Source organism: Xyrauchen texanus, chromosome 2, assembly GCF_025860055.1.
Source record: "Xyrauchen texanus isolate HMW12.3.18 chromosome 2, RBS_HiC_50CHRs, whole genome shotgun sequence".
Taxonomy (NCBI): domain Eukaryota; kingdom Metazoa; phylum Chordata; class Actinopteri; order Cypriniformes; family Catostomidae; genus Xyrauchen; species Xyrauchen texanus.
Window position 1 is genome coordinate 35,578,216 of NC_068277.1, and position 144,179 is coordinate 35,722,394.

Genomic DNA, 144,179 nt, shown 5'->3' on the forward strand with positions numbered 1-144,179 from the left:
CACTGCAAATGCAAAGGTTGTGATACAAAAGCTGAAGAAATAAACACTTCCAGAAAGTCTTTCAGATTGTCTGAATAGTATGTACAAACAGAAAGGTATACATGAGAGTGCAGAATGGAATCAACATCATATTCTGCAGTGTTGGGCAAGCTACTCAAAAGAATTTAAAGATAAACTTAAACCTACACTTCAGAGAAAGTAGAAAGTTACACTACAAGTTTCACCAGGTGTGCCATCACATGCCACAAAGTTGTATTGCCACATTTTTACACTTTTTTTTTTGCAAGCAACATAACATCATATATTTATATAAATAAGTGAATGGTTCAAGATAATTTTTTTAATAAATGATCAAAAAAGTACAAATGTTTTCACTGTCTGCTGTATATATGTATATATAATATATATATATATATAACAATTAATTAGCAAGCTCTTTGTTTCAATATTTACAGAACAAATTTAAATATTGCTGAATAAAATACTATCAAAATCTACTTTCATTTTTATATTTACATTTTTACATTTATGTATTTGGTATATGCTTTTATCCAAAGCGACTTACAGAGCACTTATTACAGGGACAATCCCCCCGGAGCAACCTGGAGTTAAGTGCCTTGCTCAAGGACACAGTGGTGGTGACTGTGGGGATCAAACCGACAACCTTCTGCTTAACAGTTTAGTGCTTTAGCCCACTACACCACCACCACCACCACTCACATTTTAAATTTCAGTCAGTTTTCACCTTAAGCATCTTTAGGTGTCTTCACTCTCCCCGCACTGTATGCCTAGAAAGTGCACATTTAAATGAAAAATAATGCACAAATGCACATTCCCTACCAAACTTTGCTTCAATGTGAAAATATTGAAAGTTTCTTGTGGTTGACAGATTTCTGTCTGTAAATCGATGTAATCGGTATTTCGCCCACCTCAAGTGACTTAAAATTGTTTCTTGACATTATCTTTTAGCCTTCCACATCCGTTGACAAATATTTTTTAAGAAATAAACTATAATGTGTGACAATAGATCAATTATTATTATTTTATTATTACATGCTCTTTTCAGCTGAATGTGCGCACTTCATGGTAACTTTGGAAATGGCTCACAGACACCTAGCTAGCTGGCATTCTCCACTTCTGTATAGAAAAAAGCTCAAAAGCGAATCAACATTTGCCAAGCTAGAAAGCATATTAAAAATACAAGCAATATACATAACACTAAATATGACAATCCACATTTTGTTTTATTACTCCTGACACATTTTCACTGGTTATCAAGTTAAATGTGAATATGTTGGACACTACACTCAGCCATTCTATACAAATGTACAGTTAAATGTTAGTCTTTTAAAATAATACACGTAAAAAAAAGAAGAAAAAAGAAAACATGTATAAGTATACATGCTACCTATGCAAATCCATGTGTTCAATATGAATATTCATACTATTACCTAAACACACCCATACCCATTTGAACATATTTTCCTTTGCACATTCCTGTATAACAATGCCGCATACCTACTGTACAATTAATATTATCCTGTAATTATGTGTCTATCTGTTTTTAAAAAGTATTTCTGAATGTACTGGAAGCTTCTGTTCAAAGGGCAAATTTCTAGGCATACCCTCTAATATCTGAAGGTATCAGATGGTAATACCATAGTGCATTTATGTACAATTACCATTTTTATGTACAATTCTGTATTTACATGGGGCTTCAAAGTACTTTGATTTATGGTTGCTATATTTAAATACTATTCTGTTAACATGGGGCCTTAAGGAAGGCTAATTCAAAGAATGATCTACCATGGTACTTCGATAAATGATTACCATATTCACATACCATTGTATTTACATGGTAATTTTAAATACTTAAAAGATTACCATATGTGATGAGGAGGAGGGCGGAGCCATGTCGTAACTTTGCACGCTCGGCCCCCAAACGGGCTAATCAGCGGAGGAGAGGGATAAAGGCAGCGAACATGGCAGTTCGGGAGAGAGAGAGCCACATGCAGCTGCCATGTGTGCATTTGTTTTCTATGTGTCTTTTTGTTTAAGTTCTTATTAAATATTATTTTGACTGTTCAGCCAGTTCCTGCCTCCTCCTTCCAAACCTTAACCGTATTACACCATGGTACTACACCATAGATGTTCCAGAATGGCTAAAATCACTTACTGCACCTTTAAGTGTGCAGCCTGTGAACAATTACTGCATGTAAAGACATTTTCCCACCAAAAGAGAGAACAAAACACTTAATTGCCTACACGAAAACACATACAAAATAGTTTACACAGTCTAGTGCTGTCACAGAGACCAGTGAGATATCTCAGGACACTTATTTCAGTGATATCTTTCAGGAAAAAGGAGCATTTTCTGCATTCCATTCCTTAAAAATCTACATGTAAATACATTTTCCCACCTAAGGAGTGTCAAAACATTTAGTAGCCTACACGAAAACACATACAAAATAGTTTACACAGTCTAGTTCTGTCACAGAGACTGGTGAGATATCTCAGGACACTTATTTCAGTGATATATTTCCTTAAAAAAAATTCTTACAGCACCTTTAATAAAGATATATTTAATCAATAGCAAACGACTGGATGCATTTGCAGGTTTGGTTTCCATTGTCGTAGATAAATATCCTCTGCAACCTGCGTTATCTTTGTTTTACGTATTTCATAGTATTTTGGAGAGTGACCAACTGCTCCAAATGGTTCAGCAGTACATTTGCGAGCTTTCTGAGTCATTCAGATTAAATTGCGAACCGATTCAGACCGCTTTGCTATCACGGTTGGCCAATTCATTGTAAAGAACTGACTCAAAAGAGTGATTAATTTGTGAGTAAGACATCTTTAGTTCTGATTCAAAACTGGAGTCAGTAAACACAGCATGATGTAGTGGTGTAGCTTTTGTCAATGTTACTCAATAAAATAGCTTTGCTTCTGAAACGATACTTAAAAAACGAATGACGCTACTGTGCTACTGAGAAATGTAGTTAAGCTAATAGCTTCGCTATTTGTAGTGAAGCTAATGCCCATCACTAATATCATCATGACACAAGAACTAAAACAGAAAAAACTATTTAGCTAAAGCAAAAGTGAGACTCACACATCCAGCACAACATGGAAACTTTACATTTCTGTAAATTTCTTACATTGTTTTACGCTAAGCAGATGAATGATTATTTTAGTATGACTGAAATCAAACTTTTTAAGCACATGTAAACATACTGACTAAATATGATCCAAATCTTCTTCATTATAACCAGTGTTGGGTGCAATCTGATTACAAAATAAATAGTTACTGTAATCTTATCACTTTTTTTGTCAAAAGTAGTGCAATTCATTACAATTTAAATTATTGTTATCAGATTACAGTTAATAACTTTCAAAAAAGTAAATTCTTTTTCAGTTTCTTCTTTGGGTTACACATATTTCTAAAATAATATTATTTATGTAGAATACATTTAAAACATGGGTTATGTCCATACTGTATATACTATTGTGTTTCTGTGACAACAGCTGGGAGAACAAAAACGAATGAGGAAATATTTTAAACGTTTTAAATTTGTTGAGCGGAATAAAAAAATCTGTAAAAAAATACATCTGTTAACATTTTTTAAAAAGTTATTTAAAAGTTAAATTATGACTAATGTGATTATTTTTTTAATGAAGTAATCAGTCATTACTAATTTGTAGTTCATTGATATTTTTGAGCAACTTAAAAAACTGATTATACATGCATACATTGAATTTTATGCAAGCGGTTGCTTGCATGCAATTGTTCAAACTTTTTAAACGAACTTTACGAAATGCTAAACCTTTGCCAAATGCTTTCAAGGTGTCTATAGTTGCCAGCCCCTGGTGGGCACATCGGGGAAGGCTTGCCACGTTTGACAACAACTACAGTTGTGTTTCTTTCTTTGCAACTACCCCACATACACGTGCTAATACTAACCTTTTTCCATAACACATAGCTAACCCATGAATATATCATAGGAAGAGCTGAGGAGGAAATGGCCAACTCACATGCAAATACTTTCCCTGGATATTCTGTACAAACAGAAAAGAGTCCCTTTGCAATCTACTGAACTGGGCTATATGTTTTGAAATCTGTAATGCATAACTCTGCATGAATTTTCTATCGGAGTGTGATAGGGGAGTGGCGATGGGTGCTCGGGGAGTGGTCGTAATGAGCCCCTCACCCCCTCTTCTTCCACACTCCTGCCATCACTGCTTCATGTTGGCTGAAGTAAACAGAAGACCATTGGCTGTCCAGAGTCCCTCAAACCTGCGTTGTGATGAATATGTAAACACCACTTCCCAAGTTTCTGTCACGGACTAACGGTGCCACAGGAGAGTATTATCCATGTGTGTGGAGAGGTTAATTTGGATCAATTAGCCAAGCTTCGAAAGGCGAATGTGATCTCCAACTGATCAGCATTGCTTCATTTGAAACGCAAAGTATGGATTGATGGAGGCGTCTATGAAACACTAAGCAACGGGACAATCATTTTGTTTAAATTCAGCGACTTTGTGTTTCTTTAAGTGTGTATTCTTCAGCTGTGTGCAGAGTTGCTGTTTGCCGGTGTCTCGCGTGTCTTTCTTTGTGCTACTCTTCTCCAAGCATGCTTGAACCAAGTGGCGCACGAGCAGTTTGAACATCGCCAAACCTTCCTCAACATCCCCAAACTATGGCCAGCGATCACAGTTTATAGAAGAGGATTACTAAAACTCCCGACATCACATTTTTTACCTGTTCTCTGTTACCACTGAGCTGCATTAAACCCAGCGTTTAAGCGAGCGAAAATTGCGCCCTTTTCATAGAGCAACGCGAGAGGAAACATGGATGTATTTTATCCGTCAGTCGGAGGGAATTCTCTTCCTGGGGATCCACAGAACCTGGATTTTTCCCACTGCCTGGGATACTACAACTACAACAAGGTGAGAGACGCTGTTTGAACCCCTCAGCTTGTGCCTCCAAACTAAAGGCGCAAAGTTGATTTGCTGTTTTGTTTTCGAGAACATCATAAATGTCGATCAGTGTAGTATTTCCTGCGGCCACACACTTGTTTTCATCGTGTTTACGTAACAAATGGAAACTTTGGAGAAGCTTAATTAATTGCTAATGATGTTTCCAGTGCTTTTTCTTTTTAAAGTACCAACATCATCCAGAGCAGGTGGAAGAGCGACTGCCTCCAGACTCTTCAGTTTCAGAGTCCTCTGTTATTTCTCGAAAAGCAGTCAGTGGAAAACATTATTATAGAGAGTTCGAATACAAGATTCAAGCACACTCTTTCTTCTATCACTTGACAACTTTCTCGGTACCCCTTTTCATTCAAGTCGTATTTGTTAACATTAGTTGAGTACATTAGTTAAAGAACCAACAATGAACAATACCAGCTCAGCATTTTAAATCTTGGTTAATGCAACATTTTTATATATACTAATACATTTTTAAATTAAAAGTCGTCTGTGTAAACCATAGCTAATGCATTATGTACTAACAGTGAACACATTCATATATATATATATATATATATATATATATATATATATATATATATATATATATATATATATATACACATTAAACTAACCAAGATTAATAAATACTGTAAAAATGTATATTCATTGCTTGTTTATGATACCTAAAGCATTAACTAATGGTAACAAAAAGAACCTTATTGTAAAGAGTTATCACTTTTTCTATTATATGCCGTTCTGTTAATAGTTAAAGAACTGTAGTTTCTACCAAAGCTCCAAATATAGTAGGTCAGACTTATATGCAGAGGTATACATGCTTTCAAATCAACTGTTAAACAGACTTTTAGACAAAGGGCTTTCAGTGTTACAGGACAATGAGTGAATTGTGCTGCTTTACAGATTCTGCTTGATATGACAGGAATGTTTTTATGTGGTCCTGAGGGAACGTGTGATTTCAGGGTTTTAGCAATTTCTGTAAATGCTGTTGTTCATCAATTCACAAAACTATAAAATTATATACCAGAATGTCTTAAACTGGCAAACCTTTGGTGTATAAATGGAGCACGACATTATGAAAACTTTGTTTACACAGCTCTATACTGAACTATTTTGACTCTGCTAATAGTGCCAGATGAAAGCAATAGTGTAAATTTGCCTTGTTGTAGAAGTATTTTCTTCAGTCTTTATTCAATTTAACAGACACTCGCATTGTATTATATATTATTACACTGTTAGGATGTATTGCATGTACTGTGGGGAAAAAGCATGCTTTCGTATCTTTGGATAGATAACTTTAGTTTTCAAACTAGACTAGAGTCTGGTGACTGTTCTAAATGGTAGGGCTGGGCGATATGGCAAACAATATTATCACAATATTTATTTTCATATCGTTCGATAACTAAATTTATCACAGTATACAGTTCAAACCTTTAATGGGAAAGGATATGCATTCCACATGTTTGTTAGAATAAATGTAAACACAACTTGTAGATTTAAACTGCACAGGGTAACAGGCACATCTTTTAATTTGAAGTTCAAGAAGTATACTTGGGTTAGGATATAATCCTACAGAATTTGTTTGACCTCTTTTAAAATACATTTTGCCAATTTCATTGTCTTTAATTGATCTTTGACTCCACTGAAAGACTTTCTTGTGATGCTCTACACTCCAGCTTAGTAGGTGGCAGTCATGCACCATAAGCCGAATTGCCAACCACCAATAAACATCTCCAGAAGAATAAACACTTTCTTCTGAAGAAGAAACACTGTGTCAAAAATTTGCGGACATGACAGTGCTATGGATCATGAAAAAAGTTTTAAAAAACATAAACAAACAGCAATGGTGTTTTTGTCGGAGTTGCTGTCGTGTTCAGTCGATAGCTGTATTGCATTGTCAGTGCTTTCTTGTTCGGTACAGAATTATATCATATTAGCCAGATAGCCAGCTAGAACTTCTTAACCAGCTGATTTAATGACTGTGATTCAGTTAGTTATTTGTGTGTATAACTCAAGACATACACTTGATCTGATTGTCTATGTAGAACATAGGCTGTTTATAGGAAATTTCACAATAGCTTATCTATACATTATCAAGGAATCTTGATAAATATTGATATTGTTTTATCGTCCAGACCTACTACATGGTATCTATATCAGCTGCATACACAATAGTTTCACCATCGATCAACCTAAATAATCTGTATGAAAAGTTTTTAAACACCAACTCAAGCCTGTACACTACTTCCAGGAATAATACAGTAAAGTACAGAAATAATAATGTCACTCTGCAACCCTGACACAGAACTTATAATGTACTCATACTGCATGGCACTAGAACCATAAGTCATTTATTTACTACAGCATTGGCATAACTGGCAGCATGCTGTTTTTGGAGACTGGCAAATGGGCTCAGGTTGGGTTTGAGACAGAGCAAAATCCACCAAAAATCTTTGATGGTGGAGTGGAAGTTTCAGTTTGGTTGACGTAAAAAAAAAAAGGTGTTTTCCTACGGAAGGGGCATGTTTTCTTTTTGATGAGGCATGAAACAAACAGGGTGTGTGAATACTTACAATAAAAGCTTGTTTGATCCATCTTATTATAAAAAGCATTTCAGAATGTAGGAAATGTAGTGAACAAGAGTATTATTTAAGATGGTCAAAAGATATACTACTTTGTTGTTGACACAAAGTAATGTTTTGGTTTTTATTGTTTTCTTTCAAAAAGCTCATGGTGCCTCAAGACAGTCATCCCACACTAGACTTTTGTTCTTGTGTTGCTTCTGCAAATGTCTTGGTAGTGGAGCCATTCCAGTTTTCAAGTTCACATCAAAATGGCATTGCTTTCAGCCATTTGTATGTCTACAGCAGAAGCAAAATTACTGACAAAAACTTAATTAGGTACTGTAAACAAATGTTACAAAGACAGAAACTGCAAAAACTATAAGATAAGAAGAAATTGGTAAAAGAGAGAAAGGAAAAGGAGCGTGAGATGCAGAACAGTTCCAAAATGTTGAAAATTAACCATTTGCTTTGGTGAGAAAGTGATTTGCAGACAGCCAAAAACTAGGAATTTAAAACCAATCACTTCTAGGGCAATAACAAAATACAGACAAATCCATGCTTGGGGCTTTAAGTTCTTGAACTGAACATTGGGATAGCAAGTTAAAGGGCTGTACCCTTGAGGCAGCTATCTTGATTTGTGTCTGCAGCCTCAGTGTATGCGGTGGATTCTAAGTAACGAAGGTGGTTTGTGCTGGAGCATTGGGTTTATGAAGGAAACACATGTGGTAGTGGTCAGTGAAATCTGCTAGAAAAGTGTTCCTTATGGTTTAAATAACCCAATGTTATTGTCAAATAAAACGTGACTACTTTTCTATGTTTTCTATTTAGTGGCATTTTGAATGGCACATTTAAATGTAAGCTGTTTGTTAAATCTGTTTCTGTTCTAGATTTGGTTGACTTTTGGTCTGCATTGAACAGCACTGAAATATCAAAAGACAGATCAGTCACACCAAACTAAACTCTTGTGCTCACTTTTTAAGTACTTAGTTTGTGGTAGTTTTTACATAATGTCAGGTAGGACTAATTTGCATCCTATGTGAATTGTTGTTTTTACTCCAATCCCTTTGCAGATGTGTATTAAAAGGAGCCTTTTTATTATGCAAAGGTGGTAAATTTGACTGAAAACATTTGAGGCTGTTGCAAAGGAGATAGTAGAATAATGATTACATGGATAATGAGACTGCACATTTTGGCAGGGAATGTTTATCTAGTCCAACTTTCGTTTGGTGGTCGTCAGCATTCCTAAACCTATTTTCTCTCTCTCTCTCTCTCTCTCTGATGAAAAGCATCATTCACTTATGCAATGAGATGATTGAATCTCTTTGTCCTGTTGTCTTGTAACTGTTTGTGTGCTTATGCATTTTTAAGTTTACATAAACGTATCACTTTTGAATGGCTGCAACTTTCACACACACTAGGTCTTTTATTATTTAGCAGTAAAATGTACACTATGTATGTTGACACAAACAAAACAAAACTATACAAGACTAATATAGCCATCACTGAGGATTTTTCATTAAACAAACTCCCTGCAGGAAATGACAAGTTGTGTGGGTTTACTCAAATTGTGCATAGAATAAATCCGAGGTTTTGACATACTAAGTAATTACAATTTCAAATAAAAATTTGACTTGAAATCAGGTTAAAGAACAGCAATGATTGTTATAAAAATCTGGCTCAAATAAAAATTCATTATTTAAAAAAAAAAAAAAAATATTGAGAAAGATGTCAATATTTTATTCCAACATGAGTATTGATCAGAATTCTGTGCATTTTTTCCCTGTCGAAAAAAGGAAGATTAAATATATCATACTGTGTATTTATATCAGAGTGAAAGCAAAGTGTGTATGGTTTGAGAAGGGGGAAGAAGTCTAGTTCCATGCACTTCTTTTGTAGGGTTTGAGGCTGTTATGACAAGAATGAACTGATGGTAGGCCAACTCGAGGGGGGGGGGGGGGTAATTTTCAGTGAAATATTGCTTTAGTCACTTTTACTTAAACAATGTTTCTTGTGTTATGATTTGATTAATACTCTTTTATAAAGACAGAAACTTTTCCCATATGAAAGGAAATCACTTTTACACAAATACTTTTAGGGGGCTGGCACTGATCTGATTTTACAGCATGGACTATACAGTATATTCAATATGTGAATTAAGTAGATGCAGTCTCAGACATTGGATTGTATGGAGTTCATCTAAAGGATGTTCTGCTGAGACAACGGTCTGATTGAAGAGCCTGTAGGATGGTCCTACGCTGGAGACAAAATCATGAGGAAATGAGGTGACAGTAACTGGAAATTTCTAATTACAATGGAGATTCATTCACTTGTAAGCACCTATACAGTAGACTCTCCCTCCTTCTGTATATAGCTTTTCAATTGATACCTAGTGTTGATCCATATAGCTAGGGTTAAATTATGCCCCTAACACATTCTTACATTCAGATCTGTGTACAATGTACACAGCAGATGTCATTACACATATACAGGAAGCAGGATACTCCCTTATTCGTGAGATTGAATTGCTGTAACCAAGTGGAGATGTGTATTTGTAGGAAATCTTGTGTCAGATTCTTTATAAATGGATTCTATTTGGCTGTGAAAAATATTTGTCAAAGCTTGATGAGCATCAGCAATAAGAGAAGAAAGACTGTTAAAAGATAAAATTCCCATCATGTCCCCAATCACAATATTTGATGGAAAGATAGTATTGATAGCTGAAGAAAATAACAATGGTTAGCTGATATGTGAACACTGATGATACAGTTTCATATGCCTATTTTATATTCACACAACACATCATTTTGAGCACAGGAGCACATGTAAGTGTTCAGTGAAATGCTTTTCAGTTCCACTGTCAATCATTGCCAGGAATACTGATGTGTTTATTGAAAGTGGAAGGCTTTCATCAGTATATGATATCACCACTGTTATGTCCTAAAATGGCAAACAGATGCAAAGTTGTTAATTGGACTTGTGGTGTACGTGGCAGGGTACATGTAATCTGCTACTGAACGTTCAGGTCTTGTGCTGACACACTCAACAAAATGATGCACCAATCACATTGTGTTCCCTTCATTTGTGTTGTTGCAGAAGTACTGACCTCTCTCATGTGTGCTTCAAAATGACACAAGTAACTTATTGTGGATAAAGATAATATAATGATAATTTGTACCACAACCTCTGATTGGCACATCCATTCCCTACCATGATGCGGCATATTTGCGTAACCGCGGTTGAGCGAATACTCAACAATTTGTACCTGGTGACACATTTCTACTGGTATATTGATTTAACCAGTATACCTCCCACCCCTACATCCAATTCCAAACAATTCCAGTGTAACAAATACAGTGCAGATGAACACAATCACACCTCCTATGTGAATGGCCCCTAATGCACTTGAGTCCTCCACAGCTAACCATGTCCAATGCCCATCTCAGATACATCAGTGACAGTGATCAATCGAAGAAAGGTAACCATGCCAGTACAAGCTTGATGCTCAAGATCTCTTTTTCAAGAACCTCTATCAGCAGCACTCTTTAATAGTCACTGTGATTGATTTAGAAGCTGGCTGATATGATGCTCTATGGCTGGGAAAATATGCAAATTTGTAGCTGACACCATTAGCCAGGCCAGATAATGCTCTATAAATCACATCTTTAATCCTCTACATGCTGCTTCCTGTAAATGCTCTTCATCTCATTTCCTCCTATATTACCTGCATGCCTTATCTGGGTCCTAAATGTTGATTTCTTATATAAGTGATCTTGATGAAATAAATATCTGTTTTTATGTGTTTGTTTTATCACTAGAGACATATGTGAATATTTTATGAAATACAGTAAAATAATAAATACAATTTGGGGTGATGTAATCCCATGCAGAGAGCCACACCTCTTTGTGTTTGTGTGTATTTTGATTTGGAAAGAGAGAATGTAAGAAAAAGAAAAGAATCATTGATCCCAAGCTGTTGAAAACTGTCATCAAATCTTCCCCTAAGATTGTGCTGAACAAAGGTTTAAGGGCTCCTCTTCAAGACAGGAATGTGCCCCATGCTAAGGGCACAGTGCCTCTGACAACACATTGTGGCAGTCCGCTATGTGGAGAGGGTTTAACATGTCCTCCTTTTGTTTGGAGTTGAGCTGAAATCCTGATTCTCATCCTGTTCCAAAACACTCCTGAAATCGCATTGTTACAAAACAAAGGGTGCCAATCTGGAATGCTGATCAGTAGAAAGATATTCCAGTTATGGCAACAGATTCTGATAAGAGTGGAGGTAAAATTTCCATACATTGTTTTCGTTTGATGAGTTCACAGCTGTCTGTCATTGTGCTGTTATTAAACGTCTTTTTCATGTTGAGCAAAGAAAGTTTTATGAAGTAGTTTTGCTACAATTTGTAGCTTCTTTCTACTTAAGTTAAATTATTACATAGAATATTTTCTTCACATATCCTGTAATATTAATATAGGCTGACTGTAAAGTTTGATGTTGTGAATTGCATGTATATACAATTCTAAACTGTAAAATAAACAATTTGGACAAAATTTTTATTGCAATTATATATATATATATATATAAAAAAAAAAAAAACATTTAAATGGCGATTTAAACTGCCATATGATTAATAAAATTAATTATAAATACCTAGCAAGTGTTTTATTTTAAATGGGCAAACATGCTCTACTGCCAATAAAAATACTGTTCAAAAATGGTATTCACACTTGCGTCTGCTTAAAAAGAACCAGACCAAAAAAACAAAATACTGTGAAATATTTTTCACTTTATTTTTTGGAACACAATAATAAGTTTTATTAGGTTAAGAGATTATTACGGAAATGTATTTTTTGTATTATAACAACAATAATAATAATAATAATTTTTATAAAGCAGTACCATATTTATGTAATAATTTCTTAATAATTTTCTTAATTTCTTATATATATTTTTTTTTTATCCTCTTTTTTTCCCAATTTAGAATGCCCAGTTCCCACTATTTAGTAGGTCTGCATGGTGGCGTTACTCACCTCAATCCGGGTGGCAGAGGACAAGTCTCAGTTGTCCGCAAATTATCACGTGGCTCGTTGTGCATGAGACTACGGAGACTCCGCATGTGGAGGCTCATGCTACTCTCCGTGATCTGCAGACAACTTACCACGTGCCCCATTGAGAGCGAGAACCACTAATCGTGACCATGAGAAGGTTACCCCATGTAACTCTACCCTCCCTAGCAACCAGGCCAAATTGGTTGCTTAGCAGATCTGGCTGGGTTCAATCTCGCGACTCCAGGGGTGGTAATCAGCGTCAACACTCGCTGAGCTACCATGCCCTAATGTAATAATTTCTTAACTGGCATGTGGCATTGCTTTGTGGTCCGGATAAACCCATAAGCCTTTATTTTGGTGGAAGCTTTTATTCTGGCGGAACACTGAATGAAGGCATTTGTTTGTGGTTGAGTTATGGTGGTGTAGTGGTCTAAGCACATAACTGGTAATCTGGTAATCAGAAAGACACTGGTTCGAGCCCCACAGCCACCACCATTGTGTCCTTGAGCAAGGCACTTAACTCCAGGTTGCGCCAGGGGGATTGTCCCTGTAATAATTGCACTGTAAGTCGCTTTGGATAAAAGCGTCTGCCAAATGCATAAATGTAAATGTAGTTATCAATGGCAGAGAAATGCTCTCATACACTCTTCTGTCCCCAAAAATGTTACTTTAGGATTGGATAGGAACTTTTAGCGGCCATGCGTATTTGGACAATGCAAATATGCAATCAGTGAATCTAGAGTGCTATAACTATAATGCGTGCAGTTCTTTAACTCTTTATATAACGCATGCAGCCTCATGCGTACAGAGAACAGAGCTGCACACATATAGGAAGCATAGCGAGCAGCAGGTGCAGAATATTTATTTAACTAAATCACAGCCCTTGCGGTTTGATAATCGCACTACGTCGTATTGTGATTTCGATTTTATTTTGATTCATCGTTCAGCATAAGAAAACATGTCAGAATTTATTTTGTATTGTCTATAGCTCGTCAAGTACAGTTTTTCTGAGATTATAATTGGACCAATGGCTGCTCTTATTTCCTTTGAACTTTTGTACATTATTAAAGCTAAAAAGGAAGTTGAGGAAACATAATATTTAAAGAACAGTCTGGAAAGTGTATCTTCATGGCCCTCCACAGCGTATTTTAGACTCTCAAAGCTCTCAAAAGCTTTGTCCTGTTTCTCTCAAGTTATCGACCTCTCAGGCTTATTGAGGGATATTTTCAGTGACCTAAAAACAGCTTTTGCTCTGAATCATGCTGTTTTCAAAGATGGCACTCCTATATGTGACTCAATAGGTGTGCAGCACAATGAACATTTTCTTTCTTTATGGTAAAAGCAGCCATTTTTGGAAAGTTGCGCTGAGACTACTACTGTATCTATCATACTAAAAATGTCAAAATCTAATTCTTGTGGCTCAGTATAAACTAAAACGTTAAAGAAAAAATGTTTGGCTCTTGTTGCTTCTTATTGAATGATAACATTCGTTTTAGCTGCTGCATTGTGACTTGTTGTTCCAACATCTATTAATTAACATAGGCTCTGTTATGTAGGCTAAAGTAGTCTGTTACATTAAGTACAAGAGAGGGCATAATCATCAATATAATGCATAATATATTGTCATTATGTTATGACTTGCTGGTCAATTCAATGAAACAATGCTCAGAACGTGTGCCTCTGTTCTAACTTCAGCTTACCGTAATAAGCTTAGTAAGTGTGCATCACTGTTTCTGAACCGTGTCTGCAAACCTTTGGTTTCTGTGATGCCATAATCATCACATGTTTAAAACGCTGTGTTAAGTTGAAAATAGTTTTGAAGACCCTGCATTCTGTTACATTCAGATGTGCTCCATCTAGATGTTTGAAAGAAAGATTTAGCCTTGTGTGTGTGTGTGTGTGTGTGTGTGTGTGTGTGTGTGTGTGTGTGTGTGCGCTTCTCCAGAGTGTAGAGCGCAGTAGAAGCCCCGGACAGAAAGTCACACTGCACTCTGTTGGAATTTGTTGCTGTGATGATTCATGCTTCCTCCCATTCAATTTGAAATTTGAAATTTCAATCTGGGAAAACTACAATGGAACGCCACTTTATGTTGGACTTGCAACTCGTGTGGAATCTTCAGCTTTGATTGTGTTGAGATGCAGGTGTGTCATGCAAACATGTCGGCATAGAGGGAGATTTACTGTGAATGATACAAATTTTATTAAATAATAAATTTCTACATGACATGACAATAAAACCTGTTTAGCAAACGAGTGCGGAGACAGATGTTAAAAACACAGTGGATCAAACCTTCTTTTGATTATCGCAAACCTATTGAACTGCAGCATAATTTATCAGTTTGGTTGCTATGAGACGTCTCTTTTGACAATCAAGGTACCACTGTGTGGCAGGGCGGAGGGCGGGGCCGGGTCGTGATCCTACACACCCGGTCCCGTATTAGGCTAATTAAGCATCCGTGAGGGATAAAGGTCGACTGCAGAGGATCGTGCGGGAGAGTTCGTTTACGGACATGTCCGTCATGTGTGTGTTTGTCTTTTAAGTTTGTCATTAAAACTATTATTTATATTGTCAAGCCGGTTCTCACCTCCTCCTTTTCCATTGATCCCTTTACACACTGAAATTAACAATGTTATCAATCTTAAAATTAAAAATCAGGCCCCTCTTTGATGTGTAGTGTATAGTTGTCAGGTAGTTGTCACTGAATCTCAAATTCAGTGGAAAGTCATGTCAAGCATTTTCATTTTCGATCATCGCTTTCTTGATCGATCATTGCTGTCACTTCCGAGTACTCGGGTACTCAGGTACTTGAGTACTTGTGCCCATCCCTTAAAGAAAGAGGGTGGATCTCATTAACTGAAGAATGAGATTTCTGATACTGTGAAATCATACTGCTGTGCATCTGGAAGTCCTTTGTCAGATTGCTGGGTGTTGCGCTACACATACCCACAATGCTTTGTGGCTTCAGGTTGTCCTGCATGAACTGACAAAGACAGCAGGTGTGCAAATACTAGTAAGGCTTACTGAGCAAAGAATTCAGATAGTGGGGGTAAACAAAAGACTCATTTGAATGAGCAAACAGAACACATATTGAAACGACTTGTAGGAATAACAACATACATAAGAGTGAGTGAAGTCAAGGCTATTTACAAAGCAAAATACATTTTTTTTTAACTTTCTTTCTTTTTTGGTTTCTTTTTTGTCTTGCTTTCTGTCCTTCCTTCATTCCTCATCTTTATATTCTGTTGGATTTTCAAACCAGGAATGTGATAGTTTGCAGCTGGAGACAGTGGTATGGAAATTAGGGAACAATGTATGTTTGCCAATAGCTTATAAAGTTCATTGGTTACTGATACAATGGATTACTCCCTCCCCCACACTCACACAGGGTAGCTGGGTAACTTTAATATTTATACTTAAGTTCTTATGAAGAATAAGGAACTCAAATTGAAAAGACACCATCTCTCTCACGTTCTTTCTTTCTCTCTGGATTTTAATTGGATTCTTTTATAGGACTGATAAGAAAAAAGACCCTTTGTTTTGCATGGGAATGTAACTCTCTGTAATTTATGTTAAATAAAACGTTAGATCTCTTCGTACACTTTGGCTCTGCAATACAGGAGTATGCTCACTTAATCTGCATTCCTGCTCTATCTTTCTTTTTCTCTTTTTTATCTTGGCCATCTCTTTACTTCTTTTTGAGTGGATTTCCATCATCTTATGTTTACTTCAGCCACCACAGTGGTTACCCTTTCACTTCAGCACTTTACAAGAATGTGATTTGTAACAGGTTGATTCTGTGATTTTCATGTGGACTTTTTAATTCCCAGTTACTTTGTCTATGTAGGGGCCCTACCGTTGTCTCCCCTGTCTTAGGTGGCACAGGAACATAGTTTTGTTCAGTAGGGGCGGCACTTTTCTTAAACGGTTCTGATTTCCAAAGGCTGGCAGCTTGTGCTGGCATGCCGACTAGTTGAATTAAACAGAACAACCCAAGGCGATTACTCATTTTACTTGCATGTGGAATGATGCTATGTCACAGACAGAGCAGAGAGAAGAAGACCTCTCACACATTTGCTCTTCCTCTCTGATTCACCAACCGTGAAATTGTTATCATGCCCGTGACAGCGTATTTTCTCTTGCAATAAAAATGACACAAATCTGCTCTGTACCGAGTAGCTTTTGTTCTCATTAAGATGGGGCAATGGACATTCATTCATGCCACTTGTATTGTAAAGACATGTTGTCTGTTTGATGCTAGACAAAGACAAACCTCTGCCTGAGAGAAGAATGAAGAAAAAATAAGAAAAGTATAGAGCGAATGAGAAGAAAGTGTGAAGCTGCATTTGTTTTTTCATAGCTACCAACCACATGGTTTTCCTCACTGCTGAGCCAGCTGCTGATATTTATTTCCTATGCATATTAAAACTGGAGAGTGGATGCTTTGTAGACGGTTTCCAAAAATTGTACTGTGATTGCTCCATTGCTGATGGGTCTTTTATAAGCCTCAGAGGAATCCTTGAGAGAAACACCAGTCTGCACTCGCTGCTAAAGTGTGATTGAATGTTGTATTTAGCCTCTAATAAAGTTCTATTGGAGACTTCAGCAGCTGGCTCCCATCTGGAGTTTGTGGAGAGAGTATTAATGTGTGTGTGTGTGTGTGTGTGTGCATTTGTGTTTCAGTGGTGTGAAGGGCTGCTATATTTTGAAAATTGACTACCTCCTGACTTATAAGGTTATAAATATAACCAGAGGAATGTGTTATGGTTAATGAGTTAGGCTATGTGCAAGAGATTGTTGTTAGAAGAGTAGGTCCACAGAATCTGGTTTGCTACAGGAGGACCTTCATAATATCTTAGACATGGTGTTTGGTTTCATCTAATTTACAACTGTCTTTTTCAACATAAATTAAGATGCACAAGAGATAATTTTTATTGTTTCAAAGTTTTATAAAAATGTTGATGGGGAAAACTGATAAACCAGATATTGTTTTTCATGGTTTATGAATGTGTTTTTTTCTAGCATGGGATTCAGTCATGAAAATGATTTCTGTTTTAAACAGAAACTGTTGTGCTTTCTGTTGTATAGTTGTTTTTCTCACATCTTGGAAACACCTTCACTTAAATAACCTTTAAATGCTTCTGGAGTGAAGAGTAGAGTTTTCACCAGTATGTAACTCATTACTGATGAGCACCTTGATTACTTTATTATGGCTTATCTACTGTTATACAAGTTTTACTCCTACCTTTTCATCCCTTCTTCTGTACCTGAGGTATATAGAAACCCTTTTCGCCAAACCCACATCTCCATTAACTGCTAAAAGGGAGCAGTATAATACTGTATTATAATGAGTTGTTATGTGAGTCAAATGGTTAGACAAGAAGAATTTAAAGTGAACCACTAATGAAGTGTAAAAATAGTCAAATGAATAGTACTATGCTGAGTGATTGGAAAAAAAACGTATTTATAAAATCAAAAAGTAGTTTGTCTGTTTGATTTGAAAGTATTTTCAGCTTGATGGTTTGCAGTTTTGTTGTGACTTTAGAAAGCATTTCACTTTAATTTCACATCCCCCCCCCCAAACTGCCACATATAAAAATTACATAGCATGAGGACAAAATGAATTGCAGTCAAAGGTTATATGTGTAATTTTTGGTATAATATTGAAAAGCTTTTCGTTGCTTCCAAGGGTGTTTTTGTGACAAAAGGTGTAGCGCATCAAAAACGTTTACCGATATAGTTGATGGAAATACAAATTATCGCAAAAATTTCACAAGTGTCGACATAATATTTTACGTTTAACTCTAGTGCATAAACTTTATGCAGATACTTCAGATGTTGTGAAAAACTGGTTTGGAAACACTTTTTGTCAAGAAAATTGACATTAACACAAAAACATAGTGTCACATGACAGAATTTACCCCAATTGTTAGCCTGTTAATCATGATGACAAGTTATACATCCTTGAAAGCCAATTTATTTTATGTGAAGCTTTGCTCGCACTATTATGGATTGGTCTTAATAGTGCATAGATCTGATGCTACAAACACATCTGCATCATGACACTTCCAGGTGTGCCAACACAAATAACTTGTGTCATGCACCTGTCATCGACAAGTGCACATAGAACAAATGAATGGCAATGTGGCGTGGGGGGCGTGGTCATGTGTCGGTCTGCGAGAGAGAGAGAGAGAGAGAGAGAGAGAGAGAGAGAGTGGTAAGGCTCGTCACCTGGTTCACAATGATCTTTAACACCTGTCTCTCGTTATAGTGATGGCGGAGGGAGATTTAAGAGCCACACAACAGCATCAGAGTCAGAGAGAGACCCGAGAATACAGCAGCCAGAGTGTGCTACTTTATATATTTGTGTTTACGTTTATTTATAACGACAGTTAAATGATCCTTTCCTTGTTTTGTAGATGAAAATTCGGCTTAATGACTCAGAATGTTCTACACTTTTTTTAAGACCATAAACTATCAGAACTATTTGTCCAATACTGAGCTCACTTTCAGAAAACTAGCTTTTGAAAATGTTAAAACTTCTAAATCTAACCCTCTTTACACATTTGCTGATCTTCTTCAGAAAATATTAATTGCATTATGATGCTGAAATTAATTTTAATTCAGTTTGTTAAAAGTTGCTGGACAGATATGCGGGATATAATGCAGTTTTGATGGCAATGCTTTAGATGAGATGATTGTTCAAAATAGCCTATTAAATATCAGGAATGTATTATATATGTAAAGCCTGAATTTACACCACATCAATTATTCATTAAAGGGTAACTAAACCCTAAACCAACTTTTTTTAGTTAATGATATGTAAGCATGGGGCTTTATTAGTACTGGTCATTGATTCAAGTAATGTTTTTGACATTTGTGTATAAAGTGTTTTAATTCTACAATATATGGTGTAAAAACGTCTGAGTGCTGCCCTCTTCAGGTTGAACGGTGGGTACTGCAGTTGAATTTTCCTATTGGCTGTTGCGGTACTTCGTGACGTAAGCAGGTTCCAGCTCACCACGGCAGATTCATGTACATGTCGTATTGCGACCGTGTGAGGAATAATAATAACATAGAGTCTGACAGCAGCTGTCAATTAATCCGTCACTATGAGTCTCAGGTGCCCCCCCGCTCAGCCCCGCACTCGGTTCGTTCCCTCTATCCCCGCCGGGGTCTGCCCACTTTTCCAGCACTTTTCTAGTTGCTGGACAGGTGCCCCCCCCGCTCAGCCCCGCACTCGGTTCGTTCCCTCTATCCCCGCCGGGGTCTGCCCACTTTTCCAGCACTTTTCTAGTGGGTGGAGTCAGACTCTGAGCAGGTGTTTAGTTACCCTTTAATAGCTGTGCACCCAGCATATACACATCAATGGATGGTCCTTATACTAAGATCAAAAGTTTCCCCCACTACTGCGTGCTGGTTGCCAGCTTGAACAGAGCCATGACGATTCGCTTTCGGGTCAGAACTGGTCATCACATCACCATTTGAATGAAAACAAGCAGAATTCAGCAAAAACATTACAAAACAGCACGAAAGTGGATGGAAACTAGGTTAATGATGTGTTTGGGGCATACCTACAGGTTTAACCGACCAATGTCAGACAAGTGAAGTGTTTGACACATCCTCTTTAGCCAATGCTCATTCCAATGTTCAGTGCATTTTAAACAGTATGTGTGACAGTCTGCCCACTTTTCATATGAATATATAGTCTATCCACTTGTGCACTTCTGCAGGGATCACCAGATGTTGCTGCAGTGTTAGTGTAACAGTAGTCAGCTGGTAGGTAGCTGTGCAGTGTGTAAACCTCACTCCCCTGGCCTCAAGAGGTGCATTAGCGACTGACACTAGAGGCTGTAGCCTTTAGCCTCCTTGTTAGTGCACCCACCTCCCATGCCAGAGACGCCAGTTCGAATTCTGCTCAGAGTGGGTTAAGAAGGAAAGGTTACATTAGCATCTGCTCATTTGGCCTGCTGGACAGTATGCTTTAGAGTATTACACTCTGTTTAGCCCCTTTTCCTCAATAGTATAATGTTTTAGGATCATTACCCCTCTTACTCACTGTGATAAACCTTGCATGAGAGCATTCATCTCCCTTTGCTTTCCTAAGCCAAATGTCAATGCTCTATAGGTCTAAATCTCTACAGCTCTGTTTACAGAGGGGCTTAATCCACTTCTCAGCCTCACTGAGTGCGTAAAAGAAGCTTATGATCGCTACTAGTTATAGGCAGCAGGGTGGAGTCTGCGCTGAAACACTGATACTGTTTGACATCCAGTGTCTGTAAATTAACTTTGCTGAACGGACATTTTGTTCTGTGGCACACATTCTCTTAGCGTTGAGAGAGAGAGAGTGAATTGTAATCAGTGTAATCTTTGTTGGATGAGCATATAAACAATGTCCCTTCAGTATAGTAACATTCTATGAAAATGACAGGCTGTGCTCACATAAGGATCTGATTTAGCTGTATAGGTTTTCACTGGCGGTCTCTGCCTTGGCATGTGAGACCTCTATGTTTAACATCTTTGTTCTCAATCTGGTACTACTGCTGAAGTCCTGTAGAATACTAGAATACTATCTATTTATATACAGTTCCTCAAAAGGATTCCTAAGCTATCTTCTCTTTATACGAGAGAGAGAGAGAGAGAGAGAGAGAGAGAGAGAGAGAGAGAGAGAGAGAGAATATGTCTGGCCCATGTCTAACTGGGGCTAAAGGGCTGCAGAGGAGAGCTGTGATATTTAAAGTAATTCACAAGCTCATGTGTTCAAACATTAGTGGGATGCAGTTGGACAGCCACAAGGTTGAGTGCTAATTACAGCATTTAAAGCCTATCAGTTCCATGTGATTGCTGCTTGTGCTGGCTAAACGGCCTTTATTTGGTATGCTGTGGAAGTTGCCCTTCACAGCGAAGGGTCCATGGTAGCAAATTATTTTCATCTTAATTGCATGTAGGTGGAGACATGAAATAATGGGGCATATTTGTGTTCAATCTGCTGTGTTTTCATTACATTGTGGAGGAAAACATTGTTAGCGGGAGTTAATTAACAAATATGAGTAATTGCTCTAGGCTCATATTTATCACTAGTGTGTTCGCAACTGGCAGGCCTGAAGCCCTAACGACAAAGTGCTACATAAATCAAAGTGCTTTTCTTTGCCAAAGCAGAACCCTTGGGAGGTACCTTAGAGCTTAATTAGAATCTAGAAGGATTTTGTTTTAAGTGCAAGGTGAGCGAGCTCTTGAATAACAATGATAAATTAGGCCCCAGAGCATCGCCTGTACGTTTTGGAACACGTGCAACGTTATATCCTATTTCTATATAATTCAGAAAGTGTGATGACAGAGGAACTTTGCCAGTCCTGTCGATTTGATGAGAAAGATTAATGCAAGGATTGTTTTACTGGCAGAAAAGTTTACTGAAAATATGCCAGAGTGTTCACCAGAATTACCCAGATGGGATTACGTGGACTATTCGGATTTTACGAGGGCGTTTATGATATTTTTCTTGTCACAGAAAAAAATCTGAATCTGAAGGAATGCTTAATGTTGTGCTTTAGTGTCAATCATAATTCAAGGCTTTGGCAGAAAAGTAAACCAAAATATTTGTGGTCAGCCAATAGTGTTAGTTACTGACCATTGATATGAAATTACTGTATAACTTGATCATTAATTTCTTCGACTTCTGCGTGCAACATGAACACATAAAATTAGCAAAGAAATGTGACAAATTGACAAAAGCTTTTGACATCCCTTTTGATCTACGGCTTGTGAGACAAACTACATTTGCTAAAAAAAAATGTTATATCAGTACTGTTAGGATTAAGGTTTGGGTTAGGAGTATATGAATATCATTACTACTCAGTTGTATTTGATTCAAATTATTTGTGCCTTTTCATGTCACATCCATTCAGAGAAGTGAAAGAACTGTTTTGGTCTCATTATAGGTGCACTACTGGGGTAGTTGAAAGCCTAGATCGATTTTAGTAGACAAAAAATTCAACCTCCTGTCACAGATTTGCACATGAGATAAGTCTGCATCGTGGGACTGTAGAGTCATCAGTCCATTGTAGAGCACTCCACAAGTGGAAGACTTTCATCGTTTAGCCACTGAATGCATTTGAGTGCTCTCATGTAGGCATTCAACAGAGTTTGAGAGCATGCTGCTGAATTGAAAGACCAAATTGCCAAATGTTGCACCAACTGAAGGCTTCTGCTTCTGAGATACAACAGAAGACCTTGTGAATATTGTCAGGGGATTCCAAAAAATAGGCTACTACACTGAACGAAAGGACTTGTCTGACAGACACGTGTGCGATTCTTGATTACAGTCTGTGATACTTTGTTGACATGCATATGGACTGCCTGTCTGTCTTGGCACCAGATTCAGCCATCTGGCCTCAATTATGTTTTAAACATGCTTTGTTGTACATGACATGTCCACACTGACATTGGGTCTGCCAGTGTTTAATCGTGATGCCTCTGGCTACGATTATACTCAATCAGCCACTCTGATTTTAATTGGAAAGTCACAGGATGAGTGGAAGATACAACCATCTTCATCTGTGTTGCGGTTAGTTTGGACATTTTGAGAGTGACGAGAGACTTGGTGGAAGAATGGTGCTTCACCTAATATACTGATTTATATTTGTACTTTGCAAAGAAAAAGATAATAAACCATGTGCCATTATCCTTTAATAAATTGTTGAAAATCACTCTTCTTTAGCTCAATATTTCTGGATAAACATTAGTTTTGCATTATTAAGCATAGCATTGATTTAAATAGCTTTATATTTAATTACTAGGTATGATCATTGTCCAGAATGTCAGACTTCAGGTTCTGGGTCCAGTCAGAAAGCGGGGCTTGATATCTGTTGTGAAAATAAATGACTGAATGCCCTCTCTTTGGCCCCATTTACATAGGTTATGTTACGTTAACATGCGTTTTCGGGGATTGCTGTCGGATAGCACTTGACCACATTAGATGTCAGGTGTAAATGCACTAAAGAAGTTATCTTTCGCATTGTGATCGGATCACATTTGGAGTAGGGCTGAAACGATTAGTCGACATTATCGACAAAAATTTTCGTTGTTGAATATTCATTTGATCTAATTTTATGTAAAATGAGATCACATTAAACTGTAATGATGAGCAGCACTGCAGTTCACACCTGACTGAGGAGAGAAAGAATTACACAGCTCACAGTCCAGATTCACTCTAAACCTTCCAAACCGCTTCAGGTGATGTAGATGCCAAAGTATGAGGGAATTATACCAACACAAAAAACAAACAAGTAAATTCAGAAGCACTCTCATTGTGGAATAAGAGGAGCCGGAGATCTTTAAAGGAAACACCCAGGCATTACATCTTAAATGCAGATATATTTAATTTGTTATAGCTTTATTAAAGAAGCAGATCATGTAAATAACTACAAACTCAAAAACTGGCATTTCTCTGTGCAGTCAGCGTCTCTTCTATGAGTTGGGCTCCGGATAGAACTATGTAAGTAATTAATTATGTGATGAGTTTACACTACAGTCATCCATTGTTAAAGTGCTGTATTGTGGGTTCTTGCCTTTATCCGTTAATTCTGCCATTGAAACGTGAAGAACACAACAAACTTGTCACCCGATCAATGAATAATTTCCCATGAATTATTCCATTGGAATAAACTTGTAATATCTTGTCTGTTTCTTGGTGTATCACACGAAATCAGGCTACACTCGTGCGTTTCAGATAACACTTCCATAGTGCCAAATATGAGATAAATAACATTCAATTTGCTTCGGCAACACGAAATTTTGCTTTTGAGGACAACAAAAAATGTTCAATGAAAGAAAAACCCTGACTGTTAAAGTGATGGAAAGCATTTGAATGGTCACACAATGTTATTAAAATTGGCTAAAAGATAGAGAAGATGTAATATGTAAGTAGTGTTTTCCATGTTGCGCCCGTAACTTTGATTAGTTACTTTTATTTCTTTCAGATCACAGTGGATTTGATTACAATTGGCAAATTGTAAATGCAATCCAGCTAAAGAATATTCAAATTCCATCTGGATATGAAATGCATGTTAATGCAAGGTGTTAATTGGGCCTATATGTGGAAGCATCCCACTTCACTCAGTTAAGACAATGAAAGCGGTCTTTCTCTTTTTTTCTCACCATCCTTACCTTCATTCCATGCCAGACCTTTCCTCTATCGCTTTGCTCTTAGGACTCGGATTAGCCACTTGCCATATCTACCCGACCTGCTGTTGCAGTAAATTGGCTAGCTATGCCATTGTGAGTTCATAATTTTAAAAATATCCATTTATTGGAGTTCACAGAAAGTTCCCTGAACACCTCTTCAGATGCAGAGAAATAGGTCACACACTGACCTAATTAAGACAGATGTAGGTGGACGTTATCTAAGGATGTGCTGTGGATGATGGTTGGCCTGTGGAATTTTTTGTGTACTTGGCACACTTTGTTTTTTTTTTATGTACAGCACTTTTCCCATTTGGCCTGTAACAGAGATCAAGACTCAAATTTAGAATGAGTTATTGACCCACTTTTCACTGTAAAACGGGGTAAAATTGCACTCTGTCCTTGCACTGAAAGATTGTATTTAAAAATAAATTCTGGAATGCTCTGATCGCTTAAAGGGATAGTTCACCCCAAAAATGAAAATTATTTTATTGTTTACACACCCTAATGCTGTTCCAAACCCATTTGGCTTAAGTTTTTCTGTGGAGCTCATAAGATGATGTTATACAGAAGGTTAGCCTCACAGTTCCTTACAAGTCGCAATTCATTTTGATTGTATGGGGAAAATACTTTTGTGTTTCACAGAAGAAAGAAAGTCATAATGGTTTTGAATAACATGAGGGTGAATTAATGATTAGACAATTTTCATTTTTGGTTGAACTATCCCTTTAAGGTGCCAGAATAGTATGCATAATATTAATATACAAACTTTTTGTTGGCCACACGAAGGCTAACTATTTTTAAAGCAGTGTGATCGTTTACAAACATTTTTATCATATTATCTTACCATGATGCATGTTGATGTAAAGTAAAACTGTATAGTTCTTTGCAGTCAGATGTGTGCACATGATATATTTGTAGGAAATAAGTGATTGACATACATTGACAGACAGTTACTTTATACTTTTTGGTTTGTTACTGTAGTGTCAGCATCACACAAAAGATGATTTCCACTGTCACTTCTTTTCTCTCAATAACTTCTGTGTAGTTGAAAATAAGTTATCTCCATCCTCACCACAATGAAACCCTTTAAAAGATATGACACAGCTCCAGTAATTCCCTGTTTTATTTCATTTTCTCTTTCATCTCACTGCTGTCACCCTGTCTTCAAGAGTGGAATAATTTTTGGGCATATCTGTGCAAATCCTTAGGACTCTTTTGTTCCTGGGCTCTCAAAGTGTCACCATAATGACCAGAAGTGAATAGGGAAGATTAGGTATTGTAATTTCTGTGGCACTACCATTGTATTCTTAGCCCTCCTTTGAAATGCAGAATGTTCAAGATGACAGTTCAGGTATAAACATAGTGGGATACTTATGGAAATCGAATTGAATTGTCAGTGTCTATTGATTATTTTAAAAGTTAAATGGCTCTAGCTGTTCTTTAGCATGAAGCCTGGAACATGGTTTATTTGTCATATAAGAGCAAGACCTCTAATTCCACACAGCTGTGTGCACAATATGTCTAAGCAGTCTGTGTGGCACAAACTATAAACCTATAAAGCAGTCATCAATATTTTCATTAATTGGGCTAATTTACGCAGACCACACTGTTAATCTTCCCCAACCTGTTGATTGCTCCATTTCTTGACACATTTCTGGAGGGTGGCCATAACTGTGTTTTCAGAAGCACTCCTGTCAGTGGTGCCAAGCTACACAGTCACAAACTAGAATGTGGCACAGGCCTGGGAATACTGCCAAGATTTAAATTAGACAAGAACCTCTGGCCCCTCACACAGGCTCCTCTCTGCAGCTGTAGGCTGATCCATTTGTTTAATATGGTGGCGCATTTGGTACAATAATAACCTGATGTATGAGCCGACTCCTAACAGTTTGTGTTTCTTAGACTATCCAATGTATCTACTGCAGATGTATCCAAACAGCAATAAAGAAAATGTACAGTATTTAAGGACTGAACACAAACAACTAGTCTTTGGTTTTATCTTGGAGAAAGAAATTATGAATACAATAATAAATACTGCAGTTTTGTTGAGAGTGGAACTTGGCAATATAATATAAAATGTTTATTACAGAGGGATTGTGTTCTACATTCCAGACATCTGAAATAATATTAGCTGTAAGTCAGCATCCATACGCTGATTCCTGGACGATAGGAAGATGTAATTGGATATCGACAATATCCGACAAATATTCTGATGCCGATTGCTACAGTCATTAATAGATTACTATATCAGGAAATAACAAAACAATAGAGCTGGGAAGTCACCAAATATATAAAATAGTAGCCCAGTAGTTATCATGCACTTACTTTTTAAATAATAAATACAAATATTAAAACGTTAATGACACTATGGATTAAAGAGCCGGTTGTGTCCATTATCACTGCTGGCATGTTCTCTGAATAGCATGAAACAATTTTCAGTTATAACCTACTCTCTAGACTCCGACATGAACTGTAACTAATACACTATGGCTTTGCAAATAGATTAAAACATATTAGTAATTTAACTGTTAAGGAAATACATCCTGTTGGAAAATGCATTATTATGAAATTAAGTGATGAAACATTGCGGTCTTTATGAAACTTTTATTCAAAAGTTATTCAAAACACATGCTTTGTGACATCAACATATACACATCATCCACTCCATAAATAATTTTTTTTAATTTGCAGGCCATGGAATTAAACTAAAGTTTGATTTTGAAATTAACTTATGGTGTGCAAAAGACCCATTTTAAACAACCTTATTATTTGCTTAGGGAAACGTCTCGGGTTACATGTGTAACCCTTGTTCCCTGAAAAAGGCGGAACGAGATGTTGCGCTGCTAAGCGCTACGGGGAACAGCTTTCGCTGTGAGCCGAGCTGAAATAATGTGTGGAACACGTCAATGAACATTGACCGGAATTTATAGCCTCGGTTGATGTAATCATTAGATGCACCTGAGGCCAGGCTATAAATGGATACGTCACCAGGTGTCGTCAGATACTTCTTTTTGAAGAGCAGTCCTGGGACGTCCCAGTGCGGCAAAGCAGCGCAACATCTCGTTCCGCCTTTTTCAGGGAACAAGGGTTACACATGTTACCCGAGACGTTCCCTTTACAAAAGGCTTCACTTTGATGTTGCGCTGCTAAGCGCTACGGGGAACGCAATACCCATGCGAGAGGTCTCAGACATGAGCTTGAGATGTCGACTCAAGGGCATAAGAGCCCGGAGTAGCATAAACATCTAAACCATTCAATTTTGATGAATGTGTGTGGAGAGGACCAGCCTGCCGCATCACAAACTTGTTCAGGCATGAGCTGAGATGTCGACTCAAGGGCATGAGAGCCCGGAGTGCAGAACATCCAAACTAAAAAAGTCCAATGAATGTGTGCGGCGAGGACAACCTGCCGCATCACAAACTTGTTTAGGCATGGGCTGAGATGTCGACTCAAGGACATAAGAGTCCGGAGTAGCAAAGCATCTAGCCCATAAAGTTCGATGAATGTGTGCGAAGAGAACCCTATCGCAACACAAACTTGTCATAAAACTGATGAATGTGAGCGGAGAGGACCAGCCTGCCGCATCACAAACTTGCTCAGGCATGAGCTGAGATGTCGACTCAAGGGCATAAGAGCCCGGAGTGGCAAAACATCCAAACTATAAAAATCTAATGAATGTGTGCGGAGAGGACAACCTGCCGCATCACAAACTTGCTGCAGAGGGAGACCTCTAGCCAAGGTTTTAGAGGAGGAGTGCCCTCTGGTAGAGTGTGCCCTGAAACCTACTGGCGAAGCTTGACCGCGCGCCTCGTAGGCCCGGGCAATAATGAGGATGCCTCTTTGAGAGCACCCCGCCCACCAAGCCGTGGCAAACCGCAGTGGCCAAATACAGCCTGGCAGTGGCGAGGCAAGTGCCCGCTGACAGTTCTTTCTACAGAAAATCCAGAACTGAAGCAAACTGGCAGTTAGCTGGTTCTGTAATAATAACTTTAGCAGAAGGAAACGCATGCAGGCGCATTTGCGCTTCTACGCTCAGCCCCTCCCGAGGGGAGGGGGGACTGGGCGACTCGGGAGAAGTAGAGGAGACATTGCGCTATCAACAGAGGCTAAGAGGTCCTCTTCTGCCCTGTAAAATCTACCCAGATCAGTTCCAAGTGGAGGGAGCCCTAGCACTTGAAATGCTCTCGATGACCTCAAGGATGAGAAGGTCCTCCCTGTTCGAATCGCCCAAGGCGAGCCGTCGAGGAGAGGAATTAACTCCGAGAAACATATCCTGTTTGGCCAGCTTAGCGCCATTATTAGGAGGCAAGACCCTTGCTGGCTGAACATTGCCAAGACTCCCGGAGCAGAGAAACCGGGAGAGAAACACATACAGACGCATTCTGGGTCATGTATGTGTCTTAACGTCCAGACCCAAGGGGCTGGGTGATTTCAGGGAGAAGTAGAGGAGACATTGCGCTATTCATAGAGGCTGAAGAGGTCCTCTTCTGCCCTAAGATCTCACCCAAACTTGTTCCAAGTGGAAAAAGCCCGGCATTTAAAAAGGTCTCGATAACCTCAGGAGAGAGCCATGTGTCCCTCAGTTGGTACCCTTAGGGGCCAAACATGAAAGATTCCACAATTTGGGGCAGGGATGAAATATTGCCCTGTGCCTGAGATAGAAGATCCTTCCTGTTCAGAATCGCCCAAGGCGAGCCGTCGAGGGAAGAGATTAGCTCCGAGAACCAAGCCCTGTTTGGCCAGCTGGTGCTATCAGTAAGAGGCAAAAACCCTTGCTGGCTGAACTCTGGGCAACTACTACCTTAGGGTGGAGTTCTTAACTCCCCGCTGGTATTTCCTGTCTGGACCGTAAATCTGCTCTCAGTATCACGGGCATCCAGGGATATAACTGACCTGAGTGACAGGAGCTTACCCTGGGCCCTAAGGAGAATCCGACGTGTCAGAAATACAGCTGACAAGAACGTGGGTCTCCTTGAAGATTTATGTAAGAGGCTACCGCTGTATTGTCCACCTGCACCAAGACATGGCAGCCTCAGGAGGAGGTATTTCAGGGCCAGAAATACAGCCATCAACCCGAGACAGACGACCGAGCTGATGACCTACTATCCCGTAAGCTGATGACTACTTAAGGCCGCTACCCGCCCATCAGGGAGGTGTCTGTCGTTAGCAGTCTGCGACAACAAGACGCACCTAGAGTGGGACCCAAGGCAGAAAACCGGGTCTGAACCACATAGGAAGGGAACGAAGCCTGAGGCGCAGTAACCCTATTTAGCCCAGGGGTTTTGGCCCTTGGAAGAACTCCCCTGGCTTTTGGCCACAACAAAAACGGTCTCATGAGCAGATGGTCCAGAGGGATCACCGTGGACGCTGCTCAGCCCTGAGACCTGGAAATCGTTGGTACTGATAACAGTGCAACCTTGACCTAGCCTGACTTTGCTCAGGGTGATCTGAATGGACTCAATCCTAGCGGGAGACAGTTGTGCCCGCATTGAGATTGAACTCCATACGATGCCCCGATAGACAGTGTTCTGAGTGGGAGAGAGGACGCTTTTCTTGGCGCTGAGCCTCAACCCCAGAGAAACAGATGAGCTAAGACGATGTCCCTGTGCTGAACTGCCAGTTCCTGGAACTGCGCTAGGATCAGCCAGTCGTCTACGTAATTCAGAATGCAGACGCCCCGAGTCGCAAGGAGCCAGCGCTACATCATGCATTGTGAATGTGCGGGTAAAAAGGGCTAGGCTGAGTGAAAGAACCTGACCCTGGAAGACTTCGCCCCGAAGTGAACCTCAGGAACTTTCCATGTTGTGGCAGAACTTCTAAATGAAGTATAGAAGTGCGTCATAAGATCGATGGTGACCAGCCAAACGAGTTGTAGGGCTTGAGACACGACCGCCTTGACAGGCATCATCTTGGACTTGAACACCCACGGTAGTTCAAGCTTTAAGATCTAAGCCAGACGCCACCCCTCACCCTCCATGGGAAACGGGAAGTATTTAGTGTAATAACCTAACTCTCTCTCTGGAAGGGGAACACATACCATGGCCCCTTTAACCAGGAGATTGAGTTTTTTTTTGTTTTTACAAAAAGAAATCCGGTTTACGGTAGTGAGAACACGCCGTTGAAACACCGAAAAGCGGCGAGAGAATTAAATCCTGACGCCCTTATAAGACCCACAGAAAAGAATATATCCGGCAGAAGTTTCCACGCTGCCAGGATCTCTGAGATGGGTATTATATTTTAACACTTCCTGTTGAGGGTTGTCGGGTGTTTCGCGTCCTGAATAAAATGCAGGAACAGCTGAAAACACCTGATTTTGACGGAAGCCTCTGCAACCCGAAACACCAAGAGGTGGCGGGAATGGAGGGGCTTCGAGGGGGTACCGGAGGGGTGAAGTGAAGCACGCCTCCGTCCCGAGGAGAGCTACCCCTAATCTAGGCGCAAGACCGGCCAGGGTTTTCTCTTACTAGAATTTATAGTCCTGAGGTCTTGCTTCGGGGCTGGCGAGGGCGGCGAGACTGTCCCCAATCCCTGGGAGGAGGAGCACGACTCGCCACGCTTTGCTTTTGAGCCTCCCTTCAGTCAGGACCGAGGTGGGTCTGAGGCTTGCTTGTCAAGCGCAGAACCCACACTCAGGTCGCCCAGGAGGTCAGCCTGGTACGCCTGAAAAACAGCATAGTGTGCAGAGCAGCACCAGCCTGACCTGCTGCTTGATAAGCCCTTCCCACTAAAGTGGAGGTTGTCCTACAAGGCTTTGAGGGGAGAGAGGGCTTCTAAGTGACGATGCCGAGCCCGGCGAGAGATAGCCCTGAAGCGTCTCTTCGACCGGGCGGCATCACTGAATACCCTCGTGCCTCAGCACCCACGTATAGTCGAATATAATGACGCCGAGGGTATGTGAACACGGGAAGAAAATATATATATATATATATATATATATATATATATATATATATATATATATATATTTATTTTTTTTTAGGGTTCTCCATGAGAGAAAAAGCTCTTCATGGAGGTTATCAAAGAAAGGGAAGGGACCCATGAGGCGCTCCTTTCTTAGACTGGAAGATAAAATCTATCCCCTAATTTGGAGCGTTTGGGGGTCTCTTTTCGCGTGGCCAGTCCAATCTGGCAACTGCACGAGTAACAACATCGAGCAATTCCTCCGTGATATTTTTTTATCGCGGACGGAAAGCTCGGAGGCGGAAGAGAATTGCGATCCACCTCATGATCCGAAGAAGCGCCGAACGCCGCCGAGATCATGTGAAGGACCAGCTGGGTTTGGGGAGAGAGAGAGAAAGGGATCAACCCGCCTCTTGCTCCTCAGCCAAATCCATGCACGCAGCCCCTCGAACCATCTTTTCGTGAGTGCTGACTCCCGAAGCAAGCGTAGGCGAGCACGACGCACTCTGCCTGTTAAAGCAAATCGCAGTGCTCGCGACCGCCCTGCTGCAACGCCAGAGCAGCCTGCTCTTACCCCCAAACAAACAGCAAAAACTGATGTGTGCCGCCTTCAGCTATAGAGCGAGAAGAGAGGAACACGCACCGCTTGCTTTCAGTCATTCTCTCTTTTTTTTAAATATATATATAATATTTTCTAAACAGAAGAGAAAAATAGAACAACATTCACTGCACACTGCCTAACTGATTCTATCTCCTAACAGAGGAAAGAAAGTTTTGACAGGGTGTGTGAAACACACAGAAACAGAATCGCTCTGAAAAAGAGTTTCTGATCGACACCTGGTGACGTATCCATTTATAGCCTGGCCTCAGGTGCATCTAATGATTACATCAACCGAGGCTATAAATTCCGGTCAATGTTCATTGACGTGTTCCACACATTATTTCAGCTCGGCTCACAGCGAAAGCTGTTCCCCGTAGCGCTTAGCAGCGCAACATCAAAGTGAAGCCTTTTGTAAAGGGAACTGCAGTTAAGAAACAAAGATGGAAGTGATTAAATCAATATAAAAACATATTTACCTTGAACCTAAAACTGATTTTGAATTAATTTTCTTTTGGCAGCATTAAATGTATTAACAAAACACAATTCAAACTTGAATTTGATAAGAAGTTAGAACACAGTGGAAATTATTAGGCAGCATTATTTGTGACCCACAAAGGCATATATATATATATATATATATATATATATATATATATATATATATATATATATATATAGATGAGATCTAAGATGAAGCTTTAACTAGTCAGTGTTTTTTGAAAGTTTTTCTGTTAGGACTTAAATAGATGAGCTGGCCTGTGACTCCAGCATATGAAGTTATTGGGGTTGTCAGTATTCAGAGGTATTTAGACTAGACAAAATGGCCCTGCTGGTAGGTCCAACTCTATTACACAGCAGAAACAGATGCTGGGGCAGTGGGAGGTCACGATTCATTCCTAGTGTACTGTTGTGTGACATCATGTAGGGCTGAACGATTATAGCAAAAATCATAATTGTTGATTATTGCTCTTGATATTGTAATCAAGATTATTAATATTGATTAAATTATTAAAATACAATGACGTCACAAAATAAGCAACTGTGTGGTTCTTCAGAGTAGCAGGTTTCAGCGATCGATATGAGCTGCGGTCCAGTTTCATTTAAGCATCTTTTAAGCATTGTATTGTATTGTATTTTATATTGTAATAGTGATTGTTAAGGTAAGGCAAATACAAATTATTTTAAATTGATATCTATGGTATATAATAAATTTAATTATTGCTAAATTACTGCTTAAATTATTAATTCATGTACAGTAAATAATATGGCATATTCAATATTCAAACTTATGAACAGCTGATTTAAATCGACCAAGTTAATGCGTTCAGTAAGCCCTTAGATGGCTAGGGGACCATTCATCCCGTTAGATCTTCAATGGTGATCTTGTTCATGTAAGATCATCGTTAGATAATTTGGCCTCACTTGTTGCACTTTGGAAATTAAAAACAGTCATTTGCGATCAGAGTTTGTGCGATTCGTAAAAATGTTAAATCTACCAATAACAGCTGCGTGGCAAATAGGTCTTATAAGAGCAGACATGGTAACAATGACGGTGATTCCTGAAATATGCTATTCATGTCATAATCTTTATGTTGGCTACATCTCCAAAACAAATTTGAACAGTTAAGCTTAATTATTTTATTGCTGTTTTGTACAAATCAAATTCACATTGGCCTACTTATTAACATGACAAAACAAACCTGTAATTACATTTTTAATAAATTGTACACAGAAATCGAGCAACGTGACAAACTCACCCATTACAATGACTGCTGTCACTAACCGCAGGTTTACACTGTTTGAGATCTGCATTTTGATGCTAGCACAGTGGCGCACCGTGCAATGTTCTGCACTCTCACGAAAAACAAAGCTGTTTAATCAGTATAATAAATCAATTATTTACACCGCGTCTGTGCCTTGATTGGAACAGTTTTAGTTTTGTCGTGTTGCTCATTTGCAGTGTATTTAACATCTACGTTGAAAGCGAGCGGTTCAATATGCAATGAATCCAAAATAATTTCAAAGTGCTTTTCGCTCTTGCACTACAGCATCTTTTCAAGTATCAATTGAAGTTTCTTCAGTATTAATTTTCATGTGCTGCGAGAACAGAGCAAGAACATAAAGCATCTGGGCAGTCAGATGGTTTAAAACTTGCACATTAGGATCAGTTGCCATTACAAATATGACGGAGGACTAATCTAAGCGGCTCTGATTGGCCATTGCCATTTCATTGCTCAACGGACATGTTAGTGATTGGTTAGAATACTCAACCTCTGCAAAAACACATTGTAAATAGAAACCATTAACACAACAGGAGCAGACTTAAATTGAACGCTGTAATCATCAATTTTCACGATTACATAATCGTGGCAGCCTTAATCGTGATCGCGATTCGTTTTTCGATTAATTGTGCAGCCCTATTATTTTGTATGATATGCTTCCCTTAAAGATTTGCGAACACATAAATGGACACTTTTTGCATTATAATTGCTTTTGAAGTCTTGAAAAAAATTAAATACATTTATTTATTATAAATTATTGTTTATTTTTATTATTAATGATAGTAATAGTAATATATAATATAATTGAGCATTATAATAATTATTATAATATAGATTTATATAATTATTATTAAATAATATTAATAATAAAAAAGTATTGCTGATGTAGATCAGGGGTGCCCACACTTTTTTTGTGTGATGATCTACTTTTAAATGACCAACTCAGTAAGATCTACCAACTAAAAAAACACAGTTTCATTTAAAATAAGAAAATGCGTGTTGGGACTACTGCATGTATACCTACATGGAATTCATCTTCTAATTAATAAAAAAATATATAATAATGTTCAATGTTGATATCATTCAGTTTTAAAACTAAACCCAAAACACTTACAGCACAACAGATTACAATAACCAGTATAGTACAATAGCATTTACCTTATTCTGATGACTTGCACTGAATGGAATCAGACAGTTTTGCCTAATCCGGGCAGTAGCATCGCAATTTCACTCTCTGTTCTCAAAAGTCCTTGGAAGGCACGTATGTGCAAACCTAGTTGTCATGGCAACTGAATAAACAAAACCTCGCCTGGTCAATATTTACTCGTCAAGTGCAAGTCAGACAGAAACTAAAAGGAGGAAAGACATTATATTTATTTTTATTAAAATTTAACGAAAGTACATTTCAATTTTGTGCAATCTACCAGCACTACCTTTGCGATCGACTGGTAGATCGCGATCGACGTATTGGCACCCCTGCTGTAGATGATGATGATAACTGTAGAGCGGAGGGGGGCGGGGCCAGGCTGGAATGACGCACGCCTGGTCCCCACTTAGCCTGATGGGGCGAGCGAGGGATAAAGACAGCCAGTGACGACAGTTCGAGAGAGAGAGAATTAAGGGCAGCTGCCCTGTATGTGTTTTTTGTGTGTCTTTTTATTTAATTAAATATGATTTATATTATTAATCCGGTTCTCACCTCCTCCTTTCGCTTAACACCCTTACAATAATGATGACGATGATGGTGATGATTGTATTATTATTACAAGGTTTATATACCAACATGAAATTCACCCTGCATTTTTCAATATAACATCTAATTTTTTTCATTTGCATTCAATCGTCCCTCTTCAGGCATTATAGTTATATAATGCCAGACATGCAACAAGCTCAGTGGATGTAGGATCAAGGACATTTTTATGGATCTGTTTATATCACTCTCCTGGTGGAAAAAAATCTCAAGTAGCTCTCAGATTTCATTTTGGACACTTGTAACTTCATTTTGGCAATAGTGCAGTCACTGGTTTAAATGTTCTCTGTATCTCTCTCTTCCTCGATATGTTTGTTAAAGTTGGTGTCAAACCAGCCTTTGCAGCAATAAATATCAAGTAATGCAATTATTTTATTGTTTCATGTGTCCTGTAGACACATCTCTACCACTGTTTGTTTGTTTATTTGTTTGTTTCTTTTTAAGTGGGGTTTAGCTGAATGTAATAAAATAATAAAAAGTATTGGAGAGTTGTGAAAGAATGAGCGGAGGAGAGAGAGCATAAGAGAGAGGAAGGGGGGATTCTGTTAGTGTGATTGTATTCTCTCTGTGTGCAGTGCTTTCATGTAATGATTTTAACTTTAAACTGACTTTTAGTGATCGATTGCTCCAGCGGATCAAACAGCTCTGCTTTAGGCTCTTTGTCCGGGCCTACTGGGCAAAGATGTTGCTTTACAAATTTCCACCCTTGAACTTTGTAAAGATGTGTGTACTTATGTAGTTTCAAACGCAGTATATAGTTTCAAACTATAAAACGTGTAATGTCACAGAATGTGACATATTTGGGATGAAATTAATGTATAAATCCACAATTTGTTACAGTAGTGTTGCAGAGATGAGACTAAGGACCCAATTGCTGAGATGAACCAAGACTCTCACAATGGGACAAAATTAAAAGCAAAACTGAGTCAATAACTGACTAGTAAACTGTAAAGACCAAGAGCTATGAAATTCAAACTGACAGGCTGGAGAACCGACACACAAACTCACAAAACAAACGAGCAGGGAACACAAAGCAGAGGAGAGTTTAAATAAAGGAGAAAATAAATGGACACAGGTGCTGCAGATCTGTTAAATGAGCTATGCAACCAGCATTGCAATAGCTGGAGGAACGGCCTCCATGGCCATGAGCACTGGCAGCGACAGGGGAATGGCCTCTGTGGACGTGAGCGCTGACAGCGACTGGGGAGAAGGAACCCTTCTCCTCCTCATCTTTCTGATGCTCAGAAGCACTGCTGCACTGCTATAGCATCGCTGATTGCTGCTGGGCAGCACCTGTGAGAAACGAGGGAAAACACTGACACACATAGATTTGGCACACACAGACATGACACACAGACAGTCAGGGGAAGCAGTCAGGCCAGACTGTGACACAATTAAAATTATGATATGTCCTGTTGTGATTATACAACAAAAGGCTGAGATTTTATTTAACAAATAGCCTACATGAACTACGTGCTTCAACAGTTTGTGAATGTGAGAAGCCACTGCTTATACACTAACCTCATCATTAACATCATGTGTGCTCTGAGTGTGTATTAATGACAAAGTACAGATAACTTTATTCAATGTGAAGCATGTAGCACATGTAGACTATACAGTACATTTATATAATTATGTCATAGCATTTTGCAGTTTAATAAGCACATTAGCCCATATAGCAAACTGCTTTTCTGGAGGTGAGAAATGTAGCCTTCAAAAACATCAGTTTTCCCACCAAAATGCCAAAATAAAGGCTCCATTTAACTAGATACATGAAATTGAAAAAATAAAAATAGACAGAAATATATGACTTCTTTATAGTAAAATGAAATATTCAATGTAATAGTAGTAATAATAATAATAATGATAATAATATTATATCAATAATTACATTATATTTAAGCTATATGTCAAGCAAGAGTTTCATCACTGCTTTTATTACTGTATTTTACCAAAAACTTTATCAGTATACAGGTGAAACTCGAAAAATTAGAATATCATGCAAAAGTTCATTAATTTCAGTTATTCAACTTAAAAGGTGAAACTAATATATTATATAGACTCATTACAAGCAAAGTAAGATATTTCAAGCCTTTTTTTGATATAATTTTGATGATTATGGCTTACAGCTTATGAAAACCCCAAATTCAGCATCTCAGAAAATTAGAATATTACATGAAATCAATAAAAAAAGGATTTTAAATACAGAAATGTCTGCCCTCTGAAAAGTATAATCATGCATATGTACTCAGTACTTGGTTTGGGCCCCTTTGCATTAATTACTGCCTCAATGCGGCGTGGCATGGATGCTATCAGCCTGTGGCACTGCTGAGGTGTTATGGAAGACCAAGATGCTTCAATAGCGGCCTTCAGCTCTTCTGCATTGTTTGGTCTCATGTCTCTCATCTTTCTCTTGGCAATGCCCCATAGATTCTCTATGGGGTTCAGGTCAGGCGGGTTTGCTGGCTAATCAAGCACAGTAATACCATGGTCATTGAACCAGGTTTTGGTACTTTTGGCAGTGTGGGCAGGTGCCAAGTCCTGCTGGAAAATGAAGTCAGCATCTCCATAACGCTTGTCTGCTGAAGGAAGCATGAAGTGCTCTAAAATGTCCCGGTAGACGGCAGCGTTGACTCTGGACTTAATAAAGCACAGTGGACCAACACCAGCCGATGACATGGCTCCCCAAACCAACACAGACTGTGGAAACTTCACACTGGACTTCAAGCATCTTGGATTGTGTGCCTCTCCATTCTTCCTCCAGACTCTGGGACCTTGGTTTCCAAATGAGATGCAAAATTTGCTCTCATCAGAAAGAGGACTTTGGACCACTGAGCAACAGACCAGTTCTTTTTTTCTTTAGCCCAGGTTAAGACGTTTGTCATTTGAAGCCCATGTCCAGGACCCCTCTGTGTGTGGTGGCTCTTGATGCAGTAACTCCAGCCTCAGTCCACTCCTTGTGAAGCTCCCCCACACATTTGAATGGCCTTTTCCTGACAATCCTCTCCAGGCTACGATCATCCCTGCTGCTTGTGCACCTTTTTCTTCCACACTTTTCCCTTCCACTTAACTTTCTATTAATGTGCTTTGATACAGCACTTTGAGAACATCCAACTTCTTTTGCAATTACCTTTTGAGGCTTTCCCTCCTTGTGGAGGGTGTCAATGATGGTTTTCTGCACAACTGTCAGGTCAGCAGTCTTCCCCATGATGAGAGACCATTTAAAGGCTCAGGAACCCTTTGCACGTGTTTTGGATTAATTAGCTGATTAGAGTGTGACACTTTGAGCCTACAATACTGAACCTTTTCACAATATTCTAATTTTCTGAGATTCTGAATTTGGGGTTTTCATAAGCTGTAAGCCATAATCATCAAAATTATATCAAATAAAGGCTTGAAATATCTTACTTTGCTTGTAATGAGTCTATATAATATATTAGTTTCACCTTTTAAGTTGAATTACTGAAATTAATGAACTTTTGCACGATATTCTAATTTTTCGAGTTTCACCTGTAGACGCTCTTCATTTAATAAAAAATAATTCAATGGTATGTTGAAAAGTATTTGTTCTGTTTTCATTTGATTAAAATTCTGAATTAATTTGATTAGACCGTTTTTTAAATGATAAATTGTAATGAAACTTTAAACCCAGAATTCAGAGAAAATAAATGGAAAACACTGAATTTAGGAAAAAATCTAATTAATAGTACTGTCAGTCGAATAAAATGTTCTAATCACTATTAATCGCAGACTTTAAAAGTGCTTAAATTTGAAACTCGATCGCGATTTAGAAAATGGACGCATTATACTTTTTGATTTAATCGCATGCTTTAACACGTTAATTCTCACAGCTCTAGATATTAATGATAATAGCACCTTCAAACAGGCTGTTAGTCATGGTCACTTTCTTGGTGTAGAGATTTAGTGTATGGGTTTTGTCTGGTATCAGTTCTGCAATATTATTTTTTCCCCAGGGTGATTGAATTCACTCTGTGGTAATAATAACTTATTACCCTCTGGAAACACTTGCATATGCATATACAAACACTAAGGTTATGAAACCTGGCTCAGTATGGATGCTTGTGTCCTAAACCGGTCAGGAGCTTACATCCTGAAGTATAATATATAAGTGTCACATATTTTTGTTATGCCCACAAATTCAAGACATTTATTAGTGAGTTTAGGGGTGCATCTTGAGCTCGTTACCATCCACTAATGAGGCAGAGTTAACATTTGTATTGCTTCTATCATCTTGTTACAGAGGCTTCATTGTCTGATCTGACCTATTTTAAAACATTCCCTCTTTCATTCTTTCAGTTTGTCTCATCCTCCCATCACGACTAATCTCATTTGGCTCCTGGCTCAATCCCATCCTGCCATGAACATGAGAGGGTCTGCTCTCTCACTGAAGAGAGCCAAGAACAACCCATTCACATTTATGCTACTTCTATATCCTAAAAGCTCTCTTGTATATTATATTTCTATTTACTGGTGTCTGTTAATAAATGTACGTCTGAAAAGAGCAAAGTGATTTAACCCAGCAGTTCTTGTCCTGTATGTTATTTGTTTAAGAGCAGTGTTAGGTTAATTAATATTCATGAGTTGTGGATCTGCATGTGTTGGTAATGTGAGGCAGAGAGGCAGGTAATGGGATTTAAAACAGGGTGAATGCTGATGGTGTGAATGAATAACTTAAAGCCTGGAGCAGTGCTAGTCCACACACACTTACACACACATCTCTGTTTCCTTGCGGTTTTGTATTATGTAGACCAATATTAGTGATGAAATGAGGCATTAACGTTTTCCCATTTTTAAGAATCCACCTTGTGATCTCTCTGTCTCTATCTCTCTCTCTGTCTCTGTCTATCATCTCTCTTTCTCTCTTTATAATGTTTTGCTCTCTCTCAATTCAATTCAATTCAATTCAATTCAATTCAATGGGGCTTTATTGGCATGAATGTAAACAATACAATATTGCCAAAGCAGAACTACATCTTAATCTATAGTTACATAATTTCTATAATTTCTTAATCTCTCTCTCTCTCTCTCTCTCTCTCTCTCTCTCTCTCTCTCTCTCTCTCTCTCTCTCTCTCTCTGTCTTCATCTTTTACTTTTTCAAGGGATGCTCTTTCTTTGCAATTCACTGTTAAACAGTGCTTCACTATTCAGTCCATCCAATTTATTTTATTTTAGTTAACTTATTTCTTTGATGAGGTGAATGTGGTCCGTATAGAACCCTAAAAAAACTGTTCTGTCGCTCTACCCATGTTTCTCCAAAAACTGACTTTCATCCACAGACACACACTCTTAAAGGGATATTCCAGATTTAATTCAATTCAAGCTCAAAAAAACAGCAATTGTAGCATAATATTGATAACCATAGAGTTAATTTTGACTCGTCGCTCATTTTCTTAAAAAAAAAAAAAAGCACTTACAGTGGAAGTGAATGTGATGCAAACCCTAAAACCAGTAGTGTAGTCTAGGGCGTACAAAGGCCATATGCCCACCTTTCTTTCATAGGATTTTGTGTATGCCCACCTGAAATAATTGATGATACTTATGATCGCCAGAACAACGAGTAGTCTTTTGACCCGGAGCGTGATGTCACTGCACCGTTGAGGGAATTGTGTATATAGGTGTACAGAGATTCTCTCTAAATGTATATGGAGCTGCGGGAGCACAACTGATGGCACAGGCAAGACAGATAGTCAGACTAAGCTGATCCACCAATCAGAACGTTAATTTCAGATGTGATTGGATATTTTCTAACCAATAATATTTTCCATTTCAGTAAGGGGTGGGACATTTCCAGCATCTGATGCACAAGCATCTCTATAATTTTTTTTGCCTTTTTACCAGGGATGCACCGATACCACATTTTCTCTTCCGATCCTCAGTATCGGCCTGTACCGATCCCGATCTGATAACAGTGTTGTTTTTTGCTTAATCAGTTTAGAATATCTTTGCATTATTGTGTGTAACTATTTGGGGCTCTTTAATATGTAAAGAAACACAAACCTCTAACTACACATAATTTCAATATAAATGTATAGCTTATTAAGAAACACTTTAATATTAACTAGAATACTGGTTAATGTAGTAGCAAAATGAACAGTAATTCCAGTATAAGTCATCAGTTGAAAAGAAGCTGTTTATTTATTTATTTTTTGCAAAAAAATTTCAACTTATATCTGGACTTTAAAGGATTCAGATCTTTTGTTAATTTAGTTGTAAACATCAGCTCACTTTTCATTCACACAGTTATTTTTTGGAGCAATTAAACAACTATTATTATCATTTGTAAACCAATAATAATATATTATAGGGCTGAAGGATTTGGGGAAAAAAATCTAACTTCTGCCAGATATTGCGATTACCATTCCATTTGCGATTTAAAAAAAAAAAGTTTAGCTAAAGTTCAATATTCTCTGTGTAATAGATAAAACATGTCATGGAATATTACAACATGAGACACCATCAAAACTGCTTTATATTCTAATGCAAGGATGAGAATATATGAATTGCCTATAACAAGTGTTTTTCTTTTAATAAGAATGTAACATTTGAACAATAAAACACCGAACATGTATTACAAAGGCTAAAGTTAAATAATAATTAAAAAAACCTATTCCAATAAAAAAAAAAATTAGCAGTACCCTTCCTGTAAACTGAAAATTCTGCCTCAGTTCAAGAGCATCGTCTACATATTGCACCTTCTGCAATCATGTTAAATAAAGTAATAATAAAAAATAAATAAAGAAATCCACTGAAAATGGGACATTTCTGTCAACAATCTGTAGTGATATGTATTGTATATATTCTTCTGACAGGCCCCAGTTGGACAAACACGCTCTAAGACCATGAGCAATATTCTCTCCCGTGTGGTCAACGGGAAAGTATGCCGTTGCAGGCATCGACTCTTCAACTGAAAGTCATCATTAATGAAATTAATTAATGAAATTAAGGCTCGGGCGTCCTGCTCGACCACAAATCCGTTGTTGTGGCATAATACACCACATTTTCCAGCTCTGCTTCCACTTTCTTTTTACACCATGTACATTTCTGGTATGGCAACCTGGCTGAAATATGTACGGAAGGAATTGTGTAACTTCTGTCCAACGTGCGGATACGTTTTTGAAAGCCGTCTTTTGTTACCGTGTTAATAGACACCATATATTTTGCGAGGTAATTTGTTATGGCGTTTGTTATCTCGCGGTGTCTTTGTGAGTCCTTTTCATAAGGAGTTACAGTCAAAAATGACTCTGCAATTGTAGACTGCTTGGTTGACTCGGCTGGAGCAGAAATACTTTCCTTAGACTTTTTGGCCATACACTCATCGCATAGCCGCCCGTGGTGCTTTTTCAAATATTGGTATAGGTTTGTCGTGTTGCCCTGTGATGTGGCAACTGCTGCACGACAGGCTTTGTATATTATCTTTTTTGGTTTACATCTGATTTCTCAAAGCCGAAATAGCCCCAAATCACTTAAGTGCCTGTCATTTTTGGGACTAGCTCTGTAGATTCAGCTGACGCCATTTTACCCCACACGTTTTCACCTAGCTTCATTTGTTGTTGTAAAATGTACATGCCCTGTGCGACTCTGATTGGTGAGCAGAACCGTAACAGGAGGCGCATGGTGCTTGTGATTGGCGAGCAAGTCAGGATGACGACGGAATTAATTTGTAACTGCATGACTGTTTAAAATGGGTCAGATGCGCTGTAATTATACATTTTTAATCGCAGTCTTCACGATTAGCTAATCACGTTCTTTCAAATTGCGATTTCGATTTGAAAACAATTAATCGTTCAGCCCTAATATATTATAATAGTAATATATAGTAATATATCTCAATGATGCACCTTTAACTTTTAAACCCTCACGCTTTTATTTTGACATTCTAAACTCTCCAGGAAGCCCTGTAAGTGTGTCTGTTTGTAGGCAAGTTCACAGTAGTTTAATTTGCTTCTTATTCAAATTCTGGTCAAATGCACCTTCAGTGCCATTCTAAATGCATACAGGTGAAACTCGAAAAATTAGAATATCGTGCAAAAGTTCATTAATTTCAGTAATTCAACTTAAAAGGTGAAACTAATATATTATATAGACTCATTACAAGCAAAGTAAGATATTTCAAGCCTTTATTTGATATAATTTTGATGATTATGGCTTACAGCTTATAAAAACCCCAAATTCAGAATCTCAGAAAATTAGAATATTACATGAAATCAATAAAAAAAAGGATTTTAAATACAGAAATGTCTGCCCTATGAAAATTATAATCATGCATATGTACTCAGTACTTGGTTTGGGCCCCTTTTGCATTAATTACTGCCTCAATGCGGCGTGGCATGGATGCTATCAGCCTGTGGCACTGCTGAGGTGTTATGGAAGACCAAGATGCTTCAATAGCGGCCTTCAGCTCTTCTGCATTGTTTGGTCTCATGTCTCTCATCTTTCTCTTGGCAATGCCCCATAGATTCTCTATGGGGTTCAGGTCAAGCGAGTTTGCTGGCCAATCAAGCACAGTAATACCATGGTCATTGAACCAGGTTTTGGTACTTTTGGCAGTGTGGGCAGGTGCCAAGTCCTGCTGGAAAATGAAGTCAGCATCTCCATAAAGCTTGTCTGCTGAAGGAAGCATGAAGTGCTCTAAAATGTCCCGGTAGGCGGCTGCGTTGACTCTGGACTTAATAAAGCACAGTGGACCAACACCAGCCGATGACATGGCTCCCCAAACCAACACAGACTGTGGAAACTTCACACTGGACTTCAAGCATCTTGGATTGTGTGCCTCTCCATTCTTCCTCCAGACTCTGGGACCTTGGTTTCCAAATGAGATGCAAAATTTGCTCTCATCAGAAAAGAGGACTTTGGACCACTGAGCAACAGACCAGTTCTTTTTTCTTTAGCCCAGGTTAAGACGTTTGACATTTGAAGCCCATGTCCAGGACCCGTCTGTGTGTGGTGGCTCTTGATGCAGTAACTCCAGCCTCAGTCCACTCCTTGTGAAGCTCCCCACACATTTGAATGGCCTTTTCCTGACAATCCTCTCCAGGCTACGGTCATCCCTGCTGCTTGTGCACCTTTTTCTTCCACACTTTTCCCTTCCACTTAACTTTCTATTAATGTGCTTTGATACAGCACTTTGAGAACATCCAACTTCTTTTGCAATTACCTTTTGAGGCTTTCCCTCCTTGTGGAGGGTGTCAATGATGGTTTTCTGCACAACTGTCAGGTCAGCAGTCTTCCCTATGATTGTGAATTCAACTGAACCAGACTGAGAGACCATTTAAAGGCTCAGGAACCCTTTGCAGGTGTTTAGCTGATTAGAGTGTGACACTTTGAGCCTACAATACTGAACTTTTTCACAATATTCTAATTTTCTGAGATTCTGAATTTGGGGTTTTCATAAGCTGTAAGCCATAATCATCAAAATTATATCAAATAAAGGCTTGAAATATCTTTCTTTGCTTGTAATGAGTCTATATAATATATTAGTTTCACCTTTTAAGTTGAATTACTGAAATTAATGAACTTTTGCATGATATTCTAATTTTTCGAGTTTCACCTGTATTATAACTGAACTGAACTATTGAGTATCTACATCTGAGATGTTGTTCGTGAGTAGTGCTCAAATATCGCGCACCGCATGAATGCTAAAAATAGCCGCAAGTGTGTGTGTGTGTAAACAGAAAACCGCCATTCACTGATGCACTGGAGCCGCACGTGCATTTTTTATATTTACTTATTAAACACAGCCTTTTGTGATACACAGAGCTATTGCACTTATTCAAGTGGCTTTGAATAAAATGCCTGAGTCTTTAATTTGAGTTTTTATGGTTCTTTTATGTAATTTTGTGAGCTTGACAGTAACGAACATGACTAACACACAGTATCAGATTTGGATCAGGCTCATCGGACCAATACCCTATCCGTCTAACAGCTTCAGTATCGGAGCCGATACGATCCAGGTATCCGATCGGTGCATTCCTACTTTTTACTGCTGTCTGTGATGCCTTTTTCTCGTCATATCATATCAAATCATTTCAATTTATATTTCTAAATAGGAAAACAATTTCACTATACACAGAAAAGCAGGGTCTTTCATAAATTCAAAGTATGCCCACCTCTTCAGACATTACTACACCAGTGCCTAAAAGCCTAAAATGACTATAAAAATAACGCTTTAAACAACTTTATGGCTCAAATAATACATGAGTTTTAACAGACAAATTAGTGGAAGCGCTTTTATAAAATTATAAGCTTCACTTTTTACATGCCTTTAAACCCTCCAAAAATTGGCCCCATTTATATCCATTGTACAGTAAGGGGCTCACTGATTTTTTTCATTTTTTATTTTAAAGAAAAGATTTGTGAGGTAGCCTAATGTAAACAATATGCTTCATGTGGTAGCATCTAACCTACCTGGTTTTATTCAATTCAAAATTTTTATTTAATCTGACCAAATTTACATGTCAAATCTTTTTCTATAGATCAAGTTGAAATAGATTATTGCAGGTTACCACTTTTTTCAGTGTACAGAAGACTCTTTAAATTATATGATCAGAATGCTTAGTGGTAAACCGTGTATTAAAAGAGAGAGACAACGGTGAAACAAACCGCATGAAGAGTCGGTCATTTTTCATTGTTTCTATTTCCAGAGAGACATTCTGCCGCTGACATTATGGTGCTGTATTGTATGAAGGAGTGAGTGTTCCTCTTTAGTGTAGATAGCACCAGGTGAGAGCTCCGAATGGCCTCTTCAGCCCAAAACACCTGCTCTTCAAGTCCTGCAGCTGCCACGAGCCCTGCATGTGTGTGTTTGTGTTGCGCATGGATCGACGTGAATGTGTGCTGGTTAGACTTTTAACATATCAGCTCATTCTTTTTCCATCTCCCTATTCTTTCTTTTGCTCACGCTCTCTCCAGGGCATAGACTAATTAATGGATACCATTTGCAGTTGATTAGCTACAGTTCCTTCGGTAATTACATTCGCATACTAACCACTCAGGGAAAAAGATGAGGAGAGAGAGAGAGAGAGAGAGAGAGAGAGAGAGAGAGAGAGAACAAAGCGAGGGGAAAATAAATTAATGCTCTTCTCATTTTGCTCTGATCTTAATTTGTTTCTGCTATTGTTTGCCCTCCACAATAAGATAAGAAAGTGCTTTTTCCCTCTTATTTTGACTCTTTTGGTTGTGGGTAGCATCTGAAGGAATCACTTTGTTAAAAACAGACAAAAGCTTGCTGTTGGATAAGGCATTGAATCAGGCCTTGAGGCTTTTTCTGGCTGTTCTGGTTGATGTTTGTGTGTGTGCTTGTGTCCTCGCATGAATTTGTGTATGTGTGTGTGTGTGTGTGTGTGTGTGTGTGTGTGTGTGTTTTGTCTGGTTATAGAGGGCCTTCTGTGCTGGCCCTCCAGCTGCTAACCCATAATTCCTCATTTTGCTGCTCTATTGTGCCTACCTATCAGTGTGTTTGTGTCTCAAAAGAAAAGATAGGATGGTTGCCATTTCAACAATTCTTCATCACATTTGATTCAGAGGGATACAGATAGATTAAAGAATTAGAATAAAGAAAAGCTCCATTTGGTAAGAAAGCTTAGAAATACTACTCTGAACATCTGAATTTACTGGTTTTATTCAAACTGCCCCCCCCACCCCCCCCCTCCCTTTTTCATTGGAGAGAGTCAGCCCACGTACAATCTGCTCTGTGTTCACTTAATGAACACAGTGATCCTTCATCAGCCTGCATGGTCATTCACCATTAGTAATATGTCTGTGTCTCTTCCCCACTTTTGTAATGCAAAGTTAGCATGTCCATAATAAGTACACACCTGTATATCTCTCTGATGCATTATATAAAGATGTCAGGTGAATTAGCAATTGGGTTGCTTTGTAGTATTAGTTTTACCTATGTACATTAGGGGTGAACTGATGAATGAATGCATTTTCAGCTCTGGTACTTTTCTAAGTAAGAAGTAACATGGTAATACTTAACAATTTGTTTGTATTAGTTAACATTAGTTAACATGAACAATGCTTTTACAGCATTTATTAATATTGGTTAATGTAATTTTGAATTTTTACAGTAAATTTAAACATTAGTTAATGCATTATGAACTAACAATGAACAATTGCAAATTTGTAAATTAGCATCAACTAAGATACTGTTAAAATATTGTGTTCATTGTTAGTTCATGATACCCATTGCATTTTCTACTGTTACAAACACAAATGTATTGTAAAGTGTGACATTTTAGAAATAATTTATGTACAGACATAGTTAAGTCTTGGTGAATTATTTGGTAATTAAAGCAAATTTCATTCCTGTATAGTGAATCAGTGGATTAGAAAATTGCACATTAAGAGACTGTGGAAACTGAAATAATAACTAATATTTTCTTGTTTCTTTTGCAGTTTGGGAATAACAACAACTACATGAACATGGCTGATGCCAATGGAGCTCTGTTATCAGGGGCAAATGTGAGTATATCCCTACTAATAACTTGTACATTTCTATGGATGGTAAACCATTGTGAGCTAAAGCCATTCACTATGATTGCTAAGCAGTCATTTCCATGCATAAGAATTTATAGTTTAAAACAAAGTCAATTAATTGTGCTTGCATGCCTCCATAAGTTGAAATGAAATGATTAATTTCAGTGGCAGGTGTGCAGCTGCTACATTTACATAAAACATTATTTGTTTCCTACACGCCTTCCTGAACTGCAATGGGATTTTCCACAGCCCACAACCTTAAAGCTTAAAGCTTGTTATGCCTGTGGCTATGTGCTCATACACATACACTCCTGATGTTATAATCTGACATAATGATTCCTCCAGCGGAGGAATGTTTATTTATCATTATTTACCAGTGCTAACACCTGGGTCAGAGAGGCTCAGTACTGACCAGAGGTTGTGTAGCACGGGGCACAGCGTCGAGATGGGATTAGTGTTGATTTTGTGGGGGAATATACCACAGGTGCAATAGTATCCTGATGATGTGCTCTAGGTGAAAGTGTCCCTGTCCCCATACTCATTTAAAGATATGATCAAGTGAGTAAAAGTAAAAAGTCTCTCTCTCTATCATTATCCTCCATCACTTAGTCTGACAATATACCGCAAATCCCCCAGTCCTGTAGCTCGGGCTGGCCTCACTTGCTGTGTGTGATTGTACACAGGAGCTGTTCTGCTTGTCTTATACAGAGCATGTTCTTACTCACTGTTACACTCACTGTTGACACTGTCTGATTTCCATCACATTTCCAATGCAAATCTCAACATTTCAACAGAATTGATAGACTCATGCTGGTTAAGCAAAGACAATTTGTGTGTGAGTTTGTGCATGTGAAGTGCCTTTATTGCAGATGTTTGTTTTGTATATGTTTGTTGTCTTGCAACAGTTTCATGTTCTGATTAAGAGTTAAAGATCCAGGTTGAATTAAGGTTAAGGTCAATCAATAACATTTGGGGCAATGTGGATGTTGTGTGTGTGTGTGTGTGTGTGTGTGTGGGGGGGGGTTCTGCTGAGCCTGTGTGTGAGAGAGGCAGAAATGCCACAGATGATAGCACAAGCAGTTGCAGCTTGCGGAGGCAGCCTCACACTAGGGTCTGCTTGGAGGACAGGAAACTGAGAGCTATAGGATAGGTAGAGAATGAGTAGAGTGAAAATAGGCGAAGAAACAGTGGCGGTTGCTGCCGCATGGTAATGAGTTCTCACGAGAGCTGATCAGGGGCCCTGATGCGAACAGGCTAACCCCTTGGGTGCGATCCCCTTGGGCCCTCACTGCATTTGAATGGGGGAGTCCTCACAGCGTTAAGAACAGGAGAGTCCACGATACAAATAAATTTGAGTTGGCTCATTTGCATGGGAGAATTCTCACTGCGATTCCAATGGGAGATTCCTTGAATGCATGCAAGTGGGATGGCCCTTGCGGCATCCAAACGGGAGGGCCCTCTATGTGTACGGCCAATGCTGTTTGGAGCAAGACACCACCCCATGGCATTCAAATGGGAGAGCCCTCGGCCTGGACGTGGTGACTCTCACTGCATTCAAACAGGAAAGTACTTACTGCAATTCGAATGGGAGATCCTGTGCTGCATTCAAACGAAATAGCCCTCACTGCGATCGGGAACAGGAGAACGGGAGAGCCCACGGCCTGCACATGGTGACTCTCACTACATTCGAACGTGAGTGCTCTTCCTGCGTTACAAATGGGAGAGCCTGTGCTGCGTTTGATTGGGAGAGTCATACTGCATTTGAACGAGAGAATCGTACTGTGATTCGAACGGGAGAGCCTGTGCTGCTTTGAATGAGAGAGCCGTAATGTGATTTGAATGGGAGAGCCCACGGCCTGGATGTGGTGACTTTTGCTGAGTTCAAACGGGAGAGTCCAAGCTGCATTGAAATGAAGTGATTAATGTTGCTTTAAAACGAGAGCCCTCCTCCTTTTTGTGATATGAACAGGCTGAATCCTCGAGCGTGGAACCGCACTGCGTTCAATTGGAGAGCATACGATTCGTGTGAGAATGGTTTATGCTGTATACTGAGCTTGGACAGTGCTGCAAGCGACTGAATCCGCAGGTGTATGCCCGCACAGCATTCGACGGTAGAACACTTGATTCTTGTAAAAGTGAGATGTTGCTTTTTATTCAATTAACATTTTATTGATTCATAAATGTATAACAAAAAAACACAAAATATATACACTGAATCAACATTTAACCCACCCTAACCCCTAACGAACACCCCTGTGGTCACAAATAGATAAACAAACAAACATAATAATCATATATAATTCAAACAAAACATCCCTCTCCCTAGCCCATCCCCAAGAGTCCCAAAACACCAATTAATTACCCCACTTCCTGTCGAACATGTTATGAACCCCCAACCTGCCATCCCTTCAAAAGCAGCCACTATCCTCATCGCCATACACCACTCTGGAGATGAGGGCACCCTATCCGAATTCCATCCCCTAAAATTTTTTTGCCTGCCCACCATAATGCTGGTTAGAACCCAGTTTTTAATGTTTTTATCTCCAAAATGTATGACAAAATGTATGACATCGCCCAAAATCCAGAGTCTGGTGCAGAGTGAAATTCAAGTGCCTAAAACATCACACAAAAAGCTCTGAACTTTCAACCAAAATTCCTGGATCTTAACAAACCCCCAAAAAGCATGGTTTGTGTGTCTTTAAGACCAAGCCTATACAATCTAGAGGGGGTACAATAGAATCTATGTAAAATATTAAATTGCATAAGAAACACCCTTGCATTTCCAGATGCAGACTTGATATTTTTTAGAATCCTAGCCCACTCTCCCTCCTCCAATACCAAGTTTATATCTTTCTCCCATAATCTCTTGAGAGAAGTTGAAGCTATGTCCCCAGAATTTGAATTGGAAGGGAGTAATACACTCCCTCATGACCTCCCTGATGCCTCATGACCTTTTCCAAAAGCAGTAATCACCTCTCCCAGAGTATCTACCGCTTTGGGGGGGGGCAATACAGAGCAGGTGGCACAGCTGCAAATACCTATAGAACTGAGATCTGGGAATCCCAAAATATTTAACCAAATTTTCAAAAGATCTCAACACTCTACTCTCATATAGGTCACCAAGTGTAATAACCCCAATCACAATCCAGACTGACCAGCAGAAAGGGGAATTATTAATGCATAATTTTGGGTTCAGCCATATGCTCGAGGCAACATATAAATAAATGTCTGAATTAAAACACTCTAGATACTTTTGTCCATACTGAGTGCAAATGCAAGATAACAGGATGTAATTTATCTTTTCCAACTGGTTTGATAGCCAGGCTTTGCAATGGCAAAATAGGGGCAAGCACTTCCTGTTCAATACAAAGCAGGGAGGGGCTCCCTTCTTTCCCAAGAAAAGGAATTAATAATTCTGTGGAGGCAAGTGAACTGCTCACTATTTCTATTGTAAGGAATTAGCTTTAATAAAGGAATTATGATTAATTCACTTATTGGAGTAATTTTATTCCGATGACTTATTGAAAATAATATCAGACATGTTTAGGTATATCTTTTAGCTAAATCTTTTAAATACAGGAATGAGAATATATATCAAACTATACCACAGACAAATTATCTTTGAATACAGACAAATGTTATTGCTATTCTACACTAACACATACAACATGAAACAGGTTAGTGAGTAAAGTGACAGAATGTGAAATAAATTATAAATACAGAGAAAACGAACTTTATGGAGTCTGTAGACAATGCCTTAAGAACCATTTATCCTTCTTTGAGTCTAAATCGGTTTGCAATCGGATTACCCAAAGTATTTAAGTGGAGTGGTGATGGTGTAGTGGTCTAAAGCACATACCTGGTAAACTGGTAATCAGAAGGTCACTGGTTCGATCCCCACAGTCACCATCATTGTGTCCTTGAGCAAGGCACTTAACTCCAGGTTGCTCCGGGGGGATTGTCCCTGTAATAAGGGCTCTGTAAGTCGCTTTGGATAAAAAAGCTTCTGCCAAATGCATAAATGTAAATGTAAATTTAACTAATACACCAGCACTTAGAGCAAAAGTCTGGAGATGTACTTGCATGTTGTTGCATTTCCTTGCATTGTATTTCCTTGAGTTGCTTGGTTCTTTGGCATCTGAAGAAAGTTCATTCCGTCAATATCTTGGACTCCCATTGGTTGTGTGAACTGTAGAGCAGAGAGTGGAAGGCTTCCTTGGGACTTCGAGTCCTGAGTTTTCCTTGGACTCTACATGGCACAGAGGCTGCAAAGCTGAAGAGCAAGAGAGCCGAAGAAGAGAGCAGACCAAGAGACAGTTCCAAGAGACGAGTTCTAAGAGGGAGTTCTCAGAGTGGGTTCTTCCTTAGTAGGAGTGTTTTGAACTGAGATTGGCCGCACCCCAAAGGTGTCCTGAGCCAATCAGAAGATGCTTTTCAGAGACATGTGGTTGACTGGTCTGTCCTTTTCAAAGTTGATTTACAATCCTTTGTGTGGAGGATTCTTTCAACTCCCGCTCAAAATAGTGCATGTTTAATCATTAACTTTTATATCATAAAAAATGGTGGAAGAGACATGACATTCATTGTCATCAACATTCTCTACATTAACAAGCAAGCATTTCCATACTAAATATGGCATTTTTTCATTAAAATTATACGTGTAAGTAACAAAACATGAAAATCCCTGCTTACAAACCATACTGGTTGATTCATTGGTTTTTCAACACAGATAAAACATTACACGTTATGAGAAGCCTAATTGTCCTTGAATAGTTACCATTCTTAGTAGAATGAGATGAATAATACAAGATTAAAGATTATAATCATCGATTTGTCAGTTATAAAAGTAATCACAGGTTGCATGCATGATACATAAGATATATCTAAGGCAACTACTAGTGATTAACACAACTTATTGGTAGCAATTTTAAGACCATTGTCTATTAAAACCATGAGAGTGGGATCCATGCGGTCTCTGCTGAGCTAAGAGAGAATGTCTTTGGAATGTGTAGATGGGGAGAGGATGTGTCCCGGGGGAGAAATGAAATGTGACTGTTTTAGGTCTATGTTGATTTTGGGCCATCCCTGCTTTGTCCCCTGACTCAAAATATGACAGTCTTGCCCTGAATAGCCAAAACAACACCTTCCTCGACACGATAGTATTATACCTGTATTTCAATCGGGTAAATTTTCTGAGGCCATCAGGCGATATTTGGTGCATCAGCTCTACCTCTGTACTTAATATTCCCTTCCAACTCCATGAGTTCTCATGCTTTGGATTTATTGATGAATGAGGCATACTGTATGTTCCGAACCCTAAGAACCACCTTAAGTGCCTCCCAAGCTACACCCACAGAGGAAACAGAGGTCCAGTTGTTCTCCATATAAACATTGATTTCAGCCTTTAACATTTGTTGAAAGTCAGGATTTTGCAAAAGGGATACAACTATATGATTTATTTTTCTCTGTATGTGGCAACACCTCTAAACTCACTAGGGTGTAATTAGACTAAGTGAGACTTAAGATGTTTCCATTTGAACAATCAACATCAGATGAAATGAGGGACATAGATATATAAAAAAAAATCTGTTCTAGAATAAATCTTATGTGCTGATGAAAAGAAATGTATAGTCCCTATCCGATGGGTTCAAAAGTCTCCAAATATCTGTAAGACCAAGATTTTTACATGTCCTGTGAAGCATCAATAATGCTCTAGGGGGCTTACACTTCACTATGATCAAGGACTGAATCCATCAAAAGATTGAAGTCTCCTCCCAATATTATAGTATAAGGGGTGCCAGCGGCTTGCAACATCCCTTCAAGATCTATAAAAAAGCCCTGATCATCAGTGTTAGGTAAATATTAGCCAAAATCAACCTTTGCCCTTGAATTTCTGCTAATACAATAATGACTCTTCCTAATTTATCTTTAATCTGTGTGACATTTGAATTTGAGATGTTTACTTATCAATGTAATGACTCCCCTGCTCTTAATTGAGCCAGGACTAAAGAAAACTTGTCCACCCCATATCTACCCAAATGTTTTAGGTATTTTTTTTTTTAGGAAAGATGCATTTCTTGAAGAAACACTATGTCATATTTCTTACATTTAATAACAGAAATAACCTTCCTTCTTTTTATGGGGTGCCCCAACCCATTCAATAGCGATCTTCTGATGATGTAATAGATTCTTGCATTCATTAAATCTCTTGTTGAGAAACATTTCTCTCTTACAAGGTCTGGGAACAGGAAAATGTTGTGGTTCTTCCAAGAAACCCTTCCTTTACTCCTTGCCTAACGTAACACATGATCTTTATCAGATGATCTCTGAGATTTGGCCAGAATTGTCTCCCTCTGCGGATCTCTGAGCCGGGACTCTGTGAGCTCACTCGATTTCCAGTTTATGGCCTGATATGTCGAGCAGACTCGGAAAGAGCTCATCTAGGAATTTCACCAGATCTCGACCTTCCTCATTCTCAGGAATTCCAACAATTTGGACGTTGTTTTATTGATTACGATTCTCCAAATCCTCCAGTTTTTCCCAAACGTGTTCCAAACCTTCCTTGGTCGCTAGTGGATTAGAAGTTAATTCCCTCTCCGATGACTCCAGATTATCGATCCGTCTCTCGATGTCTGACAATCTTGTAACCAACTCAGAGAATTTAGTCTCAATGGAAATAATCGATCAACGTATTACAGAAAGATCTTCCAAATCTGCAATTACTTTCTTCAGCATTGCCGACACATTCATCAATTCACGCCGGATTTATTTCAGTTCACCATCCGAATTGAGTCCGGAGTGTCTTTCAATATCTCCAGAGCCCGAGGATTTTGATTTGATTGTCTTCCTAGAACAATTATGTATCAGGTTGAATCGAATCTCACCGGTTTATGACACTGTGGCAGGGCTGGGTGGGGCCAGGTTGTGATCCTACACACCCGGTCCCGTATTAGGCTAATTAAGCCTCCAAGAGGGATAAAGGTCGACTGCAGAGGATCGTGCGGGAGAGAGAGAGAGAGCGGTAAGGCTTGTCACCTGGTTTGTAATTATCTCTAACACCTGTGTCTTGTTGTAGTGATACGGAGAGAGACATTTAAAGGGACGCCAAGTGTCGAGAGAGGGAGAGAGAGTGTCCAGAAAGCACGACAGCAGAAGAGAGTGTGTCCCAGCTAGAGTGCTCACATAAATACAGTTGTTTAACAAAGGAATAATTACCTTTAATTAAAATTAAAGACTGACCTTGAACCTGCCACAGACACAAATAGTAATACAATTTGTGAAGTGCACAGAGCTCGCTTCTCACATGTCCGCTCCTCGCATGGCATCACGTGACCAAAAACCGTGGTATGGTGCATTTTAAAAGAACTCCCTATGTGAAACAAACTGGCTGAAGCCTCAAACACAGGACCACACAGCATTTAACAGGAAGAACCAGTGTTTTCATGTGAAACGTTTACACTGCATATAAAGATCTCACTCTGTGATAAAAATGGGCTGAGTCCTCAAGCACAGCTATAATTGAATAAATAATTCATATGTAATAGAATAAATAATAAAATTGATTGATGCAGAGATGCAGGCTTATGGTGAACTGTTTAGGGAAGACCTAAAATAGCCTGATTGTTGTTATGAGTGGCATAATATGGGATGATTAAGCAGAAAAAACACATAATGGTTGATCGCACTGCACAAAGAGAGGATTTGCGGTGAGATACCGGGGTGGTATGTATGAGTTAGAGAAGAAAGAGACTTGCAGTTGCAAAGTCAGGGCTTGTTATGGCGGAAGCATGGGCTGGTATTACAGCCAGTAGTGAATGTGGCCAAAGGAATCTGAAGCGGTCGGACATAGATTGCATTGGTCCGCAGCTAATGTTGTGGCTAGCCGGGGTTCAAGGTTGGGCAGGCATCTGTGTTCTGCTGAGAAAACGGCCTGGCCCAGCATTCTGATAGTGGGTGTACATTGTTGGAAACATTGGAAGCAGGGCTACCAATACTTGCTGCTTATTATTGGCACAGGGTGACTTGTCTCATTTTGACGCAATGTACAAAATCATTTTGAGTTTGTGCCTGAGAATTGGATTTAATAGATACTATATGGGCACCTTTTGCAGTAGTGTGGTGAATAAATATGAATTATTGTGGCAGCGGGGGCGTGGTCAAGCGCCCGTCTGGGAGAGGAAAGCGGTAAGGGCGCTTACACCTGAGCTAAATTATGCCTAACACCTGTCTCTAATTCCAGTGAACATGAGGAGAGCGGCATAAAAGCGGACTCCGAGCCTCCAGTGAGAGAGAGAGAAAGCCTAAAAGAAAGCAACCCAGTGTGCTGCATGTTGTGTTGTGAGAAATTAAAAAGCCTACCTTCAGTCCAACCCCGTTTCCTGTGTCCTCCTTGATCGCCCTTCCCGTAACTTTGTTACACTGGTGCCGAAACCCGGGAAAAATTACTCTCCAAGCATGGAGCAAAGTCGCCCCATAGAGTCCTCCCAGCTGGCGGAAGTCCTCCAGTCCCTCGCGACGTTACATCAAAGCCACCAGCAATCCCTGCTTGAGCTCCGCCAGGACCAAGATCGACGGTTTTTCGAGATCATGCGGGCTCAGGCAGAGGACCGGCTCGCCATCCGGAGCCTCCTCAGCCAGGAGACTGCGTCGGCTACAGCCGCGACCCCGGACGGGCGCTTGACCACGCCCCCGCTGCCACAATTATATATTAATAACCTTTAAAAATTCTACAGAAAGTCTGAAATATTGTGAGGATGAAGCAAAATGCGAAGCTGAATTATCCGGATTTTCAACCCATTACTTTAAGCTTGAGTGGAGGGCATGTAATGCCGCAATTATGTTCTGTGGTCAATAATTTGTAATCCAATTATTCTGGCAAATGTCTGTGAAATGAAAATGATGGATTGATTTCACCTGTGTGAAATATTTGTCCTGGGTGGGAGGAAAGAAATTTATAGTCTAGAAATTAATAAATGTTATCATAAGCACTCTCTTTATAGTTATCGGAGCTATGTGGCGACGTGAGCTTGAATGCTGCAAGAAGGCGAGACACCTTTGCGGAATAATTAATGAACACGTTGTGATGCAGGGCGCGACGTGGTGCTTGCGGAGCTGAATTCAGCTCAGCTCTCTTCGGACAGAAGCTGTATATAGCCGTAGTGAGCTGAGCAGTTGAGTGTTGAAGGAAAATTTCCCTAATTTAAATTTGTTCCAAAGTAATGAAGGATTTTTCCTCCTCCATACTGCAGATGGTATTATTATACATGACACAATGAAATAAAAAGCATTTTATGTATTGAGAATTGTTTAATAACCACACCTTAAGTGTCTGTGTGGGTGGGGGGGAATATTGTTTCTTGTAACTCAAGCTTAAGAGAAATTAAAGGGACCTTACCCTAGTGAGTGCTGTAATTTCACAGTGTGATGGCTTTTCCATGAGCTTAAGCTCTTTCATAAATCTGCTTAATGTGTCAACTTTAGGCTGAGGGAGAGAAAGAGAGAGTATGTGAGGGAAGCTATGCAACTCTGAGTCTGACACTATTTGTGTATAGTCCTGAATATACAGTATATAACATATTTTATTTAACTGTAAACCAGGCCTCCATACACCCATTGTCCTTACAGTCTCGCAAATCCTAAATTCATACATGTTAAAACATTAATCAAGAGAGATGAATAGATTTCACATATTATAATATACATATACACTGGCGGACAAATAATTGGAATAATGTACAGATTTATTTCTGTTTTGGTAGAAAATTGGTACTTTAATTCACCAAAGTGGCATTCAACTGATCCCAAAGTATGTGATATAAAAAGATATAAAAAAAAACAGCACCATCAATATTTAAAAAAAAGTAATTTTTTATCAAATTTAGACAGGCCCCATTTCCAGCAGGCATCACTCCAACACCTTATGCATGAGTAATCATGCTAAATTGCTAATTTGGTACTAGAAAATCTGTTAAATGAAGCTTAACATTATCTTTGTTTTTGAGTTGCCACAGTATGCAATATACTCTGATGTCTTAAGGTCAATATTAGGTCAAAAAAGAAACAACTTTCTCTAGAGACTCATCAGTCAACAATTGTTTGTTTTAAAGAATGAAGGATATACAATGCTTGAAATTTACAAAAATAAACTGAAGACTGTAGTGTATACCTTTTGTATGAAATCTTCAAAGTCAAAGGACAACTGTCTTTAACACTGACAGAAGAGTTGTGGAAGGCCAGATGAACAACTAAACAAGATGTAACACAATTACATCAGAGTCTCTAGATTGAGAAATGGACTCAGCTGACAGCTTCATTGAATTATACCCGCTTAACACCAGTTTCATGTACAACAGTAAAGAGAAGACACTTGTGCAGACCTTATGGGTCTTTACCTTAAACAAAAAGAAAATGTTAGAATGGGCAAAGAAACACAGACACTGGACAACAGATAATTGGCAAAGAGTGTTATGGATCTTAACCCCATTGAGCATTTGTGGGATCAGCTAGACTGTAAGTGCCCGACAAGACAGTCACACCTATGACAAGTGCTACAGGAAGTTTGGGGTGAAATGTCACCTGAGTATCTGGACAAACTGACAGCTAGAATGCCAAGGATCTGCAAAGCTGTCATTGCATCACGTGGAGCATTTTTTAATGAGAACTCTGATGTAGTTTAAGAAGTTCTGAACATTTTTATTTAATTTTTTTTCAAATTGTAATAGTAATTTTTCACGTTATTAATGTCCTGACTATACATTGTGATCAGTTGAATGCTACTTTGGTGAATAATAGTACCAATTTATTTCCATAAGAGAGAAATCTGAACATTATTCCAAACTTTTGGCCGCCAGTGTATATACACCACATTATCATGACCACCGCAATGAAACATGATATGGAAACAGTATATTGTTTGAAAAGGTGACCTCTCCCTTCCTGCTGTAGAACTGTAGCTGATACCATCACATTCAGTTCCCCTCAGCAAAATCCCTTATCACACTCAATCTTATTACACACATGTAATCACTACTGTATATGTAGAAATGGATTTGGAATGGCTGGTATTCCGAGAGGGATAGCTCATAGAGTCTAACACCGTGTCCTAACTACACGCGACGCCGCGACACGCGATAAAAGGTATCTTTTCCATGTTAATCAGAGTTTTTGTCCTAACCAGACGCGATGGCGACACGCGAAGTTTCTAATTTAGAAACGGTTCCTATTTCTGCGACGTCGCGGCTGACAGATCCGCCCACACAGAGATCTCATTGGATGGAAGTTCTGCGTGTCATGAATATTTAATCATCAGACATGACAACGAGGAACTGATTCTCGAAGTTCAAAGGCATTCAATTCTCTACGATAAATCCCACAAATTCCACAAAGACATCAGGAAAAAGGATTCCGTCTGGAGAAGTGTAGCTGAAGCATTGAATACACATGGTAAGTTAAGTTTAGACTTTCATCTACTGCGAATGAATGAATGAATGTAGCATTTAGATATAGTAGGCTACTAATGACGCATCAACCTGTGTAAAACAAATTCCGCTTTATTTTCAATGTAAAGTAGAGTGAATAGGCATGACGATTTGTGTCCCTGTATCCAGGGGTGTCATTCCAGACAATCTACTGAAATACAGGCAGGGTGGGGAGTCGCAATGACAATGACAGTAGTCCGAGCTGTGCACACTCGGCGCGCGCGAGGCAGATCTGGCTGCGCCCGCTCTGCTCGTAGTAGAGATATTCAGAGATATTCAGAGGTAGTCAGTATATTTTGTTAATGTTTTGATTTTTAATAATGTTATTTCTTGATTTGATTATGTCCTTACCCATTTCCAATGCGAGTGCGGGTGCGGGCCAGCAGTGCGCTTTCACAGAGAGACTCCGCCCACACGTTGTTCTGAATGGCTGTGATTTTTGATTGACGTGTGGCGTCTCACAGTCGCGTCGCGTCTAGTGTGGACAGACACACTTGCTGTCACTGGAATTTTATCGCGTCGCGTGTAGTTAGGACACGGTGTAAGCCACTGTCATCTGAGTAGTGGTTTTCTCTCTGCTTGGCTGATATTAGGAGCTCTGCTCTAGTGATCCATCTTACCATCAAGCTTGGTAATCGTGATGAACTGCCTTTTAACAAGTGCTACTGATGACAATGCTGAATTAGTTTACTAAATTTTCAAAGTGAAAGGGGTTATCTGTGCTATTGGTTTACCATGGTTATCTGAGTTTAGCGTATTAGGGTTGATAGATGGATGAATGGTTTGTAATTTTATTTGAACTTCTTTTGTGGCTTTGATCCTACATACTCCTGTATTTAAAAGCCATCTAGGACATACACATAAAGACCCACCCACAAAGCATCTGGTTCTGTTGTATACCTGCAATGCACTTTGGACAACATGTGATTCTTAGGGGGCTTTCACACTGGCAGTTTAGTTCGAAACAGAGCATGGTTCAGAATTTTTTTTTTATATGAAAGTCTGTTTTGCAGACTGTGTTACCGAACCCGAGACTACCTGTTGGAGGATGGTTTGAGATTGGTTGCAATGGAACCGTGGCATGGTTCGCGTGAGTGAGAAAGCAACCTGTACTCGAGTCCACATTTGTTCAGGGAGTAAAATAACTTGTGCATCATCAGTTGTAAAAAAACACACAAATGCACGTGGACCATGAGTGTCAGGGGAACATAAGCAGTGCTGCAAATACTGCTTGCAACCAGCTGTCTCCTCAAAAAAGACATCTTACTAGCATTAGACTTGCCAGTTGCCTTGTGCTGGACATGAATATCTGCTGAATTATGGCATGTGACGCACAGAAGTGAAAGTGACGTTCAATCTGGTGTGCATAATGACACCAAATTAATAAAAAAAACTATAATATATTGTAACGGTGTAAAAGGGAAAGGAGGAGGCGAGAACCAGACAAAGCATCAAAGTAACATTTAATTAAACAAAAAGACACAAACAGAACTACAAACACAAACAGGGCAGCTACCTGTAGCTTTCTCTCTCTCTAACTCCCGCCTCTGTCAGGCTTAATCCCTCTCGTCGGCTTGATTAGCCTGATTAGGGGCCAGGTGTGCATCATCACGTCCTGGCCACGGCCTCCTCCTTGCCACATATATTACCCGTGTTGTATTCTCCATCATATGCAAGTTTGTGATGACAGAAAAGCACTGTGCTTCAAAAGAATCTGAAAGTCTGAAACAGACCAACTCTGCGGGGGCCGCAATTTAAATCGCACTCAGATTCGATCCGCATTAAATGTGCCCAGTATGCAAACCACAATAGAGTGTGTTCACACTTGAGTCTAATAAAAATCTAACTTAGATCCCTTACCAAAAAGTGAACAGAGTAAAACAGAACCCAGTTCTTTTGCGTTTACAGTGTCACTAAGCTAGAAAATGGACTCAAAACGGATAGACAGCTTTGCTTTCACACTCATTTCACACTTCTCTATGATGCACTTTAAAAGTGTAATTTCAGGGGGCCTAAAACAATAATAAAAGCTGACATACGTAGACATAGATAATGCAGTCTTAGCTCGGCTTTGTCCAGCATGTACTCCCAAAAACAGAGGTGATGAGCAACACAGATGAACATTCTTAAATACGGATGAAAATTAAGGAACAGCAAACTTTAAAAAAAAGCCACAAATAGCTGGCAGAAGCAGATTTGCATACAATGGAAGCACCTTAAATAGAGTTATGTAAGAGCAAAGAAATTAAATGGAAGGAGCGACATCAATCCATACATTTGCCTACACGCCGAGATTGTGGAGATCCAAAAATTTTCTTCCTCCAGATATTAAAATATAAATAGATTACGAATTGTGTCTTGTATACTTGGACATACAAACTGCAGCATGACTCCGCATTGATTATTACTTTGTTTGTAAACATACTAATTGTTGTTTTGTGGTTTAGAATTCAGTTAAATTTAGAGTGCTTTAAGTTTGTTTGAAGGTTTCACATATAAGTCAAAATTCTAGCAAACCTCTCCAAGACCCCTTAAAAACACAAATATAAACATGCTTGAAAACTATGCTTTCCTCCACCAGATCTAAATCTGACCTGGATTCAGGCAATTTTACATGTACATGTACTTTACCATCAATTGATGACATACACATTCTCCCATATCAACTACCTTTATGTTACCATACAGTTAATTTTTCCATGCTATCCCACAACATCAGTGTGGAGGCGAAGGCGTGGCCGAGAACCTTGCTGTGGAGAGTGAAGCAGGGGAGATGAGTGGTGAATGATTGCCACCTGTGCTTAACACCTGTCTTGTGTTTCAGTGAGGTGTGATTGGGACTTTTAAGGAGAGGAGACCGCAGCAGTCAAGAGCGAGCCCATCTGAGAAGCTGTGTGTGTTGGTAGCTGCCGTTTGCAACTTGGAGTTTTATGTGAAGCTATACCGTAGCGCATTTAAGCGAACGTGTTTTTGTTGTCAATAAAAGTGACATTCCTGAGTTGGAATTGCCATCTCCCACTTTTTCATTCCTTGAACCTCCTTACAACCAGCTTTACACTGACAACTGTCAGCTTCTGTACACCTGACAAGCCACAACCACATCTCAATTCTCCATTACACACAAACACATACCAACATACTCAATGTCTCCCAGAGAAGATGTTAAATTAATCTCTACCATCTCTCTTTTCTGATTTTGTTCACTCAGGTATTCAGTGTTTTGTTTTGTTATTTGTAAAGGTCAATGTCATTTTAGTTATTCTCTGATGTGAAAAAGATGAAAAAAGAGACTATGTACCTTATATTCGAACTTTGAATGTCATATCTGATCTTACATGGATGTGTGTTGTTGGGACATTAAGGTCGGAGTATTCCCTCTCTCTCTCTCTCTCTCTCTCTCTCTCTCTCTCGCTTTATCTGCCTCTCTCTCACACACACACACACACACACTCTCTCTTTCACACTCTCTCTCTGTGTATTGTACTGTGAAAACATGCTGGCTCTGCAGGTCTGATTCATAGAGAAAGGTCATGAAGTAAAGTAAATGAAAAGAGCACCTCTCTGTCTCTCTCTCTCTTTCTTTGTCATTCTGTTTCTCTCTCTCTGCCTTTTCCACTCTTTATTTAATTCTTTCTTTTTTGACATTCTACTGACAGATCTTTTAATGTTTGGGTAACTATCCCTTTAAGAGTAATTCCAATATGGTATTATCCCATGATTACTTCCATGTTTATGATATCTGGAGCGTTCCTCTGTCGTGACACAATTTTTATTATTAATGCATCAGCACTGCTGTTTTGATTAACACACTATTAACTGCTGCAATGCCACAGGGAGGGAACATGAGTTTATAGCTGTGTGTTAATGGAGAACGGGGAGACAGAGCTGAGCTGGCCACTAATGGCTTTAGTTGGAGGTAATGTGAACATGTGTTAGGCACTGCAAGCCCTTGGCTCTCACTATGATAAACACACCACTGCCTTTACAAGATATGCAGCTCACAGCTGTGGAAAAAAGGCTGAAAGTGAAATGCACAAATGGAGCCATGACAAAAGCAAAATAATAGAGAGAAAATGAGAAAGAGGGAGAGGTGAGGAATAAGAGCTAATTATTAGCCTTACCCCTCGGCTGGATCTCATCATGCATGCAATGAATAAGCTTCAAGTGTAGACGTGTTTGTGTGTGTGTGTGTGTTTGCACTAAAGTAAGAGGAAAATATATATGTGCTAATCAAAGATTGCGTTGGCATATTCCCTGCGCACGTACTGCTTGTAAAAAAAACAGAGAGGAAAAATAATAAAAAGAGGTTGTGAATGAAGAAGTGGTGAGCAACTGAAGTGGGAACATGAAAGACAAGATATAGAGTGATAGCAAGAGGAAGTACAAACAGCTTGAGAAAATTAATGATATGTTATTTTGAAGCAGTAAAGGCAATGTATTGAGAGTATTGAAGTAAAAATGCAGAACAAGATTGGACACAAAACAAGAGAAACTTATACTGAATACATAAAGAGAGAAATGGTGAGAGAGAATAGAGAGAGAGAGAGAAAGAAAGAAGAGGAGTACAGATAATTCCTTGATCAGGAGGAGGAGCCCAGAGCAGGTGTGCAATCACATCTCCAATAAGTCAAACATAACTAAATTAAGTGTGTCGATGGGCTGTAATTCACCAACAGAGGGATTTGATCATATGATGAGCAGATTTGTAGGTGCAACTGAGAAGAACAAAGTACGACATTTCTTGTCAGCCAAAATAATCTGTATGAATATTTTGTAAACCAATCACATCCAGCTCAGACTAAGTAGCTTTTATCATGTGTTATGTGTGTTATGGTAGCACAATATTTCATTTCAGAGTGAATTTCCTTGTACTAGAGTTAAATACATTTTCTGAACTCAGATTAAATGTGTTTCTAGTTTATAAGTAGTCAGTAGGCTGTGTTTAGTTTTTGCAGCATTTGTCCTTGTAATATATTATTAAGAACATACACAGTGATAATTAGTGTGGGTGGTAGGAATTTGTCTCAATCACATGCTGTACTGCACATGCTGTAGAATTCTCCATCCATTTAATCATCAACTTCATGGCCTTGTTGATGAACCTGCGTCAAAACTTTTCCCTTTTTTCTTAGACGTTCCATACTCCAAGTTTTGGTGATGAGGAGTTTGAAATTCCCCCCATCACGCCTCCTCCCGAGACAGAGTCTGGTATGGGCCTCCAGGAGGTGAACTCGCCTTACCCCGGGCTACCAGGCCACCCCAACTCTCAGCGGGGGTCGTTCACTCCACAGTTCCCACCTCAGAGCCTGGAACTCCCCTCAATCACCATCTCCAGAAATATGATGGAGCAGGAAGGAATTAACATTGGACACCCCGGGGTAAATATTAGGTTATTTTTATATTTGCATGAGACATTTTGAAGATTTTTTTTTTTTTGCAAATGTTGAAGCGAGTTGTTATGCAAAGGAAAACATGGTCTCTGCAGTTACAGTACATTTAGCTTACAGCACCACCTGAATTTAAGGATAGTTTTCAATTTAGTTGAAAATGTCCTCTAAATGTAAATAAGTTTGCCAAAGGTGTTTTTGCAAAACAAATAAAAAATGTGGTTAAACTTTGGTGTTACATTTACTGTTATAAAACTGGATTAGTACTTGTAGACACTTAGTACATTTACATGCACCTAAAAAGTTTGGTTTCAGTCAGACTGTTTTAAATGTCTTGTAATTGTACCAGTCTGATTTTTAAAAAAGTCAGACTAACAAACCTAGATAACACGATTGTTGCTCGGCTTCTTCCATTAGTAGACATGTTAATCTGACCACAATTGGCCTTGCCAAGGGCTGGCACACAATGTGAATTTAACAGTTCCTCAGCTGATGTCCGTCCTTCTATTGTTTGATTACACAATGCATCATGTTTACTTGGACAGTCAAAGGAAAACTGTTGCTGCGCTATGCAAAAACACTGTAGCTTGATTATATCTGTGCATGTAAATATTCTGACAGAACAACAGTCTTGCTAATAGACAATGTGGCCAGAAAAATACACTCAGATTTAGCTGAATGTATTTATTCTTTAAACCTGTTTAGCTGTGAAGACAAATATACAAGATAAAATAAAGGTCTAGGCAATCATGTTTCACGATCAAGCTTTTATCACTGTTAATTCAGATAGAGAAATGGCTTTTAAATGCCATCGACATGGATTCACCGAAGAGAAAACATTGAAAATGCCATGGCCAGACTAGATAGCCTTTATTAAAAACTACTATAATAGAAATTAAATCGCTGTCTAAGAAATTTGAATACATAACATGATACAAAGTGACATTAGCCGGCAGATAATGTTCTTTTGTTCCCTCCAAGAGTTTTCATGAATATTGCAGAATTTGGCATTGCAATATTTCATTGCAGCAGACTTTTATTTTAATACAGAATAGTTTTCCCAGAATATACAGCAATATACATATATATATATATAGAATTATATATATTTATTTACATTCCAATATGAACATGCACCATTACATTTTACTGCTCCTTTCCTGGCTATCCATGCTGCTAGCAAGTAAAATAATTGCAGCTTTTAAAATATCTGTACTGCATAAGTGACCGCCGGAAGGCTTTTTGCCTAAAGAATTTTCAATTCATGGTCAGTTAAGCTTGTATGCATCTGGAAGAAAAACGGAACCTTGACACAATTACAACACATACGGTTCTCACTGCACTGTGAAGGGATTAGATTTTATTCTTGCACATTATTCCTCTTTAGCGGCTATTTCTGTGGACAGCGGTTCAGATTGTGTGGGGACTGTATTAGCAGGGTTTGGGGAGAAGGAGGGCACCCTGCTCTGTGTCTGGTGGCATTGTGACCGTCCCTCTGATTCTTCTCTATCGCTCATCACTCATGGTCCTCCTGAAGGACTCTTTGTCTCTCTTCTCTTAATAGAATTGATCTCAGTTTGACCTGCTCTCTGGGACTGGTACAGACAGTGCTGTGCGTTTCAGTCAATGCTTCTCATTTATGAAGGACTCTGTAAGGGCTAGCGGACGTTGGCACTATTACCCCTAACATTGTCCTTCAGTGTTGTATTTTAGACTTTTCAAAAGATTCAAAGATTTTTGGTTTTATATCTAATGCAGTCTGACAGACCAAGAAGGACAATTCAGGATCAAATTTATGTAATATTACAGATAGATGGCCGGCAAGTGCATAAACCAAATATTAATGTTCAGAGAATTTACTCTTCAAAAAATGATAGAAGCAAAACATTATGTGCTGTGGTTGAGGAATTAAATCAGATCATTCTATGAGGCTCCTGTTAGAGATGAAACATAACAGAGTACCTGTGCTAGTTTCAACTGCCTTTTCTGTTTCTGCATTTTTGCCAGCTATTGCTCAAATTTCTTCTCTGTAATGCTGCATGCATGTAGCATTATATTTTGACTATGCCATTTGTTGTACTTTTTGTAATTGTATGTTATAACAGCCAATAATAATGAATATGCGAGACACTGGAACAACAAAGAGATGCAATGCAACAGCAAAATACATCGATACATCTGATATATTATGCACATGCTCTTTCTTTATTTTAATCGAAGGTGCCTTGAAATGATGGTCTGAAAATGGTGGTTCCAGACCATTTGGGGCCAAGTTGACCTCTGACCTATCCCAAAAACTGCTGACATTTCTTTGTTACGCATGCATGTGATTGCAATGCAATGCATTATTATTATTTTATTTATTTATAATTTATTTTATTGTATATTTAGGAATGAATGAAAGATTGAACAAATAAATAGATAACTTGAGGTGACATAATTTTATCAGGTAGTTTAAACAGCTACAAAAAATAGAATGGTGGCTCATTGAATGGCTACTAGCCTCTGTCTCTGTACAAAGATTTCCTATTTGTACAGAGTTGGTGGGATTGCAGAGCACACTGCAATGGTTCAGCTTGTCTTTAAAATGTGATCCCTCACAAACTGACAAATTCTGACTGTTGTGTCTGTGAATAAATTGGAAAATATGACCAGTGTTGCAGAAAATATATTTTTCTTCCTCCCAAATCCAAACACATGCTCACACACACACACATATATACTTTCACCTCTCTCCCCCGTGCTTTCTCTTTACACCTTTCTGTTATCTTATCTCCAAGCTGAGTAGTTGTGAAATCAGTTGTACATCAATCTCTGAAAGTGGACCCCCCATCATGGTTTTTTGTTTTGTTTTTTTACGTCTGCTTTTTTCTGCCAGACAGACATTGTGACATATTTGGCCAGTAAGAAATGAAAGATATTCATGCAGGCATGCAATACTTGTAATGAAGTCTCAGCCTGACCTTCTGTGTGATTGATTCTGCAATTTAGTTTTCTCAGCCAGTACTTGAAATGAAATGAAATGAAATGAAATCATGTTGAACATGTTTTAAATACCCATAGTGCAACGGGAGAGTTCGGAGGGAGGGAAGAGGAAAGGAGAAGACATGAGAACAAACTGGAGCAGAGAAAAGAAGAGGTTTAAGGTTGTAGATTAATCTTTTTTTAAAGGGACATCATTTACTCACCTTCATGATGTTCCAAACTCTTATGACTTTCTTCCATAGAATACAAAAGGAGTTGTTTTAGCCTCAGTTTCTATTCACTTTTATTGTATAGGGAAAAAGTGCAATGAAAGTTAGTGATGACTATGGTTTGGAACAACATGAGGGTGAGTAAATGATGACAGAATTATTATCCCTTTAAGACATTGGATGGATGTATTGGACATTTTTTCAAAGGGTGCAAATAGTTTGGGATGCACTATTCATGAACAGTATATAGGCTGCGTGAAACAGGAAAATGTGTGTGTGTTTTACAGATGAAGATAGATAGAGAGGAGAGTGAGTAGGTGGAGGTGAAATAGAAGTAGAAAACAATTTATCTTCACACTACCATGGTCTCTGCGACCATTCAAAATTCAATTTTTCATATATATATATTTTCTTATTTCATTTCTTTTTTTTCATGAGGAACAAGTTATGCAGGTACCCATAAATAGTAATAAAACAATATATTGTTCAGGGTTTCAGTGCAGCGGTGAATATGTGAGAGGGGGCTGATAAACTATCCATAATAGAGCTGACCTTTTCACACTGGCCAAAATTGTAAGATTCATCCTCATAATTACCATATAGATGATTTTACTCCTTTTTCTGTTATGGAACATTTCCAAGAGCTCTAGGGAAAGATTGAATGGAAATTGAACTTGTTAACATTCTTTTCAGCATGGAATAGCTCATACCAATCTGCTTTTAATAAACTCGCCAATTCCATTCCCACCCCCCACCAAATCCCGAGGCTGGTATCTTAAAGAGCAGACAGAGACTCTCAGCCATTGACACAGCATCTTCAGATTCTTATCACTGATCATCTGAAAGCATTATTGGTTATGATATGGTTATGAACACATCCTGGTAGGTTTTTCAAAGATATTTTGTTGACTGTTTAGTTGCGGTTCCTGCTTTTGATGAAAGAATTGACAACTATTTGAGGCAGAACTAAACGGTCATCTGTTATCAAACGTTTCAGTGTGTTGCACAAGGAGCTTTTTGGTCAGAATGTCCTTTAGGTGAATGTTGGAGGTTTTTGTGCCCAGAGAAACGTCTAGAATCTAAACCTTTTAAAGCCTGTTGGGAAATAAATATATGAAGGAAAAATTTATTTTTTTGCAGAAATACAGAGAAATAAATGGAGAGAGACTGATTGCATGAATTATTGCAACATTTGCTCAAGCACATTCAAACACACAGAGGAGAGGATAGGGCACATCTGGCCTCTTTGCACTTCCGAGATAAGTTATTTACAGATTTATGAAGACTATCAAAAGCATCTGTGTAGATGTGAGCTGTGTGTCAGCAGACAATGTTCCAATCAAAATGCAAATGGAGGGGTGTGCAGCAGGGACATAAATAAACAGATCGGATACTGACTCACACAGTCTACCAGCTAAACTACTCTGACAGCACAAATCAAATTTCTTTCATTGCCTACAAAGGCTGCTATTAGCAAAAGCTGCTTGCCATTTGTGCTGGTTTAGACTGAATGTTCCATTCACTTCTCTTTCTTTTCGATGCTCCGATTTGTATGCTAAGCATACATATCAATTTTATATACAATCATCATCATCATGTTTTCATGTTGTGTTGTTTGATCGCTCATTTTCATGTCTGGAATTGGGAAGATAATGTGGTCAAATCATGCTTCAAGATACATCGCAGCCTCTTTTTCATAATCTTAATCTGGGAATTATTTTTACTTCTCTTCTGCTTTGTGCAAAGGGATCAAAGTGCTGAAACTAAAGACCAGTTCTGTCCACTTGCAGAATCTCATTGTCCAACGCAGTCGTTTCGAGAAGACACAATTTGTCAGACAAAAAAAAATCAAAAGAGTAAGTGGGCATGTGGTCGGCTGACGAATGTAGCATGTTCAAATCATTGATCAAGTCAATGTATTCGCATGGGAAAGAGCTGGAACACAGAGACTGCTAAAGACTTTGATGATAAATATGAGCTTTAAAAGGCAGTGTTACATCTCTGTGGTTCTCCACATTAGGGACAGATTGAAAATGATGTAGTGATTTTAGAGAGGCATTGGTAGCTGTTAGTTGAGTAGTCCTGTAGGGACCGTGTTGAAGGGCTAGACACAGATGGTCTTGGCTAATGAACACTGCAGACAGGTCTAATACAAAGACAACTGTACATCTCTGTCAGTGCCCCCATGTTCTAATGATGGAACTAAAAGGACAGTTATCTTAGCACAAATGCAAATATATTTATGTTGTCTCTTTTTTTGTTTTTTTGTTTCTAGATTATGTTTATGCAGCGTTATGTTTCTTAAAAAATATTTTCACCAGAACAGATGTTGAAAACAGCTATTGTTTTGCAGATTGTGTTTTTGATAAGGCATGGATTCAGTATAAAGCTCTATGCACCCAGGGAATTAAAAAAGAGATAATGTAATCTTTTTTTGAGGGAAGGTGTAAGAATATTGCACTAAGAGAGAGGGTTCAGCAGGGCTGGCCAATAAGCCCAGGTGCACAGCTTTATGATGTGTTGACACATACAGATATTGAGTGTGAGTCTCTGAATACCAGATGGCGAGAGAGAGCTAGTATGTAGTTAGAACTTGACTGAAAAATGTACAAAAGCGTTTAAACAATACACATCATCATGTCAAAACATCATGCAAGGTATGCAAACCCATATAAAGATGGCATGATCTAATATTCAGAAGTTGATAGTGAAAACGAGCTTAACAGGATTCAAATCTCACCCTGGACCAGTGATTCATATATATTCAATCTCTTTGCTATTTGGAAGTGACATATGAAGCTTGTCATCTCTGATAGATTTCTTTCACCAAACATGAGCAGTATCATTTGGTGCATACATCACAAATTTAATGCAGGCTGCTACAACCCTAAGAGTGAGTTCTGAAATTAATGGGAATTTTATTTGGTCACCATGGAAATTTGGACTTAATGGAGCATTATTGTGACATGTGCATGTGATTTTTGTGGCTTCTGCATCTTGCCGCTTCAGTATCTTGGTTTAAAAGTGGGAGTGGTGGTGGTGTAGTGGCTAAAGCACAGTACTGTTAACTAGCAAGGTTAATCAGCAAGGTCACTGGTTCGAACCCCACGGCCACCACCATTGTGTCCTTGAGCAAGGCACTTAACTCCAGGTTGCTCTGGGGGGATTGTCCCTGTAATAATTGCACTGTAAGTCGCTTTGGATAAAAGCGTCTGCCAAATGCATAAATGTAAATGTAAAAGGGTCAATATCACTGCAGTTTCTGATAAGTTTTAGGATTTTAACTAGAGGTCGACAGAGTTTTTTTTTGTTTTTTTGTCGATTTTTGTTGATTAATCAGCACCGATAGTTGCTTTTGGAATTATCGGTTATCTGTAATAATCAACGATGTTAGTTTGGCAATAGTGGTGTTTTTTATTTTCTTCAATGGGCAGCAATGGAGGGTTCTTGGAGTATTTTGCAATGGAGTATATTACTATATTGCTATATTATTGGTGTATTGGTAAGATCCAATATTGGTCAACCTCAAATTAGAGGATTACCGAAATATTCACAAATGGAACTCACCAAACGTTTTAATCCTTGTCATGACAATAACCATGTACCTCAAAAAAGGCAGTTTGTATGAATGACAACTGTTTCTGAATTTAGGTCTATAATATACAGTAAATTAGAAAATGTAAGAGTTATGATTGACTCATAATTATGTATCTGTTTGTTCTGCAGGGCGTTGATCAGAACCACCTACGTCAGTACCCTCCAAACCCCACCATGGTGATGCGCTCAATCATTAGTATGCACAACCCCAATGGCATAATGTCTCAAAACCAGCTTACCACCATCAACAAATCACAGATCAACACACAGCTGGGGCTGAATATGACTGGATCAAACATAGCTCACACATCCCCATCTCCACCTGCCAGCAAATCGGCCACACCCTCTCCTTCGAGCTCTATTAATGATGATGATCAAGAGGAAGGCAACAGGGTGAGTGGCATTATAATTTACTATCATGTTTTGTTCAAAATTTGCATTTCATCATTATTTTAGAATGAACATTTTTAATTGAATATCACATCCCATTTGTGAGTGATATTATGCATAAGTATAATTGTACAGTAGTTTTAATAATAAGCTACCTTCTTCTGGCCAGGTGATTGGTGAAAAGCGCCCCGCCCCTGACGCAGGTAAGAAGCCAAAGACACCCAAGAAAAAGAAGAAAAAGGATCCCAATGAGCCCCAGAAGCCAGTGTCTGCATATGCCTTGTTCTTTAGAGACACCCAGGCAGCCATTAAAGGCCAGAACCCTAATGCCACGTTTGGAGAGGTATCCAAGATTGTAGCTTCTATGTGGGATGGACTGGGAGAGGAGCAGAAACAGGTAACTTACTGCTGTGCTGTTTAATAATAGGACCTTCCAACCATGAGTTTTTGTTTGAATGCAAGAGTGTTCTGTAAATAGAGTAGGGATGCACCGATAAGTAGACAAAAATGCTATTTCTGAAAATTTGAATATAAACTATAACTTTAAAATCAGTTACAGAAAAACTAACATGAAGAAAGCATGTTTTTTTATGTTTCAAGCTAAAGTGCTCTCTTGGTTATTAGCAAATTTAATAAAGAGCATTTTCCAGTGCTCCAATAATGTGTGTTATTGTGTGTCATAGCCATTACTGTCAAGCTCCAATATGACATTAAGATGCATAAAGGCACCCTTAAAGTAATCCATATGACTCTTGCATTATATTCCAAATCTCTTGAAGCCATAATATAGTTTTAAATAAATACGTATATCATCTGCATACACAGTTGAAACAAACATTGCACTTGCAGGGCTTCCTGGAGTGTTCTGTCAAAATGAACCAAGTGTGTTTTAAAGTTAAAAAATGATGACTGAAACACATATTATTATTATTATTATTATTATTATTATAACAAAAATTATATATTGCAAATTAAAATCATCTTTAAATTGACTGAGTAATGTAATATCCAATCACATCTAAAGTGAACACAATGAGATTCACTAAAGAATCCATTCTACATTCCTGGTCCTTATACAATGAAAAAAATAAAAATGTGCCAATAGATCTGGCTTCATGTTCACTAAAGATTGTCACTGGAATTACTGTTAATTTTCCTGCTGCATTATCCAGTAGAGTAATTAACAAAGGTTTTCTTAATAGTCTACACATTTTTCTTCTGTCTATTTAATTATAAAAATGTGTTGTCATAGAAAAAGTGATTTTGGTGCAAATGTTATATAATAACATTTAAAAAAATCTATTATTCCTAAAAAAATCTAAATTAAAATGATCAGTGTGTCCAGAATTTCTGGTTTAGAGCTGACTGTTATGGAGCATCAATAGTCTTCATGCTTGAGCTAATATAACAAGCATTCTTAATTTCTACTTCCTGAAAACTCAAATTTGCTCTGAATGTTTCATGTCAGGTGTTGTCACTGACTGCTTGATATTTTCACCTTCTTTAGTTTTGTTATTACCAGCTGAGATGAAGCCTTTAGGCTCTCCCTGTTGTGAGAAGCATGCTTGGCAGTCAACATTCCACTAATTACCTGTTTATCACACATCACATTTCTGTTCTCTGCAGGTTTACAAAAGCAAAACAGAAGCAGCAAAGAAGGAGTACCTGAAAGCTCTTGCAGCATACCGTGCAAGTCTTGTGTCAAAGGTGAATTTTTCTCTTTCTATATCTCTCCTTCTCTCTGTTTCTAGAACCTTCATCTCTCTTTCTTTCCTCCTTTCAGTCTACCTCTCTAGTTCTTCTTCTCTCCCTTCATCCTGTTTTCTATTATGTTCCTGTTTAACCATGTTTAAAAGATAAGACCTTCTGCAAAGTAAAATTTATAATCAAACCAACAAATGTAGAGCTGAAAAGGGATCGAAGAGCAGTTTGTATCTCCCTGTAACTTAATTTGTCTGTGTGCATTGATTAACATATACTGATTTCCTCAAATTACATTTTTAAAAACCAGTTGGTAAATCTTTGGGTTTAAATACATTAGGCCTTTTAAGTATATAGGAGAATTCTCCTATATACTTAAAAGTGTGACAGTGAATGTGTTTCTTCCCTCACAGCACAGGTGTAAAAATAGCAGTAAATACAGCTAATGAATTAGAATGAGATATGAGATTAATATGATCCATCATGCCACATTAACTCCCTGTATCAGCCAGGCAGCCAGGAGCATTTGCATATTTGTTACTTTGTGCTGATAATTATATGCTGATATTTGAGCAGCAGATCGTCTTACACAGTATTTAGCATTACTGTTATTCATGTATGTTAAATTCTAATTCATGCTACATTTATGTAATTTTGATATCATCACATTGAAACCCGGTTCAGCTGTTGAGTAAACAAATGTTTTTTTCTGAATCATAAAACCTTGAAGTTTATTATTTTCAATATGCAAGATTTCAAGTCATATGTCAAATATTTTCCTAGGCTACTAAATAAAATAAATTCCTCCCTTGGCAAGTTTTTTAGATCACTGAATGTAAGACAGCAGCAATTTTCTCTGAGCCACTCTTTTCTGTCAAGTCAGTCACCAGATCAGCACGAATAAAGGAGAGAACACTACAAAAGAAAGAATCTGTTGAGTACTAGAAGTCGTCTGTCTGCTCATGTGAGCAGTGTAGACATTCATCTAACTGGTCTCTATTTTTGTCTCAGGCTGCCGCAGAGTCAGCTGAGGCCCAGACTATTCGCTCAGTGCAGCAGACCCTGGCCTCCACCAGCCTCTCCCCAGCACTTGTGATGCCTTCCCCTCTGTCTCAGCACCCTTCAATGTCTGCTGCTGCACAGGCGCTCCAGCAGGCCCTGCCTCGAGCCATCGCTCCCAAACCTCTGCAAATGCGTGTTGGCAACAGCAAGATCGTCACCTCTGTCGCGGTAGCTCACCAGAACATGACACCTGGTAGTGTTCAGTCGCAGCTGATGGGGCAGATGGGCGTGTCATCGCAAATGAGTCCACCGATGCAGCCGCGGCACGCCGCTATGCAGCAGATGCAACAGCAGCAGCAAATGCAACAGCACTTGCAACACCATCAAATGCAGCAGCAGCAAATGCACCACCAGCAGATTCAGCAGCAAATGCAGCAGCAGCATTTCCAGCATCACCTGCAGCAGCAGCTTCAGCAGCATCACATGCAACAGCAGCAGCATCAAATGCAACAGCAGCAAATGCAGCATATGCAGCAGATGCAGCAGATGCAGCAGCATCAAATGCAGCAGCATCTCCAGCAGACGCAGCAGCAATCTCAGTGTTCGCCTGTGCAGCACTCGCCTAGCACACCTCACTCAACCTCTCTCAGCAGCCCACCACCCCCTCCTCCACCCCAGCCACACCCCTCCCAGGTACAGGCCCATGCCCAAGTCCTGTCACAAGTGAGCATCTACTGAACCAAAACCCTAAGTCCCAACTCCATGTGATCAGCTGAAGGAAGTTGTTATTAAAAAGCATCATTAAAAGGTTGCTTTTATAAATTGCACTTAAGAAGTGTGTAAGAAATATGAATGTTTTACAAAGAACTGTCCTTTGTTTTAGATGGATATATGATATGTGTTAAAAGGACAAAGCGTCTTAGATGGAGTTTTTGTCTATAAGATAGGCTGAACTACAGGGAGGTCTGTTCATAGACTTGAGTGCCCAGTAGTCATTTGTATGTACATTTAGTTCATTTGATTTTCGTTCTTTCTGTTTTGGAGTTTAATATCTGTCGGAGCATGATTACTTGGGCAAAACACTTTGGCACGATCACAGGAACACCTGATGGTTTAATTTAACAGCTTTATTTATGAGATCAGTGTTTTATCCAAACACCAGATAAAATGAAAAAGACTGGATTTCTGTGAATGGTGAATTCAGAAAGAAGGCACTGTTCAACAAAAGGGAAAAACTAAACTGAACAATACAGAATTACTAAACTGGTCATCAGAGATATGCTTTATTGGCTTTTGCACTCTCCGACCAGAAGTCTACCATGTTTCCTTCCCTTTTTCCTCATCCTGCTTGTTATTCTCCCAGATGGAACTGTTTAACTGTCACTTTTGGGAAAACCCTCAATCAAAGCATACTTCTTTTTGCCATGTTATCAATGAGATCATAAGTGACATTTAATAAAAATATGTATAACACTCTGGGTTTTGCTGGATAGAACAATGGACTATCTGACATACTTCTATAGATCATTTCCTTCATCGTGTCTCCAAACACTATGTGACCTGCTGTATGTGTTCTGTGGAAAGAGCTGAAGAAGTTCTTGGAGGTCCTTCTCCTCTGGACAAAACCTCAAAAGCACATTCACTCCAGCTTGTAGTAACAGCACTCCACTAAAAATTGTCTTTACCTCAGTAGTTTTATTGAATAAAAATGTTTTTGTTCTTTTTTTTTTTTTTTTTTTTTTTTTTTGTAATGAAAACATATTTAATGAAAAAGGCTAAATTACAGAATTTGATGGTAGATGGTTTACTGATTGAGCCATTTTTATTCCATGATACCCAACACATTCACAATGAGGACAGTTAGACAGGAATCTTATCAGATTTCTTTTTTTTTTTTTTACTATCATGGAAAGGATATGGGAGTATTTTGTGCCAGCTGTACATTAATTAGTGGTAAATATAAAAGAAAATTAAGTTGTACATATTTCATACCTCATGTTGTAAAGTTTTAATATGTGAGGCTTCAAAAGCAGAAGTTGGCAAGCTGACCTGTCATGCTTTCTCATAGTACTCTTTTCTACTTTTTATGAGTTACAGTAGAAGCAATTCATTTGTTATATGTTTTCTTACAATTCAAAATTAATTGCTTTTAAAACATAACAGTAAAATAAATACAGTTTATATCGGTTGGAAACTCCATCTGTTTTTAAACTTTTAAATGTAATTTCTTAAGTTACAAATTTTGTCGCCATCCAAAAAGCACATTCAAAAGAGGCATTACATCATCAATATAATACTACCTATACTTTTGTATTGTATTTCTCTGTCTCACTGTTTGCATTTAAAATAACAATCAAAAATATTTATTTCAAGGGACTGAATCATTTCAAAGATTATATTAGCCATACTTTTGTATAAAATATTTCCTCAATGTGTCCTTGTTAGTTATGAAAGATTTAAAATAAAGACAACAGTACTTAACATATTCAGTTTATTTGGGAATATAATTGTATTTGTGTGCACTCAACTCATACAGACATTTCAATAGGAACAGGGATTATATTTATTATTCCATCAGATATATTAGAAAATGTCTTTAAGTGTCTTTAATTTGTATTATGTTTTATGCATTTGAAAGCAGTGTCATTAAGATTAGTGTTCACACCTCTCCAGTGTCTGTCTCTGTCACTACATTTTAAATATGACCTCTGAGCCCCGATACTACAATATTGGTGGGGGAAGGGAGGATCGAAAAGGCTAATTATCATAAACACAATAAGCATGTGAGGACTGCGACGTGTCTTTATCTGCAATTTTATACACACTAGAAATTTGCGCCTTTTTGTTCCACATTAATATAATTCTCAAACTGTATTTTGTCCTCAATTAGTTAATTTCAAGAATGCTTGTGCAGTTTGTCAGAGAGAGGCTGCAGTGATTGGCTCTCGAGTCTGGTTTTGTGTCACAGAGAAGCCCACGCTCTCACTCCGTGATTAATTGCAGCATCTGTTCTGTCAGAGAGTGGAGAGGTCTGCAGGAAAACTGCAAATAAGTGCTGGCAACAGTCTTAAAACGCCTATGATGAAATGAAAATTAAAAACAGCGACAACCCTACATGCCCTGAATTTCAATAGCAAGAAGTGGGGAGAGAGAAGGAGGGTGAAGATTGCTAAGCATAGAATGTAAGAGTGGTGTCCATGGCGACCAAACACATCCTTTAAAAACATCCAGTAATGAGAGACTGTGAAATAGTGGTTATTATTCCGAACAGTCTTATGGAGGTCACCATCAATAGTGCATGCAGTGCATTGTTATTTGGTAAACCTTGTTATCCACACAGTCTCAGTAAGGATAAATATCTCACAACAATGGTTGAAACTCTGGCACACCCCATTGATAAATAAATAAAAAAGGTATTTTCATAACTGCATGTCCTCAAAGTGCTGATGATGTTCGCACATAAATTAATATGAATTGAATCATTGTGTGGTGTTTCAAGGAGAGATTGAAAACTGAAAATCCATTGGATCGCATTTAAATTAAATCATTGCATCATAATGAGGTGAAAAATGTGAATGTTTTGAAATGTACCAGGAACTGTTAACTGTTTCTCCAAATAGTCTACCCAAAAGGAGTATTTCATTAAATGTGTGCACTAGCATTTTGTAACAGATGTTCTTATTTGGATCAAAAGGAGGAAGCGGGACACTGCAAGATCCAAATCAAAAGGGCTTTATTTCCCACAGCTTCACAGTCTCTCTCTCTCTCTCTCTATATATATATATATATATATATGTGTGTGTGTATATATACTGTGTGTGTATATATATATATATATATATATATATATATATATATATATATATTCCACTTTTTAGTGGTCACACTCAAATTAATGCTTTTCAGCACAATACAAATCACACTCAGGAACACTCTGCCTCGTACAGCTCTTTCTCTCTTTCGTTGGACTAAACCATCTTTTATCTTCCCCGTATCTCACTGTGAACATGGAAACTATCAACGGGTGATCCGGGCATTGGCATCCTTCATGTGGTGGGCCCCCAGATACCGTACCTCCACCCACCATATTGCGCACTTCTTCGGGTATGCAGTTAGACCCGCTCGTAAAGCGACGTCAGAACCACCCTCAGATGCTGCATATGCCGTTGCCAATCATTACTGTAAATAATTATATCATCCAAATACAGTGCCATACACAGTGTGCGGTTTGAGGACTCGGTCCATAAGATGTAGCCAATATCCATTTGTCAAATCCAGTGTCGAATAAAAGCAAGCCGAGCCCAACCGATCAACATTGGATAAGCATATAATTTAGACACTACGTTGACCTTTCTATAATCCACACAGAACCTGATCGAGCCATCGCTCTTGATTCTTCGCTGTGGGATTCATCAATTACAGCCATATCAATCATGGCCTTTAATTCTTCCCGTACTACTTGTTTCTTGTGTTCGGATAAGCGGTAGGTACAACTATATACCACTAGGGTTGTCTCAATGTGGTATTTTATGAGGTTACTGCAGCCGGGGTGAGGCGAAAACATGTCCAAGAAAATATTTTGCAACCTGGCAACCTCCATACATTGTGACGGCAAGAGGTGCTCTCTGCAAGGGACCGGTATGAACTGATTGGCTTTAAGACTCAACTCCGTGCGGAGCTGCTCCCTCTCTGGAACTACCATCGCAAAGTATACAGGGACCACCTTTCTCCATGGTTTTAGTAGGTTGAGGTGGTAAATATTATTATTAATATTTATTTAAATTATTTATTGTATTAATATACAAGTAAAGATTATTCGGACACACTATCTCATAATGGACTTCCCCAACTTGCCGTGTGACCTCAAAGGGCCCTTGCCACTTTGCGAGTAATTTAGAGCTTATTGTGGGCAGCAATACAAGTACTTTATCTCCCGGTGCAAATTCCCGTAGCCAAGTTCCTCTGTTATACAGCCGGGACTGGCATTCTTGCTCCTGTATCAAAATCAGTTTGCTCTCATGTCAAAAACTTATTGAATACTATTTTTGCTCTGTGAAGGTCCCTTCTCCCAATTTTCCTCCAAGATGCCTAAGACGCCACATGGCTTAAACCCATATAAAAATTCAAATGGGGAAAACCCAGTGGAGGCTTGCAGGACCTCTCGTAAATAACAGAGATTCGAGCCACTTATTCCAATTTGTGAATCTTTGTGCACAAACTTACAAATCATATTTTTAAAAGTCTTATTAAATTGTTCGACCAAGCCATCCGTTTGTGGATGGTACACACTTGTCTGAATAGATTTAATACCCAATAATTCATACAGCTCGCGCAGTGTACATGACATGAAAGTAGTGCCCTAGTCAGTGTAGATTTCTTTCGGAATCCCCATTTGGGAGATTATTCTGAAGAGTGCCTCTGCAACACTACGTGCTGAAATGTTGCGAAGAGGCACTGCTTCTGGGTATCACATTGTGTAGTCCACCAGATCCAACACAAAGCGATGCCTGCACGATGACCTTTCTAATGGCTTGAAGAGGTCCATGCCAACTCTGTCAAAGGAAACCTCGATCATCGGAAGAGTGCACAGTGACGCATTTGGAGTGGCTGGCAGATTCACCAGCTGACATTCGCGGTATGTCGCACACCACTGGCTAACATCTTAGTGAATGCCCGGCCAACAGAAACGGGCCATGAGATGGCTTAGTTTTTTTCCCCTCCCTTATGTCATCCTGACGCGGAGCTGATGTAGACGGCCCCGGCTCCGCCTCCCCCGTCAGCGCAGTGCACACCTCAGGCCATACCACTGTATTACAGGACCTATCCACACACAACCCCTTTAACAATTCGTGAAAAGCCGGCAAATTAGTACCCAAAATTTGTGGATTTTGGGTACAGCAGAGATTTACGGACAGCTGTCTGACACCTGTGTGTGTCTTTTTGGTTCAGTTTATAATTAAAATGTTATTTATATTGTCATGCCAGTTCTCGCCTCCTCCTTTCCATTAATCCCTTTATACTGGTGCCGAAACCCGGGAAGGAGGATGTCTGCGCCATAGTGGAGTAGGACGGAGCAGCCGCGGCCATTCACCAGGGAACAGAGGAGCCTGGCCACCTGAGAGCGGAGGGAGGACCGCTGCCAGGGACAGGGGAGACCCCTTCCATCCACCGGAACGCGGCTGGGCATTCTGTCTGCCAGGGGCCGGAGGACTGCCACTGATCCTCCTGGGTATGCACGGCTGTCGTCCATTAGAGGGTGGAGGACCGCAGATCTATGAGGGCCTGGTGTTGAGCCTGGTGGATGCTGGCGAGGGGATTGGAACACTTCCACCTGTGGTGAAGATGAATCCATAGCAGCATACCTTCCTCCTTATCCTGGGTTTTTACACCAGTGTAACAGATGTTTGTATTTGGATCAAAAGGAGGAAGCGGGACATGGTGAGGTTCCTCTTCAAAGGGCTTTATTTCCCACAGCTTCACAGTCTATATATATATTCCACTTTTCAGCGGTCATACTCAAATTAATGCTTTTAACACAATACAAATTGCACTCGGGAACACACTGCAGCTCTCTCTCTCTCTCGCTTTTGGAGGACTGGGCTGTCTTAATCTCCCCAGACTCTCACTGTGAACATGCAAATGATAATTAGTCACAATTCTTCTCAGGTGGATGTCCTTACCACTTTCTCTCTCCCCAGATGGGCTCTTGACCAAGCCCTCACCTACACACATTTTTAAAAACAGCATAATAAATTCACCAAATATTAATTCAACCTCAACATCATGCTTGAGTTACACTCCATTAGAGCGATCATATTATATCTACAGAATGTAGTTCCAACTGCAGTCAACTGATCTGACATATATACTGCATATAACCTCATTTTTGTGCGAGTAAACTGCAATTCATCACTCTGTATCTGTGTGTGTGTGCAGACACATGCATCTTCATATAGGCTATGTTCAAGACATAGAAAAGATCATTTGTAATGTGAATGCCCCATTTTTGTAACATCAATCAATGATTGATTGGTATCTTTCATTACCCTGCTGTCTACACTGATACAATGTGAATTGCGTGACAAAAGGTCTGTGGCCTGAGGCTGAGACTGTGACCTTAGTAGCCTGTGTTCTCTGTGGCCAGTTTCCATTAGTGCGTGAAGATAAATGATTAGTTACACGTGCATAATTTAAAGCTCACTATTTTACACAAACTACACAATTATATCAGATTCATTTTAGATTGATCATTTTGTCATGTTGTGAAAAGGATTTATTTCCATAGTTGGCTTTAAAACCTTAGCCACCACATTGCATCTTATTACTGCTTAATGCAAATATAAATATAGTGAGTTTTGTGATCAGTTTTGCAAGGTTACCATCAGGGACTGAAAATGTTACAAGGAACAAAAACGTCATGGTTTTTGTTGTAACCTCCATTCCCCGAGGGAAGGAACGAGACGTTGTGTCGAATGAAGTGACACAAGGGGTCTTCCTGGGATGCCAAACGTACCCCTGAACCTGAGAAAAGGCAAATGTCAAGTTGGCAGACAGAATTTGCATGCCCCGCCCCGGTCATACGGGTATAAAGGGAAGCGGGGTATCGAGTGCCGGTCAGGATTTTGCACTGAAGAGCCGACAATAAGGTACGGCCATTTACAGTGGTAGGTCTAGTGCTGTGAAGGAGGGACACAATGTCTCGAGGTTACAACAGTAACCATGATGTTCCATTTCTGTCACTCACTCGACGTTGTGTCAAATGAAGTGACACAAGGGGTCCCATATAAAAACGCCACGCACTGACCATGTTACGTGAACTGTCGAGACGGGTGCAAGCAGGCTACTGCGTGCTAGAGGCAACTGTGTCGGCTGCACATAGCCCTTCCCAACGCCCCCAAAGAGATGTCACATACAGACCTTAGGTTCCCCGCACCCCTGAGGGGGTGTACTAGATTGGGAGCAAGCCCGGCAGCCGCGGCCTTCTCTCTCATTATGTCTCTCACATAGGACGTGAAGCGGCTGGGGCTAACTTAACGCTATGAAATGCGTCGGGGAAGGCGGTCTTTCCCGGATCTATTCTTTCAGGGGGAAAAGACCCTGCGGAGGCCACATCCTGCCCAGTCTAGAAGGAGGTAACATGTGGCAAATACACCACGAGGGTTGCAAAGTCGTATGTGGGAAATTGCGTGGTTTTAGGTCCAGCCTAATGAGCCCCCCTCATTAGGCTGGACCTAAAACCGCAGAATTTCCCACATACGGCTTTACAACCCTCGTTGTAAAGAGGGAATCGCGGGTCTGCCGACAGGGGTACCGTACCGTGGGAAATACATCATGGGGAGTTTGCTTGAAAAGGGAACTAAGCTCGTGGAGCCCGACCCCAGACCACCTGTGACTCGTAATGGGTCTGCTCTGCTGAATTTGCAGGCCAGAAGGCTAGGGAGGAGAACATCCAGGGAGCGACGCTTAGTGGCTAACCTGGGATAGAAGGTGCACTGGATGGAGTTCTACCAGCTCGGACCTGACAAAACACGGGATGGGACTGTCTCAACCCTGAGATTGTAAAATCTGGCAAATGTTCATGTTCAGACCATGTTCAGCCAGAGGTGGCGCTCCTAGACCATGAGGGTGGCCATCGCCCGACCGAGTGCCTGCACTGTGACCTTCGTGGCTCTGAGAGCGAGGTCGGTGGCAGAGCGCAGTTCCTGCAGCATGTCGGGGTCGGGACTACCCAGGTGCAGATCTTTAAGGGCCTTGGCTTGATGGACCTGCAGGAGAGCCATGGCATGCAGGGTGGAGGTGGCCTATCCGGTGGTTCTATAGGCTTTGGAGGTCAATGATGACGTCATCCTACAGGCTCTGGAGGGGAGTGCCAGGCGGTCCCGCCAGGTGGCGGCGTTCTCAGGACACAGGTGGATTGCAACCGCCCTATCCACCTGGGGGACCTCCGTGTACCCGTGGACTGCCCCGCCATCCAGGGTAGTGAGAGTGGAGGAGTGGAGGGGTCGGTTACGGGCAGTAAAAGGTGTGGGGAGGATGGAGGGTTCCAGTCCAATCTGTGATCTGTGGCCGTCGGTGTTCGAGAGAAATCGACCGCATCCAGGAACAACACAGGGGCGGAAAGGCATCTTGAAAAAGACACGTCCTGAAAAGGACGTTCAACTATGCTATGTATTGCTCTTTTGTGAGTGGAAAACTCAAACTCTTTTAGAGAAATAAAAACTCTTTTAACAGTGAAAAGCGCTGTTGATGTGCCCAGGGACTGCACAACGTGCAGAGAGAGAAAACGCCAGCTGGAAACACGCCGTAGATCCAACAGTAATGCTTCTCGCTGACAGAGGTGAGTGAAACAGTGGTGAACTTAAGCTTGCTGTTGCACAACCGTTCGGCTCCGAAGAAAAATTGTGACTGGCACTCGCTGCCCCGATTCCCTTTATACCCGTATGTCCAGGGCGGGGCATGCAAATTCTGTATGCCAACTTGACATTGGCCTTTTCTCAGGTTTAGAGGTAGAGTTAATAACATTTCATTTAGTTCCGATATTTTTATTATTATTATTAGTTTATTTATTTTTATTTTTCATTAAAAAACATTTTTTTATTACAGTACATTTTCAGAACTACACTTTCTGTTTCAAAAACAATTAGTCTTCTCTCTTGACAAGCATGTGCTTTGATTCTGAAAGATACTGCTTCATCACATATTTTGTTGTGGATGTAATCTTTTGTGACATGCTGAAGTCCTTTCAGACAACTATATATAATACATGCACAATTATTCTAGAATAAAGGAAAAATATTGAGTTAAAACAATTTGTCAATTGTTTCCAAGTCTCCACTGAATTATTGTTACATACACTCACCTAAAGGATTATTAGGAACACCTGTTCAATTTCTCATTAATGCAATTATCTAATCAACCAATCACATGGCAGTTGCTTCAATGCATTTAGGGGTGTGGTCCTGGTCAAGACAATCTCCTGAACTCCAAACTGAATGTCAGAATGGGAAAGAAAGGTGATTTAAGCAATTTTGAGCGTGGCATGGTTGTTGGTGCCAGACGGGCCGGTCTGAGTATTTCACAATCTGCTCAGTTACTGGGATTTTCACGCACAACCATTTCTAGGGTTTACAAAGAATGGTGTGAAAAGGAAAAACATCCAGTATGCGGCAGTCCTGTGGGCTGAAAATGCCTTGTTGATTCTAGAGGTCAGAGGAGAATGGGCCGACTGATTCAAGCTGATAGAAGAGCAACTTTGCCTGAAATAACCACTCGTTACAACCGAGGTATGCAGCAAAGCATTTGTGAAGCCACAACACGCACAACCTTGAGGCGGATGGGCTACAACAGCAGAAGACCCCACCGGGTACCACTCATCTCCACTACAAATAGGAAAAAGAGGCTACAATTTGCAAGAGCTCACCAAAATTGGACAGTTGAAGACTGGAAAAATGTTGCCTGGTCTGATGAGTCTCGATTTCTGTTGAGACATTCAGATGGTAGAGTCAAAATTTGGCATAAACAGAATGAGAACATGGATCCATCATGCCTTGTTACCACTGTGTAGGCTGCTGGTGGTGGTGTAATGGTGTGGGGGATGTTTTCTTGGCACAATTTTTGGCCCCTTAGTGCCAATTGGGCATCGTTTAAATGCCACGGCCTACCTGAGCATTGTTTCTGACCATGTCCATCCCTTTATGGCCACCATGTACCCATCCTCTGATGGCTACTTCCAGCAGGATAATGCACCATGTCACAAAGCTCGAATCATTTCAAATTGGTTTCTTGAACATGACAATGAGTTCACTGTACTAAAATGGCCCCCACAGTCACCAGATCTCAACCCAATAGAGCATCTTTGGGATGTGGTGGAATGGGAGCTTCGTGCCCTGGATGTGCATCCCACAAATCTCCATCAACTGCAAGATGCTATCCTATCAATATGGGCCAACATTTCCAAAGAATGCTTTCAGCACCTTGTTGAATCAATGCCACGTAGAATTAAGGCAGTTCTGAAGGCAAAAGGGGGTCAAACACAGCATTAGTATGGTGTTCCTAATAATCCTTTAGGTGAGTGTATAAGGGTTCTGTATGAGAGGCACATCTGTATTTAAAACAAATAAATAAATATTAATTGATTTTAGATGGCCAGATGTATGAAATATTTTAATTATTTTTGGGGATAAATGTAATAGTAAAAATACATTTATTGAAAAGACATTAGATACCTAAGGCAAGGTCCCTTTTTTTTCTTGAGAGATCTGGTAACACTGCAATTGGTACATCACCCACTCAGTACAGAGTACTGTTATTTAAAAAAAAAAAAGAACATAACTAACCGTTGTATAATTTCTTTATAACCGGTTACTAATTGGAAAGGAGGAATACTGGAACTGGAATGAAAAATTACAATTTCTGCTCAGAACTAACAATATATAAAAACATTTCGTTTTTAGTCCCTGGTTGCCACTGATACAGTTTCTTGGTTTCTGGAATAGCTGACTGTTGTGTGATCATGAGTGCTATGAGAGAAGCTTGTTCATGAGAGAACCATGCACTGTTAAGCGCTAAACACAACACAAGTGTTTACAAGTGTGCCGCTGTGATCAAGCTTCTATTATAGTGTCAAGAATTTCACTGAAATGTATCTAAATTTCAGGTTATTTCTCAGAGAAACTTCATATGGCTTCAGAAGACTTGGAATATGATGCAAATATTTTATGGGCTACATTTATGATATTTTTGGGTCCTTTTTTAAGATCTAAAGTAACGCATTATCCACTGCCATTGTATCAAAATAATACAAAAGTACTTAGATATTCATTAAAAAATCTAAATTTGTACTCTATATAAGAAAAAAGTCAAAGGGGTTTGGAACACATGAGGGTGAGTAAATTATGACAGAATTAAAATTTTTGGGTGCACTAGTCCAACAAGTTATAAGATATGCTCTTGAGTACTGATCAAGTATTCACTGATAGAACAGCTACATAACAGATGGAAAATTTCAGACTCTGTATGTGTAACTTTGTGCAACAATAACCTAAAAGGGTAGAGCTTGATCGGCCATGCCATCTGCCCTTCATTAGTGGAGTGGTGGTGGCGGCATAGTGGCTAAAGCACAGGGCTGTTAATCAGAAGGTCGCAGGTTCTAACCCCACGGCCACCACCATTGTGTCCTTGAGCAAGGCACTTAACTCCAGGTTGCTCCAGGGGCATTGTGCCTGTAATAATTGCACTGTAAGTCGCTTTGGATAAAAGCGTCTGCCAAATGCATAAATGTAAATGTAAATTAACAAATTGAACCCCTTCCCTCCCATAGAACACACATGACCTTTTTGAAGTTACTTGAGACACCTGGCCTTGTAGAATGTGAAGTGGTTCACTGACTAGCTTTGAGCAAGATCCAATTGAACCCTTGGCAGTATGGCAGCCTTTGTTTGCACAATTTTGACCTCTCAGTCAGAGACACAACTTTGTTTAGGTGCTGTTGACCTGCTGGTGCTGCAGTGAGCAGTTGTGTGAAAGACTCCTCTGACTGAATGATAAAGGCAAACAGCTGGCTCTGAGTCTGAGGCTGAGCAAAGAACTTGACTTTCAAGACTAAATGAGGACCATTATGTTGTCTTCAGTAGTGTAGTCTAGGGCATACGCAGGCATATGCCATATGCCCACCTAACTTTCTTAGGATTTTGCATATCCACCTTAAATAAGTGATAATAAATATGGCCACCAGATCAAAGAGTAATCTTTTGACCCAGAACTTATTCAATCTATTAACACAATGTCACATCACTGGTGAGTGAATTTAGTTTTTTATTTTATTTAAAAAAAGTGTTCAGAGCTTTTCTTTAAACACAGCAGTGGGAGGTGGAAGCGCAACTGATAGCACTGGTAAGACAGTCCGACTAAGCTGATCCACAAATCTAAACGTTCCTTTCAGATTGTGGAGCGGAGGGGGGCGGGGCCGGGTCGGAATATCGTGCGCCCGGTATCCAATCGGCCTGATGAGGTGCGCGAGGGATAAAGGTGGCTGGTGACGATGGTTCGAGAGAGAGAGAATTACGGGCATGTCCGTCGTGTGTGTTTATGTTTGTGTGTTTTGGTTTTGAGTTTCATTAAATATTATTTATATTGACAAGCCGGTTCTCGACTCCTCCTTTAACTGTGTTACATTGGTGCCGAAATCCGGGAAGGAGGAGGGATGCCCCTCGCAGAGTCCTCGACACTGCCGTCCACCCTAGGGAGCGCCACTGCCATCTGCTGGGTGACGGAGTAGCCCGACCGCCCGGATGCGGGGAATGGCCGTCGTCTGCAGGGCAAGTGGGGACTGGATACCCCGACCGCTGGAGCGAGGGAGCCGCTGACGGGGTCGAGGGAGACCGCCATCCACGAGGGGAGGAGGGAAGAAACGCCCCTACTGCCTGGAGCAGTAGGGCCACTGCCTGGAGCAGTAGGGCCACTGCCAGGGGCGGAGGAGTGTCCCCATTTGCTGCCAGAAAAGCGGAGGGGCGTTCTGCCCACTGGGGGTCGAAGGTTTGACGCCGGTTCGCCCGGGGTTGGAGTGGCTGTCATCCACCTGAGTGTGGAAGAGTGTTCGAGGACCACGCAACGGTACATCAGAGAACCGGTGAGTGAGCTTTTTCTCTCTCTCCTCTCTCTCTCTCTGTCGCACCGTGTTGGCCTTTTCCCTCGCCTGTTTTTTTTTTTGTTTTTTTTTGTTTTCTTCCCCTCCTGTCTCCTCCCAGGGCGAGGAAGGCGGGGATGACCACGCGGTACGCAAGATACACCCCGCCCCAGGGATAAGGGGGCGTGTACGTCATGCCGGTGGCACCCCGGCCTGGGAGGACTGTGGAGCGGAGGGGGGTGGGGCCAGGTCGGAATGTCGCGCGCCCGGTCCCCAATCGGCCTGATGAGGCGCACGAGGGATAAAGGCAGCCGGTGACGATGGTTCGAGAGAGAGAGAATTACGGGCATGTCCGTCGTGTGTGTGTTTATGTTTGTGTGTTTTGGTTTTGAGTTTCATTAAATATTATTTATATTGACAAGCCGGTTCTCGCCTCCTCCTTTAACTGTGTTACACAGATGTAATTGGATATATGCTAACCAATCGTATTTTCTTTTTGGTATGGGGCGGGACATTTGCAGTGTCTAATACTGATACACAACCCTTGAGTAACCATAATATGCGTTGTCATTTTATTTTCCTGTTGAATTTTAGAGACCAGGTACATGTTTTATTTTATTAAATTTTTTCACAGTATGCCCACCTATTCAGGCACTACTACATCACTGGTTGTGATGTAATTATTTAGTTATTTATACACAAAACTTTAAGGAATAATCTCAGGATAGTATGATCTGCGCATACAGGTTGTTTAATGAATGTATTGTGATGATTTGCTATTTTCTTGTGTTTTACAATTATGCTTTTTACACAATTTAATTCAAAATTGTGAATGAAATAATGTTGTTTTTATTGCATTCCCTATGCAAAGGTAGTGCTCTGCTACAATAATACTTTGTTTGAATCATAGCAGTCAATATGAAAAATGGCAATTACCAATTTTAGTCCTAATTCCACAGTTTGTAAGGTTTTCAAAAGAATCACAAAGAGAAATATGATTTCAGTAAGAAATCAAATACAAATGTCTCTTTTAATGTGCCGATCACTGCTGTTGTAAGCACCAAGTAGCCACAAACTTTATATCTGCTCTTACCTTAAGCAGTTTTCTAAAAAATGTGCAATTTTTTACTTGTCTATGAGCTTATTTAGGTGCATTATCCAATGTTATTTCTTAGATATCCAGAACAAAATAAGCAGTCCATCAGGACAAGCATGCTAAACAAATAATCGGAAAGAAATGTTATCGACAATTGGTGATAAAATGTTATATATCATCACAAAAGGGAGGATATAGGCTATCTGATGACACCTACTAAGCGTCTAGTCCACTCAGAGGACGAGATATTCAATAAAACAATTGGGGTGATGCATTAACTGAAAATTAGACTAAATATATATGGACTGGCACATCTGTGAGGGCTGACATGCATTTGAGTGCCACCTACATTTCACTGCATAATGTGATGGAAGGTGATGGACAAAAAAAAAAACAGAAAACACCTTTTTCTTGAGACCAAAAAATTACACCAATTTTTTGCAATTAACCCACAGTATGTGTGAATGGTGATCTTATAATTTGAGTCTGAAAAATTGCAGACAGCAGTCCAAAAATCACAATTCATAATTTTCCACAATTAATTGTTTTGATAGATCATACTCTAGATAGTGTTGAAAGGAAGGTAAGGATTATCTCTACTCAGTTCAGTGCAGTTACCCCTAGCCTTTAATTTTCCACTTCTTGTACTTTATTGAGGCAATGTTTCAGCAATGCAGAGCCCAATTCCTCCCATGTGCAGATCAAATGGACTTCTAGCTGGTCCTCAGTAGCCCAATCAGCTCTGGCAGTTAGAGCAGAACTGGACAAAATTGAAGTTTAAATTCACAGAAAATAGTTTTGGCTAACGCAGGATACTTATGTGTGATGCAGTGGATTTTATGTTTATTCATTTTTATTCAAGGGCATTATAGAATTGGTAAATGTTATTTTTTTTAATGTTGCTAATATTGTTTAAATGGTTATTTGTGCTTTGTTAAAACATTGTGTTATGTGCATTTATTAAATTAATTATTTTCTTTTGGCATACCTGCGTGATGACGTCATCGCATGCTTTAGCAGGTGGCGCGGCCGTGATGTGCTTCATTCTGAGTAAATATGACGACAAGAAAGCCATCACTGCAGCGCTCGTTTTATTTCTTCTTTAATCTTTTTATACTTCTTTTCAGGTAACTAAAACACACTTAGGTTTTGAGTATAAACATTATTAATGCAATACTGATGAGTTGTGTGTATGTTCAAAGAAGTTGTGTTACTATATTAACCGTGTGTAATGAGAGTAGTATGTCTCAGCACATGGTTAGCAGGGCTGTTTTGCAATTAGCGTGATATCCTGCTATTTATTATAAATGCTCATTATGTCGATATTATTTGAGTGTATAAGAGTGCATGATGTTGTTTCAGTTTATGAGTTATCTTAAACTTGCATTTGGATAATTTAATGCTTTCATGCCCGTTAACTGAGTTATGCATTTCATTTGTCTTAATCAATCTGATACGTGACTTTGTGTGACTTTATATCAGAGACGATGGAGTGAACTGAATATTTCGGCTGCATTGTTGTGTTATTAATTTCATACTGTCATTTAGAGTAAACATTCAGTCTGAAAATGTTTTCTTTGGTAAAGAACATGAGATTTGAGTGTCACGTTTCTAGTGTGATAAGAAATGTTTGAAGTCACTTATGTTTACAGACAGTCATTGCTGTAAAGTGATAAAGTGATACATGCACTGATAATGTAATGTACTGAGCATTTGTTATACATGTATAACTTTTATGTGTTTCATTCTGAGTAAATACGACGACAAGAAAGCCATCACTGCAGCGCTCGTTTTATTTCTTCTTTAATCTTTTTATACTTCTTTTCAGGGGTATTACATATGCACACTTAATGTCAAGTGAGATTATTTTGTGAAGCTAAATTCCACGCACCCAGTGCAATCATGAACGCAATGAAGCCCATAATATTTCAACTTTACTTGGCTCATAAATATGTTATTATGAACTATCTGGATTGAGGCCAGTCTAAATTTAAGCTATATCCATTGTTCTCCACTGAAATAAATAAATAAATAATTGAATGTACTGTGATGGAGCATGGCTGGCGTTGAATCAGCTGATCAGCAGGAGAGTGAGATAAGGGGCATCCGGAGACGCCGGTTCGAGAGAGAGAAGCACGCGACTGTGTTGCATGTGTGTCTGTGTTCTTATGTTTTATGTTGTTTTAAGTTCATTTATATCATTTAATGTTTATTTTTATTGTTCAGCTGGTTCCTTCCTCCTCCTTGCCCATCCTTAGACTTTTAAATGTACTATCTTGTAATGAGTGTAATAAGGTTTTAGAGTTTAATGAGGTTTTGGTAGTTGATGCGTACAACAGTTCTGACTCACTCCACAACTCTAGAATCTGTTTTTGTTTTGTTCAAATCATTTGTATCACATGGACTGACATAAAGGATAGGTATAAAGGCAGAATTTCATCTTAATTTTTCATTCATTCCTGAAAGAAGAAAAAACATAATAAACAAAACTCTGTGAGGTGCACAAACAACCAAATCTCTCAACTTCATCCCACTCTCTCAGAGTCAAACATACATTTATAAAGGTCATCAAAAAATCCTGGTTCAAGATCTCTGGGGTGGACAGGACCAGAATTAGGACTCTTCCGAGAGGCAGTTAAAGGCCAGCAGTTTTCTAAACAGGTTTATTTTCTCAACAGGAAATCTCCAAACATAGTTTGTTTTTACAGTCAGTGTTTTGGGGGCCAACACAACCAATTTTATTTGGTTGACTTTGGATTTCAGAAACTTTGTAAATAGCAGCCATTTTTTCTGTGCTAATGTTAATGTTAAATTTATTTATTGTTCAGTCAGAAATTCATTTTAGAAATTGCATCGCAAGCTGTCGTTGATTGAGGAACATTTGCTTTGTTGTGATAGAGAACTAAACTCTGTAGCCAACAGATGTCTTTGGGAGAGAGGGAGAGAGAGTTGTTTCACTTCATTCTGTCTCCTTCAGTTGCAGAATGTATAACCATATCTTGTTTCCCCCTGAGTTGCCTCTTTCCAATTCCTCTTCAGTATTCAATGGACTTTGTGTTCTTTAGAGAAGCCTGACTCTCTGAAATTGCTTTTTATTGTGACTTACTTAGGTTGTTAATGTAAGCTATTACTGAGCTCACATGTTACTATAGCAACAAAGATGATAAAGTGGACTGGGGGACCAAAGTGATAGATTACATGTGCATGCTGTGTCATATCCAATAACTCAAACTTACTATACAGCACATTATTCCAGCAGTCTAAGAGAAATCAATAAATGTGGACACAACCCAACAAGCCATGCTCCATCTCTCTCTCTCTCTCTCTCTCTCTCTCTCTCTCTCTCTCTCTCTCTCTCTCCCTCTCCCTCCCTCCCTCCTCTATGTCTTTACATCCTTCACTTGCTGTGTCTAATTCTGTACAACAGTAAGGAAGCCGTAACAGATCAGGCCATGTTTCTATGAAGCCTGCAAGGAGCTAAAAGGGGCAGGTGCTGTACAGACACCATTCAGGGAGACTCTATTCAGCTCCTCTCCTCTGTTTCTCCATTCATGCAGGGCAAAACGCCATCTGCTCCTGTTATGCCTGGAGCTCTCACAGCTGACCAAAAAAAACACCCCAACAGCTGTTGCCAAACAAAAGCCAAACAATGGGGGCAGATAAAGGTTACACACAAGTTTAAAAAGAGAGAAAGAGAGGGGAGGGGGGAATAACACATTGCCTCGACGAAAGGGGAGTTAGAAACAAATCATTTACAGATTATGAGGAGGAATGCTCTTTTCAAAGGCTGCAGTAGAAACAGTTACATCTGAGATAGTAAACCTTTCCTCTTGTCTGTATGTATTTGGTGGACTCCATTGTCTGACAAATAGTGAATAAGGAAACAGTATCCATGCTTAGTCTTTTAAAGTCCCCGATGAGCCAGACTACTGACAGCAAGAGCTGTAATAAACTGTAATATGCAGCAATAGCGTGTGAGAATGAGAATTCCTGTTAGAACATTATAGCAACATTATAAAATATTTACATAGGATTCCTGTGTACAGATTAATGCTTGTAAGGATTGTAGATATAGATGTAACTTGTGTTCTAGGATGATGACAATATTCAATCTATTCTCATGACAAGTCGTAATAATGGTATGAGATGCTGAAATCATAAAAAGCATACAAATTGCCTCATACAAATATTTATGACTTTCACTCCCATAGAGAAAAATAAATGAACCAACAAACAATGCTATTATGATTTTCAGAAATTGAATCCCTTACCCCAATCCTTAAACCTAATAAGGTTAATATGTCAATGCTTACAGTTGGCCAATATATGATATTTAATGTACAACAAAATGGGTAACAGCTTTTACAGGATAATCTGACTGGTTATGTGTTTCTTGGCTTTGTTTGGCTAGTGTGCGTGTGTTATGTTTTTAGTGCTAACATGGTCATCAATAATTTAAAAACATATTTATTTAATTACAAAAGGCATTTAGACTGTATAGTCTTGTACATGCTATTTTGCCATTTATCAAACATCCTATCCAGCTTGTTTGGATTCAGAAGATGGAGTGATTATGTGAAATTTAGGACACTGCTGAAAAAATGAGGCCAAATGTTTACAGATGGCTTTTGGGGAGGCGGGGTTATGGACAGGGGTGGGGGTAGGGTTCTGTCAAGCTGATGTTGATGGATGAACCCTCTGAAGATCATGAACACATAATTAGTGCATTAGGAGCTGTGTGATAAATAGCCCGAGCTCTTCCACAGCCTCAACACACATTCAAACACATGACAAATTGAATGGAACCATGAACATAATAAAAAAAGAGCTCTGAGTCTCAGACCTGGGGCAAGCTACATAAACACATATTCACATACTTACACAATATCATCACTGGAGTGGTCGAAGCATTGTAGGACCCGTTTTAATTAGAACTCATTTAATAAAGAGAATGGTCTTATCTTGGTCTGGTCTATTACATGGATATGACAATAATAATTATCATCATCATATTACACACACACACACACACACACACACACACATACATATATATATATATATATATATATATATATATATATATATATATATATATATATATATATTCACACACACTGGCAGCCAAAATTTTGGAATAATGTACGTATGCATTTTGCCCTTATGGAAAGAAATTGGTACTTTTATTCACCTGAGTACCATTCAACTGATCACAATGTAAAGTCAGGACATTAATAAGGTAAAAAGTTACCATTACAAATTAAAAAAAAAAATCAGAACTACTTAAACTTCTTCAAAATCCTACTCATGCAGCAATGACAGCTTTGCATTGTAGCTTTCAGTTTGTCCAGATGCTCAGGTGACATTTCACCCCACACTTCCTGTAGCACTTGTCATAGATGTGTCTGTCTTGACGGTCACTTCTCACACACATTACAGTCTAGCTGATCCCACAAAAGCTCAATGGGTTTAAGATCCATAACACTATTTTCCATTTATCTGCTGTCCAATGTCTGTTTCTTTGCCCTCTCTAACATTTTCTTTTAGTTTTTCTGTGTTTCAAAAGTGGCTTTTTATTTGCAATTCTTCCCATAAGGCCTGCAGCACTGAGTCTTCTCTTTACTGTTGTACATGAAACTGGTGTTGAGCGAGTAGAATTCAATAATGCTGTCAGCTGAGGACATGTGAGGCAACTATTACTCAAACTAGAGACTCTGATGTACTTATCCTCTTGTTTAGTTGTACATCTGGCCTGCCACATCTCTTTCTGTCCTTGTTAGAGCCAGTTGTCCTTTGACTTTGAAGACTGTAGTGTGCACCTTCTGTATGACATCTTCAGTTTTTTGACAATTTCAAGCATTGTATAGCCTTCATTCCTTAAAACAATTGTTGACTGACGAGTCTCTAGAGCAATCTGTTTCTTTTTTGCCATTTTTGACCTAATACTGACCTTAAGACATGCCAGTCTATTACATAATGTGGCAACTCAAAAACAAAAAAAAAGGTAATGTTAAGTTTCAATTAACAAACCAAATAGATTTTAGCAGTGTTTGATAAAGCAGTGGGCCTGTCTAGAGTTCATAAAATATGACTTTTTTCAAATAGAGATGATGTTGTTTTTTCATCAGTAATGTCCTGACTATACTTTGTGATCAGCTGAATGGCACTTTGGTGAATTAAAGTACCAATTACTTTCCAAAACAGCAAGATTTGTGCATTATTCCAAACTTTTGGCTGCCACTATATATATATCAGTGGTGGGGCGTGCATTTAAAGTCTAGGCCTTCAGTGTGATTCATACCATTAAGAAAACACAGTGACACAAGGGGTCTTCCTTGCCTTCCTCATTCTTGCAAAATGTAAAATTCCAGATGATATTTCATGGCAGGTTTAGTAGCATCTAACTTACATAAATACAGATACTTGGATGTATGAATCAGAGGATTAGAATAATATTATAAAAAGCAGACTTGCTGTCTGTGGCTTCAGCCAGAATTCAGGTTACACGTTTAACTAAGCCAAGTCTAATGAAGCAAAACATAGTCTTCCTGATTTACAACTTTCCTAGTGAATCCATCAGTGGTTGAATTTATAAAGAAGGATTTTGATCCTGCTGTCTGCAAGTGTTGGCCTCATCTGTGTAAATGACAGGAAGAGTGTAACCATTGGCAGAGAAACCATCATTCCTTTCTTGGTTTTCAATTTACTCTCAAACACTTACTCTGACTGGAGAGTGTCCCTGTATTCATATCTGATCCTGATAACATACAGCCTTGCTGAAAAGACCAGCTTAACTAGCATGCAATTCCCATGCTGGTCTAGGCTAGTTTATGCTGTTTAGTGCTAATTTGGTGCTGATCTAGTTGGTTGACCAGCATAGCCATGCTTTTCACCAGATAAACCTTGCTGGTGAAGCTTGTTGATCAGCATGGTCTTTCTGATGAAGCTAGGTTAAGCTAGTTTAAAAGCCTGGTGGGGACACCATTACACCAGTATCCCATGCTGAGGGACCAGCACCAAAACACAACATAAGCTGGTGACTAGCAATGCTGGTCTTTTCAGCAGGGAGTCTATAGCACTAACCACTCAAATAGTCTAGAGAGGTCAGTCTTGGCATATTTGAGACCCCTGCTTTGGCTTGTTGCTGGACCCCTTGCAATGTGCTTACCTGCCTTCATCCTTCTGACTACACTGAATAAAATGTTAATCTTAAAATTTAGCTTTTTGTGGTAATTAAATTAAGTGATTTTATCCTAGTAAAAAAATATATTTATCAGAACTGAATCAACCTCTGATTACATTGTTACACCAACAAAACTAATTGAGTTCAAGTAGAAATAGCACCTTGAGGAAACATATGTAGGTGTGACAGTGTAGGGTTGTGAATAGAAAATAGATGGTTCTTTTTTAGACATTGTTCTGTTATTTTTATATGTTTTGAAATACTGGAATCAGAACCACGACAATTGGTTCTCGAATGTTTGTGTTCTTCCACCTATGATGAATCCTACAGTATCTATTCTGATAATCCTGGCCACCATTCACATTCATTGTATGGGCCTGCAGAGCTGATATATTCTAAAAATCTTTGCTTGTGTTCAGCAGAAGAAAGAAAGTCATACACATCTGGGTTGGAAATATTGAGAGAAGTTGAATTTTTCATTGAACTATCCCTTAAAAAAAAAAAAAAAAAAAAAAAGAGTATTTTTAAATTTTAAAGTACCTCAGCTGTGATGCGTTTCACAGTTGTTTCAGCATTTCACAAAATGAGTGTCACGTATTTAATACACTGTTTCAAGTTAAAAACTCAAGTTTTAAACAGCTGAATTTTTCATGTGTGAAAGGCCCCTTACACTACTAGTTGCTGAGATATACTGTACATTTACACTACAAAGATGACTGAAATGTATAATCTCTGATTTGTAAATATCCATCCATCCATCTTTTCTCAATTACCCATTTTTCTTTGAAATAAAAGCTTACTGTAAATAGCTCATGCCTCACCTGGATCACATTACAAATCACAATTACACAATCTGAGCTTCCTCTCTCCTCTCTCTGTGCCTTACTGAGAGCTCTGAGAGACATGTTTGATGTTGGGCTTGTGTTTTGTGTTTCTGGGTCAGTGGCCTGGTTTTAGGGGGATGAAGGTCTATTGAGTACCACAGACGTAATACAATAGACTCTTCAACAGCTGCCCCTTTCTCAGCCACACAAATGAAGTGACCAAGCCCTGATTAACTTTTCCCTATTGTTCTCTGGTTCTGCCATCTTTTCTCCCATCATTGGATTGGCAAACTCAAATTATTAGGCTTCATTGGAAGTGATGTACGGTTGGCTTTTGTGTGGGCAGTGCTGTTGTCATATCTTATAATTCATTAGACACTTCAGAGAGCACAAACACAACTGGGACTGCACTGAATCAACCTTACGTCCATGTTGATTATGTAATGCTGAGAGTGCAAGATGATGATTGTGTACACTGATTTGTGTTTATAAACAACATCTATTTAGATGAGACTTGGGGCCTGTACCATGATGGTAGTTGAACAAACTCGGGGTTACAGGATTGGTTTTGAGTCGACAAAACCAAACCGATGCAATCAGGCTTTATTGGTACCATGACGCAGCTCATCAACTTTCTCTGTCAACTCAGGCTTTGATCCTTAAGCTATGATTACTCCACACGCGCGTGCACATAAAAGAGTGACGTCGACACTGAACAACCAATCGCGTTCGATATGGATAGAGCGAGAGCTATAAATCTTTCCGCGCAGGAGCAAGAGATTATTATTCAGAAATATGAAGAATATAGGAGTGTTTTTCAAGCACACAGTAACACTGTATCTGCTGCCAAAGCAAGAGAACAATCTTGGAGGAAGATTGCTGATTGCGTTAATGCGTAGGCTAAGTTAAACAATTAATGTAAATTTATGTAGGATAATCATATTAAAAATGTATTAAATGCTAAAATTAAAATGTGTATTCGTGCTGATATATACATGCATACATAAGTGTGTGTGTGTGTGTGTGTGTGAGTGTGTGTAGATGTATGTAAAGTGTGAATGTATAGGCTATTACATCCTAAGAAAGATTGATATTCATTGATTTTTAGATGCAACCCCAACTCCAAACGTTCTTGGCAGCAGATCAAAACAAAATATAAAAATATAATTCAAAGTGGTGAGTATTTACCAAAACCTTTTATTACTTTTGTGAACATTTAATCACAAACACTTGTTTGCAGCAAACAGAAAAAAGTGTGACATAAGGAAAACTGGGGAGGGCCACCTCCTCCAGAATACACTGTGGCGGAGGAGTTGGCACTGAGTAACAACAAGGGGCGGCCGATTATGGATGGGATTGCAAGTGCTGTACAGTCTGACCCTGGTGCTGGCTCCTCTAAGCAAGTGACACTGGGTATGTGTGTGCAATGCATTACTAATGTTTTAAAAAAAAGTTAAATATGGCTGACTCTATGTTCTGCACAGTAGAGGGAAATACAGTGTCCCTGTTGAAGCCAGCACACATGCACACAGTCTCCTGCACAGAGGTCAGTACACCAGACAGAACACAATGAACATAACCTGCTTTATAACAATTTTGATTTAAATTGGCCTTCAATTTATAGGGTGAACCAAATGATGAAGACACTCTGTCTGTGTCTTCAGAGACAGTTGCTGAGGTGAATGCACTGGGCTTTTTATTATAGCACACATTTGAATGTCATAATTAAATGACTGGCTCTTACACATCTCTTTTATTTTTCACAACCTGCCCCAGAAACTGAAGCCTCTACCTCAATGGGCTTCAGAAGGAATGTGAACAAGGTAATGCTTTAAACCCTTAATTATAGTCAGTCCTATGTTTGTAGAAAGTCATGCCACTTTTTGTGATTTGATCAACCTCCAGAAAACGTGTAATGATTGTTTGTGGTGGAATTGTTTCAGGTGGAAACAGACTCAGTCAGGGCCCTTTACAAAAGGAGTCTAGAACTAGACTGTTCACTGAAGGAGCTGGACTGTGAGCTGAGGAGGCTCCAAATTAAAAAAAATTAAATTGGAGATCAAACAGCTGGAAAAAACAGATCTCAGTATGTGAACTTTTTTTTTTTTAACCAAGTTACCCTGTATGAACACTATGAATGTTTATTAATGTCATTTTTCTTTCTCTCTTTCCTCCCTAGCCACATGACCAATAAAACAGTTTGAGACCTATCAGCAGTGTCAGTGTGCTTTTATTAAGTAAAATATTGTGTTGTGATTGCATCTCTGACAGCTGCGCCAGCTGGGTGGTCAACTGTGACGGGGTCAATTTCATCAGGGAGAAGCTGGTTTTGTGGTGGTACTCGCTCCTTTCTGATAGTGGCTATATTGTGCAGAATGGCACATGCAGCCACTATCTGTGATGCCCGCTCTGGTGACACTCTTAAATGCCTAAGGCAGTTGAAACGTGCCTTTAGGATGCCAAAGGTCATCTCGATCTTGACCCTGGTTTTACTGAGGGCCACATCGAAGCGGTTTTGTGGCCCTGTCTGAGGGTCAGGATAGGGGGTTAGCAAAAACCTCTGGCATGCATAACCTCGATCTCCTACCAACAGGCCATCAAAAAGCCCTGTCATAGAACAGAAAAGGGAAAAATTGTGTAAGCTTTTCAAATTAAAACTTTAAAGTGTACTGTACCAATTTTAACTTGCCTTCCTCAAAGCGCTGACACAAAATAGACTCACGGAAAATTTGTGAGTCATGCACTGAGCCAGGCAATTTGGCCTCCAAACTTGTGATCATGCATTCATGATCACAAGTCATCTGCAGATGAAATGTACAGTAAATAATTGTCCTATCTGTTAGTTACTTATTTAAAGATTGATCTCAATGCAAATAAAAATAACTTAACATTTTTCAAATACCTGAACATTAAGGCTGTGAAAGGACTTTCTGTTCACATAATCTGCCTCATGTTCTCCTAGAGCTGTGGAGATTGCAACATGTGTGCAGTCTATTGCTCCTATGACTCTAGGGAATCCTATCATAGGAATTAAAAATATATATTTAAAATCATTCTTAACAGCTACTGTAGACTATTGCATTATATATTTCTAAGTATGAAATGTGCTTTTTTGCAGAAGAAAAAAAAAACGAACGTGAAAGGTTAAATTTGTTCATATGATGTCACCCAATCAAGATATCTTACCGGCAATTTTATAAAATCCCTCTTTTATGGACATGGTCGATAAATGTCCAGGGAACACAATGAAGCTATTTATGTACCCCTGCAGAGCGAGGACCACCTTGCGAATGGTCCGACAGACCGAGTTTTTCCCTAGATTCTCTGCATCACCGACCGCATACAAGTATGTACTACTTGTCAAAAAACGCAACGCAATACATACCATTTGCGGTACAGTAAGGGCATGGCTTCGACGAGTCACATTTGTTATGTGCGGCTCAAGAAGTTCACAAAGATAAGACATTCCTTCCGCGGAAAATCTGTATCTTTCATACAAGTAAGTATCGGGAAAGTCAAATGGATTTTGTCTGTCCCTAAAAACTCTTTCTCTACGAAGTGCTCGTCTAACAATTTGCGTGAAATGTCCACAGGATTTGGGAGAAAAGGTGAAGCCATTGCAGCAGAGAACAGACGCTGGGAATTAGTTAGCGTCACCTATATGTTTCTTTGCTCACAGCTGATTGGTCAAACTTCAGTCTGAGATCTTGAATCCAGAACATAACCTGCCCCGGAGCAGGTTAGCCGTGCAGCGTAAGATACCATGGCAACGAACACCGATTAAAGCCAAGCTACTTTCATAGTACCTAAAACCCAGGGTTGGCGGAAGCTAAACTGGAACATAGCTGGCTAGCCACCTAAACCGGCTTCATGGTACAGGCCCCTGTAGAATATTCTTTAATATCTAAAAAACAAAAAACAAAGACTGCACATCACTGAAGATTGAAGATTGAGAATCTGTGTCAAGGTTAATTTACATCAGATTTTAAAAGATTTTAAGAATTCTCAATTCAACAATTCTCTGAAATATTTAAAATCAATGGAACTGCATACATTAAAGTCTTTAAAATGTTGTAAAACTGCAGTGAAAATCCATCAAACATCATGGAATATTTATCGGAATGACTATGTGCACTAGGTGTAAATAGCACCTGTCACACAGCAGGTTCTATTTGCACTCCAATAGTCTGGTAGAAACACAGCAATAAAAGTCAAACTGCTCATTCAAGTTTTGTTGCAATAGCGTAGTTTGTAAAGACTGTCTTTATCAAGTGGATGTCCTGGGTTTTATTCCTTGTTGTCTTACTTTTCCCCATCCTGTCTCCTATCTTATTATTTCCTTTAATAATAAAAAAAATGTATATAAAGGTTTTTATTTATTTTTTGGACATGGTGGGGAGTTGAGAGAAAGGTTTGATGCGTGGCAAAATTAACCATGCTTTTACTATTGTAATATTGTAATAACCATGCTTTTTGGTGATATTTTTAATGCAATTAACTATAGTGTTCTATTGTAAAACCATGGTACATTTTTGTAAGGTAAAGTTAGGGTTAGGGTTAGGTTAAATGGTAAGAGTTGGTTTAGGGTGTCTGTGAGACTAATAAACCCAATAATCTCACTGCAGTGATGCCCCATATACTGTATGTTAATATTTATTTAGGAGTGCAAATAGCATCTAAATTATTTCAACTCAGTGCAAAGAATTATTTTGTTGCTATTTACACTTTTATTTACGCAAATAGCAAGCCATTGCCAATATTTATTGCTGGGGCTGTAACGTCTGATGATGGAAATTACAGGACAATCAGTCGCATCCATCAATTTTGCATCATAAATATGGTTGTTTATGTGACACCCTGTGTAGCATTTTGAACTTTGGAGTAATTTTAAAGGTGCACTCAGCAATGTTTTGTCATATAAAATGTTTTCCTCCTAAAGAAATGAACTGTCATTTTGAAACATATGAATGAAATCATTAAGACACAAGTCATATTAGTAACCTTATAAAAGATGTTTTATTCTACATGGAGAGGGTCCCCTCATGAAGGATGCCACGTTAGAATCACATGACCAGCCGAATACAACTCTTTCAATCTTAGTAACCACCCATCTCCGTCATTTTGTTGTAAAATTCACCCACTTTTCGAAAGAAGTTTCAATAGCCTCTCTTTCTCGATTTTTAATTTTAAATTAACTTTGCAAAATCAGCGTTGGTCATCGCTGCTTACACTGCAGATATACATTTTAGTGCTTAATAACGCATTAGTTACATGAACTTGAACATATTGGCACAAAACAAAAATATAGCCTTTTAGATAGCGTGACTTAAGGAAGGATCTTCTGATTGGCTTACTCATTTTGATAAGCATGCTTACCTTGTCTATTTGTAGTAGCGAGCGTGATTCAATTTGAATTAACGTACAGTGTTGAATGAAAAGGAGGTAAACAATGCTTTGAATCAGAGAAAGCATAATATAATGTGCTTATACCTGAGGGTGGTGCCAAAGCAAATAAATTAATAACTGTCTGCCCTTCTCAACTGAGATGAAAGATGACGAATTTGAATGAAAACAGTAGTTTATATTAACAATTATATTTAAATATTTCATAGTGCAATTTTTCTTTTCACCCTTCTGTTAGGTAAGCACTGCTTACATTGCTTATATGGACGACACATCCCTGTACTACATAGATGGTTTACCATATACATTGTTGAATACTTTTTGCTCGGTTGGGTGAGTGAGATGAGTTACATATTTGCTTCAGAGCCAGAGAGAAGCTGGGAGATTGTTGAAGAAATAATGTTATCCTGACAGCATAAATCAGCCATAAACAGGGGTGTAAAGTACCTAATGTGAATACTCATGTTACTGTAAATAAGTAGTTTTCCCCAGGAATTGTACTTTTCAAGTAGTTAAAATTTTGTTTAATTTTATTTTACTTGAGTTCATTTTAAGTGCTGTAACTGTACCTCCCACTTCCTCTCACAAACCCCTTTGAGGATCCGGAAAGCTCCCAAGCGTTCCTGAGACGGACGACCCAGGGACCAAGACGTTTGCTCCGGAGCTGGTAAGCAGACCACTCTGTCCCCCGGTGGAGGGCTGGGAGGAGAATCCTCAGTTAAGCTTATTTACTTTGCAGCACCCCCTTCTGGTTGCGGTACCCACAATCTCAATAAAAGAGCAATTCCCTTTGTCTCTGGGTCACCTGGCCCGCACACACCTCAACAGTCCCGGCACATTGGACGCAGACCTCTCGCCTCCAGCCCCACGACTTTTGTCCCCCTGCCAGACGGTTCTGACGAGTCTTGAGGACGCCTCCACGGGACCTCCTCCTCAGTCACTAACCCGCTCGCCACCGGGTGTGCGGAGCAAGGTAAGTGCTTCGAGTCTTCTCTCAGCACCAGAGCCTCGGGACGCATTTTCACCTCCCGACGCCACACTACCTACTCCAACCCACTGCGAAGCCCCGCCAGGTACGTCAAAAATAATCATCCCCCTAGTGCCCCTGGCACGGAGCTTGGACACGTGGCTCTCGCTTCCCAATACGTCACGCTGGCTGGCCAGGACCATTCGACTCTGTTATGCAATTCAACTTGCCAGCACCCCCCCCTCCCCCATTCGGGGGCATCCGCTTAACCACAGCACACGCGAAGATGCGAAATCCCTGCACGCGGAAATCACGATCCTCTTACTCAAAGACGCGATAGAACCTGTCCCTCCAACCGAGATGAAGAAGGGTTTCTATAGCCCTTCATCATACCAAGAAAGGTGGCGGCTTATGACCGATTTTGGACTTGCGAGTTTTCAACCAGACCTTAAACAAACTCCCGTTCAAAATGCTGATGCAAAGACACATTCTAACTTGCGTCCAGCATCTAGATTGGTTCGCAGCAGTAGACCTGAAGGACGCATACTTCCACATCTCAATATTGCCTCGACATTGACCCTTTCTACGGTTCGCGTTCGACGGCCAGGCGTATCAGTACAAGGTCCTCCCCTTGGGCATGTCCCTGTCCCCTCGTGTCTTCACGAAGGTCGCAGAGGCAGCCCTTGCCCCGCTTCGGGAAGCAGGCATCCACACTCTCAACTACCTCGATGACTGGCTCATCCTGGCCCACTCCCAAAAGTTACTATGCGCCCACAGGGACCAGGTGCTCAGGCACATCAGCCGTTTAGGGCTTCAGGTCAACTGTGAAAAGAGCAAGCTCACCCCGGTTCAGAGCATCTCTTTTCTCGGCATGGAGTTAGACTCAGTCTCAATGTGCAGTCACTGCTGAAACGCCAAATAAGTGGGGCATATGGCGTCCTCCGCTGCGGTCGCGCCGCTGGGGTTGATGTATATGAGACCGCTTCAGCACTGGCTCCAGACTCGAGTCCCCAGATGAGCATGGCGCCACGGCACACACTGTGTGTTCATCACCCCCGCCTGCCGCCAAACTTTCAAACCCTGGACAGACCTCTGCTTTATACGAACAGGAGTCCCCTTGCAGCAGATGTACCAATGCGTCCTGGTCACCACGGACGCCTCCAAATTGGGTTGGGGCGCCGTGTTCAATGGGCACGCAGCCGCAGGCCGTTGGAAAGGGGCCCCGCTGTACTGGCACATCAACTGCCTAGAGTTGTTGGCTGTACTTTTTGCCCTGCGGAGGTTTCTCCCACTAATTCAGCTCCCTTCACATGTCACAACTTGCACGTCGTCTCCTCCTTTGGAGCCAGCAGCAACTCAAGTCGCTGCGTGTCCCTCACATCCCGGGAAATCTCAACATGGTAGCGGACACGCTATCACGACAACGCTTGCCCAGTGGAGAGTGGAGGCTTCAACCCCAGTCGGTCCAGCTGATTTGGGAACGGTTCGGCAAGGCCCAGGTAGACCTATTTGCCTCCCGAGAGACCTCCCACTGCCCGCTCTGGTACGCCCGAACAGAGCCTCCCCTCGGGGCAGACGCACTGGCACACAGCTGGCCCACGGGGTTGTGCAAGTACACATTTCCCCTAGTGAGCCTGCATGCACATGTGCTGTGCAAGGTCAGGGAGGACGGGGAACAAGTCATTCTAGTGGCTCCCTATTGGCCCACTCGGACTCGGATCTCGTACTCTTCACAACAGCCCCTCCATGACAAATCCCCCTTAGGAAGGATCTTCTTTCTCAGGGAGAGGGCGCACTCTGGCATCCGAACCCAGACCTCTGGAACCTCCACGTCTGGCCCCTGGATGGGATGCGGAAGATCTAGCTGATATACCACCTGCTATCATAGACACAATCAACCAAGCCAGAGCTCGCTCTACCAGGCAACTTTAAGCCATGAAGTTACGCTTGTTTGCCAATTGGTGTTCTTCCCAGGCTGAAGACCCACAAAGGTGCGCAGTTAGGTCAGTGCTTTCATTCCTGCAGGAGAGGTTGGAGGGGAGGCTGTCCCCCTCCACCTTGAAGGTGTATGTAGCTGCTATCGCGGCCCACCACGACGCAGTAGACGGCAAGTCTTTGGGTAAGCACAACTTAATTATCAGGTTCCTAAGAGGCGCCCGGAGGATAAATCCCTCCCGGCCGAGCCTGTTCTCCTCCTGGGATCCCTCAGTGGTCCTCTCAGGCCTTCAGAGACCCCCCTTCAAGCTGCTACAATCAGTTGGACTCAGGGCCCTGTCGGGGACCTGCAAGCATTCTCTGTCAGTGACACCTGCCTGGAATTCGGTCCGGCAGACACTCACGTGATCCTAAGACCGCGACCGGGCTACATGCCCAAGGTTCCTACCACTCCCTTCAGAGACCAGGTAGTGAACCTGCAAGCGCTGCCCTGGGAGGAGGCAGGCCCAGCCCCTTCGTTGGGTAACACCCAATACCTTTGAGAGATTTTACAATCTCAGGGTTGAGTCAGTTTCGTCCTGTGTTTTCTCAGGTCCGAGCCGGTAGAACTCGGTACATGCTGACAAACTGACCGGGTGGACCGCTTGCACCTAGCATCCTTTCCCTCCGCTGAGGTAATACTGTGCGCTTTTACCCCAGGAGATCCCACGAACTCGGCTCCCACGATCACTCCTCCCTAGCCCTCTGGTTTATACCCGTATATCCGGGGGCGGGACATGCAAATTCTGTCTGCCAATTTCTCATTGGCCTTTTCTCATAGATCAGAGATGTGAAAGGCTCTCAAGAGAGACCCCTAGTGTCGCTTCTTCGACACAACGTCTCATTCCCTCCATCAGGGAATGGAGGTTAAATCCGTAACCTAGATGTCTGTGTTCACTACTTCCCCGTCCTGATTTTATTTGTATCCATCAACGTGATTGGCTAGGTAGAGCCTTGTGGAAAGTAGAGATGATAAAATAATTTATAATTATGCTTAGCCTTTATAAAGATAGAAAATTATCAACATTTGCAGAGCAATACTTCAGCAGACCATTCCACCAGTCACAAACTTCAGAAAATTGTGCATCATGCATTAGAATGAGAAGTGAAATTTAAAGTGGAGATTGGCTGAGCAGATTGGAGAATTTCTAGTAAAAATATACTTATATATTTATATGTTTCTCACCACATATATCATATCTCTTCTGAACACATGGTTTTAACCACTGGATTAGGCAACTTTTATGCTGACCTATGTGATTTTTTGAGCTTCAAAATTTTGGCAACCATTCACTTGCATTGTATGAACCAAAAGAGCTGAAATATTCTTCTAAAATTCTTAATTTGTTTTCTGCTGAAGAAAGAAAGTCATACATATCCGGGATGGCATAAGGGTGACTAAATTATGAGATAATTTGAAGTTTTTGTGTGAACTATTCCTTTGAAGCCAGATGTGGCCTCTGTACCAAATCAATGCTCTACCCCATCTAGTGTGTGGGACATAACGCACCAAGTGACCCTGCTTTTTTAGTGGGTTTTCATAATTATTATTATTTAATTTTGTTGGTATTCCTTGCATTGTTTTGAACATGTTTTATGCACAACAGTAATTCTCTCTGCCGGCATTAAGGAACTATTAGACCCTGCATGTAAACTGATTTTAATGTAATTGTTTCATACATTATGATATTGAAAATAATTTTTTCATCTTTTTATTTCTGTAATCTTGTCAACCTTTTATTTATTTTTTAAAATCAGATTCATGTAGTGTTTACAGTATTAGAGATAAGTGATGTATTTTCAAAGTTGTAAATCACAAACAACTATAAAATACCTATATTTTGGTATTCTTTCTGGCAAACAGCCAAAAAATGGAATATAAATTATGGTATGTGTGCTACATCTATAAATTGCAGCATCAAGTTTTTATTTTAAATTGGTATAGGGTTTGCAACTCAGTACTCAAAACTCACTACTCATGAGTACTTTTAAATGAGCTACTCTTTTACTCTTACTTGAGTAGATTTTAGGACAGGTACTTTTACTCTACTCATACTACATTTTCTAAGATGTAACAGTACTTTTACTTGAGTATTATTTTTCAGTACTCTTTCCACCCATGGCCATAAGGAAAGATAACCATTTGTGTTGCTGTCACATTTAATAAAGTTCCCTGGCATTTCCAGATGGTTTGAAGAATTGTTCAGTGTAATAAATAATATATATAGCCTTGGACTTCTAGACCCCTATGGAAGTGAACAGTAAATATTAAGAGGAATGTTGTGTTTCAAGTGCTAACTAATTGTCAGATTTAAAACAAAACATATGAGGTTCGACTGTGTTCCCAGACATACAGCACAGCACATACAGCACATTCTTCTTCATACCATAAAAAAAGAAATTGCATTGACAAAATACACAGTCTGTACTTCATACCATGTCAAAAAATGTGATCTAAGTTGGCATGGCAACAAATCTCCAGGGAAAGAAAAGGTCATAGTGGCTATAAATTCATTGCTTCGGTTAGAATGAGGCGGTTTCCTATTATCATCTCCATTCTGCAGTACCTTTATTCTCTCCCTCTCTCCCCCTCTGTTTTTTTCTCCTCATGCTCTTATAAATGTGGTGATTCACTGCTCCAGAGCTAAACAAGCTGATGATTTTAATTTTCTGTTTTCAGAGTAATAAACATTGACATGAGAATGTGCCTCAGGCTCAGGCTCCTAATGAGAAAATGAAATTAGTTTTTCAGCTGACTGATCAGCAACATTTTACTCATAATATTCAAGCATTTATTTGAGAGTGGGATCTCTCTGTTTATGAATGCTAGCATGTCTTTTGTGTGCCTCCATTTGTTATGTACCTCTTTGGTTACAAAATAAAAAATAAATATAAAAATAGAACAAAAACATTTAGTTGAGATGGTTGTGTATTTGCACTAGATATGACATTTAGAGATATTCATTGTCCACTGACCCCCCCTGAGGGCATAAATTAGTGTTTTGACTTTGCTTCCTGTTTAAGGAGACAAACTAACATTGTCGTTTCTATAATTTATCTTTATTGTAGGTTTGAAGTAAAACGGGTGGCCCAATTACCACTCTAACACAACATTTATTCCATTTACAAACTGTCTGACCTCAGATCCCTATAAATATGCCCTCCAGGTGTATATTTGCTGTGGTGGCACAGGTCTTGAGTCATACAAAAATGTCTCAATAGCTGGCAGATGCACCATGGCTGATGCAAGAACTGGCCAATAAGAGTGGGCCTCTTTGCCCCTATACTGCCCTGGTGTATAAAGCACTATAGTGTACTTTCAAACAATTATATTTGAGGAATTGTTCTGGAATTATATACCAGAGAATTGCAAGATTTCAAAAAGGTCTGCTTTATTTTCTAACAGGAAACAATCATTGGACATGAGTGAAACTAGAGGAGGGAAACTGTATACAGTCAGTTATGAGTAAATGTGCTCACCCCAGAGTCCTTGCTGGGCTACCATCCACATAAGTTTCTTTTTTACTCTTTCATGTACAGTCCAGACTACAGTAAGCCAAGTCTCTCGATCATTCCGTCCATATTGAGCTGTCTACCTTTGAACAGATCATGCTTTATTAGTTTTATTCCTGCTGTTGGCAGCCATTGTTGAGGAATCACATTCATTAGTGTCATTTTCTTTGCCGCTGAGTTCAAAGCATTTATCTGATGAGAGAGCTGGCGTACTTACACTGAGAATTCCACAGCACCTCTCCCCTGCTACCACTTTACATCTGTCACTCAGCTAATGCAAAATAAAAAACAGCAACTTTGTTTATTGCCATTGTTTGGTTCAGTTTCCTCTGTAGCATTCCTTAGAGAGAGTGGTGTACTTGCTGTGATAATTTTTGTTTGATTTAAACTTGCAACCAGTTTGCTTGCCCTTGAGGCTTTTAATTAGTGATAGTGAAAAAACAGGCAAAGGAGCAGCATTTCCATTAAGCATTTAGCAGTCGATTTTATCCAAAGTGACTTACAAATGAGGAACATTGCAAGCAATTTGTCATACAAAGTTCAACAACATCTACAGTGTTGCACTGCCAAGCTCTCTAGGTGGCTGGAGTGGTATACTAGCGTAGACGAAAGGGAGAGAGAAGTATATATATATATATATATATATATATATATATATATATATATATATATATATATATTTATATATATATGTATGTACTTTTTGTAGAGTATGTGCAAGTTCAGTTCAATAGCAAGTGCAATTAGTGTGGATTGGTTAAGTGCTTGTGGAACAGATATGTTTTCAGCTGGTTCATGAATGTTGAGATGGTATCAGCAGATAGTGTGAAGGTTGGAAGCTCATTCCACCACAGTGGAACAGAGAAAGTGAACAATCATAAAATAGACTTTGAGCCTCTTTGTGATGGGACCACCAGGTGCTAACCATTCATTGACCGCAGGGTTGGAGCATAGACTTAATTGAATTAAGAGGGTGCAGCTTCATTGGCTGTCCTGAATGCCAGAGTCAAAGTCTTGAATTTGATGCGGGCAGCTACAGGTAGCCAGTGAAGTGAAATCAAGAGTGGGGTGACATCAGCACTTTTTGGCTGATTGCAGGCCAGATGCGCTGGTGCATTCTGAACCATCTGCAGTGGCTTAATTGTATTAGATGGAAGGCCAACCAACAAAGCATTAAAGTAGTCCAGTCTTGAAATGACCAGAGCTTGGACCAGGAGTAATTGTAGGGTGCTACTGATTGTTTAGATACATTTTACTATCAGAAATTATTAATAATAAATAATTATTAAATACTAATTAAATTAGATAATATAATTTAATTAATAAAATTCTGTCCTCTGGGCACTACTCTTTGACAGGAGAAAAATGTTAAGTGACTGATCGATTCTCATAAAAATCTACCCTGAAGGTTGAGTATTTTGATTAATAATCAAAATAATCAAGAAGGGGAGAAACTGGTCAAATTATTGCCATACGAATCCAACAGTAATCCGGTTACAGTTAGCTTCTAACAACAACAAAATGACAATAAACTGAAGTAATAGGGGAGTACTTGACATGGCAGAGGCTGGCTACAACACAATATTCAAACAAACAACTAGGAGTACTTCTTATTATAATATAACAATATTTCTTATAATCAAACAGCAATGAACACTGCCAATACTATATGAATATAACACAAAAACATAACATAGAAATACTAACTTAATATTGGAGCTATAGAGTATATGTATGTGGGGGGGTGTCTAGATTCGGTAACAAAGAAAACAAAATGGCGGATTAAACTCCACATGAAGAACTATTTTCAAAATGGAGGATCAGTTTCAACATGGAGAACCAGTTTCAAAATGGAAAATCAGGTCCACATGGAGAACTAGGTTCAAAATGGTGTACTGGATTCAAAATGGAAACTAAATTCCAAATGAAGGATCAGGTCCAGCATAGAGAACCAGGTTCAAAAAATGATTTATGAAAATTCATAAATTTTTTGGATTAAAATGTATATTATTATTTTCTTTAAAGGTGGTTGGGGGGCAACCACCTTTAAAGAAAATAATAATATACATTTTAATCAAAAAAATGTTGCGTTATTATTTCTTTTTACATAAATGATATCGTAAAATCAATATTCAATAAAAACAAATGCATTTGTTCAATCTTAATACACTGCGACCAGAAAAAAAATCACATTTAATTTACCTCGTTGTACCCTACAAATATTTTTGGTCCATATTCCCAGAAGAGAGAGATTTTTTTATATGCATATAAAAAGTTTTGTAAACGTATAGGGGTAAACTGGCATACACCGATCAGCCACAATGCTATTCTCATAATAACGTCTATTGAGCAGCTGTTCTGTGGATGGAAATGCCTTGTTGATGAAAGACGTCAATATTGCGTCACTAAGCTAATGCTATGGGGAGTGTCCTTATACACAACTTAGCTGAAACCTTTCTACAATAACGGCAGTATTGGCTATGGTGTTTAAGCACCGCCCATTTAGGGCGCAAAGCTGTCCGTATAAAGGCGGGCACACATCTCAGGGAACCAAGGTTACACACATATCTGAGACGTTCCCTTACGATTCAGTACACTTGAAATTGCATCACTAAGCTGAAGCTATGGGGAACATCACACCGCACTACACAACATAATCTTCCCAGAGAGGAAACATGACGCCGCAGTCCCATGGGACAGCGACCAACGTGAGTATGCCACAAGTGAATGAACCTCATGATGAGCCAGGAAGTAAACTCTCAGAATATATATGAACTTTGGTCATATAGTATGAATTAACCCCTTCACAAACTCAGTCAGGAATAAATTTTTATTTATAATGAATGTGCTTGTGACTTTGTGAGATACAACAGCCTGAATGCAGGCAGTTGTGTAAAATGACATGGAGCCTGTACTTGAAAAGAGGGGCATAAATGTATGTTTGGCCAACAAAATAGCAAGCGAGAGAGAGGACTTGCAATGAGAGAGATGTCACATCTAGGTTGTAAAACCTAGCAAATTTGTTTTGAGAAGACCATCCTGCTGCAAAACAAATATCTTGTAAGGACAAACCGTTCGTCCATGCCCACGAAGAGGCCATGCCTCTAGTTGAGTATGCTTTAACACCAATAGGGCAATTTCTACCCTGCGACTTATAAGCCAGGGCGATTGCATCAACGATCCAGTAAGTCTTTGCTTGAAGATAGACATTCCTTTTGTGCATCCTCCATAGCACACAAAGAGCTGGTCCAACACTCTGAAATGGCAAGTGCTCTCAACATATGTGTGTAGCACTCGAACAGGGCACAACAAATGTAAGGACTGTTCCTCATCCTAATTAAATGTAGGAGGGAAAAAGGCTTGAAGGTGAACAACTTGCACTCTGAAGAGCATGGTTAGAACCCCTGGCATGATGTACATTGCTGTTCTGGATGCACCTGCCGGCAGGCTTTTCCCCATACCTTTATAGCTGGGGAGGGGGACAAGGTGAGGGGGAAAAATGGAGGAGAGGGAAAGGGTGAGGCAGAGTGACAGTGAGAGAGAGTGAGAGGAGAAAAAGTAAAAATTGCTTGCCGGTTCCCAGACACACCGTCGCCTGGACAGCAGCGAGTCCTCCGACCCCTGGAGGATGGAATGCCCCTCCACATTCTGATGGCCAGTAATGAGCCCCTCCGCCCCTGGCAGCGGCTCCACCATTCCAGGTGGGCGGCAGTGAGCCTCCCCTCCCCTCGTGGATTGCGGCCGTTCCTCCACGTCCAGGTGTCGTCCTTCAAGACAGCACATTCCTCCTCCTTCCCAGGTTTCAGGCCCAATGTAATGGGGTTTAAAATGGGATGGAGGAGGCGGGAACCAGCTGAAAGTCAAAGAAAAAGTTAATGTAAACAAAAAACACAAAACACAAACACACACACGTCAGCTGCTCTCTCTCTCCCAAACTGCCTCATCTGACTGCCTTTATCACTCTCCTTTGCTGATTAGACAAAATGGGGGCCTGGCATGCGTAGTCAGCATGCTGAAGTGGCCCGTTTACCAGTGAAGCATCAAGTGGTGAGGCGGAGTAAACACTGCAGGGAGCGCCGTGTCTTGTCGTTGTCGTGAAGATCCTGCCTGCTGACTCGTGTATGTTGATGGCTAAGTAGTAGAAGGCTTCTAGACGAGAGATGAATCGCTGTCTTGGAAGTAAAAAAAAATCTTAGGAATGGTTTTTGCATGCCTACTTTTGCATGCCTACACTCCCACCCAATTTGCACTTAGAATTAGCTCTCTCACCAAAATTGGATAAGGCATTGTGATCGTAACGCATAGTGCTATGCTTTATGCACTCACGAAAATAGAGCCCATAGTCTGATATATCCATCGATAGCCTGATATATCCATACATAGTATGAAATAACTATTTTAGTGACACGTGCAATACATTGAGTATACAAAGAGTCAAAAATGTCATCACATATTGTAACGAGAATATGAGTGTCCAAATGCAACACACTGGACTGATTTTGTAGGGTGAAGTTTATAAACATCCTAGAGGTGATCATGATTTATATCTAGTCATGATGAAATATGCCTGTTTGCTGTTTCACTGTCACCATCTGAGGTTGATGTTAGACAGAGCATCCATTATTGTCAATTTTGTTTCCAATTAACTTTCAGAGTTTGGATCTCACATAGATCAAACAAACTACATCCATCTAAAAAAATAAATTAAATAGAATCTAAACAAATGAGGCATGACAGGATTCTCTGATATTCTCTGACAGTGCACATAATGACAATTTTATACGTGGGCTTTTGACTACTCTATGCTTTTGTTTCAACCTGTATTTTTGTGGCTTGCTGCCCATTCTTTTTGATTGAATGGAATTTTTCCTCAACATGATACAACAGCTTTCTAGAGCTTTAATAGGATCTGACCTCACCATTTTCCAGCAACCTCATTAAGCCCTGGTTAGACAAATGTGACAAAATTCAACACCATATGCAAAAATCACCTCAGGCAGTACAACTGACATAAAGCCCAATTATAGAACAGTGATGTGCTAGCAGCAACTCTCTTTGCTGACCTTGTGCCTCACCAGTACATTGGTCTACATAATCTCCCACCATCAGCTGATTGTAACTATGATCCTGAGAATTCCAGAAGAGATGGCCTGCCACAATCCTTCCAGGGAATCACAGGTGCATTGTTGTGGTAACTGAATTCACCAAGTTACACCAAAACAGCAAGAACAATTAAGGTAACCAAGGAAAAATGTAACCACCTAGCAACAGCAGCTAAACAACATCTAATTTTAACCCTAACTTTGTGGTAACGTGTATTACACTACCACTCACATTTTCTTCAGAAAATTAAAAGTTATGTTGATAAATAATGTAATGTCCCATCTAGGGTAAGGACACAACATACAAATATACAACAAACAAAGTCCTGTTCAAGGTTTGTAAGTCTACCTGGCAGCCAACTTGTGAATGCTCCCAGGTAGCTATTTTCTATGGATACAAGTGATTTACAGCTTCTATATATATCTACTTAAATGGGAAAAGACTGAAATCTCCAAAACGGTTGGTCAAGATTAAGATCAAATAATATATTTCAAATTCACAGTGAAGTCTGACAACAACGGTATCATTAATTGTGCTTCTTTAGCTCAGATCTCACCAAAAATGCTATTTTTCAGGCTGGTCCAGGTTATGCTCATTCACTACACACTCTCATGACCAAATGTCACTCGGGGGACTTTTTGCCAGCACTACTGAAATGTCACTCTGATGCCATATATTCAACTCATCACTCAAATGCCATTGGCTCTTGCTTTTATGTGACCGATCTTGTCATGTGACTGATTGTGACAATCTGTTTAGATTTATTTCCACTGAGAGAAACATTTTCAGTGATTAAAACCTTCAGATTCAATTTGTTCCTCATACAGAGCTATCGTAAGTTTTTAGAAGACTTTAAATGCAGCATGAGACTTTTGGTAAGTTAGTGTGAGTGCACATGTATCTGCTTGGTTTTTTATACTGAATTTTCATTGGTTGGTTATACTCTTATTATATTAATGGTTAGGTTTCATGATGGGGTTGGGCTAGCAGATCTAAAATATTAATATGATTGTATATTGTAACTAATCTTATTAAACATGCACACTAAATCAGAAGATTGCAGAGCCTGTGACAGAATCATCAGAACTGAGCTAAGAACAGCATGACAATGACATTTTGTGGGTTTTTTCCCATTCATTTTATTACAAGTGGCCAGCTAAACTGTCTCTGACATAAATAAGACATAAATAAGTGTAGACAGATTATTATTTTGTTTTTTAACAATAATTGGAATCAAAGTCGGAGACGAATAATGCAAAAAAAACAATAAACTAATAGCAACTTCATTCCATAAAACCTCAGCTCAGCCACAGTCTATTTAGCAGAGATGGGACACTTCGATTGAAATAAAGTGGAGAAATTGGAGTGGACAGTAGTCAACAGATGTAGAAAAGAAGTCCCACCTTACAGGTAAAAGAGCCAATCAGCTTTTAGAGACAGACATTGCCTATCAGTCATCTAGATAATGCACACACACATTAGCTATATAAGCCAGAAGAATTGTGTTTTAGTGTAATATAAGGTAAAGAAGCACTTATGATTCCAGCATTGTCAGATTTTACTGTTGATTTGAAATATTTTCTTTGATCGTAATCTTGATCCACCGTTTTTGCAGACTTCGGTCTTTCCCCATTCAAGTATGTAGGAGCTGGACTTGTTTTCAGGTTGTTTACATAGAAAAACAGCTGCCCAGCCCACCTGACAGTGTTACAAAGATGGCCGCGGAGTGGACAGTCACTTGCTGAAAGTAATGTTTTTCTTAAGCTAATTTTCACATTAGCATGTAGCTATCTAAGCTAAGAACTCGATACTCTAAAAAGTTTCAGACATAAGTAGTGGGCGAAATAATACTTCTTTACTAGATGGAAACACTTAATAACGTCACTGTTCAACATGCATATACATACTTACATAAATCTAGACACCATCTCCCTTATCTCAATCCATCATCTACTGGATGAAAACAATGTGCTCATTGGAATGCATTGAAGGATTGCTGTATTCAGGAAGGATACATGCAATCCTGCATCAAATATTGTCTACAATGAGGCATTTAGGTAAGGTAAAGGGACAGCCCCCTCCCAGCAATCCTTATCTAGGCTCAGATCAATCAAAGTAGAGGATTCATCCACATCTAACTGTTTTCACCTTGTACTTTTCACTGGCAACCCTTTTTTTCAGTTTTTCAGTTTATCGTAAAATGCAGAGAAGTCCAGTTCAAAAATTAATACGAAAAGCATTGCCTTCATGACTGTTACATTGAGTCGAGATTTATCCGGCAGCATTCATTAATGAGAACACATGCTCCACAGATGCAGATGTCCCAGGCAGGCATGAAACAAACTCCACGACCTTGGCTAAGAATCCAAAGTTGATGGTCTTGCACTCGAGCTCATGAAAAACATCTGTCTATCTCTCAGACATGGCCATCTTTTTCATGTTCCACTCACTCATGCGACGATTGACAATGTTTTTGTGCAAGCCCACTCAACAAAGAGCGTGATTTCGTCATTCAAACTGAGAGTGGGGATTCTAGAGTAGAAGTGTTCGTGGCTGCTCTGAATATCTTTCCACTCTGGGATGTCTCTCAGTAGGGCCCACTCAAGTTTTTCTGTGTTCTCCAATGAGTGGCTCCAATTTTGGAGGTAATCCAACGATGCTGAATAAAAGTTTGTCACTGCAAAAGAAATCATCCACTCACGTCACCAGCTTCAACCAGGGTATCCAACTGCTATTTAATGTCAGAGAGATTTGTAACTTTGCTTCACAAAAAATATCACTAAGACTTGGTGTGGCACACTTTTTTGTGTAAACAAAATAAATGACAGTGTGGCCTTCATGGGCGATGGAAAAGCAAGCTCCACAAATCTCACAACTTACTTTACTAGGATCTGTCTGTGAAGATCCTCATTAAATGTACATACATGCTTCCTTGACATTTTTCCAGTCGCAATTCATCTGTGTGCTCTTTCAAACGGACTCCTCAATCAGTTTGCTAACTGGACATCTATTGATAGGGGATTTTTGATTGGATTATTTAATCCAATCATGTACTTCATGTAACACAGTGTGATTTCATTGGTTTTACAAGTCATTTCCTTGGCTACCTTTGGGTAGAATTCTCACGTGATTGAGAAAGCCGCATAGGCGATAGAAAAATTAGGAGAAGGCAAAAATGGGACAAAACACAACTTTTTCAGAATAGGTCGTGACACTAGAAAAAGTGCTTAAATACAGGACTGTCCAGGAAAAAATGGGATGTCTGGCCACCCTATATTTAGGAGGCAGGATAATCTGCTGTTTTTAGTTCAATAGGATTTGAGACAGAGCTTTCTTTGTAGTCTTTTATTAAAATGTAGCTATATTTGACAGTTTAATTTATGATTCTGTTGTCCATTTCACAATATTAATATAGAATCCCAAATTATGGTTTTGTTGTGCTTATATTAATATTAATTTAAGTGCCAGAATTCCAAATTGAAGGAATGTTCAGTAAGCGATTTTATCTGTCTATTCTCTGACTTTAATTCTAATGCAAACAAACACTGAGCACATTGAACATTATGTAGTGAGCAGCACAAATGAATATTTTTATACCAACTGCAATTGATTTTACCCAAATGACTGCTATCCTCAGTGCCAGGTGCATATGCTTTATTTATTTATTTTACATTATTGCATTCTGTTATTTATTTATCTGCTCCAAATTGAATTTTCCATCTGGCTCTAGCTGTAAAGCCGTCTTTGTTTGCCGTTAGATCATTACTCATGATTTTACCTTTTTTTCCCTCTTGGGGGACGTCAGGGCCGTTTTATCCAGAGCAGAGAAATGCACTGTGAAACACTGCCCCGTTTGCACAGTGTTAGGGTTATTTCATCCTGCTGTTGCTATGCAACAACATGAAGTGTTGGCACAACATGATTTAGTTCTTGCACAACAATAAAATCCTGTGCATAGCAGCAAACGAAACTGCTTTACAGTACCTCCACACCTTTAATGTTACTAGCTGCAGGCAAGAACAATATGAAACACTTTTATTATAGATTTTTTGTCTTGGGTCTGTTTCTCATTCGAAGAGCTATTATTTTTCTCCTAAACTTAAGCTTGATATCTTTGTTGACTATATATTTTATATGGTATCATTTATATAATGTTACGCAAGACAAAAAAAAAAAAAAAGGAACTTCCTGGTAACTGTGAGCAAATTTTGTTTTATACTAACTGCAGCAGAAGGGTAGCATTCAAATAATAAATAATGATTTAATCAGATGTGCTGTTGATAAGTCCTAGATAGCAGCTCAGAACAGGTGTTATTCAGCTGATAAGATCTTTCTTATGTCATAACTGAACTGATAAGGTGCAATGTGGCATGAAATAGAGGTAGTTTGAATGTAACGTTAATGTTTTTGTGGCATGTGTTGATAAAGACTCAATTACTGAATCTTTTATTCACAGAACATAACTGCCTAGCCCTTTAAAGCCTGATGTACAACCGGATGACAGAACTGCTTTTAAAGACTGGAGTATTAGCTATCATTTTTATATTTGAATTGATTACAGCTTACTTTCATTTTGCTATTGTTTCAAATAAGCAAATTTAGAAATAAGAGAAATAAATTCAAATTTTCACTTCAACAGTAGGTTTTTGAGGACATTTTTTTTAGGTTACAAACTGGTAATTACAAGGGTATTATGCTATATTTGTGGTTTATGAGGACATTTCTATTGTCCCCATAATTCAAATTGCTTAAAAAACACACTAAACAATGTTTTGTTTTTTAAAATGTAAAAATGCAGAAAGTTTTTTTGTGAGGGTTAGGTTTAGGAGTAGGGTTATGGGATATCATTTATAGTTCTTACAGTATAAAAATCATTATGTTTATGGAGAGTCCTCATAAGGATATCCACACCAATGTGTATGTGTGTGTGCGTGCGTGCACGTGTGTGTTAGGGCGATGGGGAGGGGAGGTATAACAGTGCCTGAAAAAGGAGCAGGCAACATTAATCATGGCTCTCTTTCACAGCCTTGACACACGATTCACAGAAAACTCTGTTTATCTGTGCTCAGAGAAAGAAAAGGAGAATAAATATAAATGCTTTATAGATAATTCCCCACAGCTGCAAAACGGTGTCCTTTCAGATAGCTCTCTCTCCACTCCTGCCATAAGACAACAGCCTCAGATTGTCCAATTATTTCCCCCAGTGCCACATACCAATTAGTTAAGCCATACCTTCTTTATTTCTTATGCCTGCACTAGGTGCTTTAGTTAACTTCCTCTCAAAGGGTGTTTAAGTTTAAGGAAAGTCTATTAAGACGTAAACATATGTGTGATGATGAGGGAAGACAGACAAGAGTGCGGATCCAAACGCGGGCTTTATTTGGGATAAAGGACAAAATAAACAAACACTAGAACAAAGCAAAGTCCACGATGGGAAAACAGGCAGGAGCGCGAAAACAGCAGGGGAACCTTGGACGGACAACAGGGTAACCGTGAACGAGTAGACAGACTGGCAGGGAACACGGACAGAAGGCGTTTAAGCAGACATCGGAACTGACACACGGAAACACTATACTAACGTTAACGAACGACCATCACAGAACAAACAGACAGGGCTTAAATACACAGACAGAGAACTAAGGAACCAATGAGCACACAAACCCAATGACAGATTAACGAAGACAGGTGATCGTGAAATAGGCGACAGGTGCGGACAATAACGCTATGACAGCGGTGATGAGGAGCGAGGACGAAGGGAAGTGTAGTTCTAACAGAGACAGTGAAACACAGGCGGGCAACAAGGAAGACATGACAGGGAGCGTGTTCGGTGAAACGGAAAACACGGGACGGATAACAAGGAAGAGTGACATCACGTGACTGGCGAGGGTGAAACAGAAAACACGGGACGGATCACATGGAAACGTGACATGAACGTGACTAGAGAACACAGGGATCGTAACAATATGAGAGAATTTTTGTCATTGGTCTAACAGCCTGTGTTATCAAGAGAAGGAGCTCTTTGTTCGTGCTGACATTTACATTTTGCTTTCAATTTGTATTTATCGTGTGTGTACGTGAACACAAGGGTGTAACTTTGGTTTGAGAAGTGGGGGGGACACAATGATGTTCTCGATCGAAAAATGTTTTTGATTTGAATCCCATTTCCTCCATTTACATATAGGCTACATTTAGGGACTATGGCGATACAAAATCCAGGAAATGGATATAAAGTTGTTTATAATGATACATTTTGCCAAAAAGAATAATAGGCTACTAAACTATATATAAGAAAAATATGTCTTACCTTATTTATTGTTTAATAGTCAAGACTTGAGAGAATCATTTTATAAAGTCAAACATTTTCACAAAACAAACTTTTATTTCAAACTAACCGTTTAATCTGACATTAGTCAGAGACACATCCACCAAACCGCAGGTACACAAGATTATTTGTTACACAAGATGCAAAATTGAAACACAATCTCACAAACATAAAAACAAACATTTAACGTTAATATAAAGAGATTTTTTTAGTGTCCTCCATCTATCAATTCAATCCCATCTCTCCATATACTAACTATCCATATACTGTCCTTTCTCCTCTTCTCACATGAAAAAACCAAACACATGCTTCCTGTACTCATTCGCCATGATAAACTCCTGGCAAATGTTTTCGTTGCTGACTTTATCCAGCATTTCTTTGTGAATGTGACAGACTGCTACATTGTTAATGCAAATCTGCAACATTGTGCTTCTCAGCCAGGTCTTCAACCTCCTCAGAGCACTGAAGCTCCTCTCTGCTTCCGCAGAGGCAGTAGGAACAACCATAAGTAGTCGAATAAGTGCTTCAACTTGGTTGAAAAGTCCATGGACTTCAGGCAACTGATTCCTTAGAATAGTAGTGACCTCTGAAGTGGTTGTGTATGAGTATTGGAGCTTAAACATATTCAGCTGCACTTTCAGTAACCTTTCGTTTAATTCAGGATACTGGTCCACCACAGCAGTGTCTACATCCCCAGTTAGGAGGGCTTCCTCCAGCTTCGTCAGTGTTTTCAGACTACCCTGATCAAACCTCTCCTTCAGCTGGATGTCCACAGCACATACCTGCAACTCTGAGCTACTTCTTCCGGTCTCACCCTCCTTGTCTTTAAGCAGCTTCACCTCATCTACCTGCACTTCTGTGCCTGTTCCCTGTCTCTCCTATGAAATATGAAAATGTGCTAGCCTGTTTCTGACATGACATAATTAAAATTAATTATCTGACCCTTTACACAGCACATACCTGCAAGTCTGAGCAACTTCTCCCTGTCTCACCCTCCTTGTCTTTAAGCAGCTTCACCTCATCTTTTTCTCTGATATGAAAACATGGCACAAATAAAAATAAACAAAAGTTCATCACAACTGAAAATATATTATAACAGTCAACAGAAAAATATCAGGGCCTGACTCTTTGTTTCTCTCCCACCACACAAGTGAGCAGGTAAATAATATGAAACCACACCCATGTGATGATGTGACCATGATAAAAAAATATTCTAAACAAATAAAAACACACACTTTGGCTCCTACAAGAAGAACATTTAATTTGATAATATTCAAACTGTATTCACTACTTATCATGTACACTTCTTCCCTTTTATCACCAACAAATCAAAATCACCTGGCCTTTCATACAGCACATAACCTACCTGTATCATTGTGCTGCTACTGCTTCGCCCTGTCTCACCCTCTCTGTTCTGAAGCAGCTCCACCTCATCTGTGCTCTGATATGCAATTATGAAATATTGGAAAGAATGATACTTTTAAACAAGAAACTAAATCATCAGTAGGAGGCGGCAGGCGACCGTCTTAATGAGTGAGTCATTTATTCAAACGATTCATTCAAACTGCTGATATGTTCAGGAATTAGGCATTTATATGGGTCATTGAATCTTTGACTCAACCGATTCGTTCAAAACGCTGAATCATTCAGCAATGAAAACACTTTACGTGTTCCTGTGAGAGTCAATATAGCGTAGAAAATGTAAGTGACTTAATATTATTTCCTTGTTTATTTAACTGTCATATGAAATTGGTGTCACATTTTCAATTGTGATGGTATTCCACACTCTTGGTCGTGTGATGTTGCTTAACTGTATAAATATAAAAACTCTACATGAATTTTTACTGCTGTATGTTCACTGAATTTCTGTGTGTGAGCTGCGCTCATTTGTTTTCATTTCTCCTCATGAGGCGAGATCCTAAACAGCACAACCTTGTTACCGTCGGACAGTCAGCGGCTGTTTGCGGATTGCGAATGTCGGCAGATATTTTTTAAAAATTAACTTACATTTTAAATGAACAAATATTGTAAGTGAACAACAATAGCTCAAGTTTAGAAAAACTTTTATTATTAAGACTTTAAAAAATATTTTTGCATCTGAGTATAATGAGTTGAGTTGAGAATAACATTAAACTAGCAGCCAGAGTCTGCTTGTCATACATTGCTGACAGAAAACGCTGCGGTTTAAAGTGGACTCGTTTTCATGGTACACAGAATGTTCTAGGGCTAGGCAACATTAAATGTTTAGCTAACAGTTTGAAGTTACCTAGCAACAATGTATGTTAACGTTAGCTCAGTCAATGTTAGTATCAACAGATGTAGACAAAATAAAGATTACCCTGACCTGATCTAATTTACTGAATCAACCAACTCACATCTCCTTTCTTTTTTTTCATCCATGAAGATATTAAAACCTGTTGCTGGCGTTTCATGACTGACTACTGCGATACCGGCTGCTCAGTAGAACTTTCAGTGCGCTTACAGTTACACTATTAAGAGTGTGCACGAGACGTTCCTGCCTGTATGCGGACGCGCGCATTGACAGAGACAGGCAGGATGTCTGTGTTCTGCTCGGTCCTGCTCCTCCGTGGCGATGACGGCGCGCGGTTAAAAAAAATCATAACAAACGAATTTGAAAGTGGGGGGGGGGACACGAACAGGATTTTGAAAAGTGGGGGGGGGGGCATGTCCCCCCTGTCCCCATAGAAAATTACGCCTGTGCGTAAACATAATACAAAATGTTACTATATGAGTGTTCACTCAAGAGGGATCAAGTTTTTCATTTCAGTTTTTGCATGTTGAGATATTTAAAAAAAGCAGACCTTCAAATGATGCTGACATTTACAGTATATTATTATGGTTGTATATCCGCCAGACAATATTATTTTATATTGTACTTTGAATGCTGTACAAGTACTATACTCTCATTCTGTTAAACAGTTAAATGTACTTTTAACGTTTTCAGGTTAAACTACTAATAACATCTCATAATGATTTACTCTCTTCAAGTATGGCCTTGTGAAAATGCCAACTCTCCAAACTGTCCTAATTCTTCTAAAAACTTTGTGAAAAGAAGACTTGTGAACATTTATCAGAACGAAAGGCTTGCAAAGAGATTTAAAAGGAATATTCTGGGTTCAATACAAGTTAAGCTCATTTGACAGCATTTGTGACATAATATTGATTACCACAAAAATTTATTTTTGACTTGTCCCTCCATTTAAAAAAAAAAAACAATAAGTACAAAAAGGGGCCTGGGTAGCTCAGGAAGTATTGAAGCTGACTACCACCCCTGGAGTCGCAAGTTCAAATCTAGGGCATGCTGAGTGACACCAGCCAGGTCTCCGAATCAAGCAAATTGGCCCGATTGCTAGGGAGGGTAGAGTAACACGAGGTAACCTCCTAAAGGTCATGATTAGGGGTTCTCGCTCTCAATAGGGCACATGGTAAATTGTGCATGGATCGCAGAGAGTAGCATGATCGCGGTGTCATGCACTGCGAGCCACATGATAAGATGCACAGATTGACTGTCCCAGAAGTGGAAGCAACTGAGATTTGTCCTCCACCACCCGGATTGTGGTGAGTAACCGCGCCACCACAAGGACCTACTAAAAGTGGGAACTGGGGATTCCAAATTGTTACAAAACGGGATAAAAAAAAAAAAAAGTACAAATCTGTATTCCAGTGAAGCACTTACAATGGAACTGAATAGGGTCCATTCGTAACGTTAAAATACTCACGTTTTCAAAAGTATAGCTGCAAGATGTAAACAATGCATGTTAACATGATTTTAGTGAGATAAAATTGCTTACTAACCTTTTGTGTAAAGTTATAGCCAATTTTACAACTTAATTGACATGACGATGAAACACTAAAACAGCAGTAAAAACAGTGGCGATTTCTCAGGTCCAACTTCTCTGCTGGCCTAACTGTCATGTTATGTCTCACTTCTGTTCTTTCCCTCTACTCTGTCGCCCTCTGTTGGTCGTTTTATGTTATTATTCCCTCTCCTTTCCTCCGCTTCCAGCTGTTTCTCATCTTCCCTGAGTTCCTCGTTAATCCTCTGCCCACCTGTTCCCTCTTTCCTCTGATTAGCTCTCTATGTCTCTCCTCGCTCTCACTACATTCTCTGTCGATTCTCACTCAGTGATACTTTCTCTAGAAGCAACTACAGCCCTGTTTATCTCTGCCCAGAGTCCTGTCCTGTTGGCATCCGCCGTCACTATACTGTTCACCGCTATAGACCATCTCCTATCTCTGTGCCCAGTTACCTGACGCCACGAGAGAGTGGTATTCAACAGCTACCCTCTGCCTTGGGAGAGACCCGCAGCCTGTTGTCACTTCTCCACTTACCCTGTCAACTACCCGTGGACTTACTCCAGCTTGCAGGAAGCACTTGCTTATGCTGTTTGTTATCGCCCTCTCTGCGGGCTGTTTTTGTTTGCATTCCTCTCAAGGAGAAGACTTTGTGTTGACATTATCTACTAAGCTTCATTAAAGACTCTGTTTTTTCATACACCGCTTTTGGGTCCTCACTTACCTACATAACAGAAGAATCCGACCGAGATGGACCCAGCGACCCCGGCCACGCTCCACTCAGCCGTCAAGCTCCAGGGAGCGATGTTGGGCAGACATGAGGCAGAGCTGTCTGCTGCACGACACGCCATTGAGGGCTTGGTTGCCCAAGTCACCGAACTCTCGAGGCAGGTTCTTCTCCTTCGTTCAGAGCCACCGGTCTCCTCCAGGGGCCCCGAGCCTCCAGAGCCCAGGATTAATAACCCGCCGTGCTATACTGGTGAGCCCTCTGAATGCCGTGCTTTTCTCACCCAGTGTGATGTGGTTTTTTCTCTCCAGCCCACTACTTACTCCCAGTAAGACTTCGATCGCCGTCGCCGAGCTCGCAACCAGGAGTCTACATTTTCCTTTGCACCCCTCTCCGCTGCTCTACCACCCTCCTCCACCGCCTCGGTTCCCGAGCCCATGCAACTGGGGAGCATTCGCATTTCTGCTAAGGAGAGGGAGCGGAGAATCACCCACCGTCTCTGCCTTTACTGCGGTTCTGCTGCACACTTCGTGACCTCCTGCCCGGTAAAAGGCCAGTGCTCGCCAGTAAGAGGAGAGCTACTGGTGAGCGCTACTACTCTGGTCTCTCCTTCGAGGTCTTGCACCACTCTTCCTGTCCATCTCCGCTGGACTGGCTCTGCTGCCACCTGCAGGGCGTTGGTGGACTCTGGCGCGGAGGGCTGCTTCATGGACGACACCTGGGCTCGAGAACATGGTATCCCTCTCATGGACTTATGTCAGCCCACAGCCCCGTTTGCCCTGGACGGCAGTTCCCTTCCCAAGATTCAGCATGAGACGTTACCTTTGACTCTCACTGTCTCCGGTAATCACAGCGAGACCATTTCTTTTTTTATTTTTCAGTCCCCTTTCGCCCCCATTGTTTTAGGCCATCCCTGGTTAGTTCAACATAATCCCTCTATTAATTGGGCTAAAGATACTGTCCTTTCGGGGAATGTCTCTTGTCATGTTAAATGTTTAATGTCTGCTGTTCCCCCTGTATCCTCTGTCTCTGTTTTTCAGGAGGAGCCTGGTGATTTGTCGGGGGTACCGGAGGAGTATCACGATCTGCGGACGGTGTTCTGTCGTTCCGGGCCACTTCCCCCATCGTTCTTATGATTGTAGTATCGAACTTCGTCCGGGTACCACCCCCCCCCCGGGGTAGACTTTACTCGCTGTCGGCTCCTGAACGTCGGGCTCTCGAGGATTATTTATCCGTAGCTCTCGAGGCTGGTACTATTGTCCCCTCCTCTTCTCCCGCCGGGGCAGGGTTTTTTTTTTGTGCAGAAGAAGGACGGTTCCTTGCGCCCCTGCATTGATTAGGGGCGGCTGTGGATCAGGTGGTAGAGTGGGTCGGCTGCTAATCACAGGGTTGGTGGTTCAAATCCCGGCCCACATGACTCCACATGCCGAAGTGTCCTTGGGCAAGACACTGAACCCCAAGTTGCTCCCAATGGTAGGCTAGCGCCTTGCATGGCAGCTCTGCCGCCATTGGTGTATGAGTGTGTGAATGGGTGATTGGGACACAGTGTAAAGCGCTTTGGTAACCTCTGAGGTTAGAAAAAAGAGCTATATAAGTGCAGACCATTTACCATTATCGAGGCTTGACTGACATAACAGTTAAGAATCGTTACCCGCTCCCTCTTATGTCATCACCTTTCGAGATCTTGCACGGAGTCAAGTTTTTCACCAAATTGGATCTGCGTAACGCTTACCATCTCGTTCGCATTAGGGAGGGGGACGAGTGGAAGACTGCGTTTAACACTCCGTTAGGGCATTTTGAATATCGGGTCCTTCCGTTCGACCTCGTTAACGCCCCTGCCATTTTTCAGGCACTAATTAATGACGTCCTGAGAGACATGCTAAACATCTTTGTTTTCGTTTATCTCGACGACATCCTGATTTTCTCTCCGTCTCTCCAAGTTCATGTCCAGCATGTGCGTCGCGTCCTCCAGCGCCTTTTAGAGAACCGTCTTTACGTTAAAGCTGAGAAATGCACCTTTCATGCCGCCTCCGTTAGTTTTCTCGGCTCTGTCATTTCTGCAGAGGGTATTAAGATGGATTCTGCTAAGGTCCAAGCTGTTTTAGACTGGCCCGTTCCTAAGTCGCGCGTCGAGCTGCAGCGCTTTCTCGGTTTCGCAAATTTTTATCGATGTTTCATCCGTAATTTCAGTCAGGTGGCCGCCCCCCTGACTGCCCTTACGTCTGTCAAATCGTGCTTTAGATGGTCTGGTTCCGCCCAGGGGGCTTTTGATCTCCTCAAGACCCGCTTTACGTCCGCGCCCATCCTTGTTATGCCTGATTTGTCTAAACAGTTCGTGGTTGAGGTTGACGCGTCAGAGGTGGGCAATGGAGCCATCCTTTCCCAACGCTCTCTCTCGGACAACAAGGTCCATCCGTGCGTGTACTTTTCTCATCGCCTGTCACCTCCTGAACATAACTACGACGTGGGTAACCGCGAGCTGCTCGCCATCCGCCTAGCTCTAGGCGAGTGGCGACAGTGGTTGGAGGGGGTGACCGTTCCTTTTGTCGTCTGGACTGACCATCGGAACCTGGAATACATTCGCTCCGCCAAACGACTCAACGCGCGCCAGGCTCGTTGGGCTCTGTTTTTCGCCCGGTTCGATTTCGTTATTTCCTACCGCCCTGGTTCCAAGAACACTAAGCCCGATGCCTTGTCACGTCTCTATTCCCCCGAAGTCTCCACGGACCCCGTGGGGATTCTCCCTACGGCCTGTATCGTTGGGTCAACTGTCTGGGGAATAGAGAGGCAGGTTAAACGAGCGCTCGCTCTCACTCCCTCGCCGCGCGCCTGTCCTAGACACCTCCTCTTCGTTCCCGCCCCCACCCGCCTAGCCGTTCTTCAGTGGGCTCACTCGGCCAAATTGGCTGGTCACCCCGGCGTTCGGGGCACGCTCGCTTCCATTCGCCAGCGTTTTTGGTGGCCCACTCGGGAAAGAGACACGCGTCGTTTCGTGGCTGCTTGTTCCATCTGCGCGCAGACTAAATCCGGGAAATCTCCTCCGGCCGGACTTCTCAGACCACTTCCCATCCCCTCTCGGCCGTGGTCACACATCGCCTTAGATTTCATCACCGGCCTCCCTGCGTCGGCGGGCAATACTGTCATTCTCACTGTCGTCGATCGATTTTCTAAAGCGGCCCACTTTATTCCCCTCACTAAGCTCCCTTCCGCCAGAGAGACGGCGCAAATAGTCATCGAGAATATTTTCAAGATTCATGGCCTCCCCTCTGATATTGTTTCGGATAGAGGTCCGCAATTTACGTCCCAGTTTTGGAAGGAGTTTTGTCGCCTAATTGGGTCTTCCGTCAGTCACTCGTCCGGCTTCCACCCTCAATCTAACGGTCAAGCCGAACGGGTCAATCAGACTGTCGGCCGCATCTTGCGCAGCCTATCTTTCCGTAACCCCCGTCCTGGTCCGAACACCTTCCCTGGGCAGAATACGCCCATAACTCGCTTCCGTCGTCTGCTACTGGCCTGTCTCCTTTTCAGAGCAGCCTCGGGTACCAGCCTCCGCTGTTCTCGTCGCAAATCGCCGACTCCAGCGTCCCTTCCGCTCAAGCTTTTGTCCAACGTTGCGAGCGCACCTGGAGGGGTGTTAGATCGGCTCTCTGCCGTTATAGGGAACAGACTGTAAGGGCGGCCAACAAGCGTAGAACTAAGAGCCCCAGATATTGTCGCGGCCAGAGGGTATGGCTTTCCACCCTCAACCTTCCCCTTAAATCTGTCTCGCGTAAGTTGACTCTGCGCTTCATCGGTCCGTTCCGCATCTTGCAGGTTATTAGCCCCGTCGCAGTGCGACTTCTTCTCCCCCGCTATCTGCGGCGCGTCCACCCAGTTTTTCACGTCTCCTGTGTAAAGCCTGCTCTTCGCGCTCCCACTTGTCCCCCCTCTCTTCCCGTTCGTGTTGAAGGCGCTCCTATCAGTAAGATTCCGCAAGATTCTTGACATGCGCGCTCGGGGTCGTGGTCATCAATTTCTGGTCGATTGGGAGGGTTACGGATCCGAGGAGAGAAGTTGGGTTCCCTCTCGGGACGTGTTGGACCGTTCGCTTATCGATGATTTCCTCCGTCGCCGCCAGGTCTCCTCCTCGTAAGCGCCAGGAGGCGCTCGTTGAGGGAGGGGTACTGTCATGTTATGTCTCACTTCTGTTCTTTCCCTCTACTCTGTCGCCCTCTGTTGGTCGTTTTATGTTATTATTCCCTCTCCTTTCCTCCGCTTCCAGCTGTTTCTCATCTTCCCTGAGTTCCTCGTTAATCCTCTGCCCACCTGTTCCCTCTTTCCTCTGATTAGCTCTCTATGTCTCTCCTCGCTCTCACTACATTCTCTGTCGGATTCTCACTCAGTGATACTTTCTCTAGAAGCAACTACAGCCCTGTTTATCTCTGCCCACAGTCCTGTCCTGTTGGCATCCGCCGTCACTATACTGTTCACCGCTATAGACCATCTCCTATCTCTGTGCCCAGTTACCTGACGCCACGAGAGAGTGGTATTCAACAGCTACCCTCTGCCTTGGGAGAGACCCGCAGCCTGTTGTCGCTTCTCCACTTACCCTGTCAACTACCCGTGGACTTACTCCAGCTCGCAGGAAGCACTTGCTTATGCTGTTTGTTATCGCCCTCTCTGCGGGCTGTTTTTGTTTGTATTCCTCTCAAGGAGAAGACTTTGTGTTGACATTATCTACTAAGCTTCATTAAAGACTCTGTTTTTTCATACACCGCTTTTGGGTCCTCACTTACCTACATAACACTAACATGCCAAATAAATAAATACATCTTTTTGCCTATGTATTTTTAATCGCTTTCCACTTAATCTACAAATTAATCTACAAACAAATAATCTAATTAATTAATCTAAAAACAAATAGAGAAAAACTACATGTTTAACCAATCAGAATGTATACCTTGATGCTTACAAGTGAAGCCTGACCACTGTTTAACTAACCACATATTGGAAGCAGCACGTGAGTTTGAGCTTATGGATTTAAAAACACAAGGTGTTCTGCATGACCATGTGATTGCTTAATTTATTAAACAGGAAAGGAGGACTTATTTTCAGTTCATGTAAATTGGTAAGTGCTTTTTGCATTGTTATAGCAACATCAGGTGTTTTCTAAGTGTAAATTAGGCTGCTTGAGCATTCAGTGTCGGATCAAGTTCCATTCAACTCAGAAAGTCAGATTTTACAACTTCCTACTAGGTAAAGTGCAATGGAATGCATCTTTAAGTCAGAACTACAACTTGAAGTCTCATGCAGAAATTCTCAACTCCACTTTCACCGAGATGCAGGGGCATGATGTCACACAAACATGTCGACACTCAGGGAGATGTACAAAGTAAGTGATAAACATTCACTTTATTAAGTAATATCGATAAAGTTTCCACATTACATTATATTAAAACTTGTTTAACAAATACCTGCAGAAACAGGTGTAAAAAACATTATAATCTCTTTTGATAATCGTACACCTGAAGCACAAATGATAGCGCTGCAGCATTGTTTATCAGTTGGGTTGCTAGGAGACATATCTTATGAGAGTCAAACTCCTGCAAAGCTAACGGGAGCATTGCAGTTTGTTTCCTTAAACGTCATCTTCTGAATATCGAGGAATGGAATGCATTTATGGTTGGAGATATCAAGTAAGAATATCCCACATCCAACTTGAATGGAACGCAGCATAACTGTGTTCCCTGACAAAACTAAATTAATTGCAAGCAACATTTAAATCATAAATATTATTAGATAGATTTTTCCAGGTATTATAGACCTCCTTGGTAGATTCATATGAAAAATTACGAATTATGAATGTCTGTTCGGGAGATGTTTATTTAAAAAACAGTCATGCTGCAGTTAAATTTAGGCTTGCTTGATCATTAAGTGTCATTTTAAGTTCTGGCTTTCACGCGTGGATGTGTTTTTAAAATGTCAAATGGTATTATTAGTTAGCTGCGACATAATGTATGATGCCCAGAGGCATAGGGAGACTTATTCATTGTGAAACTGTATTTTCTTAATGGCATGAATCACTCTGAAGGCCTAGACTTTAAATGCACGGCCCGCCATAATGTAAAAAATGACTATTTTAACAACTTTACAACTCAAATAATTTTAACAGAATAATTCATGTGTAATGAAGTGCACTTATAAAATTAGAAGCTTGACATTTCTGCCTTTAAACCCTCCAAAAATTGGCCCTGTTCACTTCCATTGCAAGTGCCTCACTGGAACTTTGATAAAGAAAAGGAGGGATGGCTCAAAATTTATTTTTGTGGTAATCATATTATGGCACAAATGCTATCAATTGAACTTAACTTTGATTGAACCTGGAATATTCCCTTACCCTGGCATTGTCTGTCTTTCTGTCTTTCTTTCTTACTTTCTTTTACAATTTGTAGTGGATAGTATGTTTAAAGTCTGAGTTTATACAAGGGCAAATCTACGGTTGTTCTCTCGTCCTCTCTTAGCTCTTCCCCTTCACTCCCCCTTAGTGAAGTTCAATTATCCTGCTCAATCTCTTATCTGATTGACACACACATCCAAGACTCCATTTTCTGTGCTTTAGGACCCTCACTTGTTCCTACTTTTATTCTGCCTGAAAGGGAAAGCAGAGACTTTGCTGGCAGCACAGTGGATTTTATCATAAAGAGGTTATTGTTGTTTTATGGCCAGGGCAAGCTGCACAGATTTCCTAGTGCTGTCTGGGAAAGTTGGGGTTGTAGCTTTGTCTGTACTGCTTTGCCTGGAGTTGAGTATTTCAACTACTCAAGGTTGTTATTTAAAGCTAGGACAAGAAATTAGCTTACTGCAATGGCTGTGTTTTCATGAGAGATTAGAGTGTGTAATAATGAAAAATTAACTCAATACTATCTTGCTCTCATTCGATAAAGTGAAAATATTAGTCATACATTGCTGTGTTTGTTTTATGATTGTTCTAAGTCAAAGATGCTACATAATAAAAGGTCATCACAAATTTAACATAACAATTTAGAATTAATTTAATTTGCACTACTGCATTGCTCAATATGCACATATGTATCAATATTGCATGTGTATTATGTATTGAGTATTTATTGGCACTCTTGACCTCACTCTGTAGTCCTCGTGCACTGTATATTGTAATGTATTGTATATCGTATTGTATATTGTATTGTATATCTGTACATTGAGCCTATCTGCGTTTTGTATTATGTGAATTCTACATATGCATGTTGAATTACACTGCATGGTTGCGGAGCATCCACTACGATTTTCACCATCTGTACACTTGTGGTTATGATGTTGTGACAAAAATGTATTTGATTGTAAAATGATTTGATTGAGAAAACATTCCAATGTTCTAAAACTTTGATGAAAAATGCCACAACAATGGCATAGACTTCTATCATGAAATTATCTACATTGTTAGAACATGACAACTAATTCTCCACCAAGGATATTAAGAGCTCATTTTCATTGTATGAGATGGATTGGTTGGTGTTTTTTTTTTTTAGAGAGTGGTTTGCTTTTACTGAGAAAAGCCCCTACTATTATGTGTAGCTAAGCCATTCATGTAAATACCTGTTCCTGGTTCTTTAGAGAAATGCTGAAGGTCAGACCCACACAAAGATGACTTGTTTTCAAACTGAGAGGATGGAGGCTCAGCCTTTACAAAGCTGCATCGACTGAATCTGAGTGTTTTTGGGCCATGTACAGCCCAGTAAAACACCAACTATACCATTATGAAACACAAAAGAAGCCTGTCTCTCTCACTCCACATCTGTCTTATAGCAACATGTCATGACACAATTGGGAATGGGATTCTAATTATGGTTTCTCTCCCCTCCCCCAGAGACATAATGGTTTTCCCAGTCATATTTGTAAAAAATGCAAGGCTCAAACTCATCTTAGCTGTCAGAGGTATTCAGATCCAGAATAGCACAACCAAACTCCAATAATAACATGTGGTGTTCAAATGCACAATTCCAATAAATAACAACAAACACAAACATAAACACATAAACAGTGGACAAAGGACATCCTTTATCCAAGCCTTCAAGTTAATATATTATTCCTAGTTTTGAAAACATATTCTAACATCCTAAGATTAATTGAACTAATTGAATCCTGTAATTCATCTTCTCTATGCCATAACAAGCCAGCTTCGATGTAACAATCAGAATGAGTTTCAGTATGTGATGAATAAAATTAATAGCAAACAATTTAAATGTGCTATTTTTAAAAGAAATCATGTTATTTAGGACAGATGGGGCAAATAAAGTGGCTGAGTAGCTGTGTAGCATGACATCAACACCACTGAGCGCTTTAAGTGTAGACTTTGTTTACTATAACGAGAAGAATTTTGGTCACAGTCTAATTAGACTGTTGTTGTTTTGGAAAAAAAAGTGGGTATACGTAATATATTAAATATTATGTCATATTTAGATTTTTTAAACCTCAGTTTGTTCAGTTTCCTCTCTATTTACACTAATCATAGGAATATGTTTGGCTGTTTACAGTCTTGTTGAGGTTCCTATGCAACCCCACCTCTGTAATTGTTTAGTAGCTGGATAAATTGTATAAATCCTTCCAATTGAACTAAATCAAGATGGTCTACTCATTTTAATAATATTTTAAACAGAATCAAAAGCCTTAGACGTCGCCAATATTTCAAGATCTCTGGACTAGAGTCATTCATTGTCTTTGTTTACATGTGTGTAAACAGTCTGAGTAAACAGTCTGAGTTTGTTTATAAGCTGGTGATGCTGAGGGTTCCTGACAAGGCAGAGAGAGATAAAGGTGCACTGTAGCCTCTGGACAAACTCAACATGGGTGACTCAAGGCAGACTTGCCTCTGTTTCTCTGACTATGTTGCTATGCTATCTGCTGTCTCAATTCAGTTGTCCTTACAACAAGGAAAGGGAAAACAGAAGCTTGGTAGCAGATGTATTAAGGGATTAGATATATTTTAGAGGTGTAGAGGAATATCTGTTTTTGCCAACAGGAAATAAGGGACTGGAAGTCACATTCACATTCATTCAACCCTTTCTCATTCTCAAGGCTTCAAATTATTCCACTTGTGCAAGAGATCTGCACATCAATCTACAGATGCCAAAAGTAGCCACTAGCAACTGTTTTGTTTTTTCTCCCCATTGCTTTAAATTAGAAACCTTTGGCCTTAATAGCAAAGAGCACAAACACAAAGAGCATCGTAATTTTATCATAGTGAAATTATATGATGGGGTACAATTTGGTCATTTTGACATGATATTTTGGGGTATGATTTTCATTTGATTTGAACTCAACAACATTTAACCACTGAGGCTAATGCTAATCAGCAATATTTTATTTTATTTTTTGCAGTGTTTAATGATTTTTCATTCTGCTCTGCTGAAGTGACCTGTTTTGTTCCGGGTATATTACAAACTTGGGATGTATATTTTCAGTGAGATGTGACCAGTATTTCAGAGCTCCTTGGAAGTCGTCTCGTGTTACATGTGTAACCCTTGTTCCCTGAAAAAGGCGGAACGAGATGTTGCGCTGCTAAGCGCTACGGGGAACAGCTTTCGCTGTGAGCCGAGCTGAATAATGTGTGGAACACGTCAATGAACATTGACCGGAATTTATAGCCTCGGCTGATGTAATCATTAGATGCACCTGAGGCCAGGCTATAAATGGATACGTCACCAGGTGTCGTCAGATACTTCTTTTTGAAGAGCAGTCCTGGGACAACCCAGTGCGGCAAAGCAGCGCAACATCTCGTTCCGCCGTTTTCAGGGAACAAGGGTTACACATGTAACCCGAGACGTTCCCTTTACAAAAGGCTTCACTACGATGTTGCACTGCTAAGCGCTACGGGGAACGCAATACCCACACCGCCGCACTTGGGGCTGTCCGGACCCCTACGGTTGTGCAGTGTACTCACAAAAACGCGAGAGGTCTCAGACATGAGCTTGAGATGTCGACTCAAGGGCATAAGAGCCCAGAGTAGCAAAGCATCTAACCCACAAAGTTCGATGAATGTGTGCGAAGAGAACCCTATCGCAACACAAACTTGTCATAAAAACTGATGAATGTGAGTGGAGAGGACCAGTCTACCGCATCACAAACTTGTTCAGGCATGAGCTGAGATGTCGACTCAAGGGCATAAGAGCCCAGAGTATTAAAGCATCTAACCCACAAAGTTCGATGAATGTGTGCGAAGAGAACCCTATCGCAACACAAACTTGTCATAAAAACTGATGAATGTGAGCGGAGAGGACCAGCCTGCCGCATCACAAACTTGTTCAGGCATGAGCTGAGATGTCGACTCAAGGGCATAAGAGCCCAGAGTAGCAAAGCATCTAACCCACAAAGTTCGATGAATGTGTGCGAAGAGAACCCTATCGCAACACAAACTTGTCATAAAAACTGATGAATGTGAGCGGAGAGGACCAGCCTGCTGCATCACAAACTTGTTCAGGCATGAGCTGAGATGTCGACTCAAGGGCATAAGAGCCCAGAGTAGCAAAGCATCTAACCCATAAAGTTCGATGAATGTGTGCGAAGAGAACCCTATCGCAACACAAACTTGTCATAAAAACTGATGAATGTGAGTGGAGAGGACCAGCCTGCCGCATCACAAACTTGTTTAGGCATGGGCTGAGATGTCGACTCAAGGACATAAGAGTCTAAAAGCATCTAAACCATAAAATATGATTAGTGTGTGCGGAGAGTGCCAACCTGCTGCACCACAAACTTGTTCGGTGTCAACTCAAGGGCGTAAGAGCCAAGAGTGGCAAGAACATCCAAACTATAAAAGTTTAATGAATGTGCGCGGAGAGGACCAACCTGCCGCACCACAAACTTGCTGCAGAGGGAGACCTCTAGCCAAGGCTTTAGAGGAGGAGAGCCCTCTGGAAGAGTGCACCCTAAAACCTACTGGCGAAGCTTGAACGCGCGCCTCGTAGGCCCGGGCAGTAAGGTCCCTCACCCAAAGTGACAACCCGGTCACGGCTTCAAAGTGAAGAACTGATGGCCTGACTTTACGCCACTAGCAAATGCGGTGGACATAATTCTGAAGGGCACAGACTGGACAAAGTCTGAGTAGTCTTTAGCTGCTCCGGCATTACAAACGGCAGGGAGCAGAAGGCTTAGAGAATGACTGGCCAAGGGTCGAGAAAGGCACCTTGGGCAGGTAGTCAGGGTGAGGGTGCAAAGAATGCTCTTGGTCCTACCTGGGGCAACTCAAAACAGGCCGGCAAAAGAGACAGAGCCTGTAGGTACCCAAGTCTCCTTAGAGACGTAATTGCCATATGAAAAACCATCTTGAGAGTCAGAAGTCTACCAAACGCTGACTCTAGAGGTTTTAAAAAGGGGGGTCTTACCCTATGAAGAGGTCCTAGCAAGGATGCCTCTTAGAGGGCACCCCGCCCACCAAGGCGTGGCAAACCGAAGTGGAAGCCACATAGAACCTGGCAGTGGCGAGGCAAGTGCCCGCTGACAGTTCTTTCCACAGAAAATCCAGAACTGAAGCAAACTGACAGTTAGCTGGTTCTGTAATTTGAACTTATTAGAAGGAAACGCATGCATTTGTGCCATGTATGCGCCACCACGATCAGCACCCCCGAGGGGGGGGGGGCTGGGTGACTCGGGGAGAAGTACAGGAGACATTGCGCTATCAACAGAGGTGAAGAGGTCCTCTTCTGCCCTGTAAAATCTACCCAGATCAGTTCCAAGGGAGGGAGCCCTAGCGCTTGCAATGGTCTCGATAACTTCAGGAGAAAGCCCTGTGAACCTCAGTTGGTACCCTACAGGGGCCAAGCATGAAAGGTTTCACAATTCGGGCCGGGGATGAATATGCCCCCTGAGCCTGAGAAAGAAGGTCCTACCTGTTCGGAATTGCCCAAGGCGAGCCGTCGAGGAGAGATATTAACTCCGAGAACCATATCCTGTTTAGCCAGCGCAGCGCCATTAATAGGTGAGCATTGCCAAGACTCCCGGGAGCAGAGAAACCGGGGAAAGAAACGCATACAGACGCATTCTGGGTCATGTATGTGTTTTAACGTCCAGACCCAAGGGGGCTGGGTGATTTCAGGGAGAAGTAGAGGAGACATTGCGCTAATCATAGAGGCGAAGAAGTCCTCTTCTGCCCTAAGATCTCACCCAAACTTGTTCCAAGTGGAAAAAACCTGGCATTTAAAAGGTCTCGATAACCTCAGGAGAGAGCACTGTGTCCCTCAGTTTGTGCCCTTAGGGGCCAAACATGAAAGATTCCACAATTTGGGGCAGGGATGAAATATTGCCCTGTGCCTGAGACAGAAGATCCTTCCTGTTCGGCATCGCCAAAGGCGAGCCGTCGAGGGAAGAGATTAGCTCCGAGAACCAAGCCCTGTTCGGCCAGCGGTGCTATCAGTAAGAGGCAAAAACCCTTGCTGGCGAACTCTGGGCAACTACTACCTTAGGGTGGAGTTCTTAACTCCCCCGTTGGTATGGACCGTAAATCTGCTCCCATATACGGGCATCCAGGGATATAACTGACCTGATTGACAGGAGCTTGCCCTGGGCCCTAAGGAGAACCCAACGTGTCAGAAATACAGCTGACAAGAAAGTGGGTCTCCTTGATGATTTATGTAAGAGGCTACCGCTGCATTGTCCACCCGCACCAAGACATGGCAGACTCAGGAGGAGGTATTTCAGGGCCAGAAATACAGCCATCAACCCGAGACAGAGACTGTGACAACCGAGCTGACGACCCTCCTATCCCGTTAAGCTGGACGACCACTTAAGGCCGCTACCCCGCCCATCAGGGAGGCGTCTGTCGTTAGCAGCCTGCGACAAGAAGACGCACCTAGAGTGGGACCCAAGGCAGAAAACCGGGGTCTGAACCACATAGAAAGGGAACAAAGCCTGAGGCGCGTAACCCTATTTAGCCTAGGGGTTTTGGCCCTTGGAAGAAATCCCCTGGCTTTTGGCCACAACAAAAATGGTCTCATGAGCAGAAGGTCCAGAGGGATCACTGTGGACGCATTCGCCCTGAGACCTGGAAATCATTGATACTGATAACAGTGCAACCTTGACCTAGCCTGACTTTGCTCAGGGTGATCTAAATGGACTCAATCCTAGCGGGAGACAGTTGTGCCCGCATTGAGATTGAACTCCATACGATGCCCCGATAGACAGTGTTCTGAGTGGGAGAAAGGACGCTTTTCTTGGCGTTGAGCCTCAACCCCAGAGAAACAGATGAGCTAAGATGATGTCCCTGTGCTGAACTGCCAGTTCCTGGAACTGCGCTAGGATCAGCCAGTCGTCTACATAATTCAGAATGCAGATGCCCCAGAGTCGCAAGGAGCCAGCGCTACATTATGCATTGTGAATGTGCGGGTAAAAAGGGCTAGGCTGAGTGAAAGAACCTGACCCTGGAAGACTTCGCCCCCGGAAGTGAACCTCAGGAACTTTCCATGTTGTGGCAGAACTTCTAAATGAAGTATAGAAGTGCGTCATAAGATCGATGGTGACCAGCCAAACGAGTTCTAGGGCTTGAGACACGACCGTCTTGACAGGTATCATCTTGGACTTGAACACCCACGGGTAGTTCAAGCTTTAAGATCTAAGCCAGACGCCACCCCTCACCCTCCATGGGAAACGGGAAGTATTTAGTGTAATAACCTAACTCTCTCTCTGGAAGGGGAACACATACCATGGCCCCTTTAACCAGGAGATTGAGTTATATATTTTTTTTACATAAAAAGAAATCCGGTTCACGGTAGTGAGAACATGCCGTTGAAACACGGAAAAGCGGCGAGTGAATTAAATCCTGACGCCCTTATAAGACCCACAGAAAATAATATATCCAGCAGAAGTTCCCACGCTGCCAGGATCTCTGAGATGGGTATTATATTTTAACACTTCCTGTTGAGGGGTTGTCGAGTGTTTCGAGTCCTGAATAAAATGCAGGAACAGTGAAAACACCCAACTGGGAGGAACAGAATAGTGTGCAGAGCAGCATAGTGTGCAGAGCAGCACCAGCCTGACCTGCTGCTTGATAAGCCCTTCCCACTAAAGTGGAGGTTGTCCTACAAGGCTTTGAGGGGAGAGAGGGCTTCTTAAGTGACGATGCCGAGACCGGCGAGAGATAGCTCGCAAGCGTCTCTTCAACCGGCAGCATCACTGAATACCGCCGTGCCTCAGCACCCACGACAGTCGAATATAATGACGTCGAGGGTATGTGAACACAGGAAGAAAATATATATATATATATTTTTTAGGGGTTCTCCATGAGCGAAAAAGCTCTTAATGGAGGTTTATCAAAGAAGGGAAGGAACCCATGAGGCGTTCCCTTTCTTAGACTGGAAGATAAAATCTATCCCCTAATTTGGAGCGTTTGGGGGTCTCTTTTTCGCGTGGCCAGACCAATCTGGCAACCGCACGAGTAACAACATCGAGCAATTCCTCCGTAGATTTTTTATCGCGGACGGAAAGCTCGGAGGCGGGAAGAGAATAGCGATCCACCTCATGATCCGAGAAGCATTGAGATCATGTGAAGAAACAGCTGGGTTTGGGGAGAGAGTGAGAGAAAGGGATCAACCCGTCTCTTGCTCCTCAGCCAAAACCATGCAAGAGCCCCACGAACGATCTTCTTTTCGAGAGTGCTGACTCCCGGAAGCAAGCGAGGCGAGCACGATGCACTCTGCCTGTTAAAGCAAATCGCAGTGCTCGCACCCACCCTGCTGCAACGCGAGAGCAGCGTGCTCCCAAACAAACAGCAAAAACTGATGTGTGTCGTCTTCAGCTATAGAGCGAGAAGAGGGGAACACGCACCATTTGCGGCTTTCAGTCATTCTCTCTTTTTTTTAGAAATATATATATATATAATATTTTCTAAACAGAAGAGAAAAGAGAACAAAGAACAAAGTTCACTGCACACTGTCTAACTGATTCTAACTCCTAACAGAGGAAAGAAAGTTTTGACAGGGTGTGTGAAACACACAGAAACAGAATTGCTCTGAAAAAAGAGTTTCTGACGACACCTGGTGACGTATCCATTTATAGCCTGGCCTCAGGTGCATCTAATGATTACATCAGCCGAGGCTATAAATTCCGGTCAATGTTCATTGACGTGTTCCACACATTAGTCAGCTCGGCTCACAGCGAAAGCTGTTCCCCGTAGCGCTTAGCAGCGCAACATCGTAGTGAAGCCTTTTGTAAAGGGAACACTGGCTTTACTGAGGGGGATGATTTTTAGCTATTAAAAGCTTCAGTTTCTCTCTGTTTCTCACACAAAGCTATTGCATGGTTTGTAATACTAATACAGTGGTTTTGTGTCATTTGATTTTTTTAAGTAACTTATTGTGACTGGAATTGTATATGCTTAGTACATCTTTTATATTGTTGAGAATTGGTTAGGTTTAGGTGTATAGATGGGGTTGGGTTGGGTTTCTAAAAAATATCTGTATACTGTAATACTTCAATGTAAATCAAGTTATTGTGACTAAATTTACTAACCCAATCTCATGAGAATTCTTAAGAATAGTAAAAAATGGCGAAATCTAAATAAATTGTAAAAATTTATTTTGTATGAAAATGTACAACTTATACTCCAACCCATCACATCACGTTTCCCTCATGTCCTTGTAGAACCTGATATTTCATTTCTTCCTTGTTCAACAAACCTAACAGGGAGGTTTTACCCAGACTCTAAACCTAGCCATTAATGAACTGTAAAAAGCCCTTTTGTGTACGACGAAACAAAGAGAGATGTCCGGGTTCAGAACACTTATTATTTCATAATTTTAAACCTTAAAGGGATATTTCACCCATAAGTTAAAATCATCTAATCAATTAATCACCCTTATGCAATCCTATATGTGTATGACTTTCTTTCTTCTGCTGAAAACAAATTAATATTTTTAGAAGAACTTTTCTCAGCTCTGTAGGTTCATACAATGCAAGTAAATGGGGATCAGACCTTTCCAAAATTCACATAAAGGCCACATAAAAGTAATCCATATGACTCCAGTCTCCGGTGCAGTTTCTAGGCACGATCATGATTTCAAACTCAATTACACATCCTAGTGCTTGATGCATGCGCAGGACACTAGATGGCGCTATATGAAGTGTTAGGGCTGATCTATTAACCAAAATAAAATTGAAATCACTTTCAATTTTCAAAACACGATGGCTGCGATTTAACTAAATAAGTACATAGTCTCAATGCTCTGTCCACTGTGCTGTGCCTGTGTGCACGGCTCTTTTTACTGTAGTGTGTAGTGCTTTCTTAAATACATGTAAACGGGATCACTGTATTACACATGTGGTTTCAGAGTGGTTCTGTACTTCATACACACAAACTATCTATCTGGTGCCTTGAGTGACAGATGTGCTCTGAGTTCGGTTAAGTGTGCTAAAGTGCACTGAGGACATTATTTAAAGCACCCCAGATTTTCTTTAATTGCACATTTGCTCAATTTCACATACCTCTATGTTTGGCCGCTACAATTTACTACACATACTAAACATTTAAAATAACCCCATGAGAGCTGGTTTTTGTTGAAAGCAAGGCAGATGAGATCATTTCACTGCATTAAAAGGCTGTTGTCAACTCAACTTCAAACAACATAAACTTCAGTCCCTTCAGTTTTCAAAATTAAAGCTTCCACCAAAATAAAGGCTTGAGGGTTTACCGGGACTGCATAGTAAGTTAAGAAATTATTAAATAAATAAATTACTATTGAATAATAATAATAATAATACATTATTTTAATAATAATGATAAGTATTATTATACAATAATATCAATTCTATAACAATTTCTTAACTTTTTTAGTATTGCATTATTTTTTGTATTGCAATAATATAAAATTCAGGTTGACTGGGTTTAAAAATAAATATGATGAAAAGTGATTGTGATGTGAGCTCCTGTAACAGCCATACAGATCTCACAGTGAAATCAGAATGTTGACTTTTAATCAGTCTGTGCTCACTGAAATACAAAAAAACTGCCCCCAGTATCCAAAGCATTAAGTGTTGTTGTGCGTATGACCACATTTGAGCAAAATTTTCCAGGTGTAATTTCCACAGAGGGCTGACCAAAGCATGATCTGAAGCGAGTTATTTTCAGCTGTACAGGATGTATTTCAGTGAAGAGTTATGCAAATTAAAAAAATTAAACTAATCAACCCAAACATGTAACCTAAAACTAACCATTTGTGGAATAAAAATGTTATGTTTGGGGTGAAAATGCAACTTCTGAATTGCAGTAATCGCTTATCATGTGAATGTGATTATTTCCTGGTTTTAACATGGGATCAGAACCCAGTTTTCACTGGTTTCTGTGCCACAAGGGAAGGTAAACATAACTGAGCCCAAGCAAAAATGTATTATGGGTGATGACACTTGTCAGTGAGACAATCCAAGGGCACTGGAACTCTCTGAAACAATATGCAGACTTCCCGTTTGATCATGTTGGTGCACAAATATTGTATACTGGCTTTTAGCTTTGGAGTGTTATCAAATAAATTGCCACGGCCAGACTAGAGTGACTGAGGAAAACTGAATGAGGCACAGCTGTGATGTTCTGTCTTAGCAGGTCTGACCTAACAATGCGCCTTTGCCCTCCTGACAAATTATTCATCAGCTGTATATTATACAGTGCATGGTTGATGTATGGGGGAAAATGACTTTTTTACACATTTGAGAGAAGACGTACTCACTGAATATACCTCACAGTTATTTTTATGTGAGGAAATGGAGTGCAGATGGAAATGGCAATGCAAAGGCCATTAAACTAAATTATGTATAAATAATGCTGAAAAACACAAGTAGCCATATAAGTATATTTCAGTTAGAACATTTTAGTTCTGTTTTTTCGAACATAGGGAAATGTGTGTGAGGACTAGTTGCTCAGGTATATTAACATGCTGGAAAATCCAGCTAAGCTGGTAGCTGTGTTTTGGAACATGGTAGCTGGTTTTTAGCTGATACAAGCTGCTCTTTAGCTGGTCCAAGCTGGACCTTAGCTGGTCCAAGCTGGTCTTTTGCTGGTCCAACCTGGGAGACCATCTTGGACCAGCTACCAGCTGGTCATACCAGCTCAAGGTGGTCAAGCTGGTTTTTGGAACATGGTAGCTAGTTTCTAGCTGGTCCAAGCTGCTCATTAGCTGGTACAAATGGATCTTTAGCTGGTCTAAGCTGGTCTTTTAGACTGTTTTTTTTTAACATGGTAGCTGGTCAACTAGCTACGAACCAGCTTGGGCCAACACATGACCAGGTTGGGCCAGCTCATGACCAGCTTGGACCAGCTCAAGACCAGCCCCCATGATCCAAAACACAGCTACCAGCTTAAGCTGGAGTTACTGTTGTCCATTTCATGTGTTTTTGCATCATCATTATGAAAACTGTAAAAAAAAATGTAATCAGTTTCTAAGGGGGAAAAAAGGTAATTGTAATTTTCCCATACACATGGCTGTGCTTGTGTAGGGGTTTGAATGACCCTTTCCTTATTAGAAAGGTTAAAGGTAGGCCTACAGTTTTTCCTTTTAGTCTTAAAATTATTTGCTCTGCTACATTCAGTAGTCCAATGA

The 144,179-nt window shown here is 40.1% G+C and overlaps 1 protein-coding gene and 1 pseudogene across 1 annotated transcript; one reads left to right on the top strand and one right to left on the bottom strand.

Annotated features, from left to right (window-relative positions):
- Nucleotides 1–4,264: 4,264 nt before the first annotated feature.
- Nucleotides 4,265–77,516, top strand: LOC127618503 (TOX high mobility group box family member 3-like). The gene is made up of 7 exons (XM_052090996.1): nucleotides 4,265–4,947; nucleotides 48,227–48,292; nucleotides 64,917–65,162; nucleotides 72,092–72,355; nucleotides 72,522–72,749; nucleotides 73,979–74,059; nucleotides 75,065–77,516. The coding sequence occupies exons 1-7, from the start codon at nucleotides 4,849–4,851 to the stop codon at nucleotides 75,791–75,793; spliced, it is 1,713 nt and encodes a 570-aa protein (XP_051946956.1). The 5' UTR covers nucleotides 4,265–4,848; the 3' UTR covers nucleotides 75,794–77,516.
- Nucleotides 77,517–100,015: 22,499 nt separating this feature from the next.
- Nucleotides 100,016–101,400, bottom strand: LOC127655242 (putative nuclease HARBI1; annotated as a pseudogene).
- Nucleotides 101,401–144,179: the final 42,779 nt, after the last annotated feature.

Coding starts and splice junctions, on each gene's coding strand:
- LOC127618503 (XM_052090996.1), top strand. CDS start 4,849: ATGGATGTATTTTATCCGTCAGTCGGAGGGAATTCTCTTCCTGGGGAT. Junction 48,293..64,916: donor CTCTGTTATCAGGGGCAAAT/GTGAGTATATCC, acceptor CTTTTTTCTTAG/ACGTTCCATACTCCAAGTTT. Junction 72,356..72,521: donor ATCAAGAGGAAGGCAACAGG/GTGAGTGGCATT, acceptor TCTTCTGGCCAG/GTGATTGGTGAAAAGCGCCC.